General features: G+C 44.1%; 2 protein-coding genes across 3 annotated transcripts in view; one reads left to right on the top strand and one right to left on the bottom strand.

Annotated features, from left to right (window-relative positions):
* The first annotated feature begins 46,122 nt into the window (after nt 1-46,122).
* On the top strand, nt 46,123-90,630 carry slc6a4b (solute carrier family 6 member 4b). The gene is made up of 13 exons (XM_041203031.1): nt 46,123-46,789; nt 58,505-58,639; nt 60,658-60,877; nt 62,151-62,289; nt 62,798-62,932; nt 67,525-67,628; nt 71,665-71,792; nt 72,998-73,110; nt 74,664-74,795; nt 77,625-77,724; nt 79,194-79,294; nt 82,690-82,857; nt 90,550-90,630. The coding sequence occupies exons 1-13, from the start codon at nt 46,123-46,125 to the stop codon at nt 90,628-90,630; spliced, it is 2,223 nt and encodes a 740-aa protein (XP_041058965.1).
* A 49,333-nt stretch (nt 90,631-139,963) lies between these two features.
* The window catches only part of ankrd13a (ankyrin repeat domain 13A), a 30,399-nt gene continuing 26,183 nt past the window's right edge, over nt 139,964-144,179 (bottom strand). For both annotated transcript variants that reach the window (XM_041202448.1, XM_041202449.1), the window contains 2 exons: nt 142,329-142,396; nt 139,964-141,177 (listed from right to left, as the gene is read on the bottom strand). In XM_041202448.1, the coding sequence (XP_041058382.1) occupies nt 140,988-141,177; nt 142,329-142,396 (258 nt within the window). In that variant the 3' untranslated portion in view covers nt 139,964-140,987. The remainder of the gene's footprint in view (nt 141,178-142,328; nt 142,397-144,179) is intronic.

Here is a 144,179-nt window from a genome sequence, read left to right as displayed (position 1 = left end):
GTTTCAGTAATGGTGACTATGAAAATATAGTTGATTGTCATTAATGTCCTTTAGGAAAGGAAATCTGCTATCCTTACTTGGTCTGGCCTACATGTGACCCCAGACCCACTGCAATATGGTTGATTCTTAACTTCCCTCTGAAATGGCCTAGCAAGCCATTCAGTTTAAGGGTAATTAGGGATGGGCAACAAATGCTGGTCTTGCCAGTGATGCCCACACCCCATGAAAGAATAAAAGAAAAACTAAGGCTGGGATAGACAGAGTTTTAGTGTCTCCGGAAATCAAGGAACATGGAGAGCAGGCAGGAAAGTGAAATTGAAGCTGAAGATCAGCATGATCGTACTGAATGATGGAACAGACTTGATGGGCCATATGGTCTACTCCTGCTCCTATTTCTTATGTTGTTATGAATAATGCTTGGTCATCATCCATGAAACCCTTGGTCACACTTCTGTTACCCCCAGGTTTCATTCCAAGGACCTTCTTGCTTGTCTCCTGAGCTCCACATGCTCCAACATATTCCAAACTCTGCTACTGACATCTACTCTAGCATTAATTTCTGCTCACCCATCACCCACCTTGTCAATCTCAAATGGCTTCCTGTTCCCCAATGCACTGAACTCAATACTTTCATCCTCATTTACAGATATCTCCTTGGCCTTGTCCGGTTTCACCTCTGCAAACACCAATCCTCCACCTTTGGCCTCCACTATCCCAATGCTCCACCATTGAAAGTAGAACCATCAGTCATTTGACTCCAATTTTGGAACAGATTTACTCAACCCTATGACCTTGCTAAATTCCCTGACTACCTTTAGAAGCCTTCTAAAAGTTTACTCCATAAATCAAATTTTCAGTCATGTCTTCTAACTTTTGTTACTGGTGGGCAAACATGTCTTTTTGATGAAAGGCAGAAGGGGTGAAACTGGACATGGGCCAGGAAGCAAAACCATTGGCTTTGAGGGACTGGATTTTATGGGGGGCATGTATTGCTTGCCCCCTCACCATTTAAAAAGTCAGTCGCAAACTGACCTACTTTAAAAAAGGCTGCCCTACAGCTATAATACACTACAGGTGGCCTTAACATGCTCAGCTTAGGACTTCTGTCCATCATTGGAAGGAAGTTCCCCCTTGAGAACTGCTGGCCAATCTCATTGGCCAGTAGCTCTTGCAGTCTCAGCAGAACTCAGTAGTGGGTGCTGCTGGGACTGCAAGTGGTCCAGTGAAGAAGGCAACATGGTTATCAAACTAAGGTAAGGCTGGGCTTTTGGGCGGGGTGGAATCAGGCACCCTAGGGAAGTCTGGGAGGGGGGCGGAGTGTCGGGTTTTGAAGGAGCCTTACCCTCTCACTGTAATAAGGGGAACGGTTCAGGAGTGGAAAGAAAGGCTGGGGATAGGGGGAGGCTGTAAAATCCAGCCCAGTAAAACTGAATATCAAGTGTGGTGACTGTTTTGCATCCCTGCCCATGACCTATTTATGTGTTTAAGGTGCTATGTAAATGCAAGTTATGGGTATTGGGTGATACCAATTTTAAGCTTTCACAAAGAAGTACAGAGGAATGAACATCATAGTTATTTTTATAAGTCAGCTGCTCTTGTGCAGTCTTTTGAAAGTTTTGTTGTGTCACTCTTTCTTTTGTCAAGCATTTTATTTAAAATTTTGACTTGTAACAGAAAAAAACTCTATTGTTCACAAGTTTTTAATTGAAACTGGTCACGCAGCATAATCCTTCCTTCCAGATCAATATAAGGCTGTAAAAGTGTTTGCTTCATTTTCCCCCTTTCACCCATGCAAAAGACTCTAACTTTATAAATAACTATGCTGAGTAGGCATAGAGGCAGCAATTCATTTACATATGGTCCCAATGTCTACTCCCTCCAGCATCGATGTATCACTGTGGTCATATACTATCTATAGTACATGATGCACTGCACCATCTCACCAAGTTACATCACCTTCCAGCCCCATGACCTCTATGATTGAGACGGATAAAACCAGCAATATTATGGAAACATCATCATTTCCAAGATACACAGTACTCTGACATGAGCATACATCATCATTCTATCATGGCTGGTGGACAGAATTCTGCAGTTGTCTATTTAACTCCTTTGTGGAAATACCGCCACCAACACAGGGACTCCACTGGTTCAAGAAAGTCCACTAATACTACCTCAGGGTATCTACGGATGGGTTATATATGCAGCCTCATCTGTATTTTTCACATCTTGGAGAACAGCACAGAAGTTATTATTAAAGAGAAAGCTTGCTATTTCATTGACACCTCTAACCTCAAAGCTCATTCTCTCTCCATCAAAGCATTACTTGTCTCTTGATTGTATTGACACTTTGGTCATTGCTCTTCTCTTGATCCACTAAGCCCCAAAAATTCAAACATTCATCATCTTTCTTCCTTTCCTTCTCCTCACTATGCTGAAAAAAATCATCACACTATCTCTTTCTCATACTTTCCTAAGACATCATACCTAAAGAATTCCCTATCTTCTGCAGTCTTTCCTTCCTGGCGTAATCTGCAGATTTTTGGAGTCCAATGTTTGCATTACTTAACTAATACTTCTTGGTTTATCTCACCTTCCCTTCTGCTCTTTTCAAACTTGATGATGCCCTCAGCCTTTCCAATAGATTTCTCAAATTAAAAACTGCTGCCCTAAAGGATTCATAAGTAACATCAGACATTTGGTTATTACTAATCATAGCAATGTCCTGTCTGGATGTAAAAATCTGTCCTTTTCCTTTCGCCAATTTTCAGAGAGCTTGAGGTAATACATTTTGGGAGGAAAAGTGAGAAATGGAATATACATTGAATGGAAAGACACTGAAGGGTGTGAATCAACCGGTATGTAATTCTCTGAAGACATAAGCCAAGATAGTTATAGGTCCATAAAAGAATATTGGGTTTATATATAAAGGCATCATGTACAATGAATGTTTTTTTTTTACAAAACATAGGTTAGACCACAGTTTAGGCAATAGAAAGGAGATTAAAATCAATGGCCTATACAATGGATTCACCTGGACTAGGGAAGTGAAATCATATTTATGAGGAGAGATTCCAGGATTCTTTCCATTGGAGCAGAGGAAACAAACAGGTGATTTAGTAGTGGTTTATAAAATTATTAGGGGTTTTGCTTGAGTGAACATGAAAAGATTATTTCCCATGGTCGAAATTTAGTGACAAGTTTCCTACACTAGTGCATCACATGATCACCAGTTCTTTAGCATATGGGGCATTAAGAAACTTTCAAAATGTACCAATTAATCATTCTGTAATAAATCAGAGTGAGTATATAGAAACAATTCAATAAACAATGTCCCAGAAATCACTGGAAAAATAATGGTGGGTTCATGACTTCTGTTATGAATTTTTTTTCTTTATTCTTTCACAGGCTGTGGGCCTCACTGGCATGGCCAGCATTTGTTGCCCATTCCTTATTGAACTTAGAAGCTTCTTAGGCCATTTAAGAGGCCAGTTAAGAGTCAACCACATAGCTGTGGATCTGGAGTCACATCTAGGCCAGACCAGGCAAGGACAGCAGATTGCTTTCTCTATAGGACATTAGTGAACCAGATGAGTTTTTACAACAATCAAAGATAGCTTCACGATCACCATTACTGAGTCTAGCTTTATATTCCAGATTTGTTAACTGAATTCAAGGCCTGAGTTTTTCTGTCGTCGGGCGTGTGTGATCGGCGTGCCCGGAAGCGGATGCGAAACGCGCTTCCACCTGCAATCGGCCCCCGACCGTGACCTTACCCTGGCTGGCCAATTAACAGCCAGCCAGTGTGAAACATGCCCAGAGAAAGGCTCAGCACTGCCATTGGGGGCGGGAAGAGGATGGGCACCAAGGTCACCACAGGTGCTGGTCAGCACTTCCACTGAGCTCCCTGAAGGCAGACAGCTGCCTCAGGGAGCTGCAGACCTCCAAACAATAAAATCAAGCACAAAAATGCTGCAAAAAATGTCCCTGCTGCACAGTCAAGCAGACCTCATTAAAAAAGAAGTCCTCAGATATTTATTTTTATGTTAAATCCTAATGGAGATTTCATCCTGCCCTTGGATGAGGTTTCATCAAAAATGTAAAGCCCATCTGGCCTGTCCACCAACTGTAAGGTTGGAGGGACCACAAAAATGCGCTGATAATTGGGCAGTTAATGGGCTTAATTGGCAGTGAGTGCTTTTCCAACTTTTGCCTGAGCCTGCTGAGCAAAATATCACGTGAGTTCCCGTTGACATTGGAATGCTCACCCAACATCATCTCACACGGTTTCGTACCTGCCACAAGATGTAAAGTTCCGGCCCAAATTCCACTAGCTGCCATGATGAGATTTAAACTCATATCCCCAGTATTTTACCCTGGGTCTCTGGATTACTAGTCCACCAACATTGCTACTATGCCACCATCTCCCCCATTGCATTAAAGCCCAGCAATCTGCAGCAAGGAAGAGATATGTAGTGACTTGCAAATTGCCACAAATTGCTGGATGAGTTGTCCTGCTCTGCTGTTAGCTTTGCAAAAATGGGAACTCATCATCAAACTGTCCACCAGTGTCAAGAAATTGCTGGGTTTGTGCATAAATACAAATGAATCTTGCCTCAGATATTAAACGCTGGCATTTCATGTCATAAAGACCCTGTTAATGATTTTTAGTCCTGACATAAAACTCATTTTTGGAGACTAGAAAGGAAACTATGCACTCTCTCTCCTGGAGGTGTTTTTAAAAGAAATTCTTACTTTTCATTTCTGCCTCTTTTTTTTCTCTCTCTCTCTTAATCCAATCTTTCTTCCCCTCTCTATTTCTATCTCTGGATCTAATTTGATCCTAATTCACTGTATTTTCTTCTCCATTGTTCACTCTGTTTCTTTCTCTATCTTTAAATTTCATTGGTTAAGGAGATAAGACACTTGGACCCAACATTCTGGAGATTGCAGGTGCTGTATTGAGTTAGTTGCACCATTATCAAATCCTATTTCCAGCAATTTGCAGCACAGAAGTAATACAATCTGAATGGTGAGGAAAAAATTCCAATTCAAGGCACTTGCCACAAAATTCTATCTTGTATCTCTAGCTCTAGCAATTTATAGGGCAATAACTTTAAAATAATAACTATTGGCTTAACTATAATAATAGTTATGCCAGGACCAGAGTTTGAAGTAATTTATATTATTCCTGATGTGAACCTGCCTGGATTCATGTACAATGCAGGGTCAATATATAACTACAAAGTCTGCACACCTCAAACAGAAGGTTGTACAACTTGAGAGTCATTCTGCAACATTTCAGAGGGAGAAAAGCTTTTGAGCAGCAATTACAGAGGTTGCTTGGAGAGGAGAATCTGGTGAAGGAGGTAAGTTGACCATCAGCAGACAGGGCAGGAATCAACAGGGGTGAGTAGAAAGAGAATCATCTGTGGCGCTGGATTTGTCTTATATTTTTACCAATTTAGGTTGCAGTTCATAGACCATTGAATGTTATGGTAAAGAAGGAGGCCATGTGCTAACTCTCTGAAAGAGCAGTCATGCTTGGTCCCACGCCCGCATGTTTTATCCTTAACCCTGTAAGTCCCTCATCCTCACATACCTGTCCAAATCCCTTTTCAAATTATTTATGGTATCAGCTTCAGGTGGTGCATTCCCAATCCTGACAAATCTCTGAATGGAAATATTTCTCCTCATCTCCCCTCTTGATTTTTTACCAATAGTTTCAAATCTATGTCCTCTGGCATTGACCCACTCACAAGAGAAAATAGGTATTTTTCTATCTGCTCTGAAAACTTTTCATCATCTTGAAAATATCTGTGAGGTCACCTCCTAACCCTCTCTGTTCCAAGAAGAACAATCCCAACTTTTCTAACTTCCATTATCCTTAGTAATATCCTCGGAAACCTCCTCTGTTCCCTTTCTAAAGGCTTTGCATCTTTCCAAATGAGGTGCCCAGAATTGTCCATTATACTCTAGTTGAGGCCTAACCAGTGATTTATAAAGTTCTATCATGATCTTGTTGCTTTTATATCTATTCCTCTGTTTATAACCCAACTGACCCATGGAGGGTTTTAAACGCCTTATTAGCTTGTCCTGCCACCTTTAAGGATTTGTGTATATGGACACCAACACTCATCTACACTTTTCAAAATCATGCCATTCATAATAAGTTGTTTTTTCACATTCGTCCTTCTAAATTGCATTATTTCACATTTCTCAGTATTGAACCCCATTTGCAATGTTTCTGTTCCTTTCACCATCCTGTCTATATCACCCTAAAGCTTACAACGAACATTATTGGGATCTACTGTTTTGTCAAGTTTTGTGAACAAGAAGAGTGACACAGTTGGAGTGAATACAAAGCTCAAGGGGAAGTGGTTACACACAGGCGAAAAAATACAGGTATTAAGAATAGGTGAGTGATTGTAGGGGGTTCTGTAGTCGTGGGGTATGTGGGGATTGGGGGGTGGTTGTGGGCAGCTTCTTTTGTAGTTGTGATCCAAATGGTATGTTATTTCCCATGTATCAAAGTTTGGGGCATTGTAGAGTGGTTCTGGAATGGGAAGACATAGAAATATAAAAAAACTTATGGCACAGAAGGAGGCCACATGGCCCATCATGTCTGTGGCATGCATGTAGCTCGAGGTCATGGTTCATGTGTAAGCCAATCACAAAGCTAGGAGTAGTTTGAAGTTCTACAAAGCAATTTCAAGCTGTTAAATTCTAGATTAAGGAACAGAACGTCCAGGGATCCTTGGGTTACCCCCAGGAGAGAAAGATTAGGATTGTTTCTTTCTGGTTTAGATGTTGTCTGATCCTTCCAGTAGGGAGCTTCTGTGGCTTGGAGTTATAGCTCCTTCTGAATTAACTCCTCATTGATTTCTATCTTCCTTGGACCTGACTGTTTTGTATTCTATGTTCCTTTATAGAAAGTTGGTTTCTTTAACCTGGATCTCTTGAGCTGACTGTTGGTTAAATTCTGTTTGTAAGACAGCTTCTTTGGTCTGGAGTACTTACTCATTTTGTTTAATGTCTGTTTATGAAGCAGCTTCTTTAGCCTGGAGCTCTTGTATCAGCACAAAGCCCTGTTAGGCATATTCCTAGCTTGGCCTATGTAAACACTTATTAATTTCTCATCACCTAGTACAGCAGCACCACAGCCAAGGCTGCAATCACAATCTTATTAGCTTTGTTTTTCATCTGACAACCCTTTTCATTGACTCCTGCTGTCACATTATTCCTCCAGCTCTGCACTTATTAACTACTATTGATTTTTTTAAGCTGCAAACCTTTTGTTTGGACCAAGTTAGTTCACATAACATCAAATGAAGCTTTTCATCCTGCAGGATTGACATTGAATTTGTTCAGTTATTCTACTGCTCTTATTTCAGCACCTATTCTGTTGCTTGTTTAGACCCAAGGGCCATAATACAACTCTTAAGTTTCTAAACTGTTGTCGAACCTCGACCTTTTTGTCACAGGGTTAACCAAATAGTTCCTTTTTAATGCTTACTGTTACATACCTGCTGCCTTAGTTAACACTTCAACATACTGACAAACGTGAAAAATGTGTTTAAAATTGTACAAACACTGCGCTCTTTCATTCTTTCACAAAGGTTAAGTTCATTCTGTTGTTCATGTAATGCATTTTTCATCAGAATTGCTCTGATGGAAGGTCATCGACCTGAAATGTTAACTTTGTCTCTCTAACTCCACAGATGCTGCCTGACCTGCTGAATACTCCCAGCATTTTCTATTTTTATTCCAGATTCTCAGCAACTGCAATATTTTGCTTTTGTAATACATTTGAACATTTGCCCAGATCTGTTTCATCAGGTCAATCCAATCTTCTCTAACCTGTAACCTCTCTTTTGCAGAGACTTGCTGCCTGCCTGAGGATTGTTGGCAACCTTCTGCCTTGGGCCTAGAAATTTAAACAGTGCAGATCTACCTCAGGGAGCTGATTTCAAACGAATTATCTAAATTTGATTCAAGCAGTTGGACATTAAGTTACACCACAGTCTGCGTCAATAGAAAGCTAAAGCCACTTGCAAACTGCACAGTAAAATAAACCCTTACATCTTCTTGTAAGAAGATTTCTAGCCTGAGATGAAAATAACATTTTTGTTATCCAGCATGATTCATGAATAGTTATCCTGTGATTGATGATATCAGTGAATTGCAACACACAACAACTTTAACCAACCTATCAGGCTTAGACCCAAACTAGAGTAGGAAGAGGGCCAGCAGAGGTAGTTGAAGCCACAGTGGAAGCAAGTTTTAATGAGGTTTTTAAAGGTGAGGTGATATATAAGAATCGAGTTCCAAAGGTTTGGTTAAAGATAGCTGGAAGCTCTGCTACCAGTGGTAGGGTATAGATGGAAGGGAGAATGCACAATAGCTCAGAGTTGGAACAGCAGGGGCTATGGGCAGGGCTGTTGGCAGAGTTAGGGCGGAGCAAGATCAGCGGAGCCATGTGGACAAGGATTTGAACTTCAATGTATGATGATGGTGATGGTAAAAAATGGAGATCAGCATGAATAAGGAAAATAAGTGAGTGGCATTATGTGTAGAATAAGATGCGGTCAGCAGAGGTTTGGAAGTGCTGGAGTTTATCTAGGCTGAAGCTCAGGAGCACAGCAGGAAAATGTTGGAAAAGTCAAGTCTGAAGTTTTCAAAAGCACAGTTTCAGCAGTGGAAGTAAGGTGAGGTTAGAGACTGGCTTGGTGACGGTCTGGCAGGAGTGTAGGAACATATTCCCAAGGTGTCTTTTGAGTCAGGCAATGCTGCAGACTGGAGGAACCTAAAAGAAAAGAGAATAAATTAAGAAGAGGCAGGGGAAGCATTAAATTAATTTGCACAATGTAGATGTACATTGCGCCATCAAGATGATAGTATGATGCATTAGTTCCTGAAGGTCTTATCAAAACTAGCAATGCATCCAATATTAATCAAATACCAGTGCAGTTTCCCAGCTCTTCTATACACTGTCAATATTTCAGTGCAGTTCACTGTACAAACCCAGCACAGAAGTGAATCAAAAGAATAGAGAATAAAGAATAGAATTTTCTTATGAATATTGTGAGGGGTGAGGGTATGTGCCTGGGGTTAAGAAGAGCTCCAGCACAGACACCAAATGATCAGATTCCCATCAGTTTATTGTCCCTGAATTTTCATGATTGTCCATCTCCTTCACACTCCAGGCAAAGTAACATTTGATTGACAGCAGCTCTGCCACATGGTAAGCACAGCAGTTTAACAACTGTCTGAACCCATCTTTCACTTGGTTAGAAATGAGATTCAACTAAAAGAGACAGGGCTATTGCTTGGCTTAACCTTGACTGCATCAAATTAAACTGTTAAAACATATTTCTTGTGTAAAATCAGGTGAGGCAACATTGCTTTCAATGGAAATAAAATGGTTTGCCAACTTATTATCTCCTATTTTGTACTGACACACAAAGATCTACCCCATTTTGTTTGGGTCAAGTTAGATAACCCACTAATGTGGAAAAGTGCACTGTGTTCCTTTATTTTGAATAATTGCGTGAAGGTAAGTGAGACTGTTTGAAGTAAGTGAGTCTGATCATACCTGTTGCTAGGTATATTCATCTGCGGTGAAGTAGAAGAGCTCAACAATTAATACCAAGCCTTGCTTCACCAAGTGTTTGGTTCATTACAGGAGAAAGCGAAGAGGCACACATGCAAGAGCAGGATATCTGGGAGTCAATCTTCTGCCAATCCCTAGGAGTAGCTTGTGACCTGAGTAGACTGAAGGGTAACCATGAGTTCAAACTAATACCAAGAAAATGACTACAAAAGTTGTCAAAACTCAACCAATCTACCAGTATGCTTCAGGTCTGGCCTGCATGTTACTCCACTCCTACTTAATACGGTTGACTTTAAGTGTCCTCAGGGAATGTGGAAAATTTGGGGTAAAATTGGTTATGGTAGTAATACAAAGAGATGATAGTAAATCAACAGACCAGGGAGTTAATGGAAAAGAAAATTATATGTTGTATAAACATGGATTGCCAATTCATTACTGCCCATGTTGCTTTATCCCTGAGATCAATTATGTCATGATAATAGTTGATTGTGGTAGTGGACTCCAATATTAGATACTCTACAGTATGCTGTACTAGATTATGAGGTCACCTGAAGGTCAGATAGCACATGTTGGAACCTGTCTTGATAGAATTCAGTTAGCGCAGATATGTGTTCACGTTAGGAAAATGTGTTATCAATAAAGTTAACTCAGCTACAATGCCGATGACTTGTGTGCATCATTGAAACAAAAAAACAGGACAAATTACACCCCCTAAATGTCACCCACATTCAAAGAACAAGGGATAAAAACAAAAAAACTGCAGATGCTGGAAATCCAAAACAGAAACAGAATTACCTGGAAAAACTCAGCAGGTCTGGCAGCATCGGCAGAGAAGAAAAGAGTTGACGTTTCGAGTCCTCATGACTCTTCGACAGAACTTGAGTGAATCCAAGAAAGGGGTGAAATATAAGCTGGTTTAAGGTGTGTGTGTGTGTGTGTGTGTGTGTGTGTGTGGGGGGGGCGGGGTGGTGTTTGGTGGGGGAGGGGCGAGAGAAGTGGAGGGGGTTGGTGTGGTTGTAGGGACAAACAAGCAGATCATCAAAAGATGTCACAGAAAACAGAACAAAAGAACACATTGGTGTTAAAGTTGGTGATATTATCTAAACGAATGTGCTAATTAAGAATGGATGGTAGGGCACTCAAGGTGTAGCTCTAATGCACAAGATGTAACACCTGCCCCTTCACTTCCTCTCTCCTCACCGTCCAAGGGCCCAAACACTCCTTTCAAGTGAAGCAGCATTTCACTCGCATTTCCCCCAACTTAGTCTACTGCATTCGTTGCTCCCAATGTGGTCTCCTCTACATTGGAGAGACCAAACGTAAACTGGGTGACCGCTTTGCAGAACACCTGCGGTCTGTCCGCAAGAACGACCCAAACCTCCCTGTCGCTTGCCATTTTAACACTCCACCCTGCTTTCTTGCCCACATGTCTGTCCTTGGCTTGCTGCATTGTTCCAGTGAAGCCCAACGCAAACTGGAGGAACAACACCTCATCTTCCGACTAGGCACTTTACAGCCTTCCGGACTGAATATTGAATTCAACAACTTTAGGTCTTGAGCTCCCTCATCCATCCCCACCCCCTTTCTGTTTCTTCCCCCTTCCTTTTGTTTTTTCCAATAAATTATATAGATTTTTCTTTTCTCACCTATTTCCATTATTTTTAAATATTTTTAAATCTTTTATGGTCCCCCAACCCCCACTAGAGCTACACCTTGAGTGCGCTACCATCCATTCTTAATTAGCACATTCGTTTAGATAATATCAACAACTTTAACACCTATGTGTTCTTTTGTTCTGTTGTCTGTGACATCTTTTGATGATCTGCTTGTTTGTCCCTGCAACCACAACAACCCCCTCCACTTCTCTCCCCCCACCCAACCCCCCCCACCCCCCCACCCCCCCACCCCCACACACACACACACACACACACACACACACACACATACACACACACACACACACCTTAAACCAGCTCATTTTTCACCCCTTTCTTGGATTCACTCAAGTTCTGTTGAAGGGTCATGAGGACTCGAAACGTCAACTCTTTTCTTCTCCGCCGATGCTGCCAGACCTGCTGAGTTTTTCCAGGTAATTCTGTTTTTGTTCAAAGAACAAGTATTGTTTTTAAAATCAAAGTTCGGATGCACTCTCTATGGGTGGAATCGTCTGGTCCTGTTGGCAGCAGTCGTCATGGTGGTGGTGGTGGGGATACAATATAGCAAGAGTTTCATACCGTCATGAAACCAGTTTGCAATCATCTGCTCCACTCATCAATGGCAGGCCACGTTTCCCACCACTGCACGTCGAGAACCTAATTCCAATACTTTAGCATCTCATTATAAGCCCAGCTCACTGAAATCATTCCCCCCACACTGGATCACCTGGGCACATCGGTGTGATTGCACACCAATGTGTTTCACAGCTGTACATAAACAACACATGCAGGGTGAGCTGAACTTCGAGGGGAACTCAAAGTTCAGCGCACACAACCTTGCACATTGCACATGGGCATCACCTGCAGGACATCAGGGAAGAGGCGCCGTTGCTTTCAGAGTGTGCACAGGAAAGTCTCTTTTTCCTGGCTGGCTTCTCAAGCACATGCCAGGGGGTTGGAGGGCAAGGCAAGACTGAAGGAAGTACACAAGCACATGCTGGTGGGGGTGGGGTAGGAGGGGGTGAGGGATTCACACACACACTTGGAAAAGCTTGTCAAAACTGAGCATTCTTCCACAGCTGAGGCCATTCAGCAGCAGGCCATTAACATGCTTGGAGTTGGGACTCTGAAGCTTTTTATGCCCAGTTAAGCAAAAGCATGTGAGTGCCATCAAATGCTCCAAAACATTTTACCTCTCATACACAGGCTACAAATTAATGTGCATTTTAGGGGGCAGCAGAACAATTGGTCGAGTGGGCAAGTTGTACAATCCCCTTGCGAGACGTGGCCATGGCGCAGTTACTGGTGGAGGCACTCACAGCCCCTGGCAATGTCTTTATTCAGGTTTGGAGCAGTTTGTGGTTCAAGCTAACAGCGCAGCTTTGCAGTGCGGGTTAGGAGAAAGCCTGCGCCTGAGCTGAGAGCACAGCATGCAGTCCAGTGGCCATAGCTGCCACCAATCGATCAAGTGGAGTGGGACAGGAGTGGGTGGGATTTTGGACAGCCAATGAGCACACTACACACTGGCCATCTACATGGTGGCCAGCACTCTCCTGCATGCATGCAGGGGCCTTCAGACAAAGAGAGGTTTTTAGTACACCCCTGCTAACCCATTCGTCTTTTTGATCCTGCAGGAGAACATCAAGATCATGGAGCTTGGTGCCTCATGGCTTACAGGGAGCAGAGAAGAAGAAGAAGAGTGCAGTGGAGGCACCTGTCTTGGTAAAGGGAAGAACGCCTCCCTTAAGCTGAAGGGGTGGCAGCGCCTGCTACACATGAAGTTGAAGATCCACCATCGCTCATAGGTGCCTCGCTGGACCCCCAGAGTCTATAGACGGTGCTTGTCATTCCTGCAGATGACTGAGAACGAGTGTCGTTGAAGACTGCACATGTCTAGGGAACTGCTCAGTCACATGTACCACCAGCTGCAGGATTTAACCACGGGGACATGGAGGGCATCCACTGCCAGTGGCCGTGAAAGTAGCCACGGTGCTCAATTTTTATGCCAGTCCGCCAGGGGCGTCACGCATCATCGTAACTTGCTGCACGTTGCACAACCTGGCGCTACAACAGGGGGAGGATCTGGCTGAGGAGGAGATGGAAGAGTTGCTCGTCTCCTCTGATGAGGAGGGTGCGGAAAGGAATGACGGTGATGAGGTCCTCGGAGGCGAGGATGCCGGCGTTGAAGCCATCGCACTGGCCAGATGAGGTAGGCGCACACGGGAGGCCCTCATAGCCTCAAGATTCTTGGAGGATGATGACGAGGTGCAGTGAGGACAGTACTGACATGCTCACCTTGCATCTGTGAATGTTTGACTTCTGTGTAGCTGATGACAGCGCACATACCCTCAGTGCTCAGGCTGGTATCATGGAGATGCCCTAATAGTCCTTAGATTCCAGGAGGATGATGACGACATGCAGTGAAGACACTCCATAGATCTCCATGTTGTCTCTGTGAATGTCTGACTCCTGTCTGGCTGAGGGCAGCTCACTTACTGTCTGTGATCAGGATCAAAACAAGGAGATGCAGCTGTGAAACTTTAAAAGCATCTGATCCTTTGTCAGCCTTCAGCACCTGACCCCTTCAGGAGCACAGCATCATCAGTCACAGATGTTGAAGAGATGGGGGGGGTCAGCCCCGCCTCAAAGGTGCTGAGAGCACACGGAGAGAATGATGGAACTCTGTAACACCTGCCCATGACATTCTGGCAGCAATGACAAGCACCATTGAGGTGCAGGAATCACTAATGCGTCCTGTGAGTGTGAAGCCGGGCCATCACTTTGCTCTGAAGGTTACAAACTGCACAGAGAAGAGGCTCTGGACTGAGACACCTGCCTTTATCTTGTTCAGTAACCAAGGTTTCACATCTGAGTGACATGAACACTGCTCATGATGACAAGGAACCATAGGCAAGGAGACATTCTAGGGAGTTTATTTACAATAGCGAATAGTTTGTACAAGTGATTGATGCCCTTGCCCACGCTGTGCAACTACTTGTTCTTAACCTTACTAACCCTGCTGCTATGCCTTGGTGCTCCCCTGACATCCAAAGAGGAGGTGGAGGCAGCTGCTGACTGCTACGTCCTGTCTGCGATGATCTTGGCGGGTGTCCTCTGGAGGGCTGAGACCTGCAGGGTCCGGGCCTGCTTTGGGTGTCCTGCTGTGGGCCAGTTGCACCCTCTATGGCCTGTGGAGCTGGAGCTGCGGGGGTCACAGGAAGAGGCTGGACATTCGGGAGTCACCTGGGCGGACGGCCCCGGCGTGTGCACCTGCTGATCCTCCTCTTTATGGGTGCCCAACAACCTATGGATGACTCCTTGAGGAGAAGGGGAGGCTGGAGTGAGATCGAGCTGCCCCGCACCCCATACATTGATACTGTAGGAGGCCAACTGCGGCATCAGCAATGGGGTTCAGCCTGCACACAAGTGCTGGACCGATGTCCTGGACTAAGGTTTCCATGGCTGCCGCCATCCTACCAATGTTGAACTTGGTGTGTTGGCCGGTACTATGCAAACTGCTCCAAAGACCCCTACATGTCGCAGCTGAGAGGTTCAGGCTTTACACAATTAGTCTTCACATGAGTGCAAGGTGGGCTCTAGCCAACTCGAGGCAGCTTGACAGTGCCCTGATTGAGGCTGATAGCGCCTGGCCGCACTCATCCAGATTCAACCCCCTTTGTGAAAGCACTGTCATGCTGGGGCGCTGGGGGATTGGTGGTGGGGGGGAACGGGGTCAGCTTCCAGTGACCCTTAATGCTGTGCGACATCTGCGAGGGAGGATCTGGGGATGGAATGCCTGGAATAAGGGAAGCCCAAGGGCTTCACAATGACTCCCTAGCTTGGTGATGGAAGGTGATCATTGCAGAGTAATGTCCAAATCATGTCTCTCTTCATTTTTCCCGCAGAGATGTGGGGGACTGCAGAATGTAGGCTGCAGGACATGGTACCTTTTTCATGGCTGTCGTGGAACTGAGGAGGAGAAAAAGGGCCCATTGTATTCAGGCAAGGCAAAGGGAAGAGCCTTTCTCTGACCAACGGGGTGCTATGAAGACCGAGAAGCTAAAGTGGAGAGACCAATTCCATAGAGGCGTCTGGCGCGACCCAGAGTGTACTGAAGATGCCTCTCACACTTGCAGATGAGCAAAAGACAATGCCGTAGACTTTCACTTGTCAAGGGATGTGGTTATTCACATCTGCCACATTCCTCAGGAGGATCTGATGCCGCAGGTACTGGGAGGCCGTCCATTGTCAGTGGCTCTAAAGGTGACTGCTCCACTCAAACATTTTTGTGAATGACTTGTTCCAGGGCTCCATTGGGGACCTCTGTGGATTATCACAATCCTCCGCTCATAAACGCATCCGAGAGTTAACAAAACCCTACTCAGTAAAGTACACAATTACGTCCAATGTCCCTGGATGAAGCCAGCTAGGCTGCCAGAGCGGTGGGGTTTGCAGCAATCTCCAGCTTCCCAAAGGTGTAGGGTGCTCATCAACTGCACACAAGTGGCCTTAAGGGCTCCCTGGCAGCAGCCAACAATGGGGGGATTCATGAATAGAAAAGGCTTCCACTCTCAATATGCAGCTGACCTGTAACCAAAAGCAGATTATGCAGGCCTGTGTGAGATACCCTGGGAGTTCACATGACTCTCACATCTTGAGTCACTCGCAGGTGTCATAGATCTTTGAGGGCCCTCAGCACATTCAGGGTTGGCTCATCGATGATAAAGGCTACCTGCAAAAGTCATGGCTAATGACACCCATGGGGCGGCCAGAAAATGCTTCAGAGGAGAGGTATAATGCTGCTCATTCCACAACACACTCCTTGACTGAGCAGACCATTAACATACTGAAGATACATTTCCGATGTCTGGATTGGTCGGACAATGCTCTGCAGTACTCTCCCCAAAGGGTGACACATATCATCGCAGTTTGCTGCGCTCCACACGACCTGGTGCTCCAAAAGGAGGATGAGTTGCCAGATGGAGAGATGGAAGAACTGCATGTCTCCTCCATTGAGTAGGACATCACAAGGAATATGTTTGATGAGGATGAGGATGTTGGGGCCCCAGGGGAAGAGGCCATTGCACAGGCCAGACGTGGCAGACATGCCTGTGAGATCCTTATGGTCACAATGCGCCAACATTTCGGTTGATCTTCAGAAATCATGTTTGACTAATTTATTGGGGTTCTCTGAGGAAGTAACAAGCAACATGGATAAAGGGGAACCTGTAGATATGGTGTACTTGGATTTCCAAAAGGCATTTGACAAGGTGCCACATAAAGGATACTGCACAGAATAAGAGTTCATGGTGTAGGGTGTAACATATGAGCATGAATAGAGGATTGGTTAGCTAACAGGAAACAGAGAGCTTGGGTAAACGGGTCATTTACAGATTGGCAAGATGCAAATGAATGGAATGCCATGGGGATCAGTGCTGAGACCTCAAAGATTTACAATCTGTATCAATGACTTGGATAAAGGAACCAAATATATGATTGCGAAATTTGCTGATGACTCGAGTAAGTTGTGAAGAGTACATAGGAATCTGCAAAGGGATGCAGATAGGGTTAAGTGAGTGGGCAAAAATGGAGTATAATGTGGAAAAATGTGAACTTCTCCTATTGGGCAGGGGGAATAGAAAAGCAGCATATTATTTAAATAGAGAGAGAGCGCAGAACTCTGAGATACAGAGAGATAAGGATGTCCTGATACATAAGTAAAAAAAAAGTTAACAAAAAACAGCTACAGCAAGTGATTAGGGATATAAATGGAATGTTGTTTATTGCAAGGGGATTGGAATATAAAAGCAGAAAAGTTGTACAAGGCATTGGTGAGACACATCTAGAGTATTGTGGTATAGTTTTGGTCTTATATAAGAAGGGATATAATTGAATCGGAAGCAGTGCAGAGAAACATAGAAACATAGAAAACAGGAGCAGGAATAGGTCATTTGGTCCTTCAAGCCTACTCCGCCATTTGATATGTTCATGGCTGATCCTCTTTCTCAGCGCTACGTTCCCGCATTCTCCCCATACCCCATGACACCTTCAGAGTCCAGAAATCTATCTATTTCCTTCTTAAATATATTCAGGTCACATGGCCTCCACAGCCTTCTTTGGTAGAGAATTCCACAGGTTTGCTACCTGTAATTAAAGATGTTTCTCCTCATCTCAGACCTAAATGGCCTACCCTGTATCCTGAGACTGTGACCCCTTGTTCCAGAACCCCGTGCCAGAGGAAACATCATCGCTGCACCCTGCCCTGCCCAGCCCTGTCAGAATTCTATAGGTTTCAAAGAGATAATTAAATGATCAATTACCTGATTGATTTCTGGGATGATGGGGTTGTCGTTACGAGCAAAGGTTGGGTTTGTATCCATTGGAGGCTAGAAGAATGAGAGGTGATCTTATATAAGATCCTGAAGGGACTTGACAGGGTGGGTGCTGAGTCGATGTTTCCTCTTGTGGAAGAGACTAGAACTAGGGGACATCATTTAAAAATAAGAGGTCTCCAATTTAAGATAGAGATGAGGAGAATTCTTTCCTCTCAGAGCTTTGTTAATCTGCGGAATTCTTTTCCCCAGGGAGCACTGGAGGCAGGGTCATTGAATATTTTTAAGGCTGAGTTAGATAGGTTCTTGACTGATAAGGGAGTCAAAAAGTAGAGTGGGTAGACAGGAAAGTAGAGGCCACAATTAGATCAACCGTGATCTTTTCAAAAAGCGCAGCAAGCTCAAGGTGCCAAATGGGCTATTCCTGCTCCTAATTAATATGTTTGTTTATACATATTTAATATGGCACAATCTCAGGATAAGAGGTCAATCATTTAGGATTGAGATGAGGAGAAATTTCTTCACTCAAAGGGTTGTGAACCTTTGGAACTCTCTACCCCAGAGGGTTGTGGTTGAATGTATCTATGGCTAAGATAGACAGATTTTTGGTCTCAAGGAATCAAGGGGTAAGGGGAGCAAGCGGGAATGTGGAGTTTAAGCCGAAAATCAGCCATGATCATATTGAAAGAAGCAACAGGCTTGATGGGCCAAATGGTCTTCTCTTGCTCTTACTTCTTGTGTTCTTATGCTTGGACAAAAGCTGTAATGAGGTCTGCAGCTGAGTAGTCCCACCAGAATCCAATCTGAGCATTGATGAGCAAGTTATTGGTGAATAAGTGCCGCTTGATAATACTGTTGACATCTGTTTCCATCATTTTTCTTACGATTGGGTGATAGGGCAGTACTTGATTAAGTTAGATTTCTTTTTTATTTAATGGAAAGAACATAGCTGGACAACTTTCCACTGTTGGGTAGATGCCAGTATTGTAGCTATGCTGGTTCAGCTTAGTTGGTGTTTGGATAGTTCTGGAGCACAGGTCTTCAGCATTACACTCAGCTCATATGCTTTGCTGTATCCAGTGCACTTGTATCCAGTGTTTTTTGATGTCGCATGGGAAAATTGAATTGGCTGAAGGCTGGCATTCATGATAATGGGGACCTTAGATGGAGGCTGAAGATGGTTGCAAAAGCTTCAACCTTGTCTTTTGTACTCATATGCTGTACAGCTCCATCATCAAGGATGGAGATGTTCATGAAACATCCTGCTCACATTATCTGCTTAATTGTCCACTATTATTCATGACTGGATGTGACAGAGTTGCCAATCTTTGAGCTGATCTGTTGGTCATGAGAGTCCTTCAGGGTAGTGTCCTAGGCCCAACCATCTTCAGAAGGTTATATTCTGACCTTCCCTTCATCTTAAGATCAGGAGTGGGGATGACATGTTCGCTGATGATTGTACAATGATTCTTCTGGTACTGAAGCAGTCTGTATTTATATGCAGCAAGACTGGACAATATTCAGGCTTGGGCTGATAAGTAGCAAGTTATATTCATGCCACACAAGTGTGAGACAATTCTCATCTCGAACAAGAGACAATCCAACCATCATTCGATGCCATACTCAGTTACAATCAATGGCATTACTCTTGCTGAATCCCTCACTACCCACATCCTGGGTGTTGCCATTGTTACGATGATGAGAAATTGTGACTGAGTGATATCTACCTATAATTTCACCAGCTAACCAAAAACATACTGAACTGTTTAAAAAGGACCTTTTTTTAAAGACAGGAAAAGGCATTGACCAAAGATGGCTACAATAAGTCACCTGATGTCTAGAATTGTAAGTGGACCATTTCTGAATAGTTACCATATGGACTGCACTGCAGACCTGTTCTGATATGTCACTCATGGTGTTTCACACCTGGGGATGTCAAGATCCACTTCAAAAAATGACTATTGAAAGGAAGATATTAATAAATTAAAAGTGCCAGACTTTAATCAACTGTAATCCTATCAAGGCGATGGGGAACTGCTAGCCACCCAGGATATACAACCAACTGACACTCAACCCCCCTGTTGAGGATGAAAGCACCCCATCTCCTGTTGGTTTCTATTACATTGAAATATGTCAGAAGTTTCTGAGATAAAACATCAAAATGTGATTACTTGTTCTACAACCATGACTATACCAGACATGGTTATCAAATTCCTTTGGAATATACAGCAAGCAGGACTTTAAGAACTGGTTTAGCCAAGCAGAAGCAGAGAAATCTGGAGAAGCTGCTAATGGAGCAGTAAGGAATCTCTCTCTTCCCCTCTCTCTTAAGCTAAGTAAAGCCCTAACTCTAGAATCTAAAAATTCAGCACAAGAGATAGTGAATGTCCATCAGAAAGAACCTCAGGAGAAACTTATTACTTTCTGGAAGACGAGGTACAGATTTAAAAAAAGGTAATTGTCTCCAGCAAATGGACTTCAATTCAATTTGGCGATTTTAAAGGAAACAGCTAACTTAAAATGGCTGCAGCGTTCAACAATCTACACCTCAAAGACAAGCAAAGGACTTAGCAATATATTCTTTTAACTTTTTATTTGGACTCTAACTTTTCTTACATCTGATACCTGTTTGTGTGTAACATCCCATTTTTTCCCCTCAGGTTTAGTAGCTAATAAATTTGCTCTTCCTTTTACTCAAGAAAACCTCATGATTGGCTCCTTATAGTTCACTGCACAGATAGTACAAAATACATATGGATTTGGAAAAAGATATCTACAGTTTAAAGAAATTTAAAAACCTTTGTTGCAACCAACCAAGGAGGCTGAGTAGAGGGGGGCCAGTTCATTCCTCCTCACCTGGTTGTAACATCATTGACCAGAAACCAAACTCGACTAGCCATATAAATACAATGGCCACAAGAGCAAGTCAGAGATTGGGAATTCTGTAGCGAGTAACTCACCTTCCGACTCCCTAAAACCTATCCACCATTTACAGGCACAAGTCAGGAGTGTGATGGAACAGTCTCCACTTGCCTGGATGAGTGCAGCTCCAACAACATTCAAGAAGCTCAACACCGTCTAGGACAAAGCAGCCTGCTTGATTGGCACACGTTCCGCCAACTTCAATATCCACTCCCTCTACCACCAACGCACAGCGGCAGCAGTGTGTACAATCTATAAGATGCACTACAGCAACTCAGCAAGGGTCCTTCAACAGCACTTTCCAAATCCACGACCTCTACCACTTAGAAGGACAAGGACAGCAGGTGCATGAGAACACCAGTATCTGCAAGTTCCCTCCAAGCCACACACCATCCTGACTTGGAACTATATCGCTATTCCTTCCCTGTTGCTGGGTAAAAATCCTTGAAATCCCTTCCTAACAGCACTGCAGGTGTACCTAAATTACATGGACTGCAGCAGTTCAAGAAGGCAGTTCACCTCTACCTTCTCAGGGACAATTAGGGATGGGCAATAAATGCAATGCCCACATCCCATGAAAGAATATATAAAAAAGATTGCCTAGCTCTGTTGCTCACTGCTTTTCCTTTTGACCTTGCATGCAGTCTTGTATCGTAGCTTTGAGTTTGCCTGTTGCTGCTCTCTGCAAGCACTCATTCTCTCTGCATTAAAGTGGGAAATAAAAGAAGAAGATAGGGAACTATTAGCTTTTAAGGTAGACCATTCAGTGGACTCTAATAATTCTAGTAGCATTACCATCGGATTCCTACAGAAACAGGCCCTTTGAGCCTGCTCCACCATTCAGTATGATTGTGGCTGATCCTCTAACTCAACCCTGTCCTCCTGTGCTCTCCCCATACCCCTTGACATCTTTAGAGTCCAGAAATCTATCTGTTTCCTTCTTAAATATATTCAGTGACTTGGCCTCCACAGCCCTCTGTAGTAGAGAATTCCATAGGTATGCATAACATCCAATAAATTAGAGCTAGAAACTCAATCTGAAGGCTCAGAAGTTTTAGTAGGAGATTGTTGGACCTTTATTCAGGATTTAACACAGGCATACTTCCTACTAAGAGTTACACATAAATTAACATTCACGAACTTTCACAGATTTGTAGTTGAAGTTCTAAATCTCTGCCAACCAAATAGATCCTGCAGCCATTTTCATGAACATGTCTGTTTTTGGGCCAAGTGCCATTTTTTTCCCCTGCCAGTCTTGTGGTCTCTTCACTCACACCCCATTTGCAGGCATGAAATGGTAACCCAATCAGGGTAACTCTCCTTTTGATTCTCTCTCTTTTCCTGTAGGGAAGCACCCAGCCTTTACTAAGCAACTCCTCTTGTTAGCACCGCTACGATCTGTAACTCAGTATGTGGGAAACAGGGATGTAAACTCATGCCTCATCTGTCATGCAACATGTTTTATCTCCAATAGTTAGGGCCACCAAGATTTCTAGTCTTGTGGGAAGGTTAAACTGCCAAGCACTGATTTTCCAGTAGTGTTTGGATTACAGGACAGCAGTGTCATTGCTTTTCTGAAAACTGTCTAACTGCTGCAGTATAAGAAACCGATACAGTGGTTCAACGTCAAATGATTTGTTAAGTTTGACCAATAATACCACCCAGTTTGATTCTTGCCATGAGTTTTCTATTTTGCAACTAAACATCACAGCTCAAACATTGCTAACTGCTGACAAGTTTGCTGAGAATGAGCACACCTTGAAACCACCTGAATAATGGATTTTGTGACTTGCTCGTATCTGAGTTAGCTGGATTTCTGTCCCACAGTGAAACAGTAACACAGCTGATTTAAGACTGAGGTCAGGAGGCTGAGAGAAAGCATCACCCACCAAGGAAATCACAGCAGAAAGATTATATCACCCTAAGGATCAATCTCAGCCTGTAGTTATCGAATCAAAAGAGGAAGTAGCAGAATCCAAAAGCCAGATTTCAATGACATAATTAAGATTAATTAATGTAAAATCAATAGGTAATTAACTTCAATTAACTTCAATTTCCAACCTATGAAAGAAGTCCAACGCTAATGTTTCTCTTGATTTAACTTCGACTGATTCTATATGGAGCACTAATTTTATATCAAAGGCCACAATCTGGACCCACCATGGCCTTGCTCAAGGGATAGTGTCAGGTTTGCTGCACCATAGAGACGAAGGACTGTGATTCCCTATGCAATGGGGCCCTGCTTTCAATCGCAGTGCATGGTTGCTCACTGTAATGACTTGTCAGGAGAAACTGTGTTTTTCCAATACTGACCTCTTGTCCACCATTGTCAGCCATGCCTTCAGCCATTTAGACCCTAAGCACTGAAATTCCTTCCTTAAACCTTCATTTCTCCCCCTCCCTCTCCTCATTTAATATTCACTAAAAAACCTAGTTCTTCAGCCAAGCTTTTAGAGATCCATCCTAATATCTCCTTCTTTGACTGGATATTCTCCTTTGAAGCAACATGCAATGTTTTTCTACATTAACAGCACTATATAAATGCAAGTTTTTGCATTTCTGCCTCACTTTGATTAAGGCGACAATTAAAGGGATTGTTTACTGGCATCGATGTTGGAAATGGATGTTAAAGCAGTCAGGAAATCATCTGATCCAATAGTTTTGTTAGTTTCAGTCCTACTCTCAATTTTCTGCCTGGTGAAAAAAAACCACTGGATTAATTAAGGAAATTTCACTGAAAAATCTGCCTGAGCTTGTCAAAACCAAGTAAGGTCCTACTTAATTGTCAGTAGAAATTTGAGTTATATTCAGCTGTTTTTTAAAATGAAAATGACCAGGGCATATAGAGCTTCCCCTCCAAAGTTGGAGTTATTTCAATGGAAGAACAGCTCAATATGGATTTTGGGTGCCAATGCTACATTACTGATAAAGCTCTTGCGTCAGTGGGAGCGACCTACCTGGGAGGAGCAGGGAAGGTTAACTGTCTACTTGAACAATGACCACCATAGTTTTTAAATAGTTTATTGCTCCTTGTTCAACACACTCCAAACAGATGTGCAGTTCTCTGATTTTGAGCCTCTTAAACAGGTGAGCAGCAAACTATTTAAATCCTCCCAAGCACAGCTCAGTTTTCCAGATATTGCTCAGCTCTCTATTTCATTCTCCCCAGTGAAAAATTGAGAACCTCAAGGCTTGTTGGTCTAAATAAATCATTACAAATACAAAGCAATGCGAGAAATGCAATGTCTTTTTGAAAATGCAGAGGTTGATAACACATGGAAGAGCCAACATTTTGATTCTGACACCTCTAAATCGGTCAATTGGCCTTTCAAAATCATTGATCCAGACAGTACAAATTTATTATTCTGTTTAATTCCTTGCGGTTTTCCAATTTTACGGATGGATTGATGTATGTTACTCGACTGGTCCAGTGATCTTTCTGCCACTTGAGAAGCATAAAATGAGAATTTTTACAAATGTTCCTAGTTAGTCAAGTTTCTGTTCCACTTACCATCAAAATCCTAATGGATGAATTCAGTCAGTCCTAAACAAGAAGAAACAGAAAGTATGCTTGATTTTAATGTTTTAAAAGAGTAAAATTAACACTCCTATTTCTAACAGTAAACAGCACAGCAACAAAAACAGAAAATGCTGGAAAAACTCAGCAGGTCTAACAGCATCTGTGGAGAGGAAAAAGCAGAGTTAACGTTTTGAGTCCTTATGACTCTTCTTCTGGAGTGTTCTGAAACGTTAACTCTGTTTTTTTCTCTCCACAGAAGCTGTTAGGCCTGCTGAGTTTTTCTGGCATTTTCTGTTTTTGTTGCTGTGCTGTTTACTGTTAGAAATAGGAGTGTTAATTTTACTCTTTTAAAACATTAAAATCAAGCATACTTTCTGTTTCTTCTTGTTTTTGTTTCAGATTTCCAGCATCCGCAGTATTTTGCTTTTATCTTAGTAAAAAGTACAATCCTGGTCGACTCCAACAGAAGTACAATATGCAGGGACTGGATAGTGTGTAAAATAGTCTTCTCGTTCACCTCTGGGATTGATAAAGTGAAAGTTACCTCGCTACTGGCTGTAAAGTGCAACGTGGAATGAGTTTCAGTAGTGTGAATGCTAATGGATCCAGGTTTACAGGGCAAATTGATCCTAATTTGGCACTAACTTGTCAATTTCATTTAGAGAACATAAGGCTACTTGCTAAGAAAATGTAGATGTGAGGTGCAATAGGAGATGCTCTGATGAGATATGGGGTTAGAGCAAAAGCGGGGATATACTCTTCAGCTTCTACATCTAATCATGGAGTGCCCAATGTTGGCTTTGGATGCCTAAACTGGTAATGTGTGTCATTTTATACTACTAAGATTCATTTCGGTGTCAGCCATGGCTTTGTCAGTAATACTCTCAACTTTGCACCAGAAGATGTGGGTTCCAGTCCCACTCAAGAGACTTGAACATAAAAATGTAGGCTGATGCTCCAGTGCAGTACTGATGGAGTTCTGCACTCTTGGAGGTGGTGTTTACTAGATGAGATGTTAAACCGAGTTTCTTTCAGGTGGGCATACAAGATTCCTTGGCACTATTTTGAAGAAGAGCAGGAGAGTTCTTCCCCATGTCCTTGCTAATATTTATCCCTCAGTCAACATCACTAAAAATAAGCAGATGATCTGGTCATTATCATGTTGCTGTTTGGGGAGCTTGCTGTGGTGTGCAAATTGGCTGCTGTGTTTCCTACATTACAATAGTGATTACACTTCAACAAAATGTACTCCATTGGCTGGAAAGCACTTCACGACATCCTGAGGTTATGGAAGGCGCTATATAAATGCAAGTCTTTCTTTTGTTCAACCAAGTCAGGCAATATAGTAGAGTATGGCAAGAGTGAAGAGGTCCTGGAAGAGAAGTGAGACTTGAAGTTTGTAAGGACAAAAACAATGAATAATAATAGATAGGGAAGAAAACACAATCAAGAAACTCAAACAAAAATCTGATCCTTTTCGACTTTAAATGAGTATATTTAAGAAATAAGTGCAACTAGTGCACTGCCACATGTAGTATGGGTGTCAGAGTTTTAACTTGAAGAATGTAGCTTTCACTGATTTGACAGATGCTGCATGAATTGAGCATGGGTGAATGCATTGGGACTAAGCTGCTTGTGGGCACCATGGTTGACTGGCACTGCACTGTAACAGATGTGATTCAGAATTCCAAAATTCATGTTTTCAATTTGGCCAATTTCACATGGTCTTCTGATTGTTGATCATCTGACAGCAGGCTTGCCCCAGGTCCCAACCTGTCATAGTTTGTGGGCTGTTGGAATGTTGATATTTAAACTGGAATGACATAGGGAATTGTTTTGGCCATTCACTCAGAAATAAAAGTTACATAACACTTTAAAAAAGGAGCACTCTCACCAACCCTTGTTGTAAGTTTACTTAGTGAGACCTGTTGTGTCTCGTACAGGCAAATTTGTTTCTGTGAATGCAGTGTGTTTGTACGTATTTAGGCATGTTTGTGTGTAGAAATTGGTCTTTGTCAAGATGTGTAGGTTTAACATCTCATCTAGGAAACATGTTTGTGTATCTATGTCACCATTTATATTTGCATGTATGCAGTAATAAACCATTCTTTATAAGCACCTCAGAAGTTTACAACTCCTTGTCTCCTTCAATTTTCACTCCTCCAAGTCTTTATGGCTTAGAAATTCCATGACGATTCTGTCAATCTCCCACTGTAGCTTCAGTGGCAGAGAGTCAGAACCCCCCCCCACAGATATACGGCAATGAGAAATTAGGAGAATCCCTGTGGAATTTCAGCCCAGCTATACCTCCACAGCCCACTCTTTCGTTCATGGATTTTTAGTGATTACAGAATGTTTGTGCAAAGCTTTCGCAAAGCGGGAATAAATGTGTGAGTAAAGTTCATATCAGGGGAGATTGTAGATGATCTCTTGATCAATTGTGTTTAAAAAAAAAAGTTTTTTGTATTCCATGCATTCTTGCATTCTGATTTAATTTACAAATCTTACTCAGAGAAGCCAAGAGAATGGCTGGTATGAAGAATAGAAAATCTCTTACGAGTCCAGCAAATGTTGTACTATGCATTTTCTGTTTTTATTTCACATTTCCGCTACCTGCAGTATTTTGCTATTGTGTTACGGTTCTTCCATGATTCTGATTCAGATTTATTGTTGGAGTGGAGCAGAGAGAGCTCTGTTTTCATATACTGTATTTGTATCATAACTTAATGGAAAATTTTAAGTTAAATATATAAATACAAATATTAAAGGAAGATAGTTCAGGGAGTTTAGAAGAGGGGTTAAGACGTCAAATAGTTATGGAGTAACCTGCCTCTTACTCCCTGCAGCTCACCTGCTTCATGGAAGTGAAGCCTGAGACTCAACTTTGGAGGTACCTCCAGACTCACCATAGTGACAGACACAGGGGATAGGATTTTCCAAGACCTGCAGAAACACAGTTGGAGGCAGGGAAGGCTGGAAAAATAGGAGGCTGCCAGATCAGGACAGTTTCCCAATGATTTCCTACTTCTGGGGAACTTTCCTAGGGTTAGGATGTGGATCTGGATCGAATGCCTGATCCACAGCAGGGCAGTCAATTAGAATGATTAAGGCCCCAACTATGACGATTTTGCACCAGTGTCAGTATATTACCAGTCGGAGCACGCCCCCCCTCTCTCCACCCCGGCCATGTGCAGAGGCCACCATCTCGATCAAGGCAGCAAGTTCAGAGGGCCGTCAGTGCCAGGCTGCATCCACAACTCAAACAATTCTCTGGAGGGGTCTCCCCACCACTCCAAAGGGCTACCAGCTTCACCCCTCATCAGACATGAATGCCTCCATCATTGTCTCTGACCTGCCTCAGCAGCGCCCATCTCTCCTCCTGACTGGGCTTGTAGCATTGAGAGCCTGCCTGTCGTCCTTAATAAGATGATGAACGTGGAGGCAGCCAATTAGAAGGCTGCCTCCAGGAAGATTGCTCTGGCTGATATACTGCCAGCAGTGTGGGCTCAGGAGACCCATTTGGCCCTGACGTTGGAGGTCAGAGGCCCCTGGGAAAATCTAGCCCAGAAGCTCTAACCTGTGATGCCCATGCACCATAGAATGATCTGAATCTCTACTCCTATAGGCCCAACTAGCCAACCATCCTGCTGTCTGAGCACTTGCAACCCATGGGGTGTTTCTCTTTAAGATGCTTATCTAATTTTAACTTTGAAAAGGTCTGAGCTGTGGGCCTCATCAGTTTCTCTTGTAAAACTATCCAAAAACTGACCACACTCTCAGTGAAAGTGTTTTTTTATGTGCAGTCAGAGTTTATTCCTTTTCATCTTATGGTCAGGTTCCCTTGTTCCACTATACCATACCAAATCCTCTTTCTGGAATGTGTATGTAAAAGAAAGTTTGGAAGGAGGTTCCGTGGTTTTTGTTGAGGTTCGTCCAGAGCAGCTTGTAATGCTCTGCTGGTTGTTCCCACAGAAGAACACTGAGACAAACATCAGCTGCTGCTGGAAGACCATCAACACGGTGAAAATCACTTATTGGTCTGCTTGACACATGTTGGTCCTGCAGTGCAACGAGCTGTCCACGACCAAGCGTTACAGACTGGCACCTTCCAAGGTTTAGAACTATGTGTTGAGGGACACACGAAAGCTTGTGACAGCCACCACATGGGCTCAATGGGGAAAGACCAGAGTCCTCCTGCCATTGTACATTGGAAACCGTGTAAAATCCCTTGGGTTGTGTGCACCAGAGAATGTTTGACATGAAATGTATTTGCAAATATAACCTGTAATTGTAAGTGTAATGAGGAATCTCAGAATGGTGTGTACTGTGTTGAAAGAGATTAAGCTGTAATGCACTTTGTGTAATGCCAAATTTGAAAAATTATGCAATACACTCTTACAAATTTTATGAATGAAGTATATCTTTTGAAGAAAAATTATTTCTTATCAATTTACACATTCCAAGATTCAGAACTATATGCTGAGGGATGCATTACAGCTTGGAGCAGCTGCCAAAGCGGCCCAATAGTGAAAGGCCACAGTCTTAAGCCCTCACACCGTAGTACACCAAGAGGCTGGAAACCATGTAGGACCCTTCAGGTTATACACACCAAAATGGGTTTGAAATGGAATGTATGTCGTAAATATAACCCGTTATTGTAAGTGTAATGAGCACCTCAGAGTGCCATGTATTGAAAGAAATTGAACTGTATTGAACTTTATGCAATGTCAAATTTGAACTGTTATGCAATGTACTTCTGCAAAATTTTATGAATAAAGTATATTTCTTGAAGGAAAAAAATACACCAGACTGACCCTTTACATGCTTGAGCCTTATTAATGTGAATGCCTTGACCATATCTCCTTGGTTTTCACCTTTACAGTGAATAGAGTCCAAATTTTGTAAGCTTATTCTTATGTGCTTTATTCTTCAACCCCTAATCATTCTGAAGGCTGTTTTCCAGCTCAGCTGTCATCATTCCAATAATGAAGTGACCAGAGTGTTTCCAGTATGGCCTGGCAGACTGTCTACTTTTTTCCTATTTTCACAAGCCCCAACAACCTAAGATCAACAAATTACTCTGTGTTAAAAGGCCAAACCACAGTTTATTCCAAACACTGAGGTTCCTATTAATATTTGTTTCCAAACTGCACTCACATCATTACATCAGAATTGCACTGTGCTGTCAAAGAGGAAATTGATTTACACATTCCAACCATCTCACTTGCTCCTTGTCATCCAAAATAAATGGTCTTTTGAAAATAAAGCTAAAATGGAAATAAAAATTGACTTCTTTTTGGAATGAAACTGAGCAGAGTGGATGTGGAGAGGATATTTTCCCCTGTGGGAAAATCTAGAACTAGGGGTCACTGTTTGAAAACAAGGGGTTACTCATTTAAGACAGAGATGAGGAGAAATTTTTTTCTCTCAAAGGGTTGTAAATCTTTGGAACTCTCTTCCTCAAAAGGCAGTGGAAGCAGAGTCTTTGAATATTTTTAAGGCAGAGCTAGATAGAGTCTTGATTAACAAGAGGGTGAAAGGTTATCAGGGAGTAGGCAGGAATGTGGGGTTGAGGTTACATTCAGATCAGCCATGATCTTTTTGAATGACGGAGCAGGCTTGAAGGGCTGAGTGGCCTACTCCTGCTCCTAATTCGTATGTTTGTACGAAGTATGTTACTGAAGGGGAATTTTTATTTTTTAACTTTTCCCCTGAAGGTATTGAGCTCATTATTCAGGTTTGAGCTCGTAGTGAGTGTTGGTTAACTTTTCAATCACAGCAGGGGTCACATCCAATACCCATACATACGAATTTTCCAGCAGGAGTAGCTAGCTTTAGGAGTTGGTATTCTAGCTGATTTTCACTCTCCATATCAATTTGGACTGAGGCTAATTGCAACACCCCTATAGGTATGCTAGCTGAGATCAGCTAACTCAACACAGACAAAGGATCAGACCTGATTAATATAAGTCAGTATCACAGTGGGTGATGTCAACAAAGGCAAGGAAGGAATTACTACCTGAATCCCTTGATTTGTGTGTGGAAACACAGAAACAAGAAATGGAGAGGTGCCAATAACTATAGATATAGCTGCAAAGCAATTCAGATGAACCCACAAGCTTTTTACTCAAGAAGTTTGCTGCACTTTCAGTGTGTCTGAAGCTAGTAATTTCTAACAGGTATGCTGATTATGTGTAATATTCCATCAAAATTGATCAAGAAAAACATCAGCGACAGCACCAGGATCTATGTTTTCATCTTGTTTGTCCATGTTTCAGCTCTTTATACAAATTGCTGCACAGAAGATTTTACTCAATGCGATAGGAAATAGATGCAGGTATATTTCTTGATGTTAGATTTTCTGACTCAGCCAGTTGATGTATCTGTTAAAAATTAAGAATGAATGTTGTTTTGCATGTTCATTATTTTGGCTCAAAATTCTGACAGAACGAAGGACAGGGGCCAATATTTGGAGTGGAATTGAGGTCTACCAGGGTCTGCCTCATTTGCACCTCATTCAGTTTCCTAACCAAAGTGGAGACCATCTAGAGAAGTACCTGTCTTCTAAAGTGTGCAACCATGCAAATGACAAGTTTAAGACAGAATGATGTCGCCGCTTTTAAATTATCTAATTTCGGCTTTACAGTACACCTCATTAAACAACACTTATTGGATGAGCATTTTTGCCAAAGCACGATAAAGTTGAACAAGGTCCTAAGTTGTTTCAGACCTACTGCTGATGGACTCCTGCTAATGTGCTCCACATAATGCTAATCCACTGATTTGGGCATGCACAGGCCAAACCCCATCCCACCATAGTCCCAGCAGCAAAATCTAGAAGCATTAACTTTTACATTTTAAATGCATTAATGCCTCTATTAAAATAATGGTCTTACAGGGGAAGATGGTGGCATAGCGGTAATGTCACTGGACTAGTAATCCAGAGGCCCAGGCTAAAGGTCTGGGAACATGGGTTGAAATCCCACCAAGTCAGTCGGTGGAATTTAAGTTCAATTGGAATTGAAAGCCAGTCTCAGAAACGTCGGCACAGCTAATGGAGGCTGTGAAAGCTGAGGACCCTGACAGCCGGAGGACTGTTGGAGACTGTTTTGAGAAGTACTTCTATCTTGGAATCTAGGCGTGAACCTTGGTTAATAGACAGACTGTAGACATACTCTGATATCTGCTTAACACTTGTTTATTTGTACTACTTATATAAAGTTTACATAGTAGGCTCGTTGCCCCTGGGCATGATGCTCCAAGAGAGAGAGAGAGAGAGAGTCTAACACATGACTGACTGAAGTCAGTGGAGCATCATCATCCATGTCATACATCAGACAAAAACATGGTCAGTAATGGTGACCATTACTGACCATGACAACTATCATTGATTAAAAACCCATCTGGTTCACTGACACCCTTTAGGGTAAGAAGTCTTCCATCCTTACTGGGTCTGGCCTATCCTACATGTGACCCCAGACTCACAGCAATGGATTTAATCTTAGCTCCCTCTCTGAAATGGCCTCTCAGTTCAAGGGCAATTAAGGAATGGGTACCAAATGCTGGCCTTGCAGGGACACTCGTGTCCTGTGAAAGTATAAAGAAAAAAGCACTCTGCATACAACTATCATTGTATTTGTATGTACTATCAACTGTATTTGGATGCTAAACTTTACGTAGCATAATTTCAAGGCCGCAATTATTCATTACAACTTGCATTTGCTTAGCACCTTTAACATAGTAAAATGTTCTAAGGTGCTTCACAGGAGCAATTATCAAGCAAAACATATCACAGGTGGTATTAGGATATGTGACACCAACTTGGTCCAAGACCAAAGTTTTAAGGAGCATCTGAAAGGAGAAGAGAGCATCCATATTCTTTAGTTGCCATCAGGTGGATTCTGGCTATTTCTATGCTAGGAGGGTCCAAAGAACAGAGAGAAATTATCCGGTCTCATATAACCAAAGAAACGAAATGCAAAGCAGTGTTGCACAAAAGCAAGGAAGAGCTGCCCAGGTACATGATACAGGACAACATGAAAAGGAAAAGAAAACATTTTAATGGAGGAAAAAATGAAATAAAACTCGTCAATGCGGGTTCATGTTGTGTTTCTTGAAAATGCCTGATTTGATCATTCAGAGGGTTAACGTTTGATACCATACTGCCCTCTGTTTGCTTACACTATACAGGTGGACTGAGCATTAATGGATAGTGCTCATAATAAGAAAGTACATTGCAGTAAAAGCAAGTATGAAACAAAATATCAGGTTAAATCAGGGAAAGGAAGAGTTAAGCTTGATGTCATGAAGTTCTTCACATTGCTGGACATGTGGTACTGTATTGAAGACAAAAACTTTACAATTTAGGAAATGTCAAATTCTGTGATTGGAGGACTGCAGCTATGTTCTGGGTGGATGAGCTTGGATGTGTCAAGGTATTTTCCTCATTTATGCCTATTCTGTGATTTTTTTCATACCTGTACATTATTTCTGAACTGATCATTTCGCAACTTCCAAAAATTGCTGCTGTTCATCACGTCATATATGAATAAATAGTAGTTAACAAGGATAGCAATATGTTCAAATACCTTTTCCAATTCCTGTAATTATAAAAGAAAATATTTAAATGTGAGAAATATTCCCCTAACATCTCAGGCAGAAAATGCAGTACCGAGTACTCAGCAATCAGGCCAGAAAACCTCAGCTTTGATCTTGATTTGTAGTTAGTTCATTTGAGCTGGGTGGAGATAGCAGCAATACAATTGGCTAGCTGTCTAAGGGTTAAAGAGGGGAGAATCAACCAGTGAAACCTAACATAATCCAGTGAACCTTCTTAGAAATTGCATACTTGCAGGAGAATTGGGCTGCCCCTTAATCTAATAGTCTCACTGATTATATTCACACACAAGAACAAAGGCTAATGTGGTGAGGTACTAGAGGGCTGCTGGAGCATGTGAAAGACTTACAAGGTAAAAGGACAAAAGTGGGGAAGGAATAGATAAGATTTGCAAAAGAACTCAGTTGTGCACCAAAAAGTAAACTGTTAGAAAGACCCATGACTGCAATCTACACCAATTAGGCACCTGCTATCATTCAGAACTTTGTTGCACTTGTAAATGACAAAGTCCTATTGTGAATCTTGGGTGCAATTTTCCACTGGTAAAATGGACCTCTTCCTCTTTATAATCAGACAAACAAGCAAGACCAAATTTGTTCAGGTGGCAAACCACAAATGAAATCAATACAGCTTTGGACAGCATCATTAGATTAGAACAGCACATTGTATAATGTAAACATTCATTCATGAACCACTTTTTCATCCAAGAGCTCAGCTGCAGTGATTTCAAAGCACCTGTGAATGTATCATCACCAAAGTTTCCTTTCACAACCTCAGAAATGAACTAATGTATTGGGCAGGGAGGTTCATTGCTGTACTTCTGTGACTGACAGACTGATGCTGAATAGCCTCTCCTAATGATGGTGTAAGAATGTAACAGCAAAAAACATCTTCTAGAATTCTGACTCTTCTTCATCTACTTTATGAAATAATCTCAGATAAGATCAGCAATGTTATTCAGCCCAACGAGCTCACCTTTCCATAGGAATCATATCTCCCCCTCACAGGATCTGTCTCTTGAATGTTTTCAGAACAGCCTCAAATGCCCTCCCCAGAAGAACATTCTAGATATGAGATGAAGTTACGTATTCTGACATACCTGTCCCAAAGGAAGATGGCTGTGGTTGTTGGAGGTCAGTTAACTCAGCTCCAGGATGCCACTGCAGAAGTTCCTCAGGGTAGTGTCCTTGGCCCAACCATCTTCAGCTGCTTCACCAGTGACGTTCCTTCCATCAAAAGGTCAGAAGTGGGGATGCTCACTGATGATTGCATGATGTTCAGCACCATTCGCAACTCCTCACATCTGAAGCAGTCCATGTCCAAATGCAGCAAGGCTTGGACAATATCCAGGCTTGGGCTGACAAGGAGCAAGTAACGTTCGTGCCACACAAGTGCCAGGCAATGCCCATCTCCAACAAGAGAGAATCCAACCACCACCCCTTGCTGTTCAATGTCATTACCATCACTGAATCCCCCACTATCAACATCCTGGGGTTTACCATTGACCAGGAACTAAACTGGCCTAGCCATATAAACACTGTGACTACATGAGCAGGTTAGAGGCTGGGAATCCTGTGACAAGCAACAACTACTGACTCCCAAAAACCTGTCCACCATCTACAGGACACAAGTCAGGAGTGTGATGGAATACTCCCCACTTGCCTGCATGAATGCAGCTCCCACAACACTTAGTTAGAATATTGTGAGCAATTTTGGGCCCTGTATCTCAGGAAGGATGTGCTGGCCCTGGAGAGGGTCCAGAGGAGGTTCACGAGAACGATCCCAGGAATGAAAGGCTTAACATATGAGGAATGTTTGAGGACTCTGGGTCTATACTCCATGGAGTTTAGAAGGATGAGGGGGGATCTGATTGAAACTTACAGAATACTGAAAGGCCTGGATAGAGTGGGCGTGGGGAAGATGTTTCCATTAGTAGGAGAGACTAGGACGCGAGGGCACAGCCTCAAGTAAAGGGAAGACATTTTAGAACAGAGATGAGGAGAAACTTCTTTGTCCAGAGAGTGGTGAATCTATGGAATTCATTGCCACAGAAGGCTGTGGAGGCCAGGTCATGGAGTGTATTTAAGACCGAGGTAGAAAGGTTCTTGATTGGTAAGGGGATCAAAGGTTACGAGGAGAAGGTGGGAGAATGGGGTTGAGAAACTTATCAGCCATGATTGAATGGCAGAGCAAACTCGATGGGTTGAATGTATGGGATTCCATGGTTCAGAAGGTTTGGCCATCCCTGACCTACACAGTGTTCCATGTCAGCATCATCGGAAAACAAAGGATCAGCTCCCACATGTATGCTATGACACTCCACTCTACTGGTCCACCCCTGTTGTGACTCCTCCATTGCTTTTGCTTTACCAGATTGTTTGTCAACTATCCAGTCTTGGATGAGTTACAATTTTATCCGCTTAAACATTATGGATTAGGCTACTGGGAAGAATCTTAGCCAAACCAGAATAAAGCATATACAGTATAGCCACTGGAATTTTAACATGCGCCTAAACCAAGGAACAACATCTTAGGCAAAGGGTGCCATCTCCAACAACAACTCAATGAACATCAGCATAACAGTTGAAATGCCATTCATCACACTGCTGTTTGAGGAACCTTAGTATCTGCAACAGCAGCAGCTCTTTAAAGTAATTCATTGTAAGTTTAAATACTTTGTTTGGGTCATCTCTTAGAGGGCCAAAAGATGTTAAAAGAAAGCAAGTTCATTTTTCTTTTGGAAGAGGACCATTGAACATGAAATGGGTTACTCATGAAAAGCTGTAATCTTTGTAAAACATTCAAAGCGCCAAAGACTGATTGGAACTAGGATCTTTCTATACTTCAAAAATCTGATATATTTTTGAATATTCTTATGGTTTATTTTGTACATAAATTTACAAGGTAGCTGTTGTTTCCCCAGGAAATTAGTGAAACCAATGCTGAAATGGCCTGGGCATTATTCATGTTGTCTTCCTACTTATAACATTCAGAGCAAAGGTTAAATGTGAGTTTATTCAATTTGGGCAAATATTTTAGGCAGGCATTCCTGCAAGTGTATTAATTTTCATTTTATCACTAGAAAATTATATTTCCAGAATACATTATCAGTTTTAACTTTACCACCATGAACAAGTAAACTCTAGCAAATTGTATTGTGGCACAATGGTTCCTCTCTGCTGTTTAATTTGGTCACATGTTCAGCACCATTTGTGACTCCTCTGATACTGAAGCTAGCTGTGCCCCCACGCAGCAAGACCTGAACAACATTCAGGTTTGGGCTGATAAGTGGCAGGTAACATTTGATCCACACGAGTGCCAGTGCCTCAACACAATGACCATCTCCAACAAAACAGGATCCAACCATCTGCCCTTGACACTAAATGGCATTACCATCACCCCAACAACATTCTTAGGGTTATCATTGACCAGAAACTGAACTGGATCAGCCTAATAAATACTGTGGCTGTAAGAGCAGGTCAGAGGCTGGGAATTCTGCAAGTAACTCACCTCCTGACTCCCCAAGTCCTGTCCACCATCTACAAGAGACAAGTCAGGAGTGTGATGGAATACTCTCCACTTGCCTGGATGAGTGCAGCTCCAACAAGATTCGACAAGCTCGACACCATCCAGGGCAAAGTAGCCTGCTTGGTTGGCACCCCATCCATCACCTTCAGCATTCACTCCCTCCACCACTGATGCACAGTGGCAGCAGTGTGTACAATCTATAAGAAGCACTGCAACATAAGAACATAAGAACCTACGAGATAGGAACAGAAGTAGACCATTCGGCCCTTTGAGCCTGCTCCACCATTCCATAAGATCATGGCAGATCTTCTTGTGTTTTGATTTCCACATTCGCATCTAACCCCAATAACCTTTGACTCCCTTGCCTAACAAGAATCTATCTACCTCTGCCTTAAAAATATTCAATGACCCCACCTCCACCACCTTCTGAGGCAGAGAGTTCCAAAGTCACACAACACTCTGAGAGAAATAATTTCTCCTCATCTCTGATCAAAAAGGAGACCCCTAATCTTAAAACAGTACCTCTTGGTTCTGGACTCACACACAAGAGGAAACATCCTTTCCATGTCTACCTTGTCAATGCCATTCAGGATCTTGTTTACTTCAATCAAATCACCCCTCACTCTTCTAAACTCCAGTGGAAACAAGCCCAGTCTTTTTTTAATTCATTCATGGGATGTGGGCTTCACTGGCTAGGCCAGCATTTATTGCATATCCCTAGTTGCCCTTGAGAAGGTGGTGGTGAGCTGCCTTCTTGAACAGCTGCAGTCCATGTGGTGTAGGTACATCCACAGTGCTGCTAGGAAGGAAGTTCCAGGATTTTGACCGAGTGACAGTGAAGGTACAATGATATATTTCCAAGTCAGGATGGTGAATGACTTGGAGGGCAACTTCTAGGTGGTGGTGTTCCCATCTATCTGCTGCCCTGGTCCTTCTAGATGGTAGTGGTCGAGGGTTTGGAAGGTGCTGTCTCAGGAGCCTTGGTGAATCCTGTAGATGGTACATGCTGCCACTACTGTGTGTTGGTGGTGAAGGAAGTGAATGTTCATGGAAGGGATGCCACATAAGCGGGCTGCTTTGTCCTGGATGGTGTCAAATTTCTTGAGCATTGTGGGAGCTGCACTCAGCCAGGCAAGTGTGGAGTATTCCATCACACTCCTGACTTGTGCCTTGTAGATGGTGGACAGGCTTTGGGGAGTCATGAGGTGGGTTATTCATTGCACAATTCCTAGCCTCTGACCTGCTCTTGTAGCCACAATATTTATATGGCTAGTCCAGTTCAGTTTCTGGTCAATGGTAACCCCTAAGATGTTGATAGTGGGGGATTCAGTGAAGGTAATGTCATTGAACATCAAGGGATGATGATAGGATTCTCTCTCGTTGGAAGTGATCATTGCGTGACATTTTTGTAGTGTGAATGTTACTTGCCACTTGTCAGACCAAGACTGGATATTGTCCAGGTCTGGCTGCATTTGGACATGGACTGCTTCAGTATCTGAGGAGTTGCGAATGGTGCTGAACATCATGCAATCATCAGTGAACATCCCCACTTCTGACCTTATGAAGGAAGGAAGGACTTTGATGAAGCAGCTGAAGATGGTTGGGCTGAGGACACTACCCTGAGGAACTCCTGCACTGATGTCCTGGAGCTGAGATGACTGACCTCCAAAAAACACAACCATCTTTCTTTGTGCTAGGTATGACTGCAACCAGTGGAGAGTTTTCCCACTGTTTCCCATTGATTCCAGTTTTGCTAGGGCTCCTTGATGCCACACAGTCAAAGGCGACCTTGAGGTCAAGGGCAGTCACTCTCACCTCACCTCGGGAATTTGGTTCTTTTGTCCATGTTTGAACCAAGGCTGTAATGAGGTCAGGGGCAGAGTGGCCCTGTTGGAACCCAAACTGGGCGTCATTGAGCAGGTTATTGCTAAGCAAGTGCCACTTGATAGCACTGTTGATGACCCCTTCCATTACTTTACTGATGATGGGGAGTAGATTGATGGAGTGGTAATTGGCCAGGTTGGATTTGTCTGCTTTTTGTGTACAGGACATACCCGGGCAATTTTCCATTTGGTCGGGTAGATGCCAGCTTTGTAGTTGTACTGAAATAGCTTGGCTAGAGGCGCGGCAAGTTCTGGAGCACAAGTTTTCAGTACTATTGCTGGAATATTGTCAAGCCCCATAGCCTTCGCAGTATCTAGTGCCTTCAGCTGTTTCCTGATATCACATGGAGTGAATCGAATTGGCTGAAGACTGGCATCTGTGATGCTGGAAACCTCCGGAGGGGGCCGAGATGGGTAAACCACTCGGCGCTTCTGGCTGAAGATTGTTACAAAAGCTTCAGCCTTATCTTTTGCACTGATGTGCTGGGCTCCCCCAACATTGAGGATGGGGATATTTGTGGAACCTGCTCCTCCAGTGAGTTGTTTAATTGTGCACCACCATTCACGACTGGATGTGGCAGGACTGCAGGGCTTAGATCTGATCCAAAACAAAAACAGAATTACCTGGAAAAACTCAGCAGGTCTGGCAGCATCAGCGGAGAAGTAAAGAGTTGACGTTTCGAGTCCTCATGACCCTTCGACAGAACTTGAGTTGGAGTCCAAGAAAGAGTTGAAATATAAGCTGGTTTAAGGTGTGTGTGGGGGGGGCGGAGAGATAGAGAGAGAGAGGTGGAGGGGGGGTTGTGGTTGTAGGGACAAACAAGCAGTGATAGAAGCAGATCATCAAAAGATGTCAACAACAATAGTACAATAGAACACATAGTTGTTAAAGTTAAAGTTGGTGATATTATCTAAACGAATGTGCTAATTAAGAATGGATGGTAGGGCACTCAAGTTATAGCTCTAGTGGGTTTTTTTTTTAAATAATGGAAATAGGTGGGAAAAGGAAAATCTTTATAATTTATTGGAAAAAAAAAGGAAGGGGGAAACAGAAAGGGGGTGGGGATGGGGGAGGGAGCTCACGACCAAAAGTTGTTGAATTCAATATTCAGTCCGGATGGCTGTAAAGTGCCTAGTCGGAAGATGAGGTGTTGTTCCTCCAGTTTGCATTGGGCTTCACTGGAACAATGCAGCAAGCCAAGGACAGACATGTGGGCAAGAGAGCAGGGTGGAGTGTTAAAATGGCAAACAACAGGGAGGTTTGGGTCATTCTTGAGGACTGACCGCAGGTGTTCTGCAAAGCGGTCACCCAGTTTACGTTTGGTCTCTCCAATGTAGAGGAAACCACATTGGGAGCAACGAATGCAGTAGACTAAGTTGGGGGAAATGCAAGTGAAATGCTGCTTCACTTGAAAGGATACGTTGGTTGTGGGATTGCTTAGCTCTATCACCTGCTGCTTATGCTGTTTGACATGCAATTAGCCCTGTGTTATAGCTGCACCAGGTTGACGCCTCATTTTTAGGTATGCCTGGTGTTGCTCCTGGCATGCCCTCCTGCACCCTTCATTGAGCTCAGGTTGATCCTCTGGCTTGATGGTAATGGTACAGTGGGGGATATGCCGGGCCTTCAGGTTACAGATTGTGTTTGAGTACAGTTCTGCTGCTGCTGATAGCCCACGGCGCCTCATGGATGCCCAGTCCTGGGTTGCTAGATCTATTCAAAATCTATCCCATTTATCACAGTGGTAGTGCCACACAACATGATGGAGGATATCCTCAATGTGAAGGTAGGACTTTGTCTCCACAATTACTGTGCGGTGGTCACTCCACTGATTGTGTCATAGGGAGATGCATCTATGACAGGCAGGTTGGTGAGGATGAGGTCAAGTGTGTTTTTCCCTCTTGTTGGTTCCTTCATCACCTGCCGCATACCCAGTCTTGCAGCTATGTCATTTAGGACTTGGCCAGCTCGATCAGTAATGGTGCTACTGAGTCATTCTTGGTGGTGGACATTGAAGTCCCCCACTCAGACTTCATTCTGCGCCCTTGCCATACTCAGTGCTTCCTCTATGTGGTGTTCAACATGGAGGAGCACTGATTCATCAGCTGAGTAGGGTGGTATGTGGTAATCAGCAGGAGGTTTCCTTGCCGCTGTTTGACCTGATGCCATGAGACATCATGGGGTCCGGAGTCAATGTCGAGGACTCCCAGGGCAATTCCCTCTTGACTGTATACCACTGTGCTGCCACCTCTGCTGGGCCTGTCCTGCCAGTGGGGCAGGACATACCCAGGGCTGGCGATAGTGGTGTCTGGGATGTTATCTGTAAGATATGATTCCATGAGAATGACTATGTTAGGCTGTTGCTTGACTCGTCTGTGAGGCAGCTGTCCCAGTTTTGGTACTAGTCCCCAGATGTCAGTAAGGAGGACTTTGCAGGGTTGACAGGGCTGAGTTTGCCATTGTCGTTTCCAGTATCTAGGTCGATGCCAGGTGGTCTGTCCAGTTTTTTATTCCTTTTTTGAGGCTTTGTAGTGGTTTGTTACAACTGAGTGGCTTGCTAGGCCATTTCAGAGGGCATTTAAGAGGCAACCACATTGCTGTGGATCTGGAGTCACATGTAGGCCAGACCAGGTAAGGGCAGCAGATTCCCTTCCCTAAAAGACATTAGCAAACCAGATGGGTTTTTTTTACAACAATCTGCAATGGGTCATGCTTACTTACACTTTTTAATTCCAGGTTTTCTTTTTATTGAATTCAAATTCCACCATCTGCTGTGGCAGGATTCAAACCTGGGTTCCCAGAGCATTACCCCTGGGGACAATACCAGCAACAATGCCACAATGCCATCACCTCCCCAACCTTTCTTCATAAGACAACCCACTCATTCCAGGTAGCAATTTAGTAAACTTCCTTTGAACAGCCTCCAATGCAACTCTCCAAGGCTCCTTAGAGAGTACCTTAGAGACCCTTAAAGGCCTTAGAGGGTACCTTCCAAACTCATGACTTATAGCGCCTGGAAGAACAGGGGCAGCAGGCACATGGGAACACCACCACCTGCATGTTCCACTCCCAGCCACTCACCATCCTGACTTGGAAATATATCGCCATTCCTCTCCTTTGGCTGGGTCAAAATCCTGGAACTCTGTCCCTAACAGCAAGGTGGGTGTACCTACACCAGATGGACTGCAGCAGCTCAAGAAGGCAGCTCACCACCACCTTCTCAATGGCAACTAGGGAGGGGCAATAAATGTTGGACTAGCCAGCAACGCCCTCATTCGTGAAAGAATAAAAACGTATTTCTGGTGCCAACGTTCTGTACAGATAAATAGAGCGGTAGAAAGATTAAACCTAGTGCCACTGTATGAGACTGTGCGAAAATTCATGCCATTGCTGCACAGAAAATCTGTCGCTATCAGGTCTGCGCGTACTTATTTGCGGGGATAGTCTTTCTGTTACTCAAATTCTCCAGAACCGAGACTCGCCGATTATCCAAGTCCACAAACTTTACCTCGAATCTCACCTCTCCATCACTTTGACCAGCACCAACCCCCTAACCCCTGCACCCCCCCCCCCCCACCCCACCCCGCCAATATCACTCCAAAGCCGCCTCATTTTCCTCTTCAATTCACTTGCCATTCACGTTGCTCAGATTCCCTTGGCGGATCAATGCGACGCTGCTCAGCATTGAGCTCATCTCTGGCGGCTTCGTTTAGTCCTCAAAAAGTGAGTAATCCTGGAAGATGAAAGCCACTCCAGGATTTGTTAGCCGCTCACGAATTTTACCCGGCGACAAAAAAATGAACAACTTGTACCCAATAACTCAATGCAAGAATATACAGGTCGCGAATTACTCATTGCATTTTCGTTTGTAATATAATAAACCCGGGTTTTATTAAACATGAATTGTGAATCTCGCTGAGTCTTAGATTTGTCAGATCTGAACAATGTGCTTCCTTCGATGTTAATGTGGCGCAGGTTGCACAATCTGTGAACATAGAAGACATAGGCTTTACTTGTTACCGTGTAGAATTATATTTTAATGTAACACGTTTAAATTCGAATAGAATGTCCGCCCTTCGCAGTCTCTTTTTTTTCTTAAATTGGAAAACCTAACTGAAGGAACCGGACTTACTGTGCTGGTAGACATTCCCGGGAATGGAAAGAGTTGGGAGTTAAGCCCAGGCTACTTAAAAGAGTAATGATTAGGGTGAATCCAAGCTTTGGCATTGTAAGGTGTGGTGGGGATGAAGTACATTCGTTCTGCTGGGGGGCAACTTGCCGCTAATGTTAGATGCCGAGAACTCTTCCAGTCTTCCGCACTCGCACTAATTTTCTCTGTCACTGTTGAAAATTTATTCCCAAAACATAAATTTCCAAAATGGCATTTCAGGACGATGAGCGTTTTATATTTCAAGTTTGGTGCATGCAGGCTGAAGACAAAATCATTTAATTGTGCAGATTTCACGAAAGTGAAATTAATTTACAGCCAAGAATTAAAATCCGGATCCATAAAGACTGGCTCTGATGGTCTTTACCTTTGGGAATGTGTTAACGGTAATATCGAACACCAAAAGATACCTGTAAGATGATTAATTTCATCCTCCACAAGCTCCGGCGGCTAAATTCTCGTAGGAGGGCCTCACTTTTAGTTTTATTTCTCATTGTGATTTCTCACTTATTTGAACAATTATTTGTGAATTCAGATATTGTGCCGCAGAGGTTGACTGAACGAATTAATGATCGGATCATGAAACTAATCCCTTCTTGATGGGCAGATCGGCGTACGAGTGAAAGGCTAGATATTTATTCAGGGTAGAAATAAGATGGAGCAGGGAGGGGGTGCTGGAAATCTGAAGTGTAACAGACACTTCATTGTGACTTCAACCCTCTTTCAGGTGGTGTTCTACTTGCTCGGCATTTCCAGCACTAATCGGGTTATATTTCGAAGCCGCAGGTCCAATTCTGTGCGGCTAAGGCACTAAGTGATTGGACTCTGATTCCGCACTTTTCCTGGGGTTAGAATGGGTTTATTTTTCCCAGGACATGGTCCTTCCTGGTCTGAAACGCGGTTTACGCCTCCTCAAGATCACTGGACACCATTAGGGACTGGGATTCGTTACAAGCAGCCAAATGGGAACAAGTGATCGAAATCTCAAACAAATGTAAAAATACCTGGAAAAACTCAGCAGGTCTGACAGCATCTGCGGAGGGGAACACAGTTAACGTTTCGCGTCCATGTGACTCTTCAACAGAACTAAGGAAAAATAGAAAAGAGGTGAAATATAAGCTGGTTTGAGGGGTCTGCTCGCTTCCCCTCAGCGGCCAGATGCCCGCGGTGGGAATCAGCAGCAAAAATGGATCCTATTCGGGAGTTATGAGACGAATGAATGAGATGGGTCCAAGGATCTCATCGTCTTCCTCCCTGCACATCCTGATCCACCTTATAAATCTCATAAAATCAGTGTGTGTGGGGGGGGGGGGGAGGAGGAGGGAGTCACCAAATCATTCAACCAAGTATAAAAGCTAAATCTGAAACAAACAAGAGCAGAAAATGCTGGAAAAACTCAGCAGGTCTGGCAGCGTCCGTGGAGAGAGAAACAGAGTTAACGTTTCGAGTCCGTCTCCCCACAGATGCTGCCAGACCTGCCGAGTTTCTTCAGCATTTTCTGTTATTGATTCAACGAATTGCGGTTGAAGCTGACCTAGTGTGGGACAGTCCACTGTGATAGAGGAGGGGGGGGGGGGGGTGGTCATACAGAATGTGACCGTGTCAGTGTCCAAATAATCATTTAAAGGCATTTATTGGTCCGATGTGCTCCGTTTGTCATGGGTCTGTTAATTCCGGTTACATTGGTTCTTTGTTCTCAATACTGTGGGATATTTCAGCCACGCTTCTAGCTATTCCTGCAATTAAAACGGGCTTAACTTTCATTCGGTGTTTTAATCTCTACATTTCTTGCATTTGAGGGTATTTTAAAGGCAGGTGGATTTGGAAATTGTGTTTTTATTTTAAATGGCCGGTTTTTCCCCTGGAATAATTTATGGATCAGATTCCTCGCTATTTGTGCTTTACTATTGAGAATATGAAATATTAGTTTTCCAAAAGGGGGACTTACAATCAGATCAGTGTCGCTGTGAGAAAGGTGGAAGTGCGTCATCATCATTAAAAATATTCAGTCCAAATGTTCTGAACGAGGAAGGCGGGTCTCAAACCCATTGAGATACACGGAGTTGTGTTTATTTTTTTTAACAATGAATACATCAAAACGGGTTATATTACTTGGAATAAAGCGGGTTTCGCTCCACATGTTTGAGAAGTATCACGTGCTGCCGAGGGGTGGGGGGAGGGGGGAATAGATTTTAAGTTTCGGTGATAGACCAGTTTCAAATTGTTATAAATCTTATGGATAAGCACTTCAAGATAAATAAATATTGCGGGGCTATCGAGACGGGCGGGGGGGGGGGGGGTAGGTGGGGGTGGGTGGGATTGAGACTAGCTGAGTTGGTCCTGCAGAAAACTGGCATGGACATGACGGGCCGAATGGCTGCAGTAACAATTCCATGTTTCTTACATGTCCTATTTACTCTCAAAATGTCCAAAGCAAAATTGCGTTTTATATAATTTTTAAAATGCATTTTCCCCAATAATATACTTCATTCATAACATTTGTAGAAACACATTAAGAAACACTTCAAATTGAATATTGCAGAAAGTGCAATAAAATTCAACTGTTCTCCATACAGCATGCTCCACTCAGGTGTCCCCATACAATTGCTATACTCTTGATGTTTACAATCCATGCCAGGCACACAGTGTTTAAAATTGGTAAATCCACCTGTTAATTCGTTGAATCTCCTTCAGACTCTATTCTTGTCGATATCCTTTCCGTTAGCCCCTTTCTGGTTCCAATATATACCGGTCACTATTATCTGCTTGCTTCTTTAGCCCTTTCGTTTGGTTTCTTCTAATCGTTAGCATCACTGGTTTTATAATTTCACCTCTGTAAGAATGAACTTTTAAACTAAAAAAAAAATTCGAATATAGTGCGTGCAATTTGAACAGAGATCACCAGGCATCAAGTCAGTCTCAGATATATTCAGGCTTCGTAACCCGTCATAATAAGTTAAAGGGTCATCGAACTAATATTCATTAAATTCACGCCATCAAAGGTAATTGCATTTAATTTGGGTTTGGTATGTTTAAAGTCGTTCTTATGTGGCTGAACGAGAAAGATGCTTTTTGTCTCAAATATAAATAAGAAATATTTCTATTAATCTCCGAGTGATCATTGTATGCAACTTATATATAAAAGAGGCTGGCATTTATATAGCGCCTTTCACGACTATCGGACGTTTCAAAGCGCTCTGTATTCAATGAAGTACTTTTGAAATGTTGCACTGTTGCAACGTCCGAATTTATTATTTACAAATCCGACAAAAACACTTGCAGTTCTGTGGGCTTTTATAAAATTACACGCTAAATATGGGGGTGACAACACGATAAAAAAACAGGATAACATCTAGGCAAAAACTACGTATCGACTGAGTGTGACATTTCTCACTAAATCGTGCACAAGCTTTCTGCAAGGTGAACGAGTAAAACAGGGGACGATGCTACTTTCTGCACCGCGCGTACAGCATCAGTCTCAAGTTGCTATGGTTTCGCTCACAGATAAAGGGAGGGCCATTTATTATTAGTGGCTCTATAGATGGACCCCTCTATCAGAATTGAATTAAACTTCGTGTTACAATCAGTCACCTTTGTCTTCTGCGATGACCTGCTGGAGCGAACGTTTAGAAACGATTCAGTTCTAAAGCCATTTTCTATTTCAATTGCAATTTGGGACTTTTGAGGGGGGTGGGGGGGGGGGGGGGTCGGGATTATTTGCCTCACATTTGTCCGTACACGATTCTCTCTAGAGTTGTCCCAGGTGTTCCTGTGATGTTGGATGGTTTAGATGATTGACGTCACATCGTCATGGAAACCTGTTAAATATGTTTGCAACAAGCTGCATTTTCACTTGTCTCTTTTGTTGCTGCTTTAATTACCGATGAGGGGCGGCTGGAAGAGCCGGTATGGATCTTACATTCTCCAGGGAGTTGGAGTTGAAATTGATGCGTTTGGATCTATTGCAGCGCCCACCAGCTCCCCTACTGCCCACCGCCCACCGCCCACCCCCCCCCCCCAAAAAAAAGGAGGGCAGAGTGTTCGTGATCCAGATTTGTACACAACGCTTTTCGCTCGGCATCTAGGTGAACAGAGACTTCGAGGGGGTCCAGAGGTTCATATGGAAAGCACCAGGGACAGCAGCACATTGGGTTTCACGGACCTTGCCACTGGCCAAAGTGGCTACACTCCAAAGGGGACCCCTTCAGCCAACGGTCGCTCCGAGTCAGACGAGACTTGCCCGGGAGAGAACGCACTCCTCATGCCAGCCAAGAAGGTCAGGGATTGTGTGGCTGTCGGAGAGAACGATTTCCCCGAGCGCCGCTGCTCCCGAGGCTACGCGGTGCTCTCGCACAACCAGTCGTCGGCAGCCGCTGGCAATGCCGGCTCTCAGGGTCCCGACCACCAACCGCAAACCACCCCGTTCCGGAGCCCGGACCAGAGGGACAAGTGGGGCAAAAAAATGGACTTCCTGCTGTCAGTCATTGGCTTTGCGGTGGACTTGGGCAATGTCTGGAGGTTTCCTTATGTCTGTTACCAGAACGGCGGCGGTAAGCTCATGGTTAATATATTGCACAGCAAGTTCTCTGCAAACACATCACAGCGGTATCCGTGTTAATATATCTAAACAAATTACCATATGGTTAAAAGTTTAGCCTCAGTAAGCAACGAATTGAACAGATTTATTTGAATGAAAGGTGTATATAAATCATCCCAGCAGTTTTTTTTTGCTTCTGGTTGTAACTTACCTTTCTGTTTTACTTACATCCGTTTTAATATTTACAAAATATTATTTAAACATTTTGAAAGGAACTATGCAGCTGCTCATGATGTCCTAATATTTCAAAGTGTTGCAAATAGCCGTTTTCAGCGGCGCTGTTATATTTTATAAAAAACAAGTGCTTTGGTTTAGATTTGTACTAATTTATCTCCCGGTCTTCTGTTCACAAGATGTCATCGGATGCAAGGGGTGAATATGAGTTATCACAAAGCCGTTAAAGCATTTCTAATTTAAGAAACCCTTGTGCTGGTGTTGTAATGTTTATCCTTGTCACGAACCTCACAGATCAGTCTCCGTTACCGTTCTGAAGAAGAGCCATATGGACTGGAAAGGTTAACTCTGTCTTTCTCTCCACAGATGCTGTCAGACCTGCTGAGTTTTTCCAGCAATTTTTGTTTTTGTTTCAGATTTCCAGCATCCGCAGTATTTTACTTTTATCCATTTCCCACTATTCATTCCTGAATAGGGAATCTGTGCAGTTCGTTGTTAACTTACTTTATTATTATGTTACTGATATCGTTAGACACTGGCCAGACCCTATTGCAAGATTTGCAACACAGTTTAAAGCTGACTGGTGCAGAGTGAGACAGAAACCCTCCGGTAGTACAAGATCAGCCATCGGCGCTGTTTCCAATCTGATTGAGCCCTCAATGTGTGGATTTGTCCACTCCAAAACGTAAGAGAGCGATTTAAAACAAAAACAGAATTACCTGGAAAAACTCAGCAGGTCTGGCAGCATCGGCGGAGAAGAAGAGTTGACGTTTCGAGTCCTCATGACCCTTCGACAGAACAGTTCTGTCGAAGGGTAATGAGGACTCGAAACGTCAACTCTTTTCTTCGCCGATGCTGCCAGACCTGCTGAATTTTTCCAGGTAATTCTGTTTTTGTTCTGGATTTCCAGCATCTGCAGTTTTTTTGTTTTTATCTAGGGAGCGATTTAATCTTGGCTCTCAGCTGTTCGCTCTATACTTGCCCAGGCAAAGGCAGCAGAATTGATTCCCATCAGTTAAGCAGATAATAGATGTCGCCGTAAAAAGTTGTGTTGGGAAGTAGAGAACAATTGACATCCAGCATTTCATAGATGGTAGATGGAGGAATAGGCGGCTGATGGATGGGCAGATCGAACGTAGACAGTAGACATTCAGCACGGATAAATAAATGGAAGTAAATGCAATGCTAGACTCAATGCGTTATTATAGACTACCAAGTGCCTATTCCTGATCTCGCTGAAAGAAAACGGGAATCACAATGTTTGATTCATTACAGCTGAAAAAATATTTGCGTTGGTTAAATGACATAAAACGCATCTAGAAAAGATCAGGAGTGTTAAACCTAGGAGATGGGGGTTATTGGTCGCTGTGTAAATTCTGGCAGCATCACATTCTGGAACGATCCACCTCGTCTCTATGCACCTTCCTTTACTCTTATCCGTACTTTTTATCTTTACTCTTTACTTTTTTACTCTTATCAGTTGTGAGAAAAACTTTAATTTAAAAGGGTGATTTCTGGGTTGTAAATGCCCGCCTCTGATTTCGGATTTTGCGGCATATTTTGAATAATGGATTCAGCATCTTACACTGTATGTGCACACATAAATCACTGACAATGTGGTGAGTTCATATCGGCGTTACTCAATATAATCGAACCCTGTGGATTCGCCCCGAAGAGGATGCACATGGGATATGGTGCACGGGTTCACTGGGCATTTAACCTCTCCCAGTTCGAATTCTATCCAGCTCCTTCCCATAACCACCAGCTGGAACTGCTTCCCATGTTTTCTAGGCAATATTCCTCAAAAACCTGCGGGCTCCCTCTGGCGCCTGGACTTCATCTGCGCCGCACATTCCCGACAAAGTCTCCAGGAGTGTTCGATGTCTTCCCAAATGAACATTCTCCATTTTGGTCAGTTACAAGCCAGGGACTCCCATGAGTCATCGGGTATGTTTGACCTCTTCAGGGATGTCTTTGAGGACATCACAGATATTCCTAAAGTGTTTCCACTGTCCTCCTGGGAGTTTCCTGCCCTGACTGAGTTCCAAGTAGGGCAATTGCTTCCACATATGAAAGAGATGTCCCAGCCAGCGGAGCTGGTTTTGGGTGATTAGCGCCTTGATGCTGGGCATGTTGGCTTGGGAGAGGACGCTGCTGTTGGGCTGCTTTTCTTGCCACTGGGCTTGAAGGATCTTGTGAAGGCACAACAGGTGGTACTTCTCCAGTGCTTTGAGGTGCCTCCTGTAGGTTGTCCAAGTCTCCAAAGCATGTAGAAGTACAGGGATCACTGTTGCCCAGTAAACTTCCAAACAACCCATCTGTCCAACCCTTCAAATGCCATCTGCCCCAAAGTGGCAGTCTATAGATTGGCTTCTTGAGCTTATTAGCCATCTCATAACTCATCCAACTGGAGTCAAAGCAAGTCAGCCTCAATCCTGAGGAACCATCTAAGGGAAGAGAGAGTGTCAGGGAACAAGCCTTTTTTATTTATACTGATTCCAATGGAGCAAGGAGTTTAATATTGGAAATGACTGAAGCAGCAATTGGGGGAGGTGGTGGCATAGTGGCCTTATCACTTGACTAGTGACCCAGGGTCATTTTTTATTCATTCATGGGATGTGGACTTCACTGGCTGGCCCAGCATTTATTGCCTTCACTAGTTGTCCTTGTGAAGGGGGCGATGAGCTGACTTCTTGAATCACACCAGTCCACGTGGTGTAGATACACCCACAGTACAAATGGAAGGGAGTTCCAGGATTTTGACCCAGTGACAGTGTAGGAATGGTGATATATTTCCAAGTTAGGAGAGTGAGTGACTTGGAGGGGAACTTCCAGATGGTGGTGTTCCCAACTATCTGCTGCCCTTGTCCTTCTAGATCGTAGTGGTCATGGGTTTGGAAGGTGCTGTCGAAGGAGTCTTGGTGAATTCCTGCAGTGCATCTTGTAGATGGTACACACTGCTGCTACAGTGCATCGGTTGTGGAAGGAGTGAATGTTTGTGGAAGGGGTCCCATTCAAGTGGGCTGCTTTGTCCTGGATGGTGTCAAGCTTCTTGAGTGTTGTTGAAGCTGCACTCATCCAGGCAAGTGGGGAGTATTCCATTACACTCCTGACGTGTGCCTTGTAGGTGGTGGATACGTTTTGAGGAGTTTGGAAGTGAGTTCCTCGTTGCAGGATTCCTGGCTTCTGACCTGTTGTTGAAGCCACAGTATTTATATGGCTACTCCAGTTCAGTTTCTAGTCAATGTTAATCCCCAGAATGGTGATAGTGGGGGATTCAGTGATGGTAATGCCTTTGAACTTCAGTGGTGATCGATAGATTCTGTCTTGTTGGAGATGATCATTGCCTTGCACTTGTGTGGTGCAAATATTCCTTGCCACTTGTCAACCCAAGCCTGGATATTGTCCAGGTCTTGCTACATTTGGACATGGACTGCTTCAGTACCTGAAGAGTCATGAATGATGCTGAACATTGTGCAATCATCAGTGAACATTCCCACTTCTGACTTTATGATGGAAGGAAGGTCATTAATGAAGCAGCTGAAGATGGTTGGGCAAAGGACACTACCCTAAGGAACTCCTGCAGTGATGTCCTGGAAATGAGATGATTGACTTCCAACAACCACAACCATCTTTCTTTGTGCTAGGTATGACTGCAACCAGTGGAGAGTTTTCCCCCTGATTCCCATTGACTCCAGTATAACTAGGGCTCCTCGATGCCACAGTTGATCAAATGCAGCCTTGATGTCAAGGGCAGTCACTCTCACCTCACCTTGGGAATTCAACTCTTTTGTCCATGTTTGAACCAAGGCCGTAATGAGATCAGAAGTTGAGTGGCCCTGGCAGAACACAAACTGAGCATCAGTGAGCAGATTATTGTTAAGCAAGTGCTGCTTGATAGCACCGTTGATGACCCCTTCCATTACTTTACTGATGATTGAGAGTAGACTGATGGGGCGGTAATTGGCTGGGTTGGATTTGTCCTACTATTTGCGTACAGGGCATACCTGGGCAGTTTTCCACATAGTTGGGTAGATGTCAGTGTTGTAGCTGTATTGGAACAGCTTGGCTCAGGGTGGGGCACATTCTGGAGCACAAGTCTTCAGTACTATTGCTAGAATATTGTCAGGGTCCATAGCCTTCGCAGTATCCAGTGCCTTCAACCATTTCTTGATATCACATGGAGTGAATCAAATTGGCTGAAGACTGATATCTGTGATGCTGGGGATCTCTGGAGGAGGCTAAGATGGATCATCCACTCAGCATTTCTGGCTGAAGATTGTAGCAACTGCTTCAGCCTTATCATTTGCATTGATGTGCTGTGCTCCCCCATCATTGAGGATGGGGATATTTGTGGAACCTCCTCCTCTAGTGAGTTGTTTAATTGTCCACCACCATTCATAACTGTATGTGGCAGGACTGCAGAGCTTAGATCTGATTTGTTGGTTGTGGGATTGCTTAGCTCTGTCTATCACTTGCAGCTTATGCTGTTTGGCATGCAAGTAGTCCTGTGTTATATCTTCACCAGGTTGACACCTCATTTTTAGGTATGACTGGTGCTATTCCTGGCATGTCCTTCTGCACTCTTCATTGAACCAGAGCTGATCCCCTGGCTTGATGGTAATGGTAGAGTGGGGGATATGCCGGGCCTTCAGGTAACAGATTGTGTTAGAGTACAATTTTGCTGCTGCTGATGGCCCACAGCACTTCATGGATTCCCAGTCTTGAGTTGCTAGATCTGTTCAAAATCTATCTCATTTAGCATGGTGGTAGTGCCACACAACACAATGGAGTGTATTCTCAATGTGGGACTTTGTCTCCACAACGACTGTGCTGTGGTCACTCTTACCAAAACTGTCATGGACAGATACATCTGCAGCAAGCAGGTTGGTGAGGATGAGGTCAAGGATGTTTTCCCCTCTTGTTGGTTCTCTCATCACCTACCGCAGACCCAGTCTAGCAGCTATGTCCTTTAGGATTCACCAAGCTCAGTCAATAGTGGTGTGACTGAGCCAGTCTTGGTGATGGACATTGAAGTCCCCCACCCAGGGTACATTTTTCACCCTTGCCTCCCTCAGTGCCTCCTCCAAGCAGTGTTCAACAAGGAGGAGCACTGATTCATCAGGTTAGGGAGGGCAGTACGAGGTAATCAGCAGGAGGTTTCCCTGCCCATGTTTGATCTGATATCATGAGACATCCTGGGGTCCAGAGTCGATGTTGAGGACTCCCAGGGTGTTATGAAAGTATAATAAGTTTCATAATACTTTTCTGGTTTAATGTAAAGTAGGTTTGTAGGCTTGTGTTGTTCTGTCTGTGTGTGTGATTTAATTACATCTTGTAGTCAAGCAGACTCCAGGTAGAAGTTATCAAAAGAAGTGATGTGTAGAAGTGTTTTTAATATGCTAATGAGTAAACATGGTTGGGGTCTCAGCATGTAAGGTGTAATGGGAATTTGCATTTTTAGATGGGGAGGGGGATTTGGTTTTCAAAGGCATCTCAGTCTGTTTACAAATAACCAGACAAGCAAGTTAAGGAATGTGTTTATTTTTTCTTAAGGGCTGTTGACAACATAGTGGTAACATGAAAAGATTTATATTATGAGAAAGGCAAAGTTCCAAAGATATATGGACAATGGAATTCACACATTAAAGGGAGGCTATGTATCAGAGGGAGGCATTGTAAGGACTACCAGAAGCGTGAGAAGTCTCCAGTATTTGTGCATTAAGGCTGCTGTCTATAGAAACTGAAGCTGGGAAAAGCCACGTTGAATTCCACTGTTTAGGGTGTTGTGTTTAACTGGCTGGGTCTGTTTAAAATCTATATATTTTTTACTGTTGCCTTAATGAGGATGTAACTGGAAGCCAGATTAATTAGTGATTTGATGTGAAATTCTAATTTTGTACAAATTCCTGTAAAATTCATTGAAATAGTTAAGCTTTGTTGAATGAAACATATCTGAGTTTTTAACTGTAATGATTGCTACTGAACAGCTTCTCCGGCCTTAAAGAAACTGATTTTATAAATGTGGAATGTTCTTCCCTCTATTCCATGATAACAATTCCATAATTCTTTTATATAATAAAGATTAAGTCATATTTCATCTTTGAAAGTTTACTTATGAAATTTCAGTTTCTGCCTAATTCCATGTGTCTACCCCAATCACTATTTAACTCTGTAAAATGATTAAACATTGAATTATGTAACCTGTGCATTTTACTTCTTGGTTGATGGTCTGTGAAAATTCTTCAATCTGATTCACTGCACAGTCTGCTTGATTACTTTGTTTTGCTGGATGCCACAAATTTCCCATAGGTGGCACCAGGTTGAATGTCATGCACAAAGAAATTGACACTCCAGAACCCATTGAGTCTTTGTGACAAACTTTTCCCTGAGGTCAGCAGTAAGCACATCATTTCATCGCTGACTGCAAAATCTGGGCTCATTCAATCAAACTTCCTTACAAATCTGGAAATCCCAGATAGCAACAGTTTGCTTTTCACACAATTTAAAAGGGGGTATTTCAGTATCAGGATTCTTTTATTTATAATTATTTTTAAGATTTAAAAAATCCATAAAATTTCAAGCTTCTGTTTTAGAACATCTCCTGAATCTAAATACCCCTGACCACTGTTCTTTGGAACTCTTCCCAAAGGTCAACCAGCTTTTAATTATTGATTAGAATCTTTGTGGAGGAAATAATCACAAGATACAGCAGCAACAAATTATGATATATTTATTCCCCAGTCAAACATTGATAAGGCCAAACTAAACCAAATTATAGTGTGTGTGCATTCAAGAGAAAATATGATAAACACACGTATCATAAATTAGATTCTATCAACCGAGCTCTCTTACACTGTCAGGGTCAATAATTCTTCTGACAATTTTTTCTTATAATTTCATTAATTCTAATAAAATATTGAAAAAATCCGATATATAGGATTTTTTGGGCAGTTGCTATTTACACTTAACAATGGTTCTTGGAGAATGGACAGGTACCATTATAGACTGATAAAAACAAAAAAACTGCGGATGCTGGAAATCCAAAACAAAAACAAAAACAGAATTACCTGGAAAAACTCAGCAGGTCTGGCAGCATCGGCGGAGAAGAAAAGAGTTGACGTTTCGAGTCCTCATGACCCTTCGACAGAACTTGAGTTCGAGTCCAAGAAAGAGTTGAAATATAAGCTGGTTTAAGGTGTGTGTGTGTGGGGGGGGGGGGGGGGGAGAGGGAGAGAGGTGGAGTGGGGGTGTGGTTGTAGGGACAAACAAGCAGTGATAGAAGCAGATCATCAAAAGATGTCAACAACAATAATACAAAAGAACACATAGGTGTTAAAGGTAAAGTTGGTGATATTATCTAAACGAATGTGCTAATTAAGAATGGATGGTAGGGCACTCAAGGTATAGCTCTAGTGGGGGTGGGGAGAGCATAAAAGATGTAAAAATAAATAAATAAATAAATTTTTTTTTTTCTTTTTCTCTTTTTATAATGGAAATAGGTGGGAAAAGGAAAATCTATATAATTTATTGGAAAAAAAAGAAAAGGAAGGGGGAAACAGAAAGGGGGTGGGGATGGGGGAGGGAGCTCACGACCCAAAGTTGTTGAATTCAATATTCAGTCCGGATGGCTGTAAAGTGCCTAGTTGGAAGATGAGGTGTTGTTCCTCCAGTTTGCGTTGGGCTTCACTGGAACAATGCAGCAAGCCAAGGACAGACATGTGGGCAAGAGAGCAGGGTGGAGTGTTAAAATGGCAAGCGACAGGGAGGTTTGGGTCATTCTTGAGGACAGACCGCAGGTGTTCTGCAAAGCGGTCGCCCAGTTTACGTTTGGTCTCTCCAATGTAGAGGAGACCACATTGGGAGCAACGAATGCAGTAGACTAAGTTGGGGGAAATGCAAGTGAAATGTTGCTTCACTTGAAAGGAGTGTTTGGGTCCTTGGACGGTGAGGAGAAAGGAAGTGAAGGGGCAGGTATTGCATCTTTTGCGTGGGCATGGGGTGGTGCCATAGGAGGGGGTTGAGGAGTAGGGGGTGATGGAGGAGTGGACCAGGGTGTCCCAGAGGGAGCGATCCCTACGGAATGCCGATAGTGGGGGTGAAGGGAAGATGTGTTTGGTGGTGGCATCATGCTGGATTTGGCGGAAATGGCGGAGGATGATCCTTTGAATGCGGAGGCTGGTGGGGTGATAAGTGAGGACAAGGGGGACCCTATCATGTTTCTGGGAGGGAGGAGAAGGCGTGAGGGCGGATGCGCGGGAGATGGGCCGTACACGGTTGAGGGCCCTGTCAACGACCGTGGGTGGAAAACCTCGGTTAAGGAAGAAGGAGGACATGTCAGAGGAACTGTTTTTGAAGGTAGCATCATCGGAACAGATGCGACGGAGGCGAAGGAACTGAGAGAACGGGATGGAGTCCTTACAGGAAGCGGGGTGTGAGGAGCTGTAGTCGAGATAGCTGTGGGAGTCGGTGGGTTTGTAATGGATATTGGTGGACAGTCTATCACCAGAGATTGAGACAGAGAGGTCAAGGAAGGGAAGGGAAGTGTCAGAGATGACCACGTGAAAATGATGGAGGGCTGGAGATTGGAAGCAAAATTAATAAATTTTTCCAAGTCCCGACGAGAGCATGAAGCGGCACCGAAGTAATCATCGATGTACCGGAGAAAGAGTTGTGGAAGGGGGCCGGAGTAGGACTGGAACAAGGAATGTTCCACATACCCCATAAAGAGACAGGCATAGCTGGGGCCCATGCGGGTACCTGCTGACAAGGGTGGTGCTGTTGTTGTCTGGCGCACTGACCTCTACCTCGCGGAGGCTGAGCGTCAACTCACAGACACTTCCTCCTACCTCTCCCTGGACCATGACCCCACCACTGAACATCAAGCCATTGTTTCCAGGACTGTCACTGACCTCATCTCCTCTGGGGATCTCCCTCCCACAGCTTCCAACCTGATAGTCTCCCAACCTCGGACGGCCCGCTTCTATCTCCTACCCAAAATCTACAAACAGAACTGCCCCGGTAGACCGATCATCTCAGCTTGCTCCTGCCCCACAGAACTCATTTCTCGTTATCTTGACTCCCTTCTCTCTCCCCTTGTCCAGTCCCTTCCTACCTACATCCGTGATTCCTCTGACACCTTACGTCACATCAACAATTTCCAGTTCCCTGGCCCCAACCGCTTCCTCTTCACCATGGACGTCCAATCCCTCTACACCTCCATCCCCCACTAGGATGGTCTGAGGGCCCTTAGCTTCTTCCTCAAACAGAGGCCTGAACAATCCCCATCCAGCACTACTCTCCTCCGTCTGGCTGAACTTGTTCTCACACTGAACAATTTCTCCTTCAACTCCTCTCACTTCCTCCAAATAAAAGGTGTGGCTATGGGTACCCGCATGGGCCCCAGCTATGCCTGTGTCTTTATGGGGTATGTGGAACATTCCTTGTTCCGGTCCTACTCCGGCCCCCTTCCACAACTCTTTCTCCGGTACATCGATGATTACTTCGGTGCCGCTTCATGCTCTCGTCGGGACTTGGAAAAATTTATTAATTTTGCTTCCAATCTCCAGCCCTCCACCATTTTCACGTGGTCCATCTCTGACACTTCCCTTCCCTTCCTTGACCTCTCTGTCTCAATCTCTGGTGATAGACTGTCCACCAATATCCATTACAAACCCACCGACTCCCACAGCTATCTCGACTACAGCTCCTCACACCCCGCTTCCTGTAAGGACTCCATCCCATTCTCTCAGTTCCTTCGCCTCCGTCGCATCTGTTCCGATGATGCTACCTTCAAAAACAGTTCCTCTGACATGTCCTCCTTCTTCCTTAACCGAGGTTTTCCACCCACGGTCGTTGACAGGGCCCTCAACCATGTCCGGCCCATCTCCCGCGCATCCGCCCTCACGCCTTCTCCTCCCTCCCAGAAACATGATAGGGTCCCCCTTGTCCTCACTTATCACCCCACCAGCCTCCGCATTCAAAGGATCATCCTCCGCCATTTCCGCCAACTCCAGCATGATGCCACCACCAAACACATCTTCCCTTCACCCCCCCTATCGGCATTCTGTAGGGATCGCTCCCTCCGGGACACCCTGGTCCACTCCTCCATCACCCCCTACCTCTCAACCCCCTCCTATGGCACCACCCCATGCCCACGCAAAAGATGCAATACCTGCCCCTTCACTTCCTCTCTCCTCACCGTCCAAGGACCCAAACACTCCTTTCAAGTGAAGCAGCATTTCACTTGCATTTCCCCCAACTTAGTCTACTGCATTCGTTGCTCCCAATGTGGTCTCCTCTACATTGGAGAGACCAAACGTAAACTGGGCGACCGCTTTGCAGAACACCTGCGGTCTGTCCTCAAGAATGACCCAAACCTCCCTGTCGCTTGCCATTTTAACACTCCACCCTGCTCTCTTGCCCACATGTCTGTCCTTGGCTTGCTGCATTGTTCCAGTGAAGCCCAATGCAAACTGGAGGAACAACACCTCATCTTCCGACTAGGCACTTTACAGCCATCCGGACTGAATATTGAATTCAACAACTTTGGGTCGTGAGCTCCCTCCCCCATCCCCACCCCCTTTCTGTTTCCCCCTTCCTTTTCTTTTTTTTCCAATAAATTATATAGATTTTCCTTTTCCCACCTATTTCCATTATAAAAAGAGAAAAAGAAAAAAAAAATTATTTATTTATTTTTTACATCTTTTATGCTCTCCCCACCCCCACTAGAGCTATACCTTGAGTGCCCTACCATCCATTCTTAATTAGCACATTCGTTTAGATAATATCACCAACTTTAACTTTAACACCTATGTGTTCTTTTGTATTATTGTTGTTGACATCTTTTGATGATCTGCTTCTATCACTGCTTGTTTGTCCCTACAACCACACCCCCCCCTCCACCTCTCTGTCTCTCTCTCTCTCTCCGCCCCCCACACACACACCTTAAACCAGCTTATATTTCAGCTCTTTCTTGGACTCGAACTCAAGTTCTGTCGAAGGGTCATGAGGACTCGAAACGTCAACTCTTTTCTTCTCCGCCGTTGCTGCCAGACCTGCTGAGTTTTTCCAGGTAATTCTGTTTTTGTTTTTACCATTATAGACTGGGTGATTGTCACTGTGCACTGGGATGCTTGTCTTTGTATATTGGGACATTAGTCATTATACAGTGGAGTGCCTGTCATTGCACATTGGGTAGTTGTCATTGGCACAGTGGACCTAGTTATTATATATTGGTGTATTAACCACTGCTTATTAGAGTAGGTGCCATAGTATACTGGGCTAGCTATCATTAGTATATTGAGATAGCTATCAGCACATTGAATAGGAATATATTAGAAACTGGACAGTTACCATTGTACATTGGGCAGTTTCTATTTAGCTAGAGAGTACTCTTGAGAATGTTGGGCCCTGAGTTTTATAGAGTAGTGCTTTATGAATTATTTATTTTTCATACTGTTTTCAGACATCTGGTTTATGTTGTTAATTTCAGGTGCTTTTCTCATCCCCTACACCTTAATGGCAATGTTTGGGGGAATTCCTCTGTTCTACATGGAACTAGCCTTGGGACAATATCAGAGGACAGGCGTCATTCCAGTTTGGAAGAGGATATGCCCAATATTTAAAGGTGAGTGCATCAAAAGCAGACATCATTATCACCTACAACAGTTTTAAATCATAATACCTTGTATACAAATAAATCACACGGAAAAGTGAACTGAAATAATAAACTGAAAATCAAGCCAACGGGATATTGTAGCAGTGTTTATAGGAACTAAAAATCCTAACAATTCAAACTCTGGATTTTAAGAAGAGCAAGTTTTTTTCAGAAATTAACAATTGAGACAAGTTCCTATATTTGGGGGGAATTTGAGAGTTTGGCTGTAGGACTGCCAATCAAATAATTTCTAAACAACATAACTAGAGGTTAAAGCCCAACAACAAGAACTGAAAGAAACAATTTCTGACTCCTCTGGTCTTCTATTGGAGAGATCACCTTTGTGATATTATGTTGCAGGTAAACCAATTAGTTCTAACACAGTAATCATTCAGGAAGGGCCACAACACCTTGAGAGCTACAGTCATGAAATATCTTCTACCGCACAGAATGGGAAATGAGTACATTCCTGTGATTTTCGGTATGGCAGACCCCTGATTTCAGTCATACCATTCTGAGGTGTTTCCAGACGGCATGCTCCCCATATCCAGTTGAGGATGAAGGGCAGGCTTCTGAGGCTGGGGGGTCATTAGGAGGGCCTCCAGCAATAGCACATCGAGGCGGAAAAAAAAAACTATTGGACATATACACATATTAGATAGGTAGAGTTGCATAGAGTGTACAGCCCAGAAATAGGCCATTTGGCTTAGTGGTCTATGCTCCCATCCCTCTTCATCATCTAATTCCATCAGTATATTCTTCTGATCTTTCTGTCTTATTCTGTATATTCTGCCTTCCCCTTCAAGGTAACTATGCTTTTGCCTCAACTATTACTTGCGGCAGCATGTTCCACATTTTTACTGCTCTTTGAGGAAAGAAGTTTCTCCTGAGTTTCCTTTTGGGTTTATTAGTGACTTTTATATTTATGACTTCTAATTTTGGCCTCCATAAGTGGAAACATTTTCTCTACTCCAAAAGTGGAAGTATTTTCTTCAAGTCTACTCTCTGAATCCTTCCATTATCTTAAAGTCCTCTATCAGGTTACCCCTTAAGCCTTCCCTTTCCAAGAGAACAGAGCATCAGTTGTTCAGCCTTTCCTGAAAAGTATATCATTATTCATTCATGGGATATTTGTGCTGCTGACCAAGGCCAGCATTTTATTGTCCATCCATAGTTGCTCTTGAGAAGGTGGCAGTGAGCTACCTTCTTGAACTGCAACAGTCCATGTCGTGTTGTTAGGCAGGGAGTTCCAGGATATTGGCTCAGCAATAATGAAGGAACCGCAATAAATTTCCAAGCCAGGATGTTGTGTGGCTTGGAGTGGAACCTGCAGATGGTGGTGTTCCCATGTGCCTGCTGCCTTTGTCCTTTTAAGTGGTGAAGGTTGTAGGTTTGGAAGGTGTTATTAAAGGACCCTTGGCTAGTTGCTGCAGTGCATACACTGCAGACACGGTGTGCTGGTGGTGGAGGGAGTGAATAGTTAAGGTAAAGTTTCAACATCATCTTTGTAAATTTTTTTGTACCTTCCCCAGTGTCTTTTTATAACATGGACACCAGAAATATGCATAGCACTATGAAGTAATTGGACCTTTCCACTTCCTTTATGGAAGCTGGGATACCAAGGGCAAGCTTACCTCCTAATAATGTTTGAAAGAAAAACAGAAATTTCTGGAAAAATCTCAGCAGGACTGGCAGTATATATGGAGAAAGAAACAGTTAACGTTTTGAGCCGAATGTGAACCTTCTTCGGAATCCTAATAAATCTTTTGCTGAAGTGTAGAAAGGGAGAAGGAATAACACTGAATGTAAGTGTGGTTAATACCAGACAACCAGACTTTGTATTGTAGAAAATAGAGCAAAAGTGGTTGGGAGCCACAGACAGAGGCAAAGCAAATTACAATTGGCTCCCAGGCCAGATTATAAGTACCGTGGTTCTCCCTTTTGCTAGATTCAGCCTTTTCAAATTACCAACATGTGTTTTGTTTCAGGGATTGGATACGCAATCTGTATCATATCTCTATATGTCTCCTTTTACTACAATACCATCATATCCTGGGCTCTCTACTACTTCTACTGTTCATTCACGGCCACCTTGCCCTGGACTAATTGTGACAATCCTTGGAACACACCCAACTGCACCAATTACTTTGGCAAGAATAACGTCACCTGGAATAACTTCTCCAGATCGCCAGCTGAAGAGTTTTTTATGTAAGTGCATGTAAGTGGCTAGTGTTTAAACAGTTGTACTGGTTTCAAAGAACTAAGTAAATTGTTTGGGCAGTGGATGGTGTGGTGGATGGATAAGTATGGGGAGGATGTTGTATTTGTTGAGGTGGCATGTAAATTCTGGGTGTTGCAACATAATCGATTATTTGCACTCACTGCCAGCATTCACCCAAGTGGTCATTCCATGTGTGTGAATCGAGAGTGTAGTCAAACTATTCATTATTTGGATCCTTGCAGTTGAACAGCGAGGTGTCTGTTTACTTATTCAACATATCTATGTGCTCACTTTTCAATCAGAAGTGGGATCCTCGCTAATTTTACTGGTCCCTAGCCAAAGGGCACTGAGTCCAATTGTCACATTCCAACTGCTGTTTCAGCTGTGATCAATTAACTGAGCACAGACCAAGAATCATACCTGGCACCTGCCTGTCCGTAATGTTGAATATCACATTGGGTATTGCATCTAACCCCTAAGCTACCATGGCAGCATCTACCATGTTCTGGTTGAAGCTTAGTAGAGATGTATACCATTGAGTCAAATCTCTGAAGTGATACCAATGAGGTGAATCAGAGTTGAAAATTAGGTACATAAAATGCTCACTGCCTATAAAGGCAAACATTTTTGTCACTTCCGTCCAACTCTCAGGAACCACTTGCATTTGTTTCATTATATCCTCAGGATCTCTCAACTTCTTCACTTCCAATGAAAAAAGACCTTACATTTCTATATTTAGAACATGGCAGATTAACATGCTGCCATGATAACTTCATGGTTGGATGCCCTGAGGACGTCCCAAGGCACTTTGCAGCCAATTAATTATTTCTTGAATTGTATTCACTGCAATCATGTAGGCAAACACAGGAGCCAATTCTAACAAGACATGGTCCTCAAATGGGATTTCAATAATTAGAAAACCAGTTCTTGGTTATGTTGGCTGAGGGAAAATTGTTGGCCAGGATACCTCCCTGCTCTCCTTCAAATATCACCATGGATCTTTCATAGCCGCCTGAGCTGGTGGATGGTTAACCATTTCACTTAGAGAACAGCACTGCTGAGAATGCACCAATTCTCACTACTGCATTGAACTTTCAACCCAGATGTGTGGTCGATTCAGCAATGGAACATGTTACCTCTGAGTCAGAAACAGAGTGCTGTCAAACTGACAACGATAAATGAATTAGTTTTGAAATGTGATTACTATTGTTCTCTGGAAATGGGTGGTGCATGTTCTTTATATTTTTCTCTTGCTTTTAGACGGAATGTTCTGGAGATTCATAAATCCAAGGGGCTGGATTATGTGGGAGTGATCCGCTGGCAGCTTCTCTTATGCCTCTTTGTCATATTTACTGTTGTTTACTTCAGCCTCTGGAAGGGAGTTAAAACATCTGGAAAGGTTTGTTTGATGTGATATTTTACTCGAACACAGTGAAACTGCAATGAATCCACCTCTTCAATAGTTCTTTGGGGCAGCCATAAAAAGTGTTACAGGGACGTTATAATTTGATGCTCATGCACTAAATAAAGGAGGAATCTGGGACCAGTCTTTCTTTAACATAGGTTTACCCACAAAACCCAGAGAACAGGCTCCTTTTTCCTTTCCCCAACACAGTTGGAAACTGGTTCTTATATATACTTAAGAATAATGACCTAACCTTTCCCTAGTTAGTAACAGCTGCTCTTACTTACAACTAAAGCAATTGTGAGGTGGAGGAAGGGGAGGGGGGTGTTTGTGGACGGTGCCAGGAAACTGACATACCTGCCAGTAGCACCAAATTCAGGACCCGTCTGCCCCCGTCCCACCCACACAGGCTTTGGAAAATTCTGCCCATTTCATTACAGAGAAGGGCACATTACAGAAAAATTCCACTTTTTAAAAATCAAATATCTTGCATATGTTGCAGATAGTCTGGGTGACTGCCACACTACCATATCTGGTGCTTTTCATCCTTTTGGTAAGAGGAGCCACCTTACCTGGAGCATGGCGAGGTGTGGTATTTTACCTCAAACCGAACTGGAAGAAATTGTTGGACACAGACGTGAGTACTGAATGAGACAGAAAAACTCTTAAATTATTGAAATAATTATTTTGATGTCAAGGATTATTGTACCTACTTGGCTGATACCACACTGCAATTTTAACACATTGCTGTACTCCATTTGTACAGACACAAGATCTCTTATTTCTGGATTACCATGCAGCTGCACAGTTGGAAGTTCAATTGCAAAAGCAAAGACCAGCAGAAATAATCTCACCACTTTATGTTCCCACAAATTAATCAAAAAATGGTGAAAAACTTGCCATTCACGATTGCTGAAGAACTAAACTGCAATATGAGAAAGATATGATAAAAGTATTAATAAATTCTGCATTCTCCATTATTTCACAGAGATTGTTCCAGCTGTAGATTTTCATGTTCTCATGTACTTGAGTGAATGGACAGGCTGAGGGTGACAGGGTGACTGCTGAGTCTTCACAAGATAATTATAGATAAAAAGGCCAATATTATCCTTCATAAAGAAAGACTCCCACTGGGAGCATCCAGATAGCCTTAAAATTGATTTCAGGGCTTTTGCCTCCACTCTACCATCTCAAAGTTCATTCTATGAGTTGATCTCTCTGTATGTGAAGAAAGTCTTGATATCAGCCACAAATTTACCCTGTTACTAGTTTGAACCTATATTCCTTTGCCCTACTCTAACAAATGAACTATACTTCTTGCTATCTTATGTGCCTTCTTTCCAGACTGAAAAACCAAAGTGTATCCAGTATTTCCTCATAACTCAAACCTCAAACACCAACAATCAGCCTCCTGGCATTTATTTGCTCCAATGGATAAATGTCTTTCTTCTATCTCAGCCTTTAGGATTAAACACAGCATTCAAGAACACTCTGTAATTCAACCATGACTTCCTTTCACTTACATTCTACTGTTTTGGCTATGAAGTTCAAAATTGTATTAGCTTTGTAGTTTCTTGCTCTTTATTTGTTGCATATATTCAGCCTACTCAGGTCCTTAGATGTCTTTCAACATCATCTCGGTTATTCCTGCACATTTGTGGAATACACATACCGGCCCTTTGTTCCTTATATATGCGTTGCTTTACATGAGTCTGCATTAAGTTTTATTTGCCATTGCTTTGCTTACATATTTATTTTTGCAGGTTCTTCTGTAGCTTCTGAGCTGCCTCGTCTGGTTTGGTGTGCTAGGCAAGAATTTCAGTGGGAGATAGGGCAATGAATCTTGACTTCAATGCAGTGAAACTTCAGGAGCGGAAGAGTGTGTAGATCAGTGTACTCATGGGTTATGAAGAACAAGAATAAAGCTAAAAAGTAATAATAACCATAGTGATGTTGATAAAATAGGGAAAGAAAGAACCAAGAAAATTGCAATGGAAAGGAATGCTAGAAACTAGAGTTGAGAGAATTAGCTTTCCTTGTATTCAAATTATCTGGTCTCTGCTTCTGTACTGCAATATATTGCAACACCCCATCCTTGCCTTACCTTCTACTAAGAGCGGTGTGCTCTTCATAAAAATGATAGTTTACTTATATGTTCCATACAGATAGGGATCACATCAGAACAGATCATCCTTTTACTTGCTCTTAAAGCCAACATAAAAAAAAGATCCATGTCTCTTCTGGTTCTACTTTCTCACCGGACAAAAAACTTTTTCAATGAAAGTAACATGTCCTTTCCTTGCAGCTATTCTGACATTAAATGGGGTCATCACAATGCTGGTTGATCACTCTTTCATATCAACCATCATTTTTCTGGACTGGGCACTTGTTTTTCCAGCCAGGTACCCTCCTATCCCCATTTATCCAGGTTGGGGACTAGCACTGACACACAGCTGGGTTCTTTCATAAACAACAAGTCCTGGAGTGGGACTTGAACCCAGGGCCTTTCAGCTCAGAGGAAGGAAAGCTACCCACTGAGCCACTCCAGCACCTCTTTATAATACCACAAATCTATTTAACTTACTGCATGGTGTTAATGATTTCCAACATTGATTATAACAGGGACAAGAGCTGGTATCATTGCTACTGAAAAAACATTTAAGAAAATTTCTTCTGGTGAATATTTCTAACTAAAAAAGGTAATTTATGAAATATTAACCAGCAAAATCTTCTGGATGTCATTACACATTGCAAAATGAACCCTCCTTCTTCAATGTTGGTATTAATTTCTTGCAAATATTTATATTTTTGATAAAATTAAGTGAAGTCTAATTGCCCAATCTGGCTCAGATTGTAACATCGGTTTACATGAATCATTATTGCAATTGCACTCTTGCTCACAGATTCATTTATGTGCCTCATCCTTGCAGACAGCTGGGCTTTTTCGTTCATTAACCACAGCTTTAGCTACAGACAGCTACTCATCCCTGAGTGGATGGGAGCTCTAAAAGGTAAATGAGTTTATTTTTCCGCCAGAACAAGAGAGAAGCCCTTGCAAATGCAAATCACAGATTGAAACACACATATGGTTTAGGTGCAGTCTTTGTTCATGAGGTTCTTGCTACGTGATGAACGTTTTAATAATAAATTTGCTTTCTGTAATTAAAGACTGCAACTCAAGAATTTCCAAACTACACTTCCCAGTCTTTCCTTCCTATGACAATATAAATCAAGCAGGCATTTAAAACAAAGCTTTAAAGTCCCCTAACCATCTTTTCTCTTAACGTCGTTACGTCTAATCTATGTCTTTTTTCACTTTTCTTTTCACATGCATGGTGATATCCGGCAGCTAAGACTTTGGCCTTTCACCAATAATCAATAAAAACAATTTTTTTTAACGAATTGAACACAACCTCCCTCCATCAGGGGCTTCAATCGGGCTGACACACATAATGCTCCCTCGCGTAATATTTTAATTTCCACAAGTGTGGCTGACTAGATAGCTGACCATCGACAAAGTCGCAAGTGAGTTGCAACGATCTCAAAGAATTGGAGACTGTTTCCTTGACTGAATCCACCAACATAATAAGCATATAGAGTAGAATAAAAGCAAAAAAATGTGGATGCTGGAAATCCAAAACAAAAACCAAAATAAAAATACCTGGAAAAACTCAGCAGGTCTGACAGCATCTGCGGAGAGGAACACAGTTAACGTTTCGAGTCGGTATGACTCCTCAACAACTGTTCAGTTGAAGACTCATACTGGCTCGAAATGTTAACTGTGTTCCTCTCCGCAGATGCTGTCAGATCTGCTGAGTTTTTCCAGGTATTTTTATACAGTAGAATGCCTTATGTTTAAATCTTAGTTTCCATTTAGTTAGCAATATCAGGCAGAGTTGCTGCTCCTGACCACCAGCAAATGCTACAAAGTCCAATTTGGCTGTGAGCGTTTGGCATTTGACTCTGCTATGATGCCTTCCACAGTCGAGTAGCCTGCCAACCCTTCATTATCTAGGCCAACATCTTAAGAATGGTCATGGTAATGCTTATGGAATCATAATGCAACAAGACTCAGAGCGCAGTGAGGAAAATCGAAGGTGGGGAGAGACCTCTGGCTGCGATGTACTGGCAATATTGTGAATATAGTGAGAGGGTTTCTCTTTGTTGCTTTTTCCCGTGAAATAGTAAATGCATTCCGCTACATGTTTGTGATTTTGTTAGAAACAGTGACAAGAGGAAAACTTCCCTCACTGTCTGCACCTAGAAAGAGATAACAGAAAAGCTGTAACTCATTTTTTGTCATTTTGATACCACATACAAGCAGCACAATTAAATTTCCTCACAGCCACACTTTGTTGCAAAATCACAACACGGTTTAACGAATATATAAAGAAGCAGTCTAGAGAACACCCAGGTTTACAATGAACTGACAGTGGAACTTCAAAGGATTTAGCTGAGATTGTTTATTAATTGAACAATGTCTCTTGGATTTTTGCATTATTCCTCCAAAGTCTCCTCTAACAGAACAGCAATGTCCAGGGACGAAGTTAATAGAGGAGCTTCTTCTGCCAGTTTATCTGTATGTACATGGATCTCTCTCCCCAGGTGATAGTGGACAAGGCTGATATCTACAAGCAACTCCTATTTCAAACCATACACGTGGATGTTAAAGGTCACATGGATCTCCTTTTCTAGATTGTAGGTCAGGGTACATGGATCTTCAACCTCACACTCAGCAGTACACAGGTCTCATAATTCAGCTGACAGGGGGATGAAGTTAAAGGCCTCATGTGATTCCTTTGCCTAGCTGGGGAAGAGGAATGATTTAAGCACGGTGACCTGGCTGATGCTAGCTTCCTTTCCACCTATACATTTTTTTACTTTATTTAAAATGGGACCATGAGGTGATGCACCATCCAACAGTTTAGCTTAAACCTGGGTAAGACAAGCAAGCTGAAGTAACAAAAAGTCCAGGAGGACAAGAACTTTCAACTTTGCTGGTTGGAATCAAGTGCTCCAATGCTACCTGACATTCTGCAAGTAGAAATTTCCAAAAGAGCATATATTGTCCATCCACTAGGTAAGGCTCTAAGACATCGTTCAGCTGCTTGCAAGGCCAGTTGGATTTTAGGATGCTAATGCCATACTTTACAAAACTATTCTCTCCAATATTAAGATATGATGGGTATCACTTGATCTGCATTTCTGATCTTTTGCTCTTTCCTTTAGGTGTGGGTGGATGCAGCTACACAGATTTTCTTCTCCATGGGCCCTGGATTTGGAGTCATCATGGCTTTAGCGAGTTATAACCAATTCAACAACAACTGTTACCGGTAGGGCTAAATAAATAGTGTCCAAAGTTTTTCTTAAATCATTCTACATACTTCCCAGGTTGCTTAGTGAATATGTGCATGATCATGTTCCAAACAGGCCAAGAAGGTTCCAGGTTCAATCCTTCATCTGTCCTGAGCCAGTTGATCTCTCGGCAGGCAAATGGAGGAAGTATAGCTTTTAGAACCACAGAAAAGTTACAGCACAGAAGGAGGCTATCTTGTCCATGCCGGCCTGAGGACACCCAGATGCCTTTTCTAATCCCACCTTCCTGCACCCGGCCCATAGCCCTGCAACTTACAGCACTTAAGGTGCAGATCCAAGTAGTTATTAAAAGAGTTTAGAGTTTCTGCCTCTACCACCAACTTGGGCAGTGAATTCCAGACACCCACTACCCTCTGCGTAAAAAAGTTCTTCCTCATGTCCCCCCTACACCTTCTGCCACTTATCTTGAATCTATGTCCCTTGGTTCTAGAATTCTCCATCAAGGGAAACAATTTTATCCTGTCCACTCTATCTATTCCCCTCATAATTTTGTACACCTCAATCAAGTCACCTCTCAGCCTTCTTTGTTCTAAGGAAAATAACCCCAACCTGTCCAATCTCTCCTCATGCTACACTTTTCTAACCCTGGCAACATTCTTGTAAACCTCCTCTGCACTCTCTCCAGAGCTATTACGTCCTTCCTGTAATGTGGTGACCAGAACTGCACACAATACTCCAGCTGTGGCCTCACCAGTGTTTCATACAATTCCAACGTTATATCCTTACTTTTATGTTCTACACCTCTGCCAATGAAGGACAGCATTCCATATGCCTTCTTTACAACCGTGTCTACTTGAACTGCTGCCTTCAGGGACCTATGTACTTGTATGTCAAGATCTCTCACTTCATCTACCCCTCTTAGTATATTCCCATTTATTGTGTAATCCCTGTAACTGTTTGACCTCCCTAAATGTATGACCCCACACTTCTCTATGTTAAAATCTATCTACCACTTTACCGCTCACTCCACCAACCCATCAATATTGTTTTGGAGATTATGGCTATCCTCTACAATATCCACCACTTGGCCAATCTTTGCGTCAATCTTTTATTATGTGATTTCCAGGGACTGAAATATGCCTGGGATCCAAAGAGCATCTCCAGGGCTGGTGGATGTCTCAAGCCACTGGAGACCAACTCAATCAGATGGGAGGGTGCAGAAAGCCCAGGTCCACATAATTGGAGGTGGCAGTGGAAGTGGGTGGTTCATGCCTCCATCCACTTTGAATCCAATGATATGGAAAGAAGAGGGATTGGCGATGGCATGATCTGTGGGAATTGCTAGCAGCTACACTTCTCCTGTCCACAGCATAATGCAACAATACAGTACTTCAAGAAAGTGGAAGTGGGTTCTAGCAAATTCAGAAAGGTGGAAAGCTATCAGTTGCTATAAGCCAAACTATTGTCCAATGTGATTCCATTTTAACACTTAAAATTAATGTGACCCCCAGACGTTGTCAAAAACAAAACAGAAATAAAGCAGCAAAGTAACATTCAGTATATAATTATTAAAGTTTGCATATTATGAATCAACATGCAATAATACATCATATAAATATGAAAATCTATGTCTTTAAAGTACTTTAATATTTTATATGTTAATATTTTATATACTCAAGTAGGTTTCAGCCAAGGTCTCTAACTTGCCCAGTGACAGAAGACTTAATGAAGCCCCTCTACCCCCACCCACACTTAGTAGTCTGTCACTCTGCCCTCTCTCCCTACACACAATAATCAGCCCCTCTCCCTTCCCCTACCCACACAAACAGAAATTAGGCCCTCTCTCACCTCCTCGGCCTGCACACTGTAATCAACCTCTCTCCCTCACACACAATGTAATCAGCACCTCTCCCCATTCCTCCAGACACAGTAATCAGCCCCCTCCTCCTCCACACAGTAATCAGCCCTTCACCCTCTCCCACATACATTAATCAGCCCCTCTCCTCCTTCCCCCATAGACACAGTAATCAGCCCCTCTCCCTCCCACATACATTAATCAGCCCCTCTCCTCCTTCCCCCATAGACACAGTAATCAGCCCCTCTCCCTCCCACATACATTAATCAGCCCCTCTCCTCCTTCCCCCATGCACACAGTAATCAGCCCCTCTCCCTCCCACATACATTAATCAGTCCCTCTCCTTCTTCCCCTTACACACAGTAATCAGACACTCTTCCATCAGCAAACCCCCTCTCCCCCACCCACTATCCCCCAATTTTGGTCTAGTTGCTGGTGCCTACAAAGCAGATTTGCCAGCCAGCCAAAAGGAGCCTGTACAACAGGGGCAGAAATACAGTAAAGTTTGAATCTGCCATTCACCTTCCCAGCTCAAGTGTATGACTTCCTGGATTTTCCTGCACGCAGTCAGTCAATGAGTTACACTTGCCGGATTCTTTCTGCACCAAGTCAGCACACAAACATCCTGGGCCCTGTCAGCACTCTGCTAACAGTGTTTTCTAAGGTTAAAGAGTACTTTGGGTTCACTGTCTACCCTTTGCTGTTTGGCAGCAAGCAACCAGTGAGTCCAGGGCTGGCTCAGCAGAGTCTCCTCTCCACATTTGTCACTGTTGCTTCAGAGAAAGGGTACCTCACAACCCCAAACACTATTGCTGCAAGCCCATCATGGTCAGAAGTCATTGAAAGCTAACGTGTAGGTGCAACAAGCAATTAGGAAGGCAAATGATACGTTAACCTTTATTGCAAGAGTATTTGAGTATAAGAGTGAGGAACTCTTGCTGCAGTTTTTTAGAGCCTTTGCGAGACCATACCTGGACTGTGTACAGTTTTGGTCTCGAATATTGCTGTAAAAAGAGAAATGTCTAAGCTTTATGTCTTGCAGTCATCAGGTCACTTGCAGGAATACCAAATATAAGGAGGGAGACACTGCATGTGAAGAGAATGCTGATTGGTTGGCAAGTGGTGTTGCCATGAAGAATGCACTACTGATGGTGACTGACCATTAACTGCCAAGCATTGTTTGAAATTTAAACCAGGCAGCTTGACCCTGATTGGTCAAGGCATTGCCCTCAGGATGGCAAAATTGTCTTATGAGGAAAGACTGAGGAGAATGGGCCTGTATTCTCTACAGTTTAGAAGAATGAGAGGTGATCTCATTGAGGTGTACAAAATTCTTACAGGGCTCGACAGGGTGGATGCTGGAAGGACCAGGGGACACAGTCTCAGAATAAGGGGCAGGCCATTTAGGGCTGAGATGGGGAGGAATTTCTTCAGTCAGAGGGTGATGAATCTTTGAACTTCCCTACCCAGAGGGGTGTTCAAAGCAGAAGTTGATAGATTTCTAGATACCAATGACATCAAGGGATTCACGGATAGTGTGGGAAAGATGGCATTGAGGTAGATCAGGCATGATCTAGTTCAATGGTGGAACAGGCTCAAGGGGCTGAATGGTCTACTCCTTCTCCAATGCTCCCTCCTAACCCATAGTTTTGGAACCCCTGTTATAAGCAAATCAACTTTCATAGAAAAGAGCCATTTTAAAAAAATATTCTTTTAAACTTGACTCCAGTGGATACTAAACACCACAATTTCTATCCTCCAACACCTGGCGTGGGTCTCAACTGCACTGGTACTGGGGTAGGCACCTGCCATTTTGTTTAAAATTGCCTCATCCAGGGAATTCTGATCGGATAAGACGTAATCAGGACAAGGGAAGTCCTGCTTCCTTATTATTGTGACAGTGGAGGCATTCAGTCATTAAGCAATCAGAATGTTAATTGATAATATATGGGATAATAGAAGAGGAAACTTTCTGTAAACGTGCTGCTGGGTCATCGGGGATCCTTTCCTGCCAATTGTACATATCAGGAGCTCTCAGGTGCACATTGAAGTCAATGGATGGAAACCAAGTACACTGCTCCTGCAATTTCCTGATATGCACAACCAGTGATGAAGGTCCTTAACTCAGAAAATGAACCCTCTGGGTTTACAGCATTTTATTGTTGGTGTGTCAGTCTGACTTTTTAATTTCTTTGCAGAGACGCAATTGTCACCAGTTTAGTGAACTGTCTGACTAGTTTCCTATCTGGCTTCGTAATTTTCACAGTACTGGGATACATGGCTGAGATGCGCAGTGTTGATGTGGAGGAGGTGGCAAAAGACAAAGGTGCGTGAATTCGAGCAACTCGGCAACAAAGATAATCTGTGCTAAATGTAGATCAGTACAAGGGAGAAGCTTGGAATAAAGTCATTAGTGGGTTGCAAAATCATTACTTTCCTGAAATAAACAAAACTCTGTTTTCTTTGAAGAGGCTGTGTGTTATAGAAATAGTGAGCTAGTAGTACAGCATGCATAATGAGGCTTGGCTGAGAACCCAGCCTTACATTCGTTTGTTGAAATGAGTGCACACAAGGGAAAACATTGCTCGATTGACAGCATTTTCTCTTAGATCTATTTTGTTAATGGCTCAGTGTTTATTTACGCAAGATAAAGAAGTACCAAGTGCTTATAGTTTCTGCTATTGATACTTTAAAGGTCTGGTTGATTAACGCTCTTATAGTTAGAAGTTTTTTTTAAGAAAGTTAGGAATGACTGTTTTTTTAAGCTTTTCCACACATGCCATCATTACTATCGGGTTCATTGATTCTGTACATATATTGGGTGAATGGGCATGGAAATGCTATGAGTTGGCATGGAGGGTATGAGGGGCCATTGGGGTTGGGTGGAGGGGCAAGGGTTGGCATGGAGGATATGATGGAACATTGGGGATGGATGGAGGCATGCGTTGCATGAGTTAGTATGGATGAGGCATGAGGAGTGATGAGGGGTGAGGGCTAGAGGGCCTGATATTGAAGAAACAAACTGGGACAAAGTCCCAGAGAAGCGAGGTGGGCCTTTTAACCTGCCTGCCTCGGCACATGGCAGCCCCTGCGGCCACTTCCAAACTGTTTCTGTTGCCTGACTCCAGCAGACACACCACCCCATCTCCCGAACAAAAATCACGCCTTTTCAGGCACTTTTTCCTGAGGCAGGTGCACTGAGTGGGAAAATTCCTGACTCCTGCTATCTTCCCTTAACATGAAAATCCAGCCCTAAAAGTCTATCCACTGTCAGCACAGCTGCTCTGGTGATTGTTTACATGTGTGAACATCTTTCGCCACCTTCTCAGTAACTTAACCTGCAACTCTGACCCACGACATCACCACCACCCCCCTCCGCCCCCAGCAATCTTTAACAATCAAGCCATCCAAACTTGTCGTTGGAAAGAATGCAGAACAGGTCACATTACCCCCTTGATTCCTCCGTGTTATAGTTCCAAAACATAACAATCTCTAAAAAAAAAATTAATACGTCTTCTTTTGGGTGTTCAGGTTCCGGCCTTCTGTTTATAACCTATCCCGAGGCCATCGCTAACATGGATGGTTCCCCCTTCTGGGCAATCCTCTTCTTTCTCATGGTGATAACGCTAGGCTTGGATAGCACAGTAAGTATAAACCTTTAACAAAACAAATTTGAAACTTCTACAGTTAGAGGGTCTCAACTGGAAGGAAATAGATTCCAATTGAAGAAATAACATTTCAGATGGAGTATGTTGCGGAATCTTTGCTTGTTTCAATAAAGATTAACCAGAAAAAATATCTGTGTTAGCAAATGTATTATTGTCAAGCACTGTCAGCATTTGACTATTACTGAATTCAATGTTGCCAGTCTAGTATCTAAGCAAACATACCTGACACAGGAATTTTCAGTTGTGAATTGTGAGATAGTGACCGATGATGGTATAACTAATAGCACACATAATATATCTGAGTTATTTTGAACAGAAGTATGTTGCATTTCAATTTTTTGAGCGTCATAAAATGGCCTCACCAATAAACACCCAAATGCTGATTGGCCATAGAAGACCCACTAGATAGATGTTCTCTCAATGAGGATCCCTACCTGAAGAAGAGACCATCAAGTAGGGCAGAAAATATAAAAAAGGACCATATGTTCCATAAGCTTGTCCAATCCCTGGCATGAACAAACCTCTAGATACCATCACATTCCCCCTACCAACACCTGCACCCATTCCCTTCGCAGTCACACAATCTCATAGCAGAGACAACACAAAAAGAAAATAAATCATAGGCCAATTTAGGGGGAAAAAGAACTGTGAAATTCCTCTCCAAACCCCAAAGACAATCAAACAAGTTACAGAACACACTAGTAATTGAGCAGCATACCCATGATGGCTCACTCTGGTTTCTACATGTTAATGACTCCCTGGAACTCAGTCATCTCATTTTTAATACTTGCAATGAATCCACTCACTGCACATACCAACAACTCATTCCAGAGGTCAACAACTCTCTGCAAAAAGGACCTCCCAGCATCTAATCTAGATCTATGCTTTTACAACTTGTACTATAACTTCTGGTCCTCTCCAAGCTAATTTGAATAACCTAATCACTTGGGCAAAATCTAGCCCTTACATTATTTTAGAAAAGCTCAATAAAATCACAAAATCAATGATGTTCTAAAGAGCGCATCACAAATGAGGCACTCAAGTTACGTTATGGAGTTTGCCCTGAATTTGAATAATGAACCTTGTATACAATATTTGCACAGACTCTGAATGGTGATTGACTGGGAACTGCATGATGGGGCACTGCATGAGCACATTGAACAATGAGCAATTCTCAGGCCTAGGCACTAGACAATGCAACAAACCCAAACCTAATGCACTGCAGCGTTCAGGCACCCTTGACTTCAGGATCAGCCATCATTTTACATTTTACTTACACATGGCAACCATGTGGACCCAGGCAGAAAACATTCCAATCTTGTTGATTCAGTAGTTTGCTCATTTTCTTGTTTCTGTCCAGAGTGAAATTAATATTCCTGTAAACTGTGGAAATCATACAGGTTCCTGAGGGTTAATAAATATATCACTTTGCTTCTGTGTTCTTTTTCCATATGGAGAAGGATGAACTTATATATGACTTTTTTGGGAAGTAGACTCAGGATGATTCATTGTGCTATTCTTTTTAACAGTACGGAGGTCTGGAATCTATCATCACAGCAGTGATAGATGAGTATCCTCATCTGTTTGCTAAAAGGAGGGAACTGTTTGTTTTGGGACTGGTGATTGTGTGCTTCATGGGCTCTCTCAGCACGCTTACTAATGTAAGTACAATCCTCAATGGTCGTTTTATAATTTATTTGATTTTAAATTATCTAAAATATCAAAAATAACACCCAATATTAGCTATTGAATTGAAGAATATACCTGGTGCAGGAGTGCCTGTGTATGAGTTTTTGGAGGGGTGGGCAGCAAGATAACAAGGCAGTTGTTATAATGCCTCGCCACATCCTTATGATACCAAAAAGCCCTTCACATCCAAGAAATTACTTTTCAAGTGTAGTCATTGTTATTTACTCAAACATGGTAGCCAATTTGTGGACATCCAGCTTCCACAAATGGCAATGTGGTAAATGGCAATTAATCTGGTTAGGTGGTGCTGGTTGAGAGATAAGTGTTGGCCAGGGGAATTCCCCAGCTCTGCCTCAAATAGTGCTGTGGGTCATTTAAGTCCACCTGGAAAGGCACTCAAAATGCACCACACCCAACAATGCAGCACCTCTTCACTACTGCATTGAAGTGTCATTCAAGATATGTGATCAATTCCAGCAGCTGGACTGAACTAATGACCTTCTGATTCAAACTGAACCTTGGCAGGCCATAAATCACCACTGAAACCTATGAGAGGAAATTGAACCAGCTTTTCCCACTTCTCATCAATATGCCTCCGCTGGCAAGTCTGTATGTATGGATATTTGATGTGGACAGGCAGCGATTCCCTTCTCTACTCAGACATCAAGGCTCTCACATGAAGAATGACTATTTGGAAGAGAGCTGTTAGCAATGTTGGAAAAGTAACTCAGAATGTGTCAGTGCCTTTAGTAATGAGAACTGGGAGATTATTTTCTGCTTCTCCCCCTGCCGATACTGTTTTAGAGAGAATGCACAGGTGACCAGTTTTCAGCATCTTAGTTTAGTGACTGTGCAAAAAGTACATGCAAGACTAGTTGGCAGTGACTACCTCTGATCATCTCTGTTTAGTTTCACCCTGACATAGTGTGAATAAAACTGTGAACTCGCTCTGCAGGGAATTGCAGTTGTAATCCTGGAATTACAGGGAAGAATGTTAATTATAAGCAACTAGTAAGAATCTAAATAATTAATTATGGTCACACCTTTGTACATTAAAAGGATGAAGCCAAAGTCTGCTAGCAGCAATGAGTTGATACAATAGAATGAACTGAGACACCAAGTAAAGACATTGAACTCAGATAAGCTGCATGTGAGTTTGGAAGCAGTTTTCCAGTTATTTCAATTGGTTCAATGGTCCATCATGTTACATTCTCCAACATTATGCCATCTTAAGGCATGTTGTTGGCCTTTATTGCAAGAAGATTAAAATACAATTTTAAGGAAATCTTACAACAATTGTTTTGAGCTTTGGTGAGGCCACACCTGCATAACTACGCATAGGTTTGGTCAACATATCTAAGGGAGGATATAGTTTCATTGAAGGTCGTACAGCAAAGGTTCACTAGATTGATTGCTAGGATCAGAAGATTGCCCAATGATGAGAGGCTGAGTCAATTGCTCTCTACAGTTCAGAAGATTGACATGCAATCTCAGTGAAGCAAACATGGTTGTGAAGGGGCTTGACAGGGTAGACAACAAGATGTTGCTTCCCCTGGCTGGGAAATCTAGAACATGGGGCCACAGTCTCAGGATAAACTGCTGATCGTTTATGACTTAGATGCAGAGAAATTTCTTTTTTTTTACCATCATAGTGATGGATGCTAATTGAGAATGGCCCAAGTGGGACATGCGGAGATTTTTCAGTCTGCTGCCTAGGCATAACTGGGTATTCGTGACCAAAAACTCTGTTACCACCATCGCTATAGCCACCCTGTTCCCCAATGCCTATCACTAGGCAGCTGGCCTGCCTGATTCAGGCAGTAGACCCAGATAATATGAAAATCAGAGTCCTTTGATGTACATCTGGACGTTAGTAGAGGACACAGGATTAAGGTGATTGCTAAAGGACCAAAGACTAAATGAGGAGAGTTTTCTTTACACAGCAAGTTATGATCTGGCGTGCACTACCTGAAAGGGTGGTAGAAGCAGATTCACTAGTAAATTTAAAAAGGGAATTGGATAAATACTTCAAGGGGAAAAAAAAATCACAAGTGCTATGGGGAAAACTGGTAAGTACCAATACGAACACAATGTGCCGAATCGACTCTTTCTGTACAGCATCATTCTATGGTTCTAATGTGTGAAATGTGTGCTATGCACACTCTGAGCAATATCAATTGGGGATCCAGCCAAAAAGGGAGCCCAGAGATATGATTCAATGCTTTCTTGTGAACCAGAAGGGGCACTCCTGCTCCTCCTGTCACTTCAAAACCTGGCTTCAGTGCCCCAGGGACCACAGTTTTTCTGGTCTCCAAGTGATGAGGACCAGCCCTGAAAATGGACCAGCTCCAGCCAAGACTTTCCAGCAGCTGGCAGTTATATTCTGCCATCTACCACATAGTATCAACACTCTCTCAGATCAGGTACAGCACCGGTTAGGTGCAAAGCAAAGTTGCTGTGAATCTCCATAACAAAGTGCTTTAACCCAACCCTTTCTATATCAGTGTGGCATTTTTAGTTTCCTATACCACTCGCCCTTGCAAGCTTTTTGAGTGCAGAATTAGGCACAATTTTAACTCTGCCAATTATTAACTGGGTTGATATATATTGAAACTTTTCTACACAGGCCATTTAAAGTCAACAGAAAAAAAAAGACTTTTGTCCTATCAGTTTATGACATTTTCAGAGTTTTGTCTCAGATTTAAAGCACCAGTGTATTAATGAATTGAATCCCCCGCTCCCCTATTACATTTATTTAATTATAACCCTGGTCTGATTTGAAATACAATTGAATTTTTCAGGGAGGGGCATATGTTGTCAAACTGATGGAAGACTTTGGATCAGGTTCCTGTCTTATTGCTGTGGTGTTATTAGAATCCATTGCAGTGTCTTGGTTTTATGGTAAGAGATCCACTATCATATCAGTTCCTCTGTTTGGTTAACTGAAAGTAGGAAATGAAGCAAAAATAGGTCACTAGAAATTGGTTCTCAGGCAGCCTGGCCTCATCTGAATATTCGGGGTGGGCAATGGGAGGATTAATTACAGCCCTCATGTAAGTCCTGGGATGGTGAGGAGAGCAGCAGGGAGAAGAGTACAGTGGAGCTGGGAGGAGTCCTCCTGGTCCACATTAAAAAACTTAAAAATATGCATAACTTGTTGGTGGCAACTGCATGGGCACCTGGAAAACGTGAACGAAGCAGGCCCCATTCAGGAGCATGTCGTCTGGCACATCGGTGCTTTGACTGGTGTTAGGCCTCTAACTGACACATGCATGAGGCTTAACACCTGTTTAGGTAGCTACCTGGAATGCTGAAAGAATGGACTCGCTGAACTTTGCAGTCGGCCAAACACCTGTGCAGACTGGATGCAGGCCATTCAACTACTAAATTGGTCAGCATGATGAAAATTTTGCACCGGACAATTGGTGCAATCCCAGTGAGTTAACACCTCCAAGACCAAATCACTGAGAGAGACAGAGAATGTAAGCCACTTAACTAGAGAGCGAACATAACCAAAGAGCAAGAGCACAAGAATATCATTTTAAAATGGGCTCCATATGGTATCATAAACCACTAAATTAAATTTAAGTGCTTTATTTTCACAAGATCCTAAATGTCAGCTTACTTTCGATGTAATCATTTCAACCAATATTTTTTATATAAAATCATTATTATGGATGACTAACTTTAAATGTGGCTCTGCTGATTGGGAAGGCCTCTGGTTTGATCACCACTTTAAGCTGAGTTAGCTGGTCTCAGCTTGGGTGACAGTATGGATGCTGCAAGTGACCTCAGTGTAGGCCACAGAATGGTAAAGTCAGCTGGGGTTCCCAGTACTAATCTTGCTCTCGCAATCAATTGCAGTGTAAATGCACAGGGGGGCACATAGTTGTGATTCCCCTCTACAGTTGAATAGTCTATGGATGCTCTGTCCTTGGTCCACATACAAAAAACTGCCATTCTGGTAAGGTAACAGAGGATGCCTGATGCTTGTAGATTCCTTCAGTGCTTAGAAAACTGGGAGTTTTAAAGGGTTTTAGGTGTACAGTATATAAATGTTCTAATGGGACAGAAATTCAGGTGAAGACAAATGAAAATTTGTATTACATGTAAAGGCTTTTATGTAAAGTGATTTGATATGACTTTCACATTTAATAAGTAACATTTTACATTGGAGCATGAGTGCAAACCCCAGTTGAAATACATGCATATTACACATGTATAAAATTAAAGTATATACAAAGGGCATTACCACTGCTTCAAATATACGCCAAGAAATATTATTGACCTGAGAATGCTATAAGATTATAATGTCAGTATTTTCACCAGCTGTGACAATGTCCCAATTTCTGTCCTTGATTTACATGCAGGTGTCCAACGATTCTGCAGTGATATCCAGACAATGTTGGGTCTCTCACCAGGACTGTTTTGGAGAGTTTGTTGGGTGGGCATCAGTCCTGCCTTCCTAGCTGTGAGTAACAAGCCTAAAGCAATCCGTTGGTTTGTAAATCAAAAGGCAGCATATTTCTGCTCGTTACTAAAGGCCATTCCTCCTGTAGTATCGATGATATTATATCGATCACCTCCAGGACAGACCACATTCATAGTGTTAATAGCTTCACAAGATAGATACAAAAGATATGAGAGAAGCAGGTTTGTTGTCGACATGCAGCAGGTTGCGGATGGAGGAGGTAAATGTAGCGTGATTATAGCCAAGCCCTGCATATTCAATGCACAATCTTCAAGCTTGCTCGTGTTTGTGTGCCAAAATTTCTCAGCTTTTCAGGATGCTCCAAAAGGATATGCCAAATGTGGGGCAGGGTGGGAGAAGTCTAGAATTTGGTGCAGGTCTTGGATCTTCCCGTTCTTCCCAAAATGAAAGATTGTGGTCGAGATGTATGCACTTCTTGAATTTCTCCTTGTCAGGAGAGGGAATTCCATCTTCTTTAGCACCAATGCAAAGTGGGCCTGTATCCTGCAGTCACATGTGCATGCCATCTTGGCAGGACTGGGGTCCACAACTGATTGTAATTGTTTTCCGAGCCGTAAATCAAAGTGCAAAGTGCCACTCAGAAAGCTCTGGTTTCAATGGTGCAGAATCCCGAGGGCATTTTAAATAGCATAGGTGTCCATCATATGATTTTTATATGAAAGGACGCTTCTCTAGAAATGGTGCTAGGGTCAAGGCTGTGCCTCTGGTGTGAAACAGGCATCTACTCAGCCATTCAGAAGGGTTCAGTGTACACCTTATCCCAACATCCTTTTTGTTTAGGCCTTTTTTGTCATTTGCATAGCTGGATTACTCTTTCCATAAGTAGCATTCTGCCATGTCTGGTTAATGTAATCCAGACCTAATAGTTAACCCTGATCACAGTGAATTGCTTAATGGTAGGTGCCAATTACATCTTCTGTACCTCAGGTGTCAGAATTATACCATTAAATTATGTCATACAGCTAAGTTACAATTCCAAATTTATTTACACATGGATTAATATTCTGAAGCAAAGAAATAGTAGTTATACAAGAAAATTATCAATATGGTAGTGTAATGGTTATATCATTAAAAGATCTAGACTGACAATCCAGAGAACAAAGTTCAACACCTACCCTGACAGCCTGAGAAGTTGAATTCCATGTTTCAAAACCTCTTACCAGTAAAGGCGACACCAGCACTGTTGGGATTGTTTTAATAGGCTCACTAATGTCCTTTGGGAAAGGAAGCCTGCCTCCCAATCCCACTCCAATGTGGTTGATTCTCAACAATCCAAGCAAGCCACCCAGTTGCATCAAACTGCTCAAGAAGAAATCCCACATCCACCTTTACAGGGCAATTAGCAGTTGTAAATAAATGCTGCCCTTGCCAGCAATGCCCATACCTTAAGAATATAAATATTCTAAAAATTGGATTTAGTCTACAAGTAGTTAATACATTCATTTTTGAAAGCAACTTCTTTGGTTTCTGGGCATGTAACAATTCCTTTCAACAATTGCGCTGAACCTTCTCATACGTTGATGAATGGGCTGCAATTGAACTGCGTCTTTCAAAATAAGAGGTAGAATGTGAGTTATAAGCATCGAGGGAGCTTGAACAGTCTCTTCCAGAACTGCTGACAAATGGACTTTCATTCATGGCCTTTATACCTTCGAACACGTAACTGTCAATCAATCACAATTAATGGAACACTGCCAGAAAATCAATTACATGTAATGCTAATGAGAAATGAAACAGATATTATCTAGGGCTTAAGCACCTGTTAATGCCCTTGCACAGTACACAGACCAATTTACACCTTCATCTTAATTGATTTCTGATCAATATTTTTTCTTTCTCATAGCCTGACTGATGCCTATCATTCTGCATCTAGTAAAGTAATAGCCTGGATTTCACATCCTAGTTGTTCTGTACTGTGTAAAATTATAGATAGAAACCCCCATCTGTCCTAAACAATCGCAGCTGTTTTTTTTAACCCTTTAGTAACCTACTCACAAATCCATTCTATACGTTGTTCACTTGGTGAGGCAAATGTCAGTCCTAAATGTAACTTTTACTACTGTCCTTGACCTACTGCGTTTAACAAAGTTGTGTTGACAATTTAATTTTTCTCTACCAACTCATGCACTTTACAAGATCCCATCTGAGTTTCTTCCTTTCAAGGATTAAAAACCCCATATTTTCCCAGTCTTTCCTTATAACTCAGTCTTTTGACGCTATGGATTAATGTTGCAGCTCCTTCTGTGCCACACCACCTTGATGGTTTGAATGGTTCTCTTTGTTGTCATAAAACATAATAACCTGGAAATCTTGCTGTGAAATATCATTATATGGATGCTTTGTTTGTTTTAAATGAGTTATAACACCTACCTCAAATAGGTTAAAATAACAGGCAAAGAATTTTTTTGATGGGATTGTTAAACATTTGTACAGTAATTTTCCACAAAGCGATTTCCAGCATAATGCAGACTAAAGTTTGTATCCAAGCTGAAAATAATCTGCTCATGAAAATAAGGTCGTTTCCAAAAGAGCTGTTTAATACGAAGATAGAAAGCCATTCAGTGGGCAGGGTGAGGTTGCTGGGATATGGAGCCATTCGAAAGGATGCACAGTGAATGAAGAAGCATTCTTAGGAGGCAAATTCCTGATGTTTCTGTTTCATCACATAGCAAGGCTTTAAAAATCTTTGCTAGTTATTTAAATCATTGTTATACTTCCGTTTAAATTTACTTAATTCATTTACTAGTCATTCAGAATTGTTATGCTCTTCACGATCACAAAGTCACAACAAATAGTGGAACGCAATCTAAAAATGGTTAGGCTTCAGCCTGCACGTTTTGTTGAAGGGGAAATGAGACAGCATCACAAGGTAAATTTTTAAAATTCTTTCTTGGGACATGGGCGTCGCCAGCATTTATTGCCATTGCTGGTTGTCCTTGAGGTGCCGGTGAGCCTTCTTCACAAACTGCTGCAGTACCTGTGGTGAAGTTACTGCAACAGTATTGTTAGGTGGGGAGTTCCAGAATAGGGATGAGAAAGCCTGTTCCTAGAAGTTCCTCGAAGTCAACACAGTCCCACATCAGAGTTTATAATGGTTTCTTAAATGATTACAAGGTTGTGATCTCCACTCCTCTATGTGGATATCCACTCTGTCCCCACCAGGTCACTCCTCTAGGTGGTCAATCTAAGCATGTCATTGTTGCCAGTCTAGGAACAGCCCAGGCAATTCTGCTCTTTGTGTGAGAGAAGTGGCCCTAAAAGACGTTAAAAAGAGATAAAATTGGAAAACCCCAAGCATCCGCCATCATGTAAGAAAAAAAAGGATTGTTTATTTGAACCAGACTTAAGATGTCCATTTTCTATCTGCTTTTCAGTTCATCACAGTGAGTTCACTTGTGTATCAGCCTCCTCTCAGTCTATTTGGCTATGACTATCCGGACTGGAGTGTAACAGTTGGATATCTGATTGGAGCTTCATCTTTTATGTGGATTCCGATATACATGGTGTATAAACTGGTATGGACCCCTGGATCTCTTAAACAGGTAATAACACTTCCCTTGTGCTCTCTTTATATCAACATAACTATTTTCTTTTTGTATTTAACAGAACATGAATGTAGAATGTGTGTGGGTAAAAGGGAATGAGTTTTGAGCTTGTTCATTTGGAAAAGTTAAGAAAGCAGTTTCATTGGAGCACATGTAGGACTGTTTCTCATCCGCAAAACCTCACACAGCACATTTCCTTCTCTTGTACCCATGAGTTGAACAGATAAGAAGCCAAGGAGCAGAAACTGAAACATGGGGAAAAATTCCCCCCCCCCCCCCCCCCCCGGGGGGGGGGGGGGGGGGGGGGGTGGTGGAGTGCAGGAGCGGATGCGGACAGGTGCGCCTCCAATCGGTGCCCCCGATTGGTGGCGTGCTGCCATTTTACTTGGGTGGGCCAATTAAGGCCCACCGAGCGTGACATCTGCCAGGAAGCGCTATGCACTCCTTTTGTGGGTGTGGGGGGGGGGGGGGGAGGATTCCGTCAGCCAGGAGTGTGCTCTTTCACACATGCGCACAAAAGAGCGCACAGATCTCCCTGAGGCTAAGTGCGGCCTCAGGGAGATTGACTCGGAATTGAAACTTTTAATAGAAATGATAAAAAAAATTTTCTGACATGTCCCCTTTGGTGACACTGTCACATGAGTTGGGCCATGTCCATAACTTTTATTGAAAGATTTGATAAAAATTTAAAAACCCTCATGAAACCTCACCCGGCCCATGGATGAGGTTTGATGCTTTTTCCGAAGCCCGCCAGGGCTCCCGGCCTGTCCGCCAGCCTTAAGGTTGGATGGGCAGGTCCATCGATGACCTTAATTAGTTTTTCAATGGCAATAGGCTATTGACAGTCGGCGGGCGTGCAACTGGTGCCCCCGCCAACCTGAAAATGGAAATGATGCGGGGTGACATCGTGAGTTCCACCCGACGTCATCCCATGTCATTTTACGTGTCAGCGAGCGGACCCTGCCCCCGCTCACCTGCCCATGGAATTCAATCCTTAGCTGTTTTCAAGGTGCTAGGTTGAGATCTGGAAGTAGATCGCTCACATACATCCACGAGGAGGAATGGTACACGGCCACAAGGCATTTAAAAAGCTGGGGAGAGAAAAGAAAATAATAAGGGAGTGATCATTTTAAATCATCAAATAAGAAGCCAAGGAGCAGAAACATGGGGAAAAATTTTCCCCCCATTGTGGGGGGAGGGTGAAGTGCAGGAGCAGGTGCGGGCAGGTGCGTCTCCAATCGATGCCCCCGATTGGGGGCTTGCCGCCATTTTACATGGTCGGGCCAATTGAGGCCCACCCAGCGTGACGTCCGCCAGGAAGTGCTATGCACTCCTGTGTGGGTGGTGGGGGGGGGGGGCAGATTCCCTCAGCCGGGAGTGTGCTGAGACATGTGTAAACCTCTTTGATTTACACATACGTTACAGGTCAAGTATCCTTGGGGCTGATTGCATATCGAATTTCAGATCATTTCGGTTTTTGGATACCGCATATAAACTCACATTACAATAGCCTATGTCTAGGTCAGCTATAGTCTAAATTAAATAAAATGGCTAGAAATATAAGATGTATCACTGAATAATAAATACAGGATATCTGTAATAAGTTTCTTTTTGTCATGCTCGCCACAAAAATCACATGTTAAACAGTGCAGACAAACAACTAGACATCCCACGCTAATCGTCTATGAGGTTTAAAAAAAGTGCAGTGTTTGGATGTGGTTGGTTTTCGGATTTACAGATAAAGGATACTCGACCTGTAGCTCAACATGTACAACCAATAATTTACAAAAGTTGCCATCTTCATGGAAAAATATTTGGAAACTGTTTTAATCTGTTCAAATACACGTGAAGTGGTGATATAAAAATAGTGATATCTTGAACTGAATTTTTGTGCTCATGAAGGTGGGGGATGTCAATTCTGGGGAATGGAATGCAGTGTCACCGTGAATCCTAGGTCCACGTACAAAATAAACTTCCTTCTGCACTCTCATTAAAAATTTTGGTGAGGCATAATGAGTTAATTGTGAGGGAAAAATCCCTCTACTCTATGGCAACAATGGGCGGAGTTGTCCCAGATTTGCACGAAGTTGTTTTACCCGCCTGCTGCAATGACAGCTTTTCACACCGTATCGTCCCAAATCCGCCGCATTAATTATGCATTCCCGGGAAACACACTGTTCCCATGGTGGGCCGGCTCTCATTCGCCCGCCATGCTATCACCTCACCGCTTCATCGCGCTGGGTACAATACTTAAAGTGCAGCCATGCGTGCACATCTCAGTGCGCTGAGCTCAGAGCTACTGCAGGGAAGATGTCCACGAAAGGTAAAAAGACCACAGCCCCCAGGTTTAATGACGTGTCACTGGAATGCCTTTTGGATGCTGTGGAGGCCTGTTGCAATGTCCTCTACTCCTGCCCTGGTCACAGGATGGGCAGTGGGGGTGACCAACCAGCCTTGGGAAGTGCTGGCAGCAGTGGTGAGCGCCAATGCCCTTCAAAAAAGGACAACCATCCAGTACCGCTACAGGATTAATGATCTCCCCTATTCCGCCAGGCAACTCACACACTCACAAACCCATCGCACATCCACAGGGCCCTACTCACTGCCGATTCAAGAGACATCATCATTCATTCTCTCACACACACCTTCATTGTCCTCACCCCATCCATGGGCCACTCACTACCCATACAGGCCAGGCATACTTATCATCTGGCCTGGCAGGTGTCCTGCTCACACTTTCTCCATTTCTATTCATGCAAGACAATTGGCACACACAACAAGAGGGAAAGGACACAGAGGAATGGAGGAATGCCTGAAATCAAGGTCCTCACAGGCTTTGAAAACAGAGCCATCCAGCTGGCTGGCGATGATCTGGACCATTCCTGTGCTGACGGTGAGGTCAGCAGTGCTACACCAAGTGAGGATCCAGCAGTGCAACATCCATCAGACAACCATGCTGTGAATGATATGTCCTGTTTTACAAGCCACTTCCATGCACTAAATTTATCCCCTTGCTTCCACAGGCACATCTGGGAAACAGCCGACAGAGGTCATGACCCAGGGTCTCCAATCAAACTGCGAAGAAACCTCTGAAGAGGAATCTGAAGGCACTGTCCTTGAAGTCCCATCACAGCACTCACCCACACCCTCAACCAGCACAAAGACACACACCTTGGTGGGATCTAGGTTTACAGTAGCCTCGGGATCACAATCTGGTGAGCACATCGCACTGTCTGATCCACAGCAGGTGACAACAGGGACTTCCAAGGTGTCCGGCATTCGGAGGACTGCTGAAGGCCATAAATTTGCTGAGTCCGAGTCAGCTGACAAGACTCTGGACCCGGTCATGTCACAGTTGCTGGAGCTGCAAAGACAAGCTAAGGAACATTAGGAAGAAATGTCCGCTACACTCCTCAGATTGCAAGGCACGATGGAGGAGTCCATCCACCTTCAGGCTGAGGTGATAGCGCCAGCATGCCAATGCGCCAAGGTCAACACTGGTAGGATGGCAGCTGCTATGGAGACCTTAACCCAGGATGTTGCTCCTGCACTGCTCTGTGGGCTTAGCTCCATCGCTGATGCCATAGTTGGCCTCCAACAGTGTGTAAGTGAGAGGGGTATGGAGCAGTTCAATCTTACTCCAGCCATCCCTTCTCCTTAAGGAGTCAGCCAGAGGCCCTGGGCACCCAGACGGAGAAGGATCAGCAGGTGTACCCTCTGGAGCCATACCAGGTGACTCCGGGAGTGTTCGGCCCATCCGAATGCCTTCTTCCTGTGATCTCAGCAACTCCAGTTCCACAGGTCAAGGAGATGAGCTGGCTGAGGAGATGGAGATTCTGCATGTCTCCTCCGATGAGGATGCCACCGACGGGGAGGAGGGTGAGGAGGTCCTCGAAGGTGATGATGACGGGAATGAGACCCTCGCACTGGCCAGACGAGGTAAGCACACTCGGGAGGCCCTCATAGCTGCCAGATTTGTGCAGGATGATGATAACATGCAGTGAGGTGACACCATAGATCCTCACGTTGCATCTACGAACGTTTGACTTCTGCGCGTATACCCTCTGTGATAAGGCTCCTGTCATGGAGATGCAGTGGAGGCCCTAATGGTCACTCGATTGCAAGAGGATGATGACGACACACAGTGAGGACCCACCACAGATCTTCACATAGCCTCTGAGAAAGTCTGACTCCTCTATGGCTGAGGGCAGCTCGCTTGCGCTCTGTGATCAGGGTTATATCATAGAAACGCAGCCATGAAACTTTAAAAGCGTCTGAACTGTTGTCCACCTTCAGCACCTGACCTCTTCAGGAGCTGGAGCGCAGCTTCACTGGTCACAGATACCGAAGAGATGGGGGCCAGCCCCACCTAAAAAGGTGCAGAGAGCACACAGAAAGAATGACGGAATTCTGTGACACCTGCCCACAACATTCTGGCAACAATGACAAGCACCATCGAGGTGCAGGCGTCAGTAATGTGTCCAGGGAGTGTGAGGCCGGACCATCATTTTGGTCTGAAGGCTACACTGAACATAGGGAAGAGGCCTTGGACTGAAACACCTGCCTTTATCTTGTGTAGATAGGTTTAACATCTGAGTGACAAGAACACTGCTCATCAGAACAAGAAGCCATAGGCATGGAGACATCATTGGGAATTTATTGACAATAATGAACAGTGTATACAAGTGATTAACACTGTGCACAGGCTGTGCAACAACATCATCTTAACTTTCCTAACCCTGCCGCTACATCTTGGTGCTCCCCTGACATCCACAGCGGAGGTGGAGGCAGCCTGCTGACTGCTATGCCCTTCCTGTGATGACCTTGGCGGGTGATTCCTGGAGGGCTGAGACCTGCATTCAGGGTCCTGCTGTGTGGTAGATGCAACGTGAGGATCTATGGTGTCACCTCACTGCATGTCGTCATCATCCTCCACAAATCCAGCAGCCATGAGGGCCTCCCAAGCATGCTTACCTCATCTGGCCAGTGTGAGAGCCTCATCCCCATCATTGTCACCTTCAAGGATCTCCTCACCCTCATCCCCGTTGGTGGCGTCCTCATTGGAGGAGACCTCGAGCTCCTCCATCTCTTCCTCAGCCAGCTCATCTCCCCATTGCAGCACCAGGCTATAAAGGAGGCAGCAGACGACGCCGATGTGTGACACCCTCTGCGGACTGTATTGCAGGGCACCACTATACCTGTCCAGGCACTGGAACCTCATTTTCAGCATCCCAATGGTCTGCTCCACCAATTTGCAAGTTGCAGCACGAGGCTGCATCTGAGGCTGCTGCACAGGTGTCATCAGCCACGGCCCCTGCGGGTAACCCTTGTCCCCGAAGAGCCAACCCTGCAGCTTCTGTGGACCCTGGAAGACTCCAGGGACCTGTGACCAACTGAGGATGTAGGAGCCATGCACACTCCCTGGAAACTGCAAGCAGACCTGCAGGACGGGTTTGTGGTCGCACACCAGCTGCACATTCAGCGAATGGTATCTCTTGCGGTTGACATAGTTGACCGCGTGTTGTGACAGAGATCTGAGTGCCATGTGTGTACAGTCAATGGCATCCTGCACCTGTGGGAAACCCGAGATCTGGGCAAATCCAATCGCTCTTGCATCCTGGCTGCACTGGTCCCGGGCGAAATGCACAAAGTTGTGTGCCCTCGCAAAGGTGGCATCTGTGATCTCATGGATGCTTTTGTGGGTGGAGGCTTGTGATATCCCACAGAGGTCATCTGTGGAGCCCTGAAAGGAGCCACTGACATAAACAATGAGCACCGTGGTCACTTTCACAGCCTCTGACAGTGGATGCCCTCCATGTCCCCGTGGTGCCAAATCCTGCAGTAGCTGGCGGATGTGACCGACCTGTTCCCTAGACATGCGCCGTCTTTGACAACACTGGTTGTCGGTCATCTGCAGTAGGTGACATCTATAGACCCTGGGTCTGGCTAGGCACTGACCAGCGACAGCTCACTGTGGCTCTTTGGCAGTGTGTGCGTGAGCCCCAACTGCCCCTTCTTCCAGAGAGTGCTGCTCCTCCCTCTGCAGAGCCAGGAGCCTGATTCGCCCTCTTCTCCGTCGACTTCGCTCTCTGTAAGCCATGAGGCATACAGCTAGGTCACCATGCTCCATGATCCTGATGTGCTCCTCCTGCAGGATGAAAGAGAGAGATGTGTGGGTTAGCATGTGTGTACTAAGAACCTGTCTTAGTTAAGTCTGAAGGCCCCTTAATGCATCCCAAAGAGTGCTGGCTACCACTTGGATGGCCAGAGTTTAGTGCGCTGCATGGCTGCCCAAAACCCCACCCACCTCCACCCCACTCCACCCAACTGATTGGCGGCAGCTTCGTCCACTGAACTGCTCTCAGCTCAGGCACAGACGTTCTGCTAACCCGCACTGCAAGACTGCGCTGTTAGCTTGAACCATGGGGGAGACTAGTCCAAACTGGGATGCTGACATGGCAGTGGACTGTGAGCTCCTCCACCAGTGACTGCTCCATGGCCAGCTTTAGAAAGGAGATTGTATAACATGCCCAGTCATCCTACCGTTCTTCAGTCCACTAAAATGCTCATTACTTTGCAGTCTGTGCCTGAGGGGTGAAACGCTCTGGAGAATTTGGAGGCACTTTGATGCCTCTGCGTTACTCAAGTGGGCAGAGAAGCTAGAGGCACAACTCTAATCATATCAATGTGGCTGTGCCTGAACTGTCTCAGCTGCAGAGGAAAGGTCACTTTATACAAGGTGTCCCTAATGTGTGGCTGCTTCCCTCGCTCACAACACTCACCCCAGCCCGCATGTGCTCATGCGCTACCTTCAACTGCAGAGCAGCCCTTACCACCCTATCCCCCCCCAAGTCACCTCAGCCACAGGGCAGCCCTTGCCCCCTTCCACAACGCACCTCAGCCTTGAAGTCCAACAGGCGACCTGGGCGAGCGCTCCATAATGTTATTGTGTACTCACCTCCGTGTTCCCCTCAAAGTGCAGCCTGCCAAGTGCACGCCTTTTGTCTGCTGTTGTGAAACTCGTCAGCGTGATTGTGGGTGGACTCCAGCGGGCTGGCCTTAGAATGATATGCTGATGCATTACAATGAGGTTTCCGATGTCCAATGGAGGGAAACGCAGCCCACCATCAGCAGGCAAAGCAGACGATCACAAACTGGTTTCACAATTTTTGGCCTTCTCGCCATATTGTCCACTCACGCCTTCAAACATACCCGATGCCAGCAGGCACGGAAAATTCCAGCCCATGTGTTTTAAATTCAAACTTTGATCAGAGCCCCCTACTGATGTTTCAGCTTCCTCCATTAACTATCCACGTGGTCTGTCTGAGTGAGAGTTGGCAGTTTAGTTCTGTGCTACGTCTTTCTTCATTAGGAACTGGATCGAGACTATCCAAATGGGCTTATTGTAGAATGCTTAAGAAACTGGAGATTTTCAACCCATCAATCTGATTGGAGTCAAACTCGATTCATAGGTGGCTAATTCATCATATTGTCCAATTATGTCCAGTTATTTTTCCCACTGAAACGCCATTCATATTACCAGTGTTTTATATTTGCCATCCAGTGCTCCCACTGTAAATGCCTTTCGAGATTCTGCACATATGCCGCTCTGCACAAAGTTCTATATTTAAGAAGCAAGACGCCTTGTCATTTTTAATGTGACAGTAAATATTTTCTTTGTTCACACAGCGCTTGGCAGTCTGCATTCGGCCAGAGAAGACAATCAGAGACCAGAAGCCTGATTCACTCTGCATGAATACTATCCCTTAACTTCTTGTACATATTGTGTGTAGAAACTTGACTTTGGGATTGACATGGATTTTTTTTTAAATCTGCGTGACATGGAAAATGGAGAAACAAATTGTTACCACACTTAAAACATTCCATCTTCAGCAAGAATACAAATGTGAACTGGATTAAGGAATTCTGCAGAAGCTTCAAGTAAAGAGTTTTGGATATATACATATATATATGTAAAATATATAACCTCATTATCGGTAACTTATATAGATGGAAAGACCCTTCACTTTGTTCCTTTGTAATTCTTATGGGTGCAAAAAAATTCAAGAAAGACTGCTGTTATGAAATTGCTCATAATATTTTGCTAACTCACCAGAAACTGCTACTGAAAATTTTTGATTTATCAATTAAGTAAGCCAAATGTTTGAGATTTAAGTTAGTTACAGTCACAAGAGCTAGTACTCAAAGTACCCTTTCTGTAAAGAGATGTTAAAGGATCATTTGTAGTCTAGAGTTTAAAGGAGACCGTTTGCTGTTGGGGCAGCAGTACTTCCAGTGACCAAAACTTGCCCTACACCAGATCGTTTACAATAAATATTTTTGAAGACTTCTGTTCCTATCTAGAGGAGAAATCTTTGTTTTACATTGAGCCACCATGTTCCTCACTGTGGAGGCCAGATATGAACTCATTCTGCAGGCACAACTGATCTCAACGGCTGGTTCAGCAGACGGTTGGTTTGTTGTCCCTTTTCTTCTGCAATTTTTACCATTAACATGAAACTCATAGATGTTTAACCTGACCTCACTGTACATGCTTCAAAATTAATAATGAGACACACCACAGCTTATACTTGGCTTTTCTGCACTAGGGTTTAAAAGAGGTGGTGAGCAGTGGAGCTGGTGCTGTCAACTGTGTGCGCAACCTCTGACAGATCCAAATTGTTGGGGTCCTGCAGTGAAACAATTGTGCTTTGGTAACCACCACCCTCCCCCCTACTCCCACAAAGGTTCAGTCACACAGTGTGAAGAACACAAAACTGGAAAAGTCCCAGTGTCAATTCCCAGTCTGCGTTGAATTAGCTGTTACGCTGACTGTAACTGGTCTCAGTTTCCCAAGATCAGAAGGGAAACAACTTGACCAGGTTTCCCACTCTCCAATGCTTTTCCTTTCCCCTGTGTGTCTGGTACTTGAGTAAGGACAATTTTTCCAGCCCTCCCTGATCTACTGGCCTCCTGACGTTTTGACAAAACACCAGATAGGTAAATCTGCCCAAATGTTTCAGGAGAGATCGGGAGAATGTTATAGAGAACAGATTGGGAAGAGAACTGTCTCCTTCCCAAATGTAACTCTCTTCCCTTAGTTTCTCTGTTGGACCATTTACTCTCATTTTTCTCTGTCTGTGTATTCTAGCTTCTCCCTCATCCCTGCTTCCTTTTTCCATGTTTTGTATTTCTCCTCTTTCTTTTTCCATTTGCACTCTGTTTCCACTTCTGCTTTAGTTGAAGTCGGCACCACAGACTAACATCCATATTCCACGAAAGCTTATATGGGCAGTGCTGGCTAAACTAGGCATGACCTGCTGAGATGGTCATCCTGATAATGAAAACTTTTAAATGAAAATAATCTAAAGATGGATCTTGAAGATTTCAGGTGATGGGGCTGTGATTATCTTCTCTGGCAGCTCATTCCCTTTCTACCCTTTCTCCCTAACAGCTCACACATTGAGAAACTAAGTTAGAAGTTTGTAATATGAGCAGCATTCAGAACCTCAGCAGCCCCTCAGACCCCAAATTTCAGACGTTGCATCACACAAGCCACTGGTTCCAAAAGGGACAAAGTACAGTACTGTCACTTATTGTTTGAATAGTGGTACTACATCAGCATACAGTAGTTTGATATTAGCCGAACAGTAGTGGGCAATTAATTATAGAATCGGTTTTCTGTAAATCTCTCCCAGATAATGTATTCTGCTGACAGTTAGTGTCTCAACTCAGATGTGAATAGGTGCTTGGGAAAGCTACTGAAGGGTAATTGCACCAGTGAACCCAGCATAAGTCGAGAAAGGAGGAGAGAAATTTGAGTGACAGGAATGTAATAATTTTAAAAGGCAAGAACTCCCTACAGGCACAAATTGCTCATATTTTGGTAGCTGTAGTGAACAATCCTTCAGGGATACGGTGAAGTAGGGAAACAAATGAAACCTTGCTCTTTGATCTGAATTAGTTCACTGTCCCCTATTCCACCACGCAAAACAGCTGGATTGTTCACTATGATCTTAAATAAATTAATAACGAAACACGTAATGTCATTGCAGTGTATGTATATAGATATATTTATATATATATATATATATATATATATAAAGTGACACAAGGTAAAATGTTGTTAAGAATTTTTGTTAAAGAACACTTAAAGGTAATGATTATTTTTTAACAAAGATTTTGTAAAGTAACATAATGTTTGTACTTTTGAAGAGTGCTCCTAGTTCAACCCACTCATTCCCACTGTGTGCATTTTTTAATCTGTATGCTTTCTCAAACAATGAATAAAATGTAAGATGAGTGTTAATGGGTTATATTTAACTGCTACAGCCGTAACATATATGTATATGCATGACTAACAGCCCTTATACAGAGTAATTTGAATATAAATATCTCTATGGCTTTGTAAAAGCATGTTTTACAATGAAAAATGCTATATAAATGCAAGTTCATTCTCTTTATTACTTAATAGGTTGTAATGCATAGTCTGTAAGTCAACTCATAGTGAACTTCCCTGAACAAAATATGAATACTTAACAGTTAACAAAGCAGAAAAGTTTTGATGACAACTTAGACTGGAAGTCCAGACCATCTCCAGTTAAGAAATCCAATGGTTTGGTTGAAAACAAAGCATAGAAACATTTTTAAAAATTCAAAAAAGACCATTTGATCCATCAAGGCCAATTCCATCCCAAATTGTGTACGAATGAGCTTTTTCAAATGCAGTACTCAATGTTTTTACATTTGCTCTTGGGGTATGGACAATGCTGACAATGCATTCAATGTCCATGCCAAGTTGCTCTGAGAAAGGATCGATGTGGCTTCTTAAACCACTGCAGTCCTTGTGCTGATGATGGTTTAACAATATTGTTAAGTGGAGAGTTCCAGAATATTGACAAAGTAACAATGAAGGGGGTGGGGAACACAGTAAAAGAAAGAAAAGCACAGACTTCCGGTGGGGTGGCAATTGAGTCAGATTGCCACTCCACTCCTATTTTCTTACCTTAAAATGAAGCTGCTCCTGTCACATCTGGCCTTCCACCTTAGGCCGGGCGAGATCACTCTAGGGCAGCAGCTTCCTGCGGCCTACAGTCGAGATCAGGAGGGTCAAAGGTAAGTAAGCCATGCTCTCTTTTTTATGGCATTAGCTGCAGTAAACCAGGTAAGTTTAGATGTCAAGCCACTTTGACAAGCCAGGGAGAAAGTAGGTGTATAAGATAAGCGAGTAGGATTTGGGGTGGTGAGGTAGGGTGGGTCACGGTCGCCTGGTCCTCGACGACATGCAAGCCGTGATCCTGACCAACGGATCCACCACAGACCCAATCTATGTTCAGATCGGAGTCAAGCAAGGCTGTGTTAAAACCTTCAAAAGTTTGCATCATATGAGGGAACGAGAAGCTACGCCTCTTTGAAAGTGCCCATAAAGAAGGAAGCGGTCAAGCAGGCGATAAATGGCATGGATAAGAACACGGCAGCAGGTCCTGATGGGATGAAGTTGGAAGACATCAGTGACATCCAGGTGGAGTATGAGGACAGAATTCTACGCTTCTTCACCCTCTGGCCCTCTGGCTCATGTCAAGTTCCATCTCTCGGGTTCTGAAAAAGAGTCGTACGGTTCTCATTCCCAAGACAGATGACGCAGAGAAACTTAAAAGAATTGACAACTGGCGGCCAATAACGATCAGCCCGATTTTATTACGGCTCTTCACTAATATCATCACCAAACACTTAAGTGAAGCAGTTCAGATCAACTCCAGACATAAAGGGTTTCTGGTGGCGACTCCTGGTTGTAATGAGAACATCACGATTCACAGTAATATCATGAAAGGGACTAAACACAACAGGAGAGAGCTGGCCGTTGTCTTTGTGGATCTGGCTGTGTCATCACACTGCTGCTCTTCTCGATCTTCCTTGTTACAATGCTCCATCTCACCCTCAGCAAGCTCCCCGCTGGAGTGGAGCTAAACTACAGAACAAGCGGGAACCTGTTCAGCCTCCGCCACCTGCAGGCCAGATCCAAGGTCATTCCATCCTCGATCATTGAAATACATGATGCAGATGATTCTTGTGTCTGCGCACACTTGGAGGCCAAGATCTTTAACACCTTCACCGAGGCATACGAGAGCATGGGCCTTATACTAAACATCCGTAACACAAAGGTCCTCAACTAACCTGCCTCCTCCACACCGCACGACCCTCCCGGTTATCAAAATCCACAACGAGGCCTTAGACAACGCAGACCACTTTCCACACCTTGGAAGCCGACTGTCAACAAGACATTGACGACAAGGTTCAACAGCACCTTCGGCATAACCTTCGGCCATCTGAGGAAGAGAGTGTTTGAAGACCAGGACCTCAAACCCGGCACCAAGCTCACAGTCAACAGAGAGACCCACCCTCCTTTATGCTCAGAGACGTGGACTAAGTATAGCAGGCACCTCAAAACTTTGGAGAATTACAACCAGCGCTGCCTCTGCAAGATCCTGCACACCCACTGGCAGAATAGACGCACCAACGTCAATATTTTTGCACAGGCCAACATCCCCAGGGTCGAAGCATTGACCAGACTCGATCAGCTCCACTGGGCGGGCCACATCTTCCGCATGCCTGACACGAGACTCCCGAAACAAGCGCTCTACTTGGAGCTTCAGCATGCAAGCGAGCCCCAGGAGGGCAGAGGAAATGCTTTAAGGACACCTTCAAAGCCTCCTTGAAAAAGTGCAACATTCCCACCAACGTCTGGGAATCCCTGGCCCAGGACTGCTCAAAGTGGAGGGAATGCATCCAGGAAAGAGTTCAGCATCTTGAGTCTCATCGCCAAGGGCCAACTGAAGCCAAGTGTCAACAGAAAAACAAGCAACCCAGGCACCTCACCCACCCCCGGGCACCTCACCCACCCCTGGGTACCCCAAACACCCCCAGGCACCTCACCCACCCCCGGGCACCTCACCCACCCTGGGTACCTCACCCACCCCGGGCACCCAATCCACCCCGGGCACCTCACCCACCCCCGGGCACCTCACCCACCCCTGGGTACCTCACCCACCCTGGGCACCCAATCCACCCCAGGCACCTCACCCACCCCGGGCACCCAATCCACCCTGGGCACCTCACCCACCCCTGGGTACCTCACCCACCCCCGGGCACCTCACCCACCCCTGGGTACCTCACCCACCCCTGGGCACCTCACCCACCCCTGGGTACCTCACCCACCCTGGGCACCCAATCCACCCTGGGCACCTCGCCCACCCCGGGCACCTCGCCCACCCTGGGCACCTCACCCACCCTGGGCACCTCGCCCACCCTCGGGCACCTCGCCCACCCCAGGCACCTCACCCACCCATTCCTCCTTACACAACCTGCCCCACCTGTGACAAAGACTGCAGGTCGCGCATAGGACTCTTCAGTAACCTGAGAACTCACTTTAAGTGTGGAAGCAAGTCATCCTCAGCCCCGAGGGGCAACCTGAGAGAGAGCGGGGGGAGAGAGGGGGCTGAAGGGAGTCCCATAGGCAGTCGGTTGGGTGGGGAAGGCCCGTAGGCAGTCGGGGTGACCAGTGCTATAGATACCCAGAAGCTAGAAGTGGTTTTAATTCTTGTAATTTTTTTTGTTGATTGCTGTATGATAGTCAGAACCATGTGAAGTTTGCAGTTTAAATTGAATTATCAGATGGTTCCCATTGCAGGACAATTGCCCAAAGGAAGTTTGAACTTCCCAGGCAGTTTCCATGCAATACTTACCTGGGAACTTCCGGGAAGTGGGGGTGGGTGGGTGGTGGTTGCGGTCCCCAACACATCTTTGGGGTACCCTCCCGATACATTGCCCCACAGGTCAGAAGTTATGGTCCATAATGATCAAGGGTGAAGAGTTCACTGGAAATGGAGAAAGACAAGTACAAGTGGTGGTGTAATGTTGCTGGAGTGCCGCTACGTCACCTCCTTAACCAGTGGCAGCCCCGGCCACAACTACCCCCAAATAGCCCCGGCTCCCACCGAACCCAAGGAACTATAGTTCCCAGCAGGCTGCAGCCTCTCGGACGTTGTTTGCGCACATGCCGGCCGGGAATTATCGTGGGGACCAACCCTGCACACATGCACAGAAGAAAACGCCTTGAAGTGACCAAACGCTGGTCAAACAACGTGAAACTACAGGTCAGGTGACTTGAGCAGGAGCGCCATTATGGAGGAGGTAGCTCACACAGCAAGGCGGGGGGGCAGGAGGGAGAAAGTTCCGAGAACTTTGCAGAAGTAAAGTTAAAGAAAGCTCCAAGTTAAAGAAAGAGCTGCAAAGGGGGCAGACCTGAAGCAAAGTGGGCTTCAAAGATGCCATAAAGATCTCAGGCAACCAAAGGCCTTTGGAGCAGTATGCTTGACATGACCGAAGGTCAAACAGTGTGCTTGGAAGGTAAAGCTTGAGTGTGCATGCAGATGCAGCTGTTATGACACAGCAGATGGTAAATGCTGAGCTGTTCAACTCCCAGAAGGAAACTTGAAACAACTGTCACAACTAATTTTCAATTTGTATACATTTCAAGAAACATGCCTTAAATTCAACAGTAAAAAGACCATTAGGTCTTATAGGTTTTTACAAAAATAGATTAAACATTTATTAATAAGAGAAATGAATTTAAATACATACATAGATCTACAAATTATTACTATGATAACTTCTAAATACCCTAATCAACCCAACTCCCAGTTACACTTCTATTAAGGCAACAGTAAGACATATAGATTTTAAAACACCCAGGCAAAGATGCCCTGAACAAGTTGAATTCAAAGTGAGTTCTCCTAACTTCAGTCCCTGGAGAGAGCAACTTGAGGCATAGGTGCTAAAGGCTTCTTCACACTTGTAAGATCTTAAAAATGCCTACGCTTACACACAGCCTTTGCTCGTTTATGCATATTTCCCCTTTGAATGCAAACACCCATCGTTTCACTATGTCTTTGGACTTTATCTTCCTGATAATAAAAACCTCTCATAGCACTAAGTTTTACCAGTAATCCTTGGGGAAAAATAAACACACTGGTGGTAAACTTCACCTGGCTAGGTGACACATTTCACCCCTCCTTTGAACACAATCTAGCCTGATTTATTTAAAAATGCAAATGTTCCCTTGACACCTATGTTTCTAAACTTCCCCATGTTTACCTAATTAACATTTGAAGCCTAAGTTCCCTTCCTACATCAAAGCACCCAGACTAGCTGCCTCTAATTCAATTAAGTCTTACAGATACACACACATCCCACATTTACTTTATTTTACAATAAATTCAAATAATATTCTGAGAATTATTATATCTTCCTGACATCACCCTCTGTATTGAAAAATGAACCATTATAATTTAAAAAGATGGCTTCATTTTTATTAACCCATCTTATATTATCTCCCATACTTACCAATAAGTATAGATTATGACATTACCTGATGCACGTGTTAACATAACAATATATATACACATGCATCAACAGAAATCATTCCAGTTCAGAGTCACAGAATCACAGAGTGCAGAAGAGGCCCTTCGGCCCATCGAGTCTGTATCAACACCTGAGAAACACCTGACCTACCTACCTACTCCCATTTACCAGCACTTGGCCCATAGCCTTGAATCTTATGACATGCCAAGTGCTCATCCAGGTACTTTTTAAAGGATGTGAGACAACCCGCCTCCACCACCCTCCCAGGCCATGCATTCCAGACCGTCACCACCCTCTGGGTAAAAAGGTTTTTGCTCACACCTCCCCTAAACCTCCTGCCCCTCACCTTGAACTTATGTCCCCTTGTGACTGACCTTTCAACTAAGGGGAACAGCTGCTCCCTATCCACCCTGTCCATGCCCCTCATAATCTTGTACACCTCGATCAGGTCGTCCCTCAGTCTTCTCTGCTCCAACGAAAACAACCCAAGTCTGCCCAACCTCTCTTCATAACTTAAATGTTTCAACCCAGGCAACATCCTGGTGAATCTCTTCTGCACCCCCTCCAGTGCAGTCACAGCCTTCCTATAATGTGGTGAGCAGAACTGCACACGGTACTCCAGCTGTGGCCTCACTAATGTTCCATACAACTCCATCATGACCTCCCTACTTTTGTAATCTATGCCTCGACTGATAAAGGCGAGTATCCCATATGGCTTTTTCACCACCCCACTAACATGCCCCTTTGCCTTCAGAGATCTATGGACACACACGCCAAGGTCCCTTTGTTCCTCAGAACTTCCTAGTGCCATGTCATTCATTGAATACTTGTCAAATTACTCCTTCCAAAGTGTATCACCTCACACTTTTCAGGGTTAAATTCCATCTGTCACTTATCTGTCCATTTGATCATCTCATCTATATGTTCCTGTAGCCCAAGACACTCAACCTCACTGTTAACCACCCAGCCAATCTTTGTGTCATCTGCAAACTTACTAATCCTACCCCCCACATAGTCATCTATGTCATTTATATAAATGATGAATAATAGGGGACCGAGCACAGATCCCTGTGGTACGCCACTGACACTGGCTTCCAGTCACTAAAGCAGCCATCTGTCACCACCCTCTGCCTCCTACAATTAAGCCAATTTTGAATCCACCTTATCAAATTACCCTGTATCCCATGTGCCTTTGCCTTCTTTATAAGTCTCCCATGTGGGACCTTGTCAAAGGCTTTGCTGAAATCCATATAAACTACATCAACTGCACTACCCTCATCTACACACCCGGTCACCTCCTCAGAAAATTCAATCAAATTTGTTAGGCATGACCTCCATCTGACAAAGCCATGGTGACTATCCCCTGATCAAACCTTGCCTCTCCAAGTGGAGATAGACACTCTCCTTCAGAAATTTCTCCAATAGTTTCCCTACCACTGACGTGAGACTCACTGGCCTGTAGTTCCCTGGCTTATCTCTACAACACTTCTTAAATAGCGGAACCACATTAGCAGTTCCCCCGTGGCCAGAGAGGAATTAAAAATTTGGGTGAGCCCCTGCGACCTCCTCCCTTGCCTCCCTCAGCAGTCTGGGACACAAATCATTTGGACCTGGAGATTTGTCCACTTTTAAGCCTGCCAACACCTCCAATGCCTTGTCTCTCCCTATATCAATTTGCTTAAGAACCTTGCAGTCTCTCTCCCTGAGTTCAATACCTTCATCCTCATTCTCTTGGGTGAAGACGGACATGAAGTATTCATTCAACACTTTAGCGATGTCCTCTGGCTCCACCCGTTGATAGCCCCCTTGGTCCCTTATGGGCCCTACTCTTTCCCTGGTTATCCTCTTCTCATTGATATACTTATAGAATATCTAGGGATTTTTCCCTACTTTTACCAGCCAGAGCTTTCTCATATCCCCTCTTTGCTCTCCTAACTGCTTTCTTAAGCTCTACCCTGCACTGTCTGTACTCCACTAATGTCTCTGCTGATTTGCTTCCCTTGTACCTGCTAAGAGCCTTTCTTTTCCTTCTCATCGTAACCTGAATATCTCTGGTCATCCATGGTTCTCTGGGCTTGTTACTCCTTCCTATCACCCTAGAGGGAACATGTTGAGCCTGTACCCTCCCCATTTGCTTTTTGAAGACCCCGCAATTTCCCCACAAGTAACAGTTCCCAGTCCACCTTGGCCAGATCCTTATTTTACTAAAATCCATTCTCCCCCAATTCAAAACATTTTTTTGCAACTTGTCGACTTCGTCAGTCTTGCAACTTCATCAGATTTTGAAAGGTCATAGATACATTCTTCATACCAGATGGTATGACTTTAAACTGATATAATCCATTTGGCATCACAAAAGCCAATATCTCCTTTGATCTCTCCGATAATGGTATTTGCCTTTCAGCAAGTCAATCTTTGTGATAAATTTTAATTGTCTCACTTTCTCAATATAATCCTCCAACCGTGGTGTAGGAAATAAATCTGCTTTTATCACTGCATTCATCTTTTGATATTCCACACACAGTCCTTGTGTTCCATCTTGTCTCAGCACCAGTACAATAGATGAACTCCATTTACTGCAACTAGACTCAGTGATATCATTTTGAAGCATGAAGTCAATTTCTTTCTGTACTTGTGAAAATTTTGCTGGATTTAATCTATAAGGATGTTGCCTTACCAAAGATGAAACTTCTACAGACACATCATGTATAGCTAAATCTTTCTTCCCCAACTTGTTTCCGCAAAGTTTTGTGTGACTGAAGTAGTTTTTCCAAATCATCTTGATACTTGTCTGGAAGGTAACTCAATACTACATTTAAATTTTCAAGTACCCCCTCATCATTCAATTCGATTGGAGGAAAATCAATTTCAGAATCCTGCATTTCTACTTCTTTCTCATCATCTACTATCACCAACACTTCCTTTTGTTCCTCTTGCCTGTCAAAGTGATTTTAAGCATATTTACATGACACACCCTTTGCTTCTTTCTTCTATCTGGAGTACTTATTAGATAATTTACTTCACCCAATTTCTTTTCAATCCTGTAAGACACATTAAACCCTGCCTTTAATGAATCACTCAGTACTGGTAACAGAACTATCACTTTCTCTCCAACAACAAAATTCCAAGCTGTTGCTTTCCTGTCTACTTTCACTTTCATCACCTGCTGTGATATCTTTAAATGTTCCTAGCCAACTCACAAACTCCTATCTGAGGTTTGATACATAATCCAGGAGAGTAGTTTCTGAATTTTGACTCACCAATTTCTCATAAATAAATTTCAGTGATCTCCTTACCTCATGACCATAGATGAGTTTTAAAGGACTAAAACCAGTAAAAGCATTAGGAGTGTCCCTAATAGTAAATAACAAGAATGGAATTCCTTCATCCCAATCCTGTGGATAATCCTGACTGCACGCTCTCACATAGTTTTTAAAGTTTGATGCCATCTTCCCAAAGCCCCTTGTGACTCAGATAATAAGCTATTGACTTAAATTGTTTTATCCCCAAATTGTTCATTACTTCCTTAAACAGCTGTGACATAAAAATGTGAACCATGATCTGATTGTATTTCCTTAGGCAAACCATATCTTCTAAAAAAATTTAGTTAACTCTTTGACAATCTTTTTTGTTGTAACGTTTCTCAAAAGTATTGTTTCAGGAAATCTGGTAGAGACATCCATTATTGTAAGTACTACTTTCCACTCTTAGTCTTAAAGAGGTGTCCTACACAATCAATCATGACCCTAGTAAAGCGTTCTTCAAAAGCTGGGATTGAAATTAAAGGTGTCGGCTTAATTACTGCTTGTGGTTTCACAATCACCTAACATGTGTGACATGTTCTACAGAATTGCAAACAGAGCCAACCAAAGCCTGGCAGAGCCAAACAGAGCCAAAAAGAGTCAAAAAGTGACTGGCAGAGCCAAACAGAGCCAAAAAGAGTCAAACAGAGACTGGCAGAGCCAAACAGAGCCAAACAGAACCAAACAGAGCCTGACAGAGCCAGATAGAGCCTGGCAAAGCCAAACACAGCCAAGCAGAGCATGGCAGAGCCAAACAGAGACAATCAGAGCGTAATAGATCCATGCAAAGACAAACAAAGCCTGGCAGAGCAAAGCAGAGCCAAAGAGAGCCTGGCAGAGCCACACAGAGCCAAACAGAGCCATAAAGGGTTAAACAGAGCCTGGCAGAGCCAAACAGGGCCTGGAAGAGTCAAACAGAGCCAAACAGAACATGGCGGAGTGAACCAGAGCCAAACGGAGCCTGGCAGAGCCAACCAGAGACAAACAGATCCAATCAGAGCTTTGCAGAGCCAATCAGAGACTAGCAGAGCCAAACAGAGCCAAGCAGAACCAAACAGAGCCTGACAGAGCCAGATAGAGCCTGGCAAAGCCAAACACAGCCAAGCAGAGCATGGCAGAGCCAAACAGAGACAATCAGAGCGTAATAGATCCATGCAGAGACAAACAAAGCCTGGCAGAGCAAAGCAGAGCCAAAGAGAGCCTGGCAGAGCCACACAGAGCCAAACAGAGCCATAAAGGGTTAAACAGAGCCTGGCAGAGCCAAACAGGGCCTGGAAGAGTCAAACAGAGCCAAACAGAACATGGCGGAGTGAACCAGAGCCAAACGGAGCCTGGCAGAGCCAACCAGAGACAAACAGATCCAATCAGAGCTTTGCAGAGCTAATCAGAGACTAGCAGAGCCAAACAGAGCCAAGCAGACCCTGGCAGAGCCAAACAGAGACTGGCAGAGCCAAACAGAGCCTGGCAGATCCAAACAGAACCAATCAGAGCTTTGCAGAGCCAATCAGAGACTAGCAGAGCCAAACAGAGCCAAGCAGACCCTGGCAGAGCCAAACAGAGACTGGCAGTGCCAAACAGACCCTGGCAGATCCAAACAGAACCAATCAGAGACTGGCAGAGCCAAACAGAGCCTAACAGAGCCTGGCAGAGCCAAACAGGGCCTGGAAGAGTCAAACAGAGTCAAACAGAACATGGCAGAGTGAAACTGAGCTAAACAGAGACTGGCAGAGCCAAACAGAGCCAAATAGAGCCTAGCAGAGCCAAACAGGGCCTGGAAGAGTCAAACAGAGTCAAACAGAACATGGCAGAGTGAAACTGAGCTAAACAGAGACTGGCAGAGCCAACCAGAGACAAACAGAGTCAGGCAGAGCTTGACAGATCCAAACAGAGCCAAACAGTGCCAAACATAGCCAAACAGAGCCAAGCAGAACCAACAAGAGCTTGGCAGAGCCAAAGAGAGCCTGGCAGAGACAGACAGAGCCAATACAGAGCCTGGCAGAGCCTAACAGAGCCTGGCAGAGACAAATCATGCCAAACAGAGCCAAACAGAGTCAAACAGAGCCAGAACAGTGCCAAACACAGTCCAACAGAGACAAACAGAGCCTGGCAGTGCTTGGCAGAGCCAAACACAGCCAAGCAGAGCCAAACAGAGACAAGCATAGTCAAACAAAGCCAAACAGAACCAACAAGAGCCAGGCAGAGACAAAGAGAGCCTGGAAGTACCAAACAGAGACTTGCAGAGGCAAACAGAACCTGGCAGAGCCAAACAGGGCCTGGCAGAGTCAAACAGAGCCAAACAGAACTTGGCAGAGACAAACAGAGCCAAACAGAGCCATTTAGAAACAACCAGAGACAAACAGAGCCTGGCGGAGCCAGAGTCAAACAGAGCCTGGCAGAGCCAAACAGTGCCAATCAGAGCCAAACAGAACCTGACAGAGCCAAACAGTGCCAATCAAAGCCAAACAGAACCTGGCAGTGCCAAACAGATACTGAAAGAGTCAAACAGAGCCAAAGAGTACCTGGCAGAGCCAAACAGTGCCAAACGGAGCCTGGCAAAGCCATACAGTGCCTGAAAGATCCCAAAAGAGCTAAACAGAGCCTGGCAGAGCCAAACATAGCTAAACAGAGTCAACCAGAGTCAAAGAGTGCCACACAGAGCCAAACAGATCCTGGCAGAGCCAAACAGATCCAAACAGACCCAAACAGAGACACACTGAGCCTGGCATAGCCATAGAGTGCCAAACACAACCTGGCAGAGCCTGGCAGAGCAAAACAGAGCCAAACAGATACAAACAGAGCCAAATAGAGCATAACAGTGCCTGGCAGGGCCAAACAGATCAAAAGAGAGTGAAACAGAAACTGGCAAAGGCAAACAGACCCTGCCAGAGCCAAACAGAGCCAAACAGGGCCTGGCAGAGCTAACCAGAGCCTCGCAGAGCCAAACAGTGCCAATCAGAGCTTGGCAGAGCCAAACAGAGCCTAACACAGCCTGGCAGAGCCAAAGACAAACAGAGCCCGGCAGAAACAAACAGAGCCAAACAGAGCCTGGCAGAGCCAAATAGAGCGAAACAGATCCTGGCAGAGCCTAGCAGAGCCAAACAAACCCTGGCAGAGCCACACAGAGCCTGGCAGAGCCAAACAGAGCCTAGCAGAGCCTGGCAGAGCCAAGGAGAACCTGGCAGAGGCAAACTGAGCTAAACAGAGGCAAACAGAGCCTGGCAGAGCCAGTCAGAGCCTGACAGAGCCAAACAGAGCCTGGCAGAGCCAAACAGAGCCTGGCAGAGCCAAACAGATCCAAACAGAGCCTGGCAGAAACAAACAGAGCCAAACAGAGACTGGCGGAGCCATACAGTGCCTGGGGAAAGATCCAAAAAGAGCTAAACAGAGCCTGGCAGAGGCAATCAGAGCCAAACAGAGTCAAACGGAGCCAAACAGAATCAAACAGAGTCAGGCAGACCATAACAGAGCCTGGCAGAGCCAAACAGATCCAAACAGAGCCTGGCGGAGCCATACAGTGCCTGGAGAAAGATCCAAAAAGAGCTAAACAGAGCCTGGCAGAGGCAATCAGTGCCAAACAGCGCCAAACAGAGCAAAACAGAACCCGGCAGAGCCAAACAGAGCCAATCAAAGCCTGGCAGAGCCCAATAGAGTCTAACAGAGCTTGGCAGAGCCAAACAGAGCCAAATAGTGCCAAACATAGACAAACAGAGCCAAGCAGAACCAAGAAGAGCCTGGCAGAGCCAAACAGAGCCTGGCAGAGCCAAACAGAGCCTGGCAGGGACAAATCATACCAAACAGAGCCAAACAGAGTCAAACAGAGCCAGAACAATGCCAAACACAGCCGAACAGAGACAAGCAGAGCCAAACAGAGCCTGGCAGAGCTTGGCAGAGCCAAACAGAGCCAAGCAGAGACAAACATAGCCAAACAAAGCCAAACAGAACGAACAAGAGCCAGGCAGAGCCAAACAGTGACTGGCAGAGACAAAGAGAGCCTGGAAGTGCCAAACACAGCCTGGCAGAGCTAAACAGAGCCTGGCAGTGCCAAACAGATACTGGCATAGCCAAACAGAGCCAAGCAGTACCTGGCAGAGCCAAACAGTGTCAAACGGAGCCTGGCAGAGCCATACGGTACCTGAAAGATCCAAAAAGACCTAAACAGGGCCTGGCAGAGCCAAACAGAGCCAAACAGAGTCAAACAGCGCCAAACAGAGCCTAGCAAAGCCAAACAGAGCCTGCAGAGCCAAACAGATCCAAACATACCCAAACAGAGACAAATGGGGCCTGGCATAGCCACACAGTGCCAAACACAACCTGGAAGAGCCTGGCAGAGCAAAACAGTGCCAATCAGAGGATGGCAGAGTCAAACAGAGCCTAACTGAACTTGGCAGAGCCAAACAGAGCGAAAGAGATCCTGGCAGAACCTAGCAGAGCCTGGCAGAGGCAAGGAGAAACTGGCAGAGCAAAACTGAGCCAAACAGAACCTGGCAAAGCCAAACAGAGCCAAACAGCTAAGCAGAGCCAAACAGAGCCAAACAGAGGCTAACAGAGCCAAACAGAGCCACACCGAGCCAAAAAGAGTTGAACTGAGACTGGCAGAGCTAAACAGAGCCAAACAAAGCAAAAAAAATCAGTGACTGGCAGAGCCAAACAGAGCCAAACAGAACCAAACAGAGCCTGGCAGAGCCAAACAGAGCAAAACAGATCCTGGCAGAACCTGGCAGAGCCTAGCAGAGCCAAACAGAGCCAATCAGACCTAGCAGAGCCAAAGAGAGGCTGTCAGAGCCAAACAGAGACTGTCAGAGCCAAAAAGTGTCAAACAGAGCTAAACAGGGAAAAACAGAGCCAAACAGAGCTAGGCAGAGCGTGGCAGAGCCAAACAGAGCCAAATAGAGATAAGCAGAATGAATATGAACCTGGCAGATCCATACAGAGTCTAGTGGAGACAAACAGAGCCTGGAAGAGTCAAAGAGAGCCTGGCAAGGCCAAATGGAGCCAAACAGAGCCTGGCAAAGCCAAACAGAGCCTGGCAGAGCCAAGCAATGCCAAACAGAGCCATACAGAGTCACACAGAGCGTTACAAAGCCAAACAGTGCCAAACAGAGCCAAAAAGAGCCACACATAGCCTGGCAGAGCCAAACAGAGCGGGGTAAAGCCAAACAGAGCCAAACGGAGCCAAACAGAGACAAGCAGAATGAACAAGAACCTGGCAGATCCATACAGAGTCTGGCGGAGACAATCAGAGCCTAGAAGAGTCAAACAGAGCCTGGCAGAGCCAAATGGAGCCAAACAGAGCCTGGCAGAGCCAAACAGAGCCTGGCAAAGCCAAACAGAGCCAAACACAGCCAAAAAGAGGCAAACAGAGACTAGCAGAGCCAAATAGAGCCAGCATAGCCAAACGGAGCCAATCAGAGTCTAACAGTGTCTGGCAGAGCCAAATAGAGGCTGGCTGAGCCAGAGACTGTCAAAGCCAAAAAGTGCCGAACAGAGCCAAACAGCGAAAAACATAGCCAAACAGTAGCAAACACAGCCAAAAAGAGCCAAACAGATATTGGCAGAGCCAAATAGAGCCATTCATAGCTAAACACAGCCAAACAGAGACTCGCAGAGCCATGCAGAGTCTGGCAGAGCTGAACAGAGCCAATCAGAGCCTGGCAGAGCAAAACAGAGCCTGGCAGAGTCATACAGAGACTGGCGGACACAAACAGAGCCTGGAAGAGCCAAAGAGAGCCTGGCAGAGCCAAACAAAGCCAGAGCCTGGCAGAGCCAAACAGAGCCTGGCAGAGCCAGGCAAAGCCAAACAGAACCAGAAAGAGCCAAACAAAGCCAAACACAGCCAAAAAGAGGCAAATGGAGACTGGCTAAGCCAAATAGAGCCAGCATAGCCAAACTGAGCCAATCAGAGCCTGGCAGAGCCAAACAGAGCCTAACAGTACCTGGAAGAGCCAAATAGAGGCTGGCTGAGCCAAAGATTGTCAAAGCCAAAAAGTGCCGAACAGAGCCAAACAGCGAAAAACAGAGCCAAACAGTGCCAAACACAGCCAAAAAGATATTGGCAGAGTCAAGCAGAGTCTGGCAGAGCTGAACAGAGCCAATCAGAGCCTGGCAGAGCAAAGCAGAGCCTGACAGTGCCTGGTAGAGCCAAATAGAGGCTGGCAGAGCCAAACAGAGACTATCAGAGACAAAAGGTGCCAAACAGAGCCACACAGAGAAAAACAGAGCCAAAAAGAGCCAGGCAGAGCTTGGTGGAGCCTAACAGAACCAAACAGTGCCAAACATAGCCAAACAGAGCCAAGCAGAACCAACAAGAGCCGGGCAGAGTCATACAGTGACAGGTGGACACAAACAGAGCCTGGAAGAGCCAAAGAGAGCCTGGCAGAGCCAAACGAAGCCAGAGCCTGGCAGAGCCAAATGAAGCCAAATAGAGCCTGGCAGAGCCAAACAGAGCCTGGCAGAGCTAAACAGTGCCAAACAGAGCCTGGTAGAGACAAACAGGGCCAAACAGAGCCTGCCTGGCCCTGCCGGACTCTGCACAGCTCTGTTTGGCTCTGCCAGGCACTGTACGGCTCTACTAGGCTCTCTTTGGATCCATCAGGATCTGCCATGTCTGTTTGGCTCTGCCAGGCTCTCTTTGTCTTTGCTTGGCTCTGCTGGGCTCTGTATTGTTCTGCCAGGCTCTGTTTGGCTCTGTTTGGCTCTGCTTGGCTCTGTCAGGCTCTGTTTGGCTCTGCCAAGCTATATTTGGCTCTGCAAGGCTTTGCTTTGCTCTGCCAGGCTCTGTTTCACTCTGCCAGGCTCTGTTTGGAACAATCAGGATCTGCCAGGCTCTGTTTGGCTCTGCCAGGCTATATTTGGTTCTGCTAGGCTCTGTTTGGCTCTGCCAGGCTATATTTGGCTCTGCCAGGCTATATTTGGCTCTGCCAGGCTATATTTGGCTCTGCTAGGCTCTGCTTGGCTCTGCCAGGCTTTATTTTCCTTTGTGTGGCTCTGCCAGGTTCTTTGGCTCTGGTTGTCTCTGTTTGGCTCTGTGAGTCTCTCTTTGGCTTTGCCAGGCTCTGTTTGGCTCTGATTGGCTCTGTCTGGCTTTGTCTGGCTCTGTTTGGCAACATTTAGTTCTGCCAGGCTCTGTTTGGCTTTGTTTGGCTACGCTTGGCTCTGTTTGGCCCTGCCGGGCTCTGCACAGCTCTGTTTGGCTCTGCCAGGCACTGTACGGCTCTACTAGGCTCTCTTTGGATCCATCAGGATCTGCCAGGCTCTCTTTGTCTTTGCTTGGCTCTGCCAGGCTCTGTTTCACTTTGCATTGCTCTGCCAGGCTCTGTTTGGCTCTGTTTGGCTCTGCTTGGCTCTGCCAGGCTCTGTTTGGCTCTGCCAGGCTATATTTGGCTCTGCAAGGCTTTGTTTTGCTCTGCCAGGCTCTGTTTCACTCTGCCAGGCTCTGCAAGGCTCTGTCCGGCTTTGTCTGGCTCTGTTTGGCAACATTTAGTTCTGCCAGGCTCTGTTTGGATTTGTTTGGCTCTGCCAGCCTCTGTTTTACTTTGTTTGGCTCTGCCAGGTTCTGTTTGGCTCTGTTCAGCTTTGCCATGCTCCGTTTGGCCCTGTTTAGCTCTGCCTGGCTCTGTTTGGATCTGTTCAGCTCTGCCATGCTATGTTTGTCTCTGTTTGGCTCTGATTGGTTCTCACTGGCTCGGTTTGGCTCTGCCAAGCTCTGTTTGGCTCGGTTTGGTTCCATCAGGCTCTGGCAGGCTCCATTTGGCTATGCTTGGCTCTGTTTGGCTCTGCCAGGCTCTGTTTGGCTCTGCAAGGCTCGGTTTGGCTCTGCTTGGCTCTGCCAGGCTCTGTTTGGCTCTGCCAGGCTCTGCAGGCTCTGTTTGGCTCTGCCAGGCTCTGTTTGGCTTTGCAAGGCTCTGTTTCGCTCTGCCAGGCTCTGTTTGGCTTTGTTTGCCTCTGTCAGGCTCTGGTTGGCTCTGTTTGGATCTGCCATGCTCTGTTTGGTTCTGTTTGGCTCTGCAAGGTTCCGTTTGGCTCTGCCAGGTGCTGTTTGGCTCCGTTTGGCTCTGCTTGGCTCTTCTAGGATCTGCAGGCTCCGTTTGGCTCTGCCAGGCTCTGTTTGGCTCTGCAAGTCTCTGTTTCGCTCTGCACTGCTATGTTTTCCTCTGCCAGGCCAGGTATGGCCTTGCTCTATTTATGACCTTGCTCTGTTTGGCTCTATTTAGCTCTGCTAGATTCTATATGGCTCAGCCAGGCCCTGTTTGACTCTACCAGGCTCTGTTTCGCTCTGCCAGACTCTGTTTGGCTGTGTTTGACTCTACCAGGCTCTGTTTGGCTCCACCAGGATCTGCCAGGCTCTGTTTGGCTCCGTTTGGCTCTACCAGGCTCTGGCAGGCTCCGTTTGGCTCTGTTTGAATCTGCTGGGCTCTGTTTGGCTCTGCTTGTCTCTGCCAGGGTCTGCAGGCTCTATTTGGCTCTACAAGGCTCGGTTTGTCTCTGCTTGGCTCTGTTTGTCTCTGTTTGGCTCTGTTTGGCTCTACCAGGCTCTGCCAGATTCTGCCAGGCTGTGTTTGGCTCTAATTGGCTTGGTTTGGCTCTGATAGGCTGTGTTTGGCTCTGCCAGGCTCTGTTGGGCACTGCCAGGCTCTGTTTGCCTCCATTTGGCTTTACCAGGCTCTGACAGGCTCTGTTTGGCTGTATTTGGCTCAGGCTCTGCTTGACTCTGATTGGCTCTGTTTGGCTCTGCCATGCTCGGTCTGGTTCTGTTTGGTTCTATTTTGCTCTGCCAGGCTCTCTTTGGCTCTGATTGGCTCTGCCAGGCTATGTTTGGCTATGCCAGGCTCTGTTTGGCTCTTTTGGGCTCGGCTAGGCTCTGTTTGGTTCTGTTTGGCTCTACCAGGCTCTGTTTGGCTCTGTCAGGCTCTGTTTGTCTCTGATTGTCTCTGCCAGGCTGTGTTTGGCTCTGCCATGCTCTGCCAAGCTCTGTGTGGCTCTGCCAGGCTCAGCTTGGCTCTGTCGGGCTCTGTTTGGTTCTGTTTGGCACTGCCAGGCTCTGTTTGGCTCTGCCAGGCTCTATTTGGCTTTGCTTGGCTCTGCTAGGCTCTGTATTGTTCTGCCAGGCTCTGTTTCACTCTTCTTTGCTCTGCCAGGCTCTGTTGGGCTTGGTTTGACTCTGTCAGGCCCTGTTTGGCTTTGCTAGGCTCTGTTTCTCTCTGCCAGGCTCTGTTTGGCTCTGCCAGGCTCTGTTTGGCACTGTTTGGCTCTGCCAGGCTCTATTACCCTTTGTGTGGCTCTGCCAGGTTCTGTTTGGCTCTGGTTGTCTGTGTTTGGCTCTCTTTGGATCTGCGAGTCTCTCTTTGGCTCTGCCAGGCTCCGTTTAGCTTTGATTGGCTCTGTCTGGCGCTGTTTGGCAACATTTGGTTCTGCCAGGTTCTATTCGGCTCTGTCAGTCTCTGTGTGGCGCTGTTTGGCTCTGCCAGGCTCTGGCATGCTCGGTTTGGCCCTGCCAGGCTCTGTTTGGCTCTGCCAGGCTGTGTTTGGCTCTGGCAGGCTCTGCCAAGTTCTGTTTGGCTCTGCCAGGCTCTGTTTGGCTCTTTTTGGAACTGCCGGGCTCTATTTGGTTCCGTTTGGCTCTGCAAGGCTTGGTTTGGCTCTGTCTGGCACTATTAGGCTCTATCAGGCTCTGTTTGGCTCTGCCCGACTACTGTTTGGCTCTACAAGGCTCTGTCAGGCTCAGTTTGGCTCTGCCAGGCTCTGTTTAGCTCTACAAGGCTCTGCCAGGCTCTGTTTGGCTCTGTTTAGCTCTACAAGGCTCTGCCAGGCTCTGTTTGGCTCTGCCAGGCTCTGCAAGGCTCTGTTTGGCTCTGCCAGGCTCTCTTTGGCTCTGCCAGGCTCTGTTTGGCCTTGCAGGCCCTGTTTGGCTCTGATTAGGTCAGCCAGGCTCTGTTTGGCTCTGTTTGACTCTACCAGGCTCAGTTTCGCTCTGCCAGGCTCTGCCAGGCTCTGTTTGGCTCTGTTTGACTCTACCAGGCTCTGTTTCACTCTGCCAGGCTCTGTTTGTTTCCAACAGGCTTTGCCAGGCTGTGTTTGGCTCTGATTGGCTCTGTTTGGCTCTGCCAGGCTCTGTTTTTTTTTCCATCTGGCTCGGGTAGGCTTGGTTTGGTCCTGCCAGGCTGTGTTTGGCTCTGCCAGGGTCTGTTTGGCTCTGCCAGGCTCTGCCAGGCTCAGTTTTTCTCTGCCAGGCTCTGTTTGGCTCTGTTTGGCTCTGCAAGGCTCTGTCTGGCTCAGTTTGGCTCAGTTTGGCTGTGTTTGGCTGTCATTCTGTCAGGCTCTCTTCCGCTCAGTTTGGCTCTGCCAGGCTGAGTTTGGCTCTGGCAGCCTCTGTTTAGCTCCATCTGGCTCTGGCAGGCTTGGTTTGGCCCTGCCAGGCTCCGTTTGGCTCTGCCAGGCTCTGTTTGGCTCTGCCAGGCTCTGGTTGGCTCAGTTTCTCTCTGCCAGGCTCTGTTTGGCTCTTATTGGCTCTGCTGGGTTCTGTTTGGCTCTGCAAGGCTCTGCCAGGCTCTGTTTGGCTCCGTTTGGCTCTGCTTGGCTCTTCCAGGCTCTGCAAGGCTCTGTTTGTCTCTGCCAGGCTCTGTTTGGCTCTGATTAGGTCAGCCAGGCTCTGCCAGGCTCTGTTTGGCTCTGTTTGACTCTACCAGGCTCTGTTTCGCTCTGCCGGGCTCTGTTTGGCTCTGTTGGACTCTACCAGGCTCTGTTTCACTCTACCAGGCTCTGTTTGGCTCTGTTGGTCTCCACCAGGCTCTGCCAGGCTGTGTTTGGCTCTGATTGGCTCTTGGTTACGAGACCAAATGGAGCACAGGTGGATATCCTGTTGCACTTGCTCCATGCAGTGGCAATGGGAATCAGCATTTTGAATATAATAGTGTAAGAGAAATCCGATTTGGTGCCATTGTTCAATTTTGCATTGATGTCAGAAACGAACAGGTCATATCGCAGAATTGTCACAGAGGGAAGAAGATGGAATCAGAACAGCAATGGAATGGCTCTATCAGGCTCTGGCAGGCCGTTTGGCTCTGTTTGGCACTGCTGGGCTCTGTTTGGCTCTGCAAGTCTCGTTTGGCTCTGTTTAGCTCTGTTTCCCTCTGCTTGTCTCTGCCAGGGTCTGCAGGCTCTGATTGGCTCTACAAGGCTCAGTATGTCTCTGTTTGTCTGATTGTCTCTGTTTGGCTCTACCAGGCTCTGCTAGACTCTGCCAGGCTCTGTTCGGCTTTGTCAGGATCTGTGTGGCTCTGTTTGGCTCTTCCAGGCTCTGGCAGGCTAGGTTTGGCTCTACCAGGCTCTGTTTCACTCTGCCAGGCTCTGTTTGGCTCTGTTTGTCTCCACCAGGCTCTGCCAGGCTGTGTTTGGCTCTGATTGGCTCTGTTTGGCTCTGCAAGTCTCATTTGGCTCTGTTTAACTCTGTTTGCCTCTGCTTGTCTCTGCCAGGGTCTGCAGGCTCTGATTGGCTCTACAAGGCTCAGTATGTCTCTGTTTGTCTGATTGTCTCTGTTTGGCTCTACCAGGCTCTGCCAGACTCTGCCAGGCTCTATTTGGCTCTGCCAGGCTCTGTTCGGCTTTGTCAGGATCTGTGTGGCTCTGTTTGGCTCTTCCAGGCTCTGGCAGGCTAGGTTTGGCTCTACCAGGCTCTGTTTGGCTCTGGCAGGCTCTGTTTGGCTCGGTTTGGTTCTGTCAGACTCTGTTTGGCTCTGTTTGACTCTACCAGGCTCTGTTTCGCTCTGCCAGGCTCTGTTTGGCTCTGGTTGGCTCTGTTTGGATCTGCCATGCTCTGTTTGGTTCTGTTTGGCTCTGCAAGGCTCCGTTTGGCTCTGCCAGGTGCTGTTTGGCTCCGTTTGGCTCTGCTTGGCTCTTCTAGGATCTGCAGGCTCCGTTTGGCTCTGCCAGGCTCTGTTTGGCTCTGCAAGTCTCTGTTTCGCTCTGCATTGTTATGTTTTGCTCTGCCAGGCCAGGTATGGCCTTGCTCTATTTATGACCTTGCTCTGTTTGGCTCTATTTAGCTCTGCTAGATTCTATATGGCTCAGCCAGGCCCTGTTTGACTCTACCAGGCTCTGTTTCGCTCTGCCAGACTCTGTTTGGCTCTGTTTGACTCTACCAGGCTCTGTTTGGCTCCACCAGGATCTGCCAGGCTCTGTTTGGCTCCGTTTGGCTCTACCAGGCTCTGGCAGGCTCCATTTGGCTCTGTTTGAATCTGCTGGGCTCTGTTTGGCTCTGCTTGTCTCTGCCAGGATCTGCAGGCTCTGTTTGGCTCTACAAGGCTCGGTTTGTCTCTGCTTGGCTCTGTTTGTCTCTACCAGGCTCTGCCAGATTCTGTCAGGCTCTGTTTGGCTCTAATTGGCTTGGTTTGGCTCTGATAGGCTGTGTTCGGCTCTGCCAGGCTCTGTTGGGCACTGCCAGGCTCTGTTTGCCTCCGTTTGGCTCTACCAGGCTCTGGCAGGCTCCGTTTGGCTGTATTTGACTGTGTTTGGCTCTGTCAGGCTCTGTTTGGCTCGGTTTGGCTCTGCCAGGCTGTGTTTGGCTCTGCAAGGCTCGGTTTGGCTCTGTTTGGACCTCTTTGGTTCTGTTTGGCTCTGCCAGGATCTGCAAGCTCTGTTTCGCTCTTATTGGCTCTGCTGGGCTCTGTTTGGTTCTGTTTGGCATTGTTTGTCTCTGTTTGGCACTGTTTGGCTCTGTTTGGCTCTGCCAGGCCCTGTTTCACTCTTTCTGGCTCTGCCAGGCTCTGTTTGGCTCTGCCAGTCTCTCCCAAGCTCTGTTTGGCTTGGTTTGGCTCTGCCAGTCTCTGTACTGCTCTTTCTGGCTCTGCTGGGCTCTCTTTGGTTCTGTTTGGCACTTTGTGGCTCTGTTTGGCACTGTTTGGCTGTGTTTGGCTCTGTTTGGCTGTGTTTGGCTCTGTCAGGCTCTGTTTGGCTCGGTTTGGCTCTGCCAGGCTGTGTTTGGCTCTGCAAGGCTCGGTTTGGCTCTGTTTGGATCTCTTTGGTTATGTTTGGCTCTGCCAGGATCTGCAAGCTCTGTTTTGCTCTTATTGGCTCTGCTGGGCTCTGTTTGGTTCTGTTTGGCATTGTTTGGCTCTGTTTGGCACTGTTTGGCTCTGCAAGCTCTGTTTGGCTCTGTAAGGCTTGGTTTGTCTCTGTTTGTCTCTGCCAGTCTCTGTTTGACTCAATTTGGCTCTCTTTGGCTCTGTTTGGCTCTTTCAGGCTCTGTTTGGCTCTGATTGGCTCAGTTTGGCTCTGTCAGGCTGTGTTTGGATCTGCCAGGCTCGGTTTGACTCAGTTTGACTTAATTTGGCTCTCTTTGGCTCTGTTTGGCTCTTTCAGGCTCTGTTTGGTTCTGATTGGCTCAGTTTGGCTCTGCCAGGCTGTGTTTAGCTCTGGCAGGCTCAGTTTGGCTCTGGCAGGCTCAGTTTGGCTCTGCCAGGCTCTGTTTGGCTCTGCCAGGCTCTGCCAGCCTCTGTTTGGCTCCATCTGGCTCTGCCTGGCTCTGGCAGGCTCGGTTTGGCCCTGCCAGGCTGTGTTTGGCTCTGCCATGCTCTGTTTGGCTCTGCCAGTCTTTGCCAGGCTCTGGTTGGCACTTTTTGTCTCTGCCAGGCTGTGTTTGCCTCTGACAGGCTCTGTTTAACTCTTTTTGGCTCTGCCGAGCTCTGTTTGGCTCTGCAAGGCTCTGTTTGGCTCAGTTTGGCTCTGTCAGGCTCTGTTCAGCTCTGTTTGGCTCTACCAGGCTCTGGCAGGCTCCGTTTGGCTCTGTTTGGCTCTGTCAGGCTCTGCCAGGCTCTGTTTGGCTCTGCTTGGCTTGGTTTGGCTCAGTTCAACTCCCTTTGGCTCTGTTTGGCTCTGTCAGTCTCTGCCAGGCTGTGTTTGGCTTGGTTTGGCTCAGTTTGACTCAATGTGGCTCCCTTTGGCTCTGATTGCCTCAGTTTGCTCTGCCAGGCTGTGTTTGGCTCTGCCAGTCTCTGTTTGGCTCTGCCAGGCTCTGTTTGGCTGAATTGTTCTCTAGTCTTTCTTCCTGAACAACGTTATCAGACACAGTGTTGGCTCATTGAATTTCAACACCTTCTTCCTGCATTTGAACTGCTTGTCTATCCTGTTTTTCTTGTTTCAACCTATGAGCCTGTGATCTTGCTTTCACACAATACGGAAACAATCCAGGATGCTCTCTCTGCAACACTTCTGTTGAAGACACCTCTACAGGCTGCTGAACTACCATAGGCATCACCCACATTTATGATCCAGCTATATCATTACCCAAGATAAATTCAACACCTGCAATGGGCAATTTTTCCACTACTCCAACAGCCACTTCACTTGTTTTCCACTTACTCTTTAAATTTACGTTTCACAAGGGGAATATCTCCATGAACCCCACTTATTATCACATGTTCCTGCAATACTCCATCTGAACAACAAATACCACTATCCCCCAACATTAAGGATTGACTAGCTCCTGTGTCTCTTAAAATTTTAACATCTTTACCAACTCCACCCTGTACACATGGAAAGACTTTCCCTTCGCATACAAAATCTTTAAACATCTCTGCAACCTGCTCCTCAGAATTCTCCTCGGTGAATTGTGAACACATTCCCACTTCTTTACCTATCACTGATTCTTCCTGCTGTACACAAACCACTAGTTTTTCCTGTACCTCAGAACTCACATTACTTTTCCAGTACTTTTCTGCACCCCTATAATTCCAGCAGGTTTTCCCTGCAATTTCCAGCACACTGACTTCGTGTGTCCAAATTTATTACAATGAAACACCTCAATTTTCGAATGTCACCTTTACCCTCAGCACCATCCTTTTTACTCTAAGAAAAAACTTCCTGCAAATTTCCACCCACACCTTCTCTTCCCCAACTACCCACCTTCCTTTCACCTTCCCACTTTCTATCCTTTTCTAATTTAAAAGGGTGATGGAAAAAAGGTTTAGCTCTCTGAACGCATAGTCATCAGCTATCTCTGCTGCTTACCTTACAGATTCAACTCTCTGTTCCTCCACATGAGTTCTCACTATCGAAGGAATTTAATCTTTAAATTCTTCCACAAGAATTACTTCTCTAAGAGCTGCATATGTTGTCTCTATCTTTAATGCCCTTATCCACTGGTCAAGATTACTTTGTCTTACTCTTTCAAACCCAATATAAGTTTGCCCAGGCTGTTTTCTCATATTCCTAAATTTCTGCCTGTATGCCTCAGGAACCAACTCATATGCACTCAAAATAGCCTTTTTTTATCACATCATAATTCACCAATACCTCTTCTGACAGTGAAGCATAAACCTCATGTGCTCTATCCACCAACCTGGATTGTAACAACAATGTCCAGTTTTCCTGTGGCCATTTCATCTGTTTAGCTATCTTCTCAAATGAAATAAAGAATGCTTCTCTTTTCCCAAGCTTTGGAAGAGCTTGTACAAATTTAAATATCTCCCCACTGGGTTATGATCTGGAAACAAGTCCTTCCTCACCTACCGGCATCTCTTTTCAACTGCCTTCATTTTAAGCTGGGACTCTCTCTCTCTCTCTTTTCTTCTTTCCTCCTTGTGTAACCTTGCCATTTCTAATTCCCTTTCTTGTTTCTTTTCTCTCTCCTGCCTTTCTGCCTGTTCCTTTGAAATTATCATTCTTTTTTTCTTTTTCTGTTGCCTCTAGTTCCATTTTTTTCATTTGCAACTGAAATTGAGCCCATTCCAATGAACCACCCTTTGGGAACTCAGTCTGTCAGGTATTCCTTTCAATTTCAAATGCTGTGCTAAACCTTCAAATCACATCTGATTTCCTCACTCCTGCAGGTAATCCTAAGTGTAACTTATCCACCAGTTCCAGTAACTTAGCTTTATTTTCCTTTTGTAAACCAACCAAAGTTATCACTTCAACTCCCAGAGAAGTCTAAGCAACTGCCAAAGCCATATTGCAGTCTCACCACTTCAAACAAAAACCTCACACCAACTCCTGAATTCAAAGTGCTTCTCGTACTTGTAACCTTAAGATTCACCAACTCCAAACCAACCAAGGAATTACAAATATATTCCACAAAGCAATCCCAATTTTTGTTATGATGCAGATGGTAAATGCAGTTCAACTCCCTGAGGGACACTTGAAACAACTGTCATAACTAATTTTCAATTTGTATACATTTCAAGATGCATGCCTTAAATTCAGTAGTATTAAGACCACCAAGTCTACAAAACTAGATTAAACATTTATTAATAAGAGAAATGATTTTAAATACATACATAGATCTACAAATTACTAAATCCCCTAATCAATCTAACTCCGAGTTACATTTCCATTAAGGCAACAGTAAGACACATAGATTTTAAAACACCCAGGCAAAGAAACACGATCCCCTGAACAAGTTGAACTCAAAGTAAGTACTCCTAAATTCAGTCCATAGAGACAGCAGCTTGAAGTATTGATGCTGAAGGCTTTTTCACACTTGTAAGATCTTAAAAATGCCTACACTTACACACAGCCTTTGCTCATTTATGCTCATTCTCCCCTTTGATTGCAAACACCCATTGTTTCACTATGTCTTTGGGCTTTAACTTCTTGATAATAAAAACCTCTCATAGCACTAAGCTTTACCAGTAATTTTTGGGGAAAATAAACACACTGTTTCTAAACTTCACCTAGGTAGGTGACAGATTTCACCCCTCCTTTGAAAATGATCTAGTCTGTTTGTATTTAAAAATGCAAATGTTCCTTTGATACCTATGTTTCTAAAATCCCCCATGTTTACCTAACTAACATTTTAAACCTAACTTCTCTTCCTACATCAAAACACTCAGACTAGCTGTCTCTAATTCAATAAAGACTTATACATACACACACACAAACACACACACACACAAATAGACACATCGCACTATTACTCTATTTTACAATAAGTTCTAATAATATTCTGACAATTATGTTTTCCTGACACAGCGTAATTGCAGAAGGTGAGATGAACATTTCAAAGCTACTAAGATAAAAGCAAAATACTGCGGATGCTGGAAATCTGAAACAAAAACAAAACTAGCTGGAAAAGCTCAGCAGGTCTGACAAGAGTCATATGGACATGAAACATTAACTGTATTCCTCTCCGCAGATGCTGTCAGGCCTGCTGAGTTTTTCCAGCTATTTTTGTTTTTGTGTCAAAGCTATTTTCTGTTTCCAGTGCTGCCGCATTGCATGCCAGTTGTTGCCTGTTTAGTGTCTATGTATTTTGTCTTTTTTCCCCCGATGCCCAGCTCTCTACATGTCAAAGTGGCAGGATAACAGCTTATAAAATAAAACAACCTAAAATCCACTGGCCTACTCCATACTCACTGCCAGCCTGAAGGAAGAAAGGCCTCAGAATTGCTAACAGCTGCCCACAGGAGACAGGGCTATTTCTAGAATCTCTAAGCCCAAGAGCCTGCTATACATACAATTTGGGGGGAAAATACAAACAAACAAACCTTCAAAACTGTCTAATAGCAACACAATAACCTTGAAACAAAAAAGTAGATGAAGCTGGAAGAACTATTCAAGAATGCCTCCCAGCAGAGTACATCAAGCATCTGAACCCTCTTCGACAAGCAGAATCAAAGATGATGCCATGGGTGGGAACCTATTACAAGTATCCTGTATTTATTATTCAGTGATGCATCTTACTTTTCTAGCCATATCATTGACTTTAGACTATAGCTAGCCTAGGCATAAACTATTGTGATGTAAGTAGACCTAGTCGTATATGCCATATCTGACAACTGAAATTATCTGAAATGCGATCAGCCCCAAGGATCTTAGATAACGGATATTTGACCTGTAAAATGTTGCAAAATGAAATTCTAGTTGCTGTAAAGACTAATGATTCAAACTGCCACACTGTTCAAAATAAAATGCCTACCACCAACTGGCATTAATATTTTTCACTTAAAAAGCATAGTTAGCATTGTTTGCTGATTTTTGGGGACTCATGATGAATACATGGGAAAACAACATAACAGTAGACTTAGAAATGATATGGATAACACATTTTCTTAGATAATAAAAATAGAAAATGCTGGAAAAACTCAACAGGTCTGGCAGCATCTGCGGAGAGAGCAACAGAGCTAATGTTTCGAGTCCATATGACTCTTAGAGCTCCTGCGCCGCAAAATTTCCCACTACACCACTGAGTACAAGATGCTTTAGTTTTCAGTATTAAACTCAATTTAAAAATTAGATTGTGGTTTATAAAGTAAAGTTTTAAAATGAACAGCTAGTGAAGCCACTGACAATGATTTTCTGTAAAACGTGAATGCTTTTCTGTCGAACCTGAATGATTTTCTGCAGAAATTCTCATTGCCTTTCGCCATCAAGAACAAGTAAAGAATAGCATTACCTAAAACAAAAACAGAATTACCTGGAAAAACTCAGCAGGTCTGGCAGCATTGGCGGAGAAGAAAATAGTTGACGTTTCGAGTCCTCATGACCCTTCGACAGAACTAGGTGAATCCAAGGAAGGGGTGAAATATAAGCTGGTTTAAGGTGGGGGGATGGGTTGGGTGGGGGGAGAGAAGTGGAGGGGGGTGGTGTGGTTGTAGGGACAAACAAGCAGTGATAGAAGCAGATCATCAAAAGATGATCAACCCCCCCACCTCCCCCCAACTTAAACCAGCTTATATTTCACCTCTTCCTTGGATTCACCTAGTTCTGTCAAAGGGTCATGAGGACTCAAAACGTCAACTCTTTTCTTCTCCGCCGATGCTGCCAGACCTGCTGAGTTTTTCCAGGTAATTCTGTTTTTGTTTTGGATTTCCAGCATCCGCAGTTTTTTGTTTTTATATATATATTTATTTTTTATAATAGCATTACCTGCCTCACTGAGTTGAGAACAGACTTATTGCAACATTTCTTTCTCTAACTCGCTACTTCCCAGGCCTGCAACAATATTGGTTGCCTTACAGTTTTCATTTTACAGTCCTTAGGAGTTTAAAAAGCAAAAACAAAACTTTCTTTATTACTTTTACCTACTTGGGTGCTGTCCTGAACTCTTGATAGAATGAATGGTACATTGCCTTCCACTGGAAGGACGAGGTGTGAATGACGTCATGGCGTCGCTCCGCATATGCGTGACGCGATCACGCACGCTGCCGGTGGTTGCGCGCGCACCTATCGGGCGCTAGGACCCGGCTGCCGCGCAGGATGGGTCCTTTCTTCCTCGGCTTTCTCGCCGCTTTATTCACGCTCATCCTGAGCCAAAATCAGCCGCCGCCTTCTCGGGATCGGCCCTTCAGTGTCCTGAGGCACCAAAACCTCGGTAAGAATCGCTGACGGATAAAAGTGGACTGCGTGCCGACCGAGCGGATCCCGTTCCGCCCACCGCCAATGTATCGGCGAAATGTTGACCCTTTAAGAGTGGAATTAAAGGGGAAAGGAAAGTCCTCTCTACCTGCGGACTGTGGTTTAGTGGGTGGCACTCTCGCCTTTGACGCAAAAGGTTGTGGGTTCAAGCCCCAGATACACCAGCACAAAAATCAAGGCTGATAGTGCATTGCTGAGGCAGTGCTGCAGTGTTAGAGGTGCTGTCTTTTGAGACACATTAAACCGAGGCCACCAGCTGCTTTCCCAGGTGAGATCTCGTGGCACTCTTGTGAAGAACAGGGGAGTGTAGCCCAGTGCAAAAACAAAAATACCTGGAAAAACTCAGCAGGTCCGACAGCATCTGCGGAGAGGGATACAGTTGACCTTTCGAGACCGTATGACCCTTCGTCAGAACTAAGAAATATAGAAATGAGGTGAGATATAATCTGGTAGAGGGGGGGATTTGGGACGGGTAGAGCTAGATAGAGGGCCAGTGATAGGTGGAGGCCAAGAAGAGATTGCCAAAGATGTTATAGACGAAAGGACAAAGGGGTGTTGACGGTGGTGATATTATCGAAGGAATGTGCTAATGGGGACATTAAGGATAGCAAGCAGGACAAGCTAATGGCAGGTGGCCCTAGTAGGGGTGGGTTGGGGGGTAGGGATCGAAGTGGGCTAGAAGGCGGAGATGAAACAATGGATTGAAATGAATTTAAAAATAGGTGGGAAAAGAAAAATAAGCGCTGCTTCACTTGAAAGGAGTGTTTGAAAGGAGTGGGCCCTTGGACGGTGAGGAGGGGGGAAGTAAAGGGGTAGGTGTTGCACCTTCTGCGGTTGCATGGGAAGGTGCCGTGGGAGGGGTTTGAGGTGTAGGGGGTGATGGAGGAGTGGACCAGGTTGTCCCGGAGGAAACAATCCTTGCGGAAAGTCGCCATGGGGGTGAAGGGAAGATGTGTTTGGTGGTGGCATCATGCTGGAGTTGGCGGAAATGGCGGAGAATCATCCTTTGAACGCGGAGGCTGGTGGGGTGATACGGCTTTCCATGGGGATCGTTCCCTCCAGGATACCCTGGTCCACTTCTCCATCACCCCCTACACCTCATCTCCCTCCTACGGCACCCTCCCATGCAACAGCAGAAGGTGCAACACCTACCCCTTTACTTCCCCCCTCCTCACCATCCAAGGGCCCAAACACTCCTTTCAAGTGAAGCAGCGCTTCACTGGCACTTCCCTCAATTTAGTCTACTGCATTTGCTGCTCCCAATGCAGTCTCCTCTACATTGGAGAGACCAAACGCAGACTGGGTGACCGCTTTGTGGAATACCTTCGGTCTGTCAGCAAGCATGACCCAGACCTCCCTGTTGCTTGCCATTTCAACACACCACCCTGCTCTCATGCCCACATGTCCGTCCTCGGCCTGCTGCAATGTTCCAGTGAAGTTCAACGCAAACTGGAGGAACAGCACCTCATCTTCTGACTAGGCACTTTACAGTCTTCCAGACTTAATATTGAATTCAACAATTTCAGGTCATGAGCTCTCTCCTCCATCCCCACCCCCTTTCCGATCCCCCATTTTCCAATAAGGTATAATTTTTTAACAAATATATTTTTCTTTTCTCACCTATTTTTAAATTTATTTCGACCTATTGTTTCATCTTCTCCTTCTAGCCCATTTCAATCCCTTCCCCCCACCCTGCTGCCACTAGGGCCATCTGCCATCAGCTTGTCCTGCTTGCTACCCTTAATGTCCCCATTAGCACAATCCTTCGATAATAACACCACCGTCAACACCCCTTTGTCCTTTCGTCTATGAAATCTCTGGCAGTCTCTTCTTGGCCTCCACCTATCACTGGCCCTCCATCCAGCTCTACCTGTCCCACCCCCCTCTACCAGCTTACATTTCACCTCATTTCTATATTTCTTAGTTCTGATGCTGTCAGACCTGCTGAGTGTTTCCAGATATTTGTTTTTGTTCTACGTTTCCAGCATCTGCAGTATTTTGCTTTTACCTTAGTGTAGCCCAGTGTCCTGGCCAATATTTATCTCTGAAACAACATCAATAGAAAATGAGATTACCTTTTCATTGTCACATTGCAGTTTGTGGGAACTTGCTGTGTGTAACTTGGTGACTGCATTTTCTGCATTCCAACAGTAGCCATACTTCTAAAGTATGTATGGACTGAGTTGCACATCCACTGATCTGAGGTACCTGATAATGCCTTAAGCATGTGGAACTGCACCTTGGCAGAATATACCTTGAGAAGAAGAAGAGCAATATAATTTTGTTGCTGCCTGCTGAATGAAGAGAGATTAGCACTTGAATAATACTTGATACAAATCACCATTTGCTGGTGCTCTGGCCTTTTCTTCTAGTCTCGATTATAGTATAAGAAAACTGGCCTCCCAGTTTACTTGAGCATCCGGTAGAATGAATGATGATTGCATCGCATAGCTTTTTCATAGCTTACTTTTTGGGATGACCCAGGCAATAGGAGAATATCACTGACTGCAGGATTGAAGTTACATTTTTCTCAGGGAACCAATTCCCATCATCTTAAATTTGGCTCATTTATCCTATGCATGTAACAGTTGCTGCCATAATTTTTCTGATTCTGGCTGTAGATCTTACCTAATTGTTTGGGGTGGGGGGAGAGATGGTTGCAGTAAATAGATGTTAAAAGGTCCATACCAAAGTATTGTCATGTAGCTATGTGCTGAAGAGCTCAGTTTTAGTATGAATGGAGAACTAAATTAACATTGTGAAATCAAACAATGCTGATGGGTTGCCATTTACCTTCAAAACTAAAGTTGATAGATCTTTAGACTCTAAGGGAATCAAAGGTTTTGGAGATTGGATGGGAAAGCAGAGTTGAGGGTCAAGGATCAGCCATGATATTAAATGGCAGGACAGGCTTAAGGGGCATGATCTTTGCCATTACAGGTGCTTTTGCAATAGACAGGTAGCATAAACCACATTGGAGAACTAATATTTCTTGCCATAATGAACACAAAATTCAACAGACTTTTAAAAAATTACTTTAGTGATTAATTTACTCTTTTTCCTCATGCAGCTCTGAGTGTCAGTATCCTGAGCATTCTGCTACTTATCATGATTTTAATGATGATCTGCGTGTACAAACCCATTCGTCGGCGGTGAAGGATTCACAGTTTCATCGTGGAATGTCAGCTGAATAGAGAATTTTGTTTTTAATATCTAGCAGGATAAAATTTTCATCCCTGTTGGCAAATCAGCTACTTGTACAGCACATCACTTTGGTACTATATGACCTTTGACATCTTTATTTGCTGCACTGTGAAGAATTGGAACATTTTTAATGAGCCAGGTGCTCTCTTACAAGATGCGAGTGTGAGTCAATATCTGCAGCTCTGGTTACAAGTGAATGTGGCTACTGGTCAAGCAACCTGCAAGAAGTCCTGTGAAATTAAACTTTAAAGAACTACATTTGGGTGGGAGGGAAGGAGGTATATACACACTTTTTAATGTTTACAAAATAGTCATACGCACTGGGAACTGAGATGTAATGGATATTGTACTATTGCCATAAGCTATTGTATACTTTATCCTTGTGATTACAAATAGGCTGTGGTCTGCTCTTATTCTAACCCATCCCAGCATTAGATGCTGTGATCTCTGGCTGAGAAGGATAGCTAGGTGAGCAACTCACTGTGCTGCTCTTAGTGGTCTCTGGGAGGCAGGTGATTGATTTGAGATGGATAGCTCTTTTTTGCCACCTCCCTTGTACATAAAGCACTTAGTCACTGCAATGCATCTTCTCCAGAAAACTGCACCTAAGGTCTGGGAGTCATCCTATGTTGAAAAGAGGGCAGGAGCCCCACACTTAACATGTGGGCAATGAGCCATCTTCAATTATTTATCATCTTTTCATTTGGTGGGAATGCATTCTGCTTATGGGCCTGGGGTGAAGCTTTGTTTGAAATTAAGTAAATTACCTTGCTGATCCGAGTGATTTATGAAATTATTGTCTAGAATACTGCACTATATAATTTATGACAGGTACCACCACTATGATGACCACTAATCCCACCCCAGTCCCCTCCAAAAAAAAAACACTTTTGGAGTGATAAAGAAAAGGATGCAAACTGAACACTTGCTGTAAAATAAATACACACTACATTTTGAAGGATTCCTTGCTTGAGAGCAATTGCCGTGAGTTTTGTTTTGGTCTTAAGTTTGAATTTCAGCGATTTAGGATAAAGCAGTGATTTTTTAATTAATTGGTAAAACCTTGTTAATGATTGGTAAATCCCATTATGATTGACTATCTAGGTAAATAAGCTAAAGAATCGGATCAGATTTTCAAAAGATTCTTAAAGCAAAAAACTGCAACCACTGGAAATCTGTAAACAAATATAGAAAATTCTAGAATACTCAGCAGGTCAGGGCATCATTTGTGGAGAAACAGAATGAAGTCAGTCAATGTTTCAGGTCTTCCTCCAGTCCTAAGGAATATTGTCTTTAGACCTGAAACCTATAATATTGTAGTCACTGACATACTTCTGTTTCTTCAGATATGCTGCCATACCTGCTGAGCATTTTAAAAATAAACTTTTGTTCAGGTTAATCTTTCAAGATGCACTGGAGACAAGTTGTGGCAGTTAGTAAAGCAACATCAAAGCTTTTAATTTTTAAAATAAAATTATAAATAATCGCTTGGTGGTACAGAACTTGAGTATTGCTGAAAAAGGAAACATACTGCCAAAACTTTTTGTTTTGTACTCATCAAAACAGAATCGCAAGAATACCAAATCTCAAAGGGAACAACAATTTATACTGCATGAGAAGAAGATACAGATTGTTTGGCAAGTGGACTCTGATTGGTAGAGGCGTTGCCATGAAGAATGCACCAGGGAATAGTTGACTGCCAAGCTTTTGTTTAAATTCAAACCAGGCAAGTAATCTCTGATTGGTCAAGGCATTGCCATGGGGAATGAATCAGGGAATGGCTGTCCACCACTTTTGGTTAGTTGAAAAAGGCACAATGCATGGACATGTTCTATTAATTTAAACCTAAGCTTGGCAGTTAACTGTTCGCTGATGCATTCCTCATGGCAACACCTCTACCAATTGACTCCACTTGCCAGCTAATCAGCACCACCTTCTCATGTAGTATAAATTGTTATTCCCTTTGAGATTTGGTTCTTGCAAATCTGTCCAGATGAATGCAAGCTGAAAAGCTTCAACAGCATGACTTTTTTTCAGCAAAATTATAAATGTTAATCTTTCACAGCTTGTCAACTATTATCCAAAATACTCAACATATTTTACCCAGTTGGTGTTCAAATAGTGTTGAAATATTTAAATAATTGATTTGTAACTGTAGCCACGAGGATTTTCTTCCTGATCTGTTTTACAAGTTGCACCATATGAAAGATACCTTGCACTCTTTTGATACTGTTCCTGATCATCAATAACACTTTCATCCAAGAAAATATTTTGTTTGGAAATAGATCTTGTCTTTGCAGAGTCAGATAAGGATGGGTTTATTCCCCATAACTATAATATTTGAGACTTCTGTTAATGTGTTTTAATTTTTTTTGGTGGCTTTTAAATGTAAAAGTAACTCATATGTCTTACTTTTTATTGCTGTTTGTTTCTGTTCTTTTGTCAGTAGTCATGTTTTCTGATGTATTGTTTGGTTGTAATATTTTGAGATATATCTGTTCTTTGCAGAACGTGGTTCCTTGGAAGCAGTTCAGGGAAGGTTCACTAGACTGATTCCAGGATGCAGGGGTTGTCTTACAAGCAAAGTTTGAACAGGTTATACTTGTACGCATTGGAGTTTAGAAGAATGAGAGGTGACCTTATTGAAACATAAGATTCTGAGGGGGCTTGACAGAGTAAATGCAGAGAGGATTTTTCCCCTCATGGAGAATCTAAAACTGGGGTGGGGCACGGTTTAAAAATAAGGGGTTTCCCATTTATGATGGAGATGAGGAGTTTCTTCTCTCAGAGAGTCATTGGTCTTTGGAATTCCCTTCCACAGAGAGCAGTGGAGACTGGGTCATTGAATATACTCAAGGCTGAGCTGGATGAAGTTTTGATCAATAAGGGAGCAGAGGGTTATCAGGGGCAGGCAGGAAAGTGAAGTTAAGGCCACAATCAGGTCAGCCATGATTTTATTAAATGACAGAGTAGGCTCGATGGGAAAAATGACCTACTCCTGCTCTTATTTATTATCTTTCTTTGAACCTTTCTTGTTTCCTGTTGCAAAGTCTTCTTAAGGTTTGAGAGAAACACTAATCTATTTTTAGTATAGCATGCACCTTTTTTTTAAGATATGACTGGTAGCTCATGAGTTTGGTTTGTATCTCTTCAAAACTGAGAGATTCTGTACTTTTCTGACTGAAAAATACAGAAGAAACAAATTAAGTTACAGACCTGAATGCTGTTTAAGTTGTGTACCCTTTCTGGACTTGCTTTGTTCCACGTGTTAACTATCTCTTGAGTTTAAAGAGATATACTGTAACGTCTGCTGTGTTAGTGCTACTAAAGCCAAGCATCTAATTTTATTTGCACTGATTATTAATGTAAACATAACATAAACTGGAATTTTTAAAAATACTTTTTGCACACTTAAGTTATTTTTTTTTGAATAAAGCTTTAAATTTGTGTCACTAGTACAACTGAAATGTGCCGGCATCCCATAATGTTCTGTTGAAAGACCAGTTCTGTGTGCGTTTTACTTGACACCCCTTTTTCTTTGGGGAGACATTATTAAGTGAGTTGCTTTCTCTCGGTACAGTAAGTTTTCTTTTAAATGTTGCTGCTCTAATTTCAGCAGAGTGATGTTGTACTAACCTCCCGCATTGCTCTGCTAGGTAACTTCCCCACCTGGTGCCTTTTTTTTCTGACCAGAACTGGAGCAGATGCATTCATTACAGGTTTATAGGATCCATGAAAATTTGGATTTCTGCTACTGGTAAGGTTGGTCAGTGTGTTGGTATTGTGAAGCGCTGTTAAATGTATTAAAGTGTCAGGATGCAGAGGTTCATTGTCCAAGGTGCTACTTTTTTGTTAGAGTAATTTTTCTTTCCCAATAAACACAAATCCATTTTGCACCCTTCTTTCTACAAACAAATTTTGTAACCTTGTTTCAAACTGTCTTTTTGTTTCTTGTTCCAGTTTGGAGTCGGGAAGATACATTATGCTCAAGCAAACAATGGAATAAAAAGTTATGAATCTGACTGACTTTGTGTAAAAGGGAAGGACTTGAGTTCGAGTTACGAAGATGAGTTAATTGACTGAATTTAGGTCGGGGAATGTATTATTTGGATTAGGCTTGAGAGTAATTAAATCTGATTTATTGTGGAATAAGGAAGAGGGGATGAGAGGTGCAATCTTTATATATGAGAAAAAGTGGAGGAATTTATTTAAATTATGAGAGAAGGTTAGAGAAGAGGAGATGTATTTAAATGAGGAAGAGGAAGGTTGGTTGGGCTGAAATTAAGAGGTACGTAGTTTACAATTTAATTCCTGTTTTTTTGACAGGTGGGTATTCCCTGATTCCAGAAAAGAGATTAGTATTTGTTCAGATCACAGTTTCGTTTCATGTCGAGCTAACTATTGCTGTGTATGTTGCGAAGGAACTGAAGGATCACATTCTTTATTCATTGTTGTCTGTCTCAATGATATATTTTTTTTTTGGCATCTATCATCCACATACTTTCCAGTCGGATTTAGTGAATGTTCTCCCTTACCTTCTCCATTATCCCACGGGCGATTAAGCCATATTAATGCTTCTGAAGATGTGGTGTGGTCAACTAATTCAGTTCAGAATGGGGATTAAACTTTAGCTCAGTTGCTCTTTGGACAGTAACTTTAAAAATAATGGTAGGAGATCTATTCTGTATGATTGAGACAACCAATCAGTTTTAAAGATCTGGACTGGAGGCTATGCAATTAAACAAGCTATTGAATGCCCTAGATAAAACAGTTGGTGCTTTTCTAAGTTCCTGTGACTTTTGCAAAGGATTAAAACACAATTTGTAGGATCTTTTATGCCATTGAAAGGACAGTTATAATGTACTGTTACTGGTGCAATATTCTACATGTAGTTTTTACATTGACATTAATTTAAGTATGTGGAAAATTGGTGGTTACTTGGTTTTATAAATGTGCAACATTGATTAGCTTTGTAAGTTGTTTTCTTTCAATGTTAATATTACTGTTACTTTTATGCCTCAGTGTATTTTGTCGATCATTACTGAAGATTTTAAAATGGGAGCATCCTCCTTGGAACCTCACCCTTTTTATTGACTTCTGAATTTTGGGAAAAAATCAAGTCAATTCTGTGAATCAATAAACTTAATGTTTACTAATCTTTGTAAAATGCTGTGTTGTTTTCCATTTTTAAAAACCAACTTTAGTATTGCAGTTAAATGCTTGACAACTTAAATGTGCTTTACCCATCCAAAGATTTTGTAGAACTTCCTCTTGAATGCATTTATCAATTGTGTTTTGTTTAAACGGGAAACAGAAACTGAAGTACAATTTCATTTGGAGTTGTTCTTCTTCCTCCATCCCCAGCCTGTGACAGTATCAAATACTCATCGGTAAAATGTCACACCTAGAGCACAAGTTTTCAAATTGTGGGTTAATCCCCTGTTATGGTCATCACGTTCTGTCCATCCATCGTTTGATCTCTGTATTTGCTGACTTACTGACAATCTTTCTCTTGCTTTATACTGAAACATTTCTATATGTTTCCTTTTTGTAATTCAATTTGTCTTTTGAATGTTATAAAGAGAGGACCTTGGGATATTATTAACAAAAGGACTTCCTGAGAGTGTATCAATTTTATGAGGGGTGCCTAGTCTGGCACTTCAGTGAAACACTGATGGAGGGCTGCATTGTCAGAGGTTTCAAAGGAGACGATAAATCGTCCATTTGTTCAGCTGGATGTAAAATTTACAGTGACACTACCTGAATAGCAGTTGAGTTTTGGTGGCCTGGACAACATTTATACCCAATCAACAACATGTCCAAAAACAAATTAACTGGTATTTTATTTCACTGCTGTTTTCGGGACCTTGTAGTTTGGAAATTGGCTGCCAAATTTGCCTACAGAATAAGAGACTAAACCACCAGGAGTAATTCATTGACTGTGAACTGATTTGGGATGTCATGAATCTTTGGAAAGCATGATTTAAATCCAAATTCATTCTTTCTTTAACTACTCCTTGTCTTGCCCGTTCTTTAACTAAGTACTTTAACTTTTCTATCTATAAGTAATTACTTATTTCATGTGACTGTTGACCTTGGCACCATTAGCATCTAGCACTGCATAACTTTTAGACAAACATGGACTTAGAGTTACCCACTTCCTTGCCTCACTGTTAGTTTTTGGAGTGACCATTTTTTGAAATGCATATTCCTGAAATCATTTGCAATTATTTTTTCATTCATGCGATGGGAGTGGTTTGCTCAGCCATTTGAGGGCATTTAAGAGTCAACCACATTGTTGTGGGTCTGGAGTCACATGTAGGCCAGACCAGGTAAGGACAGCAGCTTTCCTTCCCTAAAGGGAATTAGTGAACCAAATGGGTTTTTATGACAATCAACAATGGTTATCATTAGACTTTTAACTGAATTCAAATTTGGTGGTGGGATTCAAACCTGGATACCCAGGGCATTATCCTGGGACTCTGGATTACTAGGCCAGTGACAATACCACTACGCCACCACCTCCCCCCCTCAATATTATCTCCAGTGCCTGTTCAAATGCACGAAATTTCAGCTCAAGTAAGTCAGCCTGGAAACATTTCTCACATTGTGCCTGTCTTGAACATTTCAGGCTTTCAGAAACTCCTCCATCATGATAGTTACAAATGTCAGTGGCCTGCCTTGTACTCAAACATTAATATTTTCCTGAGTAACTATTGCAAATTAATATTCTTCCATGTAATCTCTGAGGGAAGCAAGGGCATGCACTACTTTGGGCAGAGCATTTCAAAGTCAATTGCTACAAGTGGCTCACTGAGCTGATGGAGTCCTGAAGAATATAGTTGTCAGATTGTGCCTATCAGATTGCTCACCTTCCTTGCTTTCCATTTCCCTCCTAGTGTTTGCACCAACTTTAACTTTAACACCTATGTGTTCTATTGTACTATTGTCGTTGACATCTTTTGATGATCTGCTTCTATCACTGCTTGTTTGTCCCTACAACCACACCCCCCCCCCACCCCTCTGTCTCTCTATCTCTCCGCCCCCCACACACACACTTTAAACCAGCTTATATTTCAACTCTTTCTTGGACTCGAACTCAAGTTCTGTCGAAGGGTCATGAGGACTCGAAACGTCAACTCTTTTCTTCTCCGCCGATGCTGCCAGACCTGCTGAGTTTTTCCAGGTAATTCTGTTTTTGTTTTGTGCCTATCAGATGTTGGTTCCCTCACCATGGGGAACTTGAAGTCATTCTCATCTGTTGCCGACACCTTCCCATAATAAAATTGGCAGAGGTGACCATTGCATAGTGCTTGTGAAGGCATCCTCAATCATACAGAGTGGCACTACTGTAATAAGTTGGATTGATTTACAATCCAAAACTGTCAGCCATTATGGCACAGAAGGAGGCCATGCAGCTTACCCAGCCCATGTTGGCTATCTGTAGAGCAATCCAGTCAGTCCCATTCACTGTTCAATCCCTATAACACTGCAAGTTTATTTCTCTCGAGTGCCTATCCAATTTTCCTTTTGAAATCATTGATCATCTTGCCTCCACCACCCTTGTGGGCAGGGTGTTCCAGGTCATAGCCACTCCTGCAATAACAAAAGTTCTTCCTCACATGCCCCTGTATCTCTTGCCCAAAACCTTAAATCTGTGTCCCTTGCTCCTTGTAGCATTAACTAATGGAAACCAATTTTCTTTGTCCGCCTTATGTAAACCTGTCATAATCATGTACACCTCTAATAGATTCCCCCTCAGCCTCCTTTGCTCCAGGAAGACCTCCCAGCTTCTCCAACCTAACCTTATAGCTAAATTTCTTCATCCCTGGAGCTATTCTAGTAAATCATCTTTGCACCCTCTCAAAGACTTTTACATCCTTCCTAAAGTATAGTGACTACAACTGGACCCAATTCTCCAGTTATGGCCTAATCAGAGCTTTACAAAGGTTCAACGTAACTTCCCTGCTTTTTTGTTATTCATTCACGGGATGTGGGTGTCGTTGGCTAGGCTAGCATTTATTGCCCATCCCTAATTGCTCTTGAGAAGCTGGTGGTGAGCTGCCTTCTTGCACTGCTGCAGTCCATGTGGTGTACATCTACAGTGTTGTCAGGGAGGGAGTTCCAGGATTTTGACCCAGCGACAATGAAGGAATGGCAATACTTCCAAGTCAGGATGGTGTGTGTGGCTTGGAGGGGAACTTCCAGGCAGTGGTATTTCCATGTATCTGCTGCCCTTGTCCTTCTAGGTGGTAGTGGTTGTGGATTTGGAAGGTGCTATCTAAGGAGCCTTGGTGAGTTGCTGCAGTGCATTTTGTAGATGGTACACACTGCTGCCAGTGGCGGAGAGAGTGAATGTTTGTGGATAGGGTGCCCAGTGGGCTGCTTTGTCCTGGATGGTGACCAGCTTCTTGAGTGTTGCTGGAGCTGGAAGGAGCCAGGAGTTGTTGCTGAGCTTTTGCTGCTTGCTGCCTTTTGCCTCAGGCCTTTATTTCCCTGGGTTTGCTGCTGCCAAGGGGACATTCGGAGCGTACAAGACCTTACTGCTGGTGTTTTTGCAGGGGCCTGAAGCCTGCAGCTTGGAGGAGAGAGAGGGAGAGGAGGTGCTGCAGGACAGGGAGGCCAGGAGGCATGGACTTTTCCTTAAATAACATCTGAGGTGGGTGTCTGTTTGGTGGGGGCAGAAGACAACCTTGTGCTTTGTGGAGGAAGGAAAGAAGACACTTGGAGAGACTTGGGGAGAAGGGGTGTGTACGTCTGTTTAAGATCTTGTCGCACCCCCCCCCCAACCGCCCCGTCACTTCGTCAGTGTCTAAGTTGAGGTAGCTGGTGCTGCCTGGTGAAGAGGGACGATGCCGACTTTTGTATGCCAGGCCAGGAAGTACTGGCTGCCTGGTGAACTCATCATCCTCCCCCTGCACTATGATTAGTGAGACTTCCACCACCCCCACTCCACCAAGAGACACCCAGCCACCCTGCACCCTTTGTGTCGCCCTGTCCTTTTTCCCCATCTCCCTCCTCTCCTCCCTGTTTTTGCCATTCTGGAGGGTGAGGTCACACCATCCTTTCCCCCTCTCCCCTGGGTGGGATATTTTTGACTATAGAGCATGGGGTGGGTGAGGCTCTCCCCATATGGCGGTGTCAGGGTCGCCTATGGCCCAATCTTCCTGGGCAACTCCGGAGGCGGTGCTGTCACCAGCTGTGGGGTCCCCTAAGAAATCATATACGGACGCAGTTGCTTCTGCTGACCCTGCTCCTCCTGCGGCCCCATTACCTTTCCTCCACCTTGCAAAAACCTGGGGTTTAAGAGCTACACCCGCCCTGACATGACAATCGAGGCGTGCGTCAAGGTTATGGCTGAGGTCGTCGGCCCCTCAGCCGTAGTTGCCACCTCGCAGATGTACGGCAAAGCCGTCTTTTTCTTGAGGTCAGAGCGGGTGCACCTGGCCCTTGTAAAGGGGCTCACTATGGGCAGGACATTTCTGGCGGTGGACGCCTCGGAGGCCACCACCCAGAGGATAATTTCAAATGTCCGTCCTTTGTCCCCAGTGAACTCTTACTCCCCCACCTCCATCAACTGGGGGAGGTTAGGTCAGAGGTTGCGCCAATCCCACTCGGCCTCAAGGATGTGGCCCTCCGCCATGTATACGGCAACAGGTTTTGTCCACCTGGTGTGGGGGGAGTGCACGGAGTGGGGCTTTAATGCTGAGCACAAGGGGGCCACCTACAGGGTATTTTGGATGGCGGACGACCTGCAAAGAGGTGGGGCACGTTAGGAAGAACTGCCCTGCCTCCAAGGCTGCCAGTATCACCCAAGTGGCTGCGACTGCCACCTCCCTGCCTCCCCCTGCCACCAGTCCATCTTCCCGCAGCCACCGTCATCTCAGCTGTCAGCGAGGTGGGGGGGCGAAGAGAGACCTCGTCCCATTAAAAAGGTGTGGTGGAAGACCCACTATGCCGTGCACAACCGCCCCCCCCACCCCCCCCCCCACCCCCCAGGCCCCCCAAAACACACTTTGATCCCCAGACCCCCAGAAAACAGCGGCTCGGAGGAGAAACACCTTCCTGGACAGAACTGCTCTGAATACTGTCTTACTGGGGTCAAGTGCTGGTCATAAACCAGCTGGTTCATGCCATGTTGTGGTACCGGCTGGTCACTTTCACCCCTCCCCCAGATTTTTTGTCACAAAAATTCAGAGAATGCTCATCGATTTCTTCTGGGACAAAAGGCTGCACTGGGTCACTGCTGTGGTTCTGAGTTTCCCACTTAGGGAGGGCGGTCAGGCGTTGGTGTGCCCACGCACCCAGGTGTTGACTTTCCAGCTTCAGGCCCTGCAGCGATACCTTTATGTTGAGCCCCCTCTGAGATGGTGTGCCCTGGCGACATATCTTTTCTACCAGGTGCACAGCCTGGGTAATGACGTCCAGCTCTTGTTTGTAGACATGAGGGGCTTTCGTGGCTTCTTGCAAGTGTTGCCCGTCTTTTACCCTATCAAAGTCTGGAACATGGTTGCCTCATGACGCAGCTCTCCACCGTCAGGAGTAGCGCTTATCGTCAGAGAGCCCCTGCTCGGGAATCCGCACCTCCGGCATTTTCAGTGGCTGGCAGAGAGGAGGGCTGTGTCTGCTGGGGTAACCAGGATCAGGGACAGGTTGGGTGGCGGAGGAATGGGCTGGATGCTTCCACAGAAGTTGGCGCATCGTGGGTCGGGGGACGTTGAGCTTGCGGTCCATGCCATTCAAGACTTTAGGACGGTCATGCTGGTCCCTGATGTCATTACTGGGACTCGAGGTGACACACCTGCTTGGTGGTCTTCCATCCGAGTGCACCCCTGTTCATACAGACTTCCACATTCGCCCGGAGCCCACAACCTGAGTCGCCCCTGGAAATACCCTCCGTGTCCTTTAACACGGCGCGGAGGGGTTTCCAGTATGGGCTGCTGCTGCACACCCTTCACTTCTTTGTCCTCGCCCCCCCGTCCAGAGACACCGTGGCATGTCTTCTTGCCGTCCGGCGGCAGAGATCCCCGATGGGGGACTCTCTACACGGGAATCCTCCCCCTTTCCATCGGGGACATGGGGTGGTGCATGCTGCACGCAGCAGTCCCATACAACCGTAGGATGTATCCGTTCATGGACTCCCAAGATGCCTGCAACTATTGCAGCCTTGTGAAGTCCGTGGACCACGCTTATATAGGTTGTTGTAGGCTTCCCCACACTCCTGATTTACAGGCACCCTGTGTGGAAGGGGGTGGGGAGGGAGAAGGACCTCCTCATGAACCTGCTCAAGTTGGCCATTAACAGGCCCAGGGAGCGGACGATTGAGGGAGTTGTCCGACTCAACTGTCTGCCCCCTTCCACGGCTATGTTTGCAACTGGGTGTCCCTGGAGAGGGAGCACACGGTATCCGCCGGCACCATGGGGACTGGGGTGTTTTGTCAACCCCATTTTGATTTAATGTTGGTAAGTTTCCTTTAAATGTTGTCTTTTGTTTTTGCAGCTTATATTTAAGGGGCTGCCTTTTAACTTGTCCTCTGATTTGTTAATTTGAGTCAAAATCAAATAAACTAAAAGTTAGTGTTGTTAGGGAAGGAATTCCAGGATTTTGATCCAGCGACAGTGAAGGAATGGTGATATATTTCCAGGTCAGGATGGTGTGTGGCTTGGAGGGGAACTTCCAGGTGGTGGTGTTCCCATGTATCTGCTGACCTTGTCCTTCTAGGTGGTAGTGATTGTGGGTTTGGAAGGTGCTGTCTAAGAAGCCTTAGTGAGTTGCTGCAGTGCTTCTCGTGGATAGTACACATTGCAGCAACTGTGCGTCGATGGTGGAGGGAGTGAATGTTTGTGGATAGGGTGCCAATCAAGTGGGCTGCTTTGTCCTGGATGGTGACCGGCTTCTTGAGTGTTGTTGGAGCTGCACACACCCAGGCAAGTGGAGAATATTCCATCACATTCCTGACTTGTGCCTTATAGATGGTAGACTGGATTGGGGGAGTCAAGAGGTGAGTTACTCATTGCAGGATTCCTCGCCTCTGACCTGCTGTCATGAAGCTATTAATGTATATATTATTGGAAAATATTTTTCTTTTAAAATATAGGTTGAGTTTGTGGGTGTGTCTTAATTGGATTAAAGACAGCTAGTCTGGGTGCTTTGTGTACTAGTTTGAGATGTAAAAGAGGTAGTGTGCATTTGCATTTTTTTGAATAGAGCATTCTAGAAGTTGGGTAAAATCTGGCACTTAGCTACAAAAGACCAAGCAATAAGTTTATATTAATAATAAAATTGGTACTACAAAAGGGATTTTGTTAGAAGAGGTGGAGTTCAAAGGGGCTGGTGATACAATGAGAATTTACATTCAATGAGCTGTGTTTGGTATAACAGATAGCAGTTTTGTGTGTGCAGGGCAGAGGCAATGTAATATCAAAGCAGCTGTAAACCTACAACTGTCTCCACAGGAACCAAAGTGAAAGGAACCTCATTTTGAATGTGTAAGGTGAAAATGCCTTGCCTAGTGTCTGCTGAAAGACTTTGGGTTGCTGTTGCCTTAATGGAGATTAGTTTGGGAATTTGTTAAAAGGTAGTAATTCGTAGCCATGTGTATATATTTAACTTGTGTAAATTAATAAATGTCTCATGTATTTTGATATAAAACCCCTTGAGAATTGGTGGTCTTATTCCTGAATTTAGAGCTGCATCTCAAACATACAAAAATAAAAATATTAGTTATGACAGTTGTTTAAAGTTTCCCTCTGGGATTTTTAAATAACTCAGCTTTACCAACTGCAGGGTCATAACATCTGCTGTTGTAGCCACAGTATTTATATGGCTAGTCGAGTTCAGTTTCTGGTCAATGGTAAGCCCCCCAGGATGTTGATAGTGGGGAATTCAGTGGTGGTAATGACATTGAACATCAAGGGGCGATGGCTAGATTCTCTCTGTTGGGGATAGTCATTGCCTGGCACTTGTGCGGTGCGAATGTTACTTGCCACTTGTCAGTCCAAGCCTGGATATTATCCAGGTCTTGCTGCATTAGAATCTGGACTGCTTCAGTATCTGAGGAGTCGCAAATGGTGCTGCATGTTGTGCAATCATCAGCACTTCTGACCTTATGATGGAAGGGAGGTCATTGATGAAGTAGCTGAAAGGTTGGTACTAGGACACAGCCCTAGGAACTTCAGCAGTGATGTCCTCCAACAACTACAACCACCATCTTTTGTGCCCGGTATAACCCAACCAGCAAGAGTTTTCCCCGATTCCCATCAACTCCTGTTTTACTGGGGGTTCTTGGTGCCATACTTGGTCAAATGTTTCCTTGATATCAAGGCCAGTCACTTTCACCTCACCTCACCTCTGGAGTTCAGCTCTTTTGTCCATATTTGAACCAAGGTAGTAACGAGGTCAGGAGCTGAGTGATCCTGGTGGAACCCAAACTGAGTGTCAGTGAGCAGGTTATTGCAGACCAAGTGCTGCTTGATAGCACTGTTGATGACCCCTTTCATCACTTTACTAATGATCGAGAGTGAACTGATGGGGAGGTAATTGGTCGTGTCGGATTTGTCCTGCTTTTTGTGCACAGGACATACCTGGGAAATCTTCCCCATTGTTGGGTAAATACCAATTTTGTAGCTGTACTGGAACAGCTTGGCTAGCAGCACAGCAAGTTCTGGAGCACAAGTATTTAGAACTATTGTCAGAACCCATAGCCTTTGCACTATCCAGTGCCTTCAACTGTTTCTTGATATCACAAGGAGTGAATTGAATTGGCTGAAGACGCATCTGTGATACTTGGGAGCTCTGGAGGAGGCCGAGATGAATCATCCACTCGGCCCTTCTGGCTGAAGATTGTTGCAAATGTTTCAGCAGTACTTGTATATATGAAGCCAATGATCCCATATGCTTTTTAACTACTATCTCAATATGTCCTGCCACATTCAAAGATCTACGTACATGATTCCCCAGGTTCCTACAAACTCTTTAGAACTGTCTATATATTGTCAGTCACTATCCCTTGTGTCAAGTTGCTTCACCTTACACTTCTCTATTAAATTCCATCTGTCACTTGTCTGCCCATGCTGTTAGCCTACCTATGTCCTCTCAGTCAATTGGATTCATCCCATTTGCTACACCAAGCTTGGTATCATCTGCAAATTTTGAAATTTTATTCTGTATTGCAACATCCAATATATATCAAAAAAGCAGTGCTCCCAGCACTGACCCTTTAGGAACACTGTCTACCATCCTCCAATGTGAAAATAACTATTTACCATTAATTGCTGTTTTCTGTCCTGAAGCCAATTTTTGTTGGACCATTCAATAAACCGATTTAAGCTGCAGTCTTCGGATGGTTCCAACTGACTTATAGGAATAGTTACTGAGGAAATGTCAGAAGTATCCAAACCACTTCTAACTCCTGGGTAATTACAGTACTGCCCCTCACCCCCAACACCTCCTCGACTACTCTGCCCATCCATCTCGACCACCCAGTCCACCAACCCACTGAAGATATCCCCCCCCCCATCCTACCTACTTACCTTATACACTTACCTTCTCCCTAGCTTCTCAAAGGGGCTGGACCTTTAAACTTACCTGTTTTGCTAGTGCTATATTAAAAAAAATGGGCATGTCTTCTTTACCCTTGACTCTCCTGCACTCAGCAGAAGGCCTTGGGAACCCGCTGCACTGCACCTTTCTCACCTGGCCTGAGTTGGAAGGTCGGGCGAGAAAGGTGCTGTTACATTTCAGTGTAAGTAACTGGAGCGGAGTGACAATTTGACTGATTGTCACTCCATGCAAGTTATGGCCCATTGTATTTGGCCTGTTTCTCACTTGAAATGCATCATACATACTCTTTTTGTTTCATCATATTCTCTACCTCCACACCAAACAGCCTGGCTTTGGTTGTCCTGCCTTTCCATCTTGTGGAAATGTACCTAGCCTGTACCTGAAAGATCTCTTCCTTAAAGATTACCCATTGTTCCGTTACAGTTTGAGAGAAACTTTTGTTCCATTTCACTCTAGTTTGATTATCTTTCATCGATTGAAGTTAGCCCTCTTTCAATTGGGCATCCATCAGCAGTAGCAGGATTGTCTTCCAGCACACCCTAAAGTCATGGTCTGGCAGATCCCAGGAGACCAGCTCTGGCTCAATGTGGAGTCTAGAAAGGCATGCTAGGACCAGCACTAAGAATACCTTAAAGTGAGATAATGATCTAAAAGATGCAGTGCAGTAACTCACCAATGTTACTTCACCAGTTTCACCCCACAACCTCTACTGTGAAGAGGATCAAGAGCAGCAATGTTGTGGGAGCACCTTCAAGTCACATGCTATCCTGACTTGGACGTATATTGGCATTTCTTCAAAATCACTGGGTCAGAGTCCTGGAATCTTCTACCTAACACCATTGTACAAATACCAGCACCGCAAGCACGGCAGTGATTCAAGGGGAATGCCCACCACCTTCAAGGAACTAGAGATGAACAATATACACAATCTTGTAGATGTTCTGGATTGTCAGGTGATTGCCTTTGGAAATCAGTAAGTATTTATGTGGAACTTTACCTCATAGAAATTTGAGTTAGGTAGAATTTATAACCAGGCAGATTATGTACGGTTCTAAGAAGTAAGGTTTAGGAAAATAACCTTCCTTGTTTTTAGGTTAAAGAAGATACATTAAAAAGAAACTCACTGAACTAAGGCAGATTTTTTTTAACTAATATAATTATTACATCATTCAGAGAAAAGGGTAAAAGCACACTTCTGAAAACTATAGTGTACAGTTTCATTTCAAAGTATAAGTTAAACATTTTCATGAATTTATGATATATGAAATGATTAGGATATAGGTTTTATTTTCTGCCTTTTAAATGGATAAAAAATAATTTCACACTGCACCACAGTCAGAGCTATGTAGAAAAATAGGAGTGTGGGGCATTCACTTCTGCAAACAAGAAATTGGCAAGATCAAATGCTACATTCATCAGTTATAGTCTGCAAACAAAGCTCAAGTGATTACTCAACATAATCCTCCCCGTTGGGTTTTTGGAGCCAGTCACAATATTTTGCTAGTACAGATGTGAACGGTTCTCAAGCTGATCCTCAGGTGTTATAAGCTTAACTCAGCTAAAGCTTAGGGATGAAATAAGGCCAGGATTCCTGCTCCTGATCACTTTCCAGCAAGCACTGTTGGAAAGTGTGCAAATGCAAAGATTGCCTAAGCACAGGGTGAGACATGACAATGGGGTCCTCCCTTCCCCATGATCAAATGATCTGCAATCACTCTTCTCAGGCAACTACCTTTGGGGCAATAAATGTGGCTTTGCCTACATTACCCCTGGTGCAGGGTTCAAATTTAATGCAGCTTCTATGAAATTCAGCATCATAAGTGCAAGTGTTTGCATACGTCAACACATGTATTTTGTTGAAAGTTGTCTGCTTGCTGTTTGTTGAAAGTTGTCTGCTTGCTGTTTGGAAGTTTATTTCAGTGCAGGAAGAATCTGGCTGTTTCCAATCATGCAATGTCAGTTATAGCACTTTCAAGTGAGCTCAGCAGCAAACCATCAAAACAGAAGACTCATTACAACGAATTTCTGCTTTGGAACCAAAACAATAGGTGATATTTTGGCTTCTAAGGCAAACTTCGACTGCTGGGTTTGGGTGGGAGGCTAATTCCCACGGGAGCTGAATGTTATATTCCAATCAGCACCTTGAATCAGGGGAGGAAAGAATTGTCAACACAACCTGTTGGCTAAGTGTATATACACACACACACACACCTTAAGAAAAGTCAGATTAATTTCATGGTTGTAACAGATTAATAAAGTGCTGTGCACCGGTTTCAATTGGCCACGAGGAGCCTTCATTTCTCTTGCAGAGAAAGCTCCAATATTTGCTTCAGCACGGCCTCCTCTTCTCTCAGTTTTTCCTCTTGCTCCTCAAGTTCTTTGGCAGAAAGCTCCATGGCAATTTGCAACTGAGTGCTGTAGCTGGAGTACCTATCTATGGAGTGAGAGTCATGGGAATCCGCTATAATGCTTTCATTGATCGCCCTAGAAAAGTTGAATTCACAGAAAGGTGATGGTAACACTTCGTAACCATTTCAACAGAATAATTCAATTAAAGCAGCCTTTTCCCTGACTCTCTTTGTTAATGTATTCATCAGAAAGATCCCAATTCCAATCCTCAATCTGTTAACTGAGCTGAGGGGTCACCAATTTAAAATAGAGATGAGGAGAATTGTTTTTCTCTTAGAGGATCGAGAGTTTTTGGAACACTCTTCCTCAAAAAGCAGTGGAAGCAGAGTCTTTGAATAATTTTAAGGCAGAGGCAGATAGATTCTTGACAAGAAAGGGGGTGAAAGGTTATTGGGGGTAGGCAGAAATGTGGAACTTGAGGCTATAATCAGACCAGCCATGATCTTATTAAATGGTGCAGCAGGCTTGAAGGGCCGAGTGGTCTATGCCTCCTCCTAATGCGTATGATGCTATGCTCCCAACTGCAATATGATTGAATGTCAACTTTGTGTGCCTGCCACCCAAATCCAGCTGTATTAGTTACAGGAAGAGCCTCACACTAGCAGAATATTTCTGGGGTTTTGGTGGGGGTGGGATTGGCACCAGGGGGTGTTTAAAATGAGGGAGAAAAAATGGAAAAAGTAACTGCTCATTAGACACCATTGTAAAAGTAAATGCCAGCCCTCCTGTTTATTAATAATAAAATAGTAATAAAAAAAATCAAAAACTTGCATTTTTATAGCAATTTTGACATGGTGAAAACACTAGAAGGCGCTTCATATGAGCACCATAAGGCAAAATTTGACTCCAAGCCACATAAGCAGATATTAGACTATGACCTTTCCCAAACATCAACCAAGGAAATCCTGTGAACACAACTCCCTACTCTCAAGGATAGAGAGAGAAAACATAGCTGTTCTAATAAAGATTAGGATAGTTGATTTAATAAAATAGGATTGCATAATATTCTGGGACTTCGCTATGCTGTATTCAGACCTGGACATAATATTTTTCCCCATCTCTTTTGTAAATTTCTGATTTTATCCCAGGTACTCCACAAGAAGGAGGAAAAAACCCCTAGCTCACTTCCCGCTCTTTACTGATTTCAGTATCAACAAAGAACGCAGAACAGAGAGAAAATACTTATTTTCCTGAAAAAATTTTTTTTGAAAAGTAACATTGCTTACCTTTCACTATCTTGGTCCAAGTTCTGTTCCAGCTGTAAAGTCCTGCTGGATGGCATCTCCCATACGCCCTAAAACACAACACCACCAAGTGTCACTTTTAATTGCTCCCAAAAACAAAGTTATTTACATTTATTTAATGAATTTTGTCTGGATTTCAAGAATTGCAGAATGTGAAGTCTTTGCCACACACAATTATGAGGTTTAAAAGATTGTTATGTTTTGGGACTTTTTTTTAAAATTAAAGATAAAATGAAGGGGATCGTGTGACCTGTTCTGAAGTCTGCCTGACAGCAAGCCTGGGTGGTTTAACTATTAGAGATTAAAGGAGGTCCATATTGTTTAACTGGGAAGAAGATGCAAAGTGTTTACATCTGGGGACAAGGGTGCTAAGAGTGGGTAGACTGTGAATCTCAAGTCCCAGAAAAATGTTGAAAATGTCAGGTTGTAAACTGTTCTGTTTTAAACTGTCCATTCACTTACAAGATGAGAGAGAGTTGGGCTCTCAAGAATAGCTAATCAGCATTTCTATCTGGATACAAGGCCCATGTGATTCATGATGCCATGGAGATGGGCTTTGAAAGGGGAAGGGTTTGGAAGATATCCCTGAAAACTCTCAGACCAAATTAGTTTATTGGGATCCGGCAAAGGGAAAGCAGCTATAGGCAGCAAGATGCTTTGATTCACCACTCAGGAACATAGGTGGGAGCTCTCACTTGGACTGAAAAGAAAATTCATGAGTTAGAACGAGGCTGGAAGATCGCCTAGCAAGCGCTAGAAGAATTATCTCTGGAGGAAAACCCTCATTGTGAAAGATGGTTCTAAGATTAAAAGTTCCCAGGCTGACAAAGGAAAAGAACAGAAGTAAACCCTCAGGAGCTAAGAATCCCTTTGGACTGATTCCAGGAAAATTGAATGTCTACTTACAGGAGAGTGTGAAGTATATCTATGAAGTTTGTGTTCGATGGTGTTTAAAGGGACATGTTCTGTTTTGTGGTTTAAAGTATAAGCTGCCTACAGAAGAGACTGTTTAATTAATAGTAATTTCAATCTTTTGTTAGAGTAAAAGTCTTAAGATGTGAAATCTTGTTGTGTCATCCTTTCAGCTATTAACTTTTAAAAAGAAATTCGAACTTCCAGTTATCAGTCTCTACGGAGATCATAACACACATCTTATAGAACAATTATATTGGAGTTTTGTGTTGAAGGGTTAGCTTGACTCAGTTGGTAGCATCTTATCTGAATCAGAAGGCTATGGGTTGAAGAACAAGGACAGACCTTTACACATAATCAGTATAGTTAAGTCACATGTTAATCTGATCCCTATCTATTTATTCAGATAGATGTCAGAGATGCCTTGGCAGTACTGAAATGAAGAACGGGAAGCTCCTGGTGACCTGGCCAACATTCTCCAACACCACCAAAACAGATTATCTGCTTATTTATTCACTTGCCATTTATTAGAATTTCCTGTGGACAAATTGGCTGCTGCATTTCTCCAACTGTTAATCCATTAATTTTTAATTTTAAAGCTATTTAGATTTCTTAAGGAACTGAAAAGCAGCAAATGATATGTAGCAGACTTTGAATTTTTGGGAAATGGTGAAGACTTTTCAGGTGAAGATATTTTAAACTGCTTGGGTTTGAAGTCAATTGCAGTGTAAATGGAACTGGTCTGAGCCACCTTTTAAAACATTATAAAAAAAGCAAAGCACTCGGCCGGGTTTGATGTCTCACTTTTGCTCATCTCAGGCTAAATACAGTCTAGCCCCTTTTCTGCTTCAAGAATAAAATCCCAGATCCTTGCTTCAGATTGTTCTCCAGGATCCTTATTGGAAATTGTGTGTATGGACA

Source organism: Carcharodon carcharias, chromosome 13 (assembly GCF_017639515.1).
Source record: "Carcharodon carcharias isolate sCarCar2 chromosome 13, sCarCar2.pri, whole genome shotgun sequence".
Lineage (NCBI taxonomy): Eukaryota > Metazoa > Chordata > Chondrichthyes > Lamniformes > Lamnidae > Carcharodon > Carcharodon carcharias.
This window is presented reverse-complemented; position numbering and strand designations above follow the sequence as displayed.

Excerpts from the sequence above, each read along its gene's own strand:
- slc6a4b (XM_041203031.1), top strand. The coding sequence starts at position 46,123 with ATGAGGGGCGGCTGGAAGAGCCGGTATGGATCTTACATTCTCCAGGGA. Across the intron at positions 46,790-58,504 it reads CTGTTACCAGAACGGCGGCG|GTGCTTTTCTCATCCCCTAC; the intron begins GTAAGCTCATGG and ends TGTTAATTTCAG. Across the intron at positions 71,793-72,997 it reads GGAGGTGGCAAAAGACAAAG|GTTCCGGCCTTCTGTTTATA; the intron begins GTGCGTGAATTC and ends TTGGGTGTTCAG.